At 39.9% G+C, this 144,179-nt stretch overlaps 3 protein-coding genes across 6 annotated transcripts; 1 reads left to right on the top strand and 2 right to left on the bottom strand.

The window, feature by feature from the left end:
- Positions 1–25,103: 25,103 nt before the first annotated feature.
- On the top strand, positions 25,104–28,509 carry Cxcr3 (C-X-C motif chemokine receptor 3). Of its 2 annotated transcripts, none has more exons than XM_013153669.2 (3): positions 25,104–25,222; positions 25,751–25,834; positions 26,973–28,509. In XM_013153669.2, the coding sequence occupies exons 2-3, from the start codon at positions 25,823–25,825 to the stop codon at positions 28,056–28,058; spliced, it is 1,098 nt and encodes a 365-aa protein (XP_013009123.1). In that variant the 5' UTR covers positions 25,104–25,222; positions 25,751–25,822; the 3' UTR covers positions 28,059–28,509. The 2 variants fall into 2 exon arrangements, with proteins under 2 accessions (XP_013009123.1, XP_013009122.1); XM_013153668.2 differs by lacking the exon at positions 25,104–25,222 and adding an exon at positions 25,536–25,643.
- Positions 28,510–31,833: 3,324 nt separating this feature from the next.
- On the bottom strand, positions 31,834–90,142 carry Gcna (germ cell nuclear acidic peptidase). Of its 2 annotated transcripts, XM_063246077.1 has the most exons (11): positions 89,667–90,142; positions 85,121–85,181; positions 76,357–76,403; positions 75,826–75,862; positions 48,543–48,625; positions 45,794–46,204; positions 39,444–39,519; positions 36,463–36,607; positions 34,287–34,425; positions 33,059–33,263; positions 31,834–32,574 (listed from the first exon to the last, which is right to left on the bottom strand). In XM_063246077.1, the coding sequence occupies exons 2-11, from the start codon at positions 85,177–85,179 to the stop codon at positions 32,325–32,327; spliced, it is 1,452 nt and encodes a 483-aa protein (XP_063102147.1). In that variant the 5' UTR covers positions 85,180–85,181; positions 89,667–90,142; the 3' UTR covers positions 31,834–32,324. The 2 variants fall into 2 exon arrangements, with proteins under 2 accessions (XP_063102147.1, XP_013009208.2); XM_013153754.3 differs by having other exon boundaries at positions 85,121–90,142.
- A 180-nt stretch (positions 90,143–90,322) lies between these two features.
- On the bottom strand, positions 90,323–140,053 carry Ogt (O-linked N-acetylglucosamine (GlcNAc) transferase). Of its 2 annotated transcripts, none has more exons than XM_003470996.5 (22): positions 139,795–140,053; positions 136,115–136,295; positions 134,720–134,963; positions 127,536–127,604; positions 124,240–124,356; positions 119,256–119,335; positions 118,288–118,483; positions 115,972–116,112; positions 115,133–115,233; positions 114,843–114,996; positions 114,652–114,753; positions 113,460–113,639; positions 112,673–112,831; positions 112,435–112,524; positions 104,580–104,705; positions 103,538–103,708; positions 103,313–103,429; positions 103,051–103,221; positions 100,078–100,230; positions 96,822–97,074; positions 96,451–96,574; positions 90,323–92,570 (listed from the first exon to the last, which is right to left on the bottom strand). In XM_003470996.5, exons 1-22 carry the CDS (start codon positions 139,829–139,831, stop codon positions 92,396–92,398), a joined length of 3,141 nt encoding a protein of 1,046 aa, XP_003471044.1. In that variant the 5' UTR covers positions 139,832–140,053; the 3' UTR covers positions 90,323–92,395. The 2 variants fall into 2 exon arrangements, with proteins under 2 accessions (XP_003471044.1, XP_003471043.1); XM_003470995.5 differs by having other exon boundaries at positions 136,115–136,265.
- Positions 140,054–144,179: the final 4,126 nt, after the last annotated feature.

Here is a 144,179-nt window from a genome sequence, read left to right as displayed (position 1 = left end):
AGAGGATATCAGAAAATGGAAAGGTATCTCCTGTTCTTGGATAAGTAGAACCAATATAGTGAAAATGGCCATACTTCCAAAACTCTTGTACAGATTTAATGCAATCTCTATCAAAATACTCATAGTATCCCTTGCAGTACTAGAGAAAAAAACCTAAGTCATGTGGAACTACAAGAGACCAGAAAAACAGAAGCAATTCTAGTCAACAAGGACAAGGCAGGGGACAAGGCATATATACAAATTTGAAGTTATACTGCAAAGATACAGTGATTTAAAAAAAAAAAAACAGCATGATACTGGCAAAAGCAAACAGACCTCATGATCAGTGGAACAGGAAAAAAGATGCAGAAACAACTTCAAGCACACTTAGCCACCTTATCTTTGACAAAGGTGTCAAACACCTTCACTAGAAAAAAAAGATATCTCTTTAGTAAATAGTACTGGAGAAACTGGTTTCCACATGCTGCAAATTAATCTTAGACTCATATCTCTCATCATGCATTAAACTAAAATTGAAATGGATCAAAATCTAAACATTATAACAGAAACACTTAATCTGCTAGAAGACAACAGAGGTAAAACTCTTGAAGACATAGGTGTACTGCACTGTTGGTGGGAGTGTAGACTGGTGCAACCATTGTGGAGGTCGGTTTGGAGATTTCTCAGAAAGCTAGGATTGGAGGTCCCATTTGTTACAGCCATTCTACTTCTAGGCATATTCCCAGAAGAACTGAAAGCATCATACCACAGTGGTATATGTGCACCCATGTTTATAGCAGCACAATTTGTAATAGCCAGTTCTTGGAAACAACCTAAGTGTCCAGAAACTGAGGAATGGATAAAAAAGTTGTGGTATTTTTATACAATGGATTACCACTCAACTATAAAGAATGATCACATTGAGATATTTATAAATAAATGGATGCAGCTTGAGACCATACTCATAAGCAAAATAAATGAAACTCACATGTATAAATACCGAATAGTTTCCCTAGTATAAGAAATGGTAAGAATACATAAAAGTATGTGGTAATCATGATTCCCCATTATATTGTTTTGAAGCCTTATAATGTTTTCATTCATTAATTGGAATGGTTTTATTCTGCGTTGTTTGATTTTATTGTATGTGATGGTATGAACAGCTATTTTGAAGAAAACAAGACATTATAATAACTAGTGATGATCTAATATCATCTTGTTTTGAAGTCCCACCAAGCTTTTGTTCTTCTGTCTCCATTGGTTTTATCATGTTGTATCTTATTGGATTTTATTATATGTGATAGTATAAACAAAATATTTTATAGACAAGGAAATAATATAGTAACCATTGTTCATTTTCTGATAGTTGATTCTGAATACCCTGTAATACTTTCATTCTCTTGAATGGTTTTACACTGTCTTGTTATGTTTGAAACTATAGTGTATGAAGGTATGCTCAACTATTTCAAGGAAAGAGACACTATGGTAACTACTGTTATGTCAGGTTGTCTTGTGGTGAAACACTATGTTGCTTAAATTGTTCTGTTTTGACCTGTGTTGTTATTTCCTCTTTTATCTTAATCTTTTTTTAAATAAAAAAAGATATAGGTGTATTCAAAGACTTTACAAAGAATTAACAACTGGGATCATATCAAATTAAAAAACTTTTGCAGAGCAAAAGCAACCAACAACAGAATGAAGAGACAGCCCACAGAATGGGAAAACATTTTTACCAGCTATTCCTCAAAGGACTCATATCTAAAATATATGAAGAACTCAAAATATAAGACCTAATCTAAAATTGATAACCTAAAGTGAATTTCCATTTCTCAGATGGAGACGTACAAACAGCAAATAAATATATGAAAAAATATTCAACATTATTGATCATTCAATGCAGCCAGGCATGGCGGTGCACACCCGGCACTCAGGAAGCTGAGGCAAGAAGATCACTGAGAGCAAGTTTGAGTGCAGCCTGGACTACATAAGTTGGTTCAAGGCCAGCCTGTATTATACAGTGAGGTCCTGCCTAAAAAGAAAGAAAAAGAGAAAGAGAAAGAGAGACAGACAGAGAAGAAGAAGAAGAAGAAGAAGAAGAAGAAGAAGAAGAAGAAGAAGAAGAAGAAGAAGAAAGAGAGAGAGAAAGAAAGAAAGAAAGACAAATTAAAAGAACACTGAGATTTCATCTAACTCCATAAAGAATGGCTATTATCAAGAAATAAACCAATAACAAATGCTGGAGGGGCTGGGGGGAAAAAGGAATCTTCCACTGTTGGTGAGAGTGTAGACTGGTAAAACTACTGTGGAAATCAATATGGTGATTTCTCAAAAAGCTAAAATTAGAAGTTCCATTTGATCTAGCTATTTCCTTTCTAAACATCTTCCCAATAAAGTTAAAAGCATCATACCACAATGATACAAAAATACCCATGTTTATAGCAGCACAATTTATAGTAGCTAAATGTTAGAAAGAGCCCATAAGTCCATCAATAAATGAATAAAGAAAAGGTGGTATTTACATATAATGGAGTATTACTCTGCATAAACAAGGATAAACTTGAGTCATCTGTAGGTAAATGGACACACCTGTAGACCATACTTTTAAGTGGAATAAATAAGACATACAATTTTAAATATTGCATTGTTTCCCTCTTGTGAAAATCCCTAAGGATCAATAAGGAACAAAATGGGGGATAGATATTGGCAAGTAGGAAGAACATGCTCAAATGGGAAGGGAAACAAGGGGGAAAGGAGAGGGAAGAAAGAGAAAAGGGATTTTAAAAGAGAATGGAAGGGAAAAATGGAAACAAAGCTTCTGTAAATGGGGAGGAGAAGAAGGGTTAAAGAGAAGGGAGACAAATGGCAAATAAAGAATAGAAGAATTAAGATATGTTATATACATGTACAAATTCTCTATGGTGAATGTAATCATTATGTATGGGAAATGTGTGCTAATTTTATAAAAAGGAGACTTCACAATTAGGAAAACACATAGGCTGAAAGTGAAAGGATGATATTATGGTTATGATCCAAATGTCTCCCCAAAGCCTCATGCACTCAAAGGTGGGGCTTTTCAGAGATGGCTGGATCTAGGGTGTGTGAAAATGGATTAAGGGCTTGTTAGTAGCTAAATTGGGTTAGCATAATTCTGAGTAGAGATAACAGAAACTCATCTGGGTGAGGGTGACATCAATCAGTGGATTTGTAACCTAGATGGAATAAAAAGGAGAAGAAAAAGGAAGGTTTGCTTGCTTCTGCTTCTTTAGAGGATCTCAGGTCTTCAGCTTGGACGTTACTTTCTGGCTTCCATCACAAACCCTTTAGCCTCCTGATGCAAACTTGCATGGGACACTACAGCAAGCTCCAGACCTTCGACCTTTAACAGCATGCAGACAGCACTTTTGCACTCTTCCACACCTGACTCTGCAGGCAGCCATTATAAGTTTACCTTGTAAATACTTATATATTTATATATATGCTATTAAATCTGTTTCTCTGATGAGCATTGACTGATACAGATGGAAAAAGATATTCCATGCAAATCGTTATCAGAAAAGATCAAGTATGGCCATATTAATATCAGACAAAACAGATTTTAAATAACAAGCTTTTAGACACAAAGCACAGAGCTGGAGATTTAGCTCAGTGGTGTAAGTGCCTGCCTGGCAGGCATGAGGTCATGAGTTCAATCCCTGGTACCAAAAAAAAAAAAAAAAAAGACACAAAGCACATTATATAATGAAAAAAGGGTCAATTTGCCAAGAAAACATAACAACTATAAATATGAACCAAATCTCAGAACTCCAAACTGAAGAATTTGAAGAGAGAAATAAGCTGCAACATAGTAATAACAGGAGACTTCAATACCCAATTTTCAATAATGAGGAGAACAGACAGAAGATTGGCAGGAAACTAGAAGACTTGAACAACACTATATAACAATTGGACCTAACAGACATACACAAAACACTCCATCCAACAGCAGCATACTACACATTCTTCTCAAATTTATGAGGAACAATCTTCAGGACAGACCTCATGTTAGGCCACAAAATAAGTTTTATCAGTTAAGTGTGGTGGTGCATATTTGTACTCCCAGCTCTTGGGAGGTTGAGTCAGGAGGATCATTGCAAATTCAAGGCCATCCTAAGCTATAGAGCGAGTTCAAGCCCAACCTAAACTATATAGCGAGATCCTGTCTCCAAAAAAAAGTCTTATCAAATTTGATAACACAAAATCACATTAATCGCACAGTGGCTTTTTCAATCACAGTGGAATGGAACTAGAAATCAATAGCACAGGGAAAACTGGAAAATCTAAAATTATGTGGAAACTGAGTGACATACTCTTAGACAACCAATGGGTCAAGGAATACAAAAGGGAAAGCAGAAAATATCTTGAGGAAAATGAAAATAAGAGCACAACATATCATAACTTATGGGATGCAGAGAAAGCAGTGCTAACAGGAAAATTTATAGCTATAAAGGCATGCATTTAAAAAGCAAGAACTCAAGTAATACAACTTAATGTTTCAAGAAACTAGAAAATAAAGCAATCTAAACCTAAAACTAGTAGAAGGACAGAAATAAAGATTAGAGAAGAAATAAATGAAATAGAAAGCCACAGAGGAAAAACTCAACAAAGGAAGAGTTTTTGTTTTGGAAAAAAATTAACAAAATTGACAAACACTTAACTAGATTAGGAAAAAAGAAGGAAGGCTCAGACTAAACTCAGAAATCAAAAAGAGAACATCACAACCTATACCACAGAAATACAAAGGGTCATAAGAGAATATGATGAACAGTTATATGACAACAAATTGAATAGCCAAGAAAAACTGAATAAATGCCTAAAAACAACCAAAACTTAATCATGAAGTAGAAAATCTGAGTGGACCAAGAATGAATAAGGTGGGCCAGGGATATGGCTCAATGGTATAGCACCTGACTGCCAAGTGCAAGATCCTGAGTTCTTTTCCTGGCAAGAAAAAAAAGAATGAATAAGAAGATTGAAGCAATAATCAAAACCCTCCTAGCAGAAAAATCCCAGAACTAGATGGCTTCCCTGGAGAATTATAATAAACATTTAAAAGAATTAACACCAACCACCCTTCCAAAACTTGAAGAGAATTTTAAAAAAGAAAAATCTAGCCAGGTGTGGTAGCACATGCCTGTAATCCCAGCACTTGGGAGGCTGATGCAGGAGGATTGTTGCAAGTTCAGGACCAGCCTGGGCTACAAAGTGAGCTCAAATCCAGCCTGAACTGCATGGCGAGTCCTTGTCTCAAAAAGACTGACTGTAGAATCTAGATTGGGTAGAAGAGTAGACTTGCCACGATCCATGTGGCCCTTGAGGTTCCTTGGGTGAAGAACTATGAGAGGATCAGAAAATAAAAAGAGACAAAAGCTGAGGTCAGATAGAGCCCCTACTCTCTGGAGGGGAGGGAAGGAATTGCCCCCACACTGTAGGAGCTTTTATTTATACATTTAGCAACATGGTGTCACATGTGATATCCCTTTGCCTAGCAATCCATTGCTTGACTTGCCTAGGGGCTTAGTGTTTTTCTAGGCTGAAGTAGCTTGTTCATGTGGCTTTCCCCAGGCACTCTTTGTTCTCCAACTTGCCCCTGCATGTGTGATCAATTTCCAGCTTCAGTGGCTCCCCACACAAACTGGAGACTAGGAAAACAGTGAGGGGTCTATGACAGTTATCCAAACAAGAGAAGCTGGGGGCTTGGACCATGACAGACTGTATGGAATGAAGAAAAGTTGAGCTCTTCAAAATGCGATTAAGAAGCAACACCACCAATGAATTAGAGAGGAAAAAAGAATTCAGAAGACACTCAGATTTTGAACTTTAGCAAGTGGGAGAATTATAAAACCATTAGCAAAAACAGGTAATTCAGGAATAGGAAGTGATTTGGGGAGGACTGTGTTTGTTTTAAGCACACTGAATCTGAGGTACACGCAGGATAACACATAAGAATGTCCAGTGGACATTTGGGAACACAGGTCAGAAACTCTGAGGACACATGGGTCCCAAAGGGACCAGCTGGTGAGTTTTCTGTTTATAGGTGGTTGAAACCAAGAATTGGCAAATGATAGCCCATAAGCCAAAGCAAACCCACCTCTTGTCTTCAGATGGCTTTCAAGCTGAAATGTTTTTTACATTTTAAATGTTTATCTAAGTACCTGCATAACTGCCTTAATTTTGTCTGTTGACCTACTAAGCCAAAAAGATATCTCTGTCATTTAAAAAAAAGTCTACCCACCTCTGACGGAAACTGTGAGTGTTGATGTGCTAAATGAGAGATGCTGAAGCAAAAGCATCATAGTTGAGAGAGAAAGACAGAGGCAAAACCACAGTGAAGCAATAAAGCAGCAGCAAAGATCAAGGAAGGGAAGCATTTCAGAAAAAGCAGACAGGCCAGAGTGCCAAAGACTAGGCAGAGAATGAGAATGCCATCTGCATTTGACACCTGGGTATATTTGGGTTGGTGGTCAAGTAGAATGTTTTGGCAATTGTCAAGCTGATGATCAAGTAGAGTGGTAGCAGCAGAAGTGAGAGTTTCAGGAACTAAGAAATGAGTAGGTAATAAGCTGGTCTGGGAGCCCATGGAGTCTATTTTTTGAAGAAGTTTAGTGGAGGCATGAGTCAGTATAGAGTGTTATCTGGAGTGAGGGGCTGAGAAGGTGGTTTCAGAATGGAGAAGATTTGAGTTTATTATACACTGAGAGGAAGGAGAAGAAGAAAGAACAACAGAGAAGGCAAACGATACAGAGGAACATTTTTGAAGCGAGGCCTGGAAGAGACACTATGGAGTAATAACCAGGGCACCCATTTCAGAGACTGTTGGCAAGAAAGGGATGATTCTTCTTTGGCTATGGGAGAAAGAACCCAGGGAGAAGCAGGCAGACTTTCTGGTAATGAGGATGTTCCCATAGCACAGGAGGAAAGGACAGTCTCTCCTGCAGATTTGGAAGGTAACATGGTAAGCAGAGTTTATCTGGGTCAAGAGGACATTAGGAGGAAGGAAATGTGGAAATGCCACACAGAAGGGAGAGTGCGATAAAATGACTAGCTGTGGAGTTGCAGTGTGGCAGAGAGGTGACAGACCCAACAGACAGATGACTTGAGACATAAAGATAGCTGAAGACAAAACGAGTTTGGCAGAAGGCAAAGAACTGAGAGAACAAAAGGTTACACTCAGAAAAGAGGATTTCCACGTTTAAAACCATGAAAATGAAACTGGCTGAATGAAAGCATCCTGGGTGTGATTAAATGTGTGAGAGGCTGGAAGAGTGTAGAGATGGAGATTATTAAAATTGAAAGGAACAGCTTTAGGCTTCACATAATCCTCCTCCCATACCTAGGAACTAGAAGACGAAGAAACAGAGGCATGGAAAGGTTGAGTAACCAATCCAAAGTCACACAGCAAGGATTAAGACTTGAACACCTGGACACTAATATACAGTTGATCGTATCACAGAAGGGCTGTGGTGCTTTTCTGTCACTGAGGATAACACTTGGGCATGAGTGAAAAAAACGACATGCAGAAAAGAGGACAGTATCCTGCAGTTGAAGACAGGTTGAAGCAGAGTTAAACATGAAGCATGAAGAGTTAAACACTGGGAGAGAAATAGGGAAGTTTTAATTTGTATAAACCAGGTTCCTAAATTTGAGGACTTAGTTTTTAAAAGTTAAATAAAATGTAGGTGTGCAGCATGTGACAGTTTTCAGAACACTTTTACTTCATCTCCTACTACCTTCCAGTGGTTTCTAAGCATTGCTATTATTATTTTCCATATTTTACCCAGAAACAGAGGCTCAGAAAGCAACTTGTCCATGCTTAGACCAAAAGTAGTGGATCAGGCACTCTTTCCACATAGCATGTGCTTTTGTTCCACCATTGAGTGAAGTAGAAGTGACTGTTCCCAACCTCTCCTCTAATGCTGAAGTTATAATATTCTCAAGCAGCAGGAGGGGAGCTAGATGGATGGGAAGTCCCTAGAGCCTGAAACCACACCCTCAGAGAGAATATTTTTTTGGTTCTAGGGCTGGAGCTAAGGGTCTCATGAATGCAAGGCAACTGTGCTACCACCCAGCACCTGGAGAGAACTATTGGCAATCTTACAAGATGGAAGGAAAATGGAGACACCAGACAAAACCCGCACCTTCAAGAAATTCATTAAGAAGAGGTGAAAGAATTTGTGCAAAAAGTCACAATAATGCTATACCAATTTCTGTTCTATCCTCACACATGCTGTGCCGGGAAGAAATGACTAAGATTGCGTTGTGTGGGAAGTTCAAGGGGAAAAGAAGGGGCTCCTAATAAAAAAATGAGGCAACTGAGTTAGGGCCAAGCAAATGGAAAGAGTATGGACAGAGGCACAGAGAGAAGTCCTTTGGCCCACTGGTGTGCAAACGTGCAGCACACTCAGAAACTGAGACCTTGTGGAGGAGCTAGACCAGGGGGCCATGTGCTCCACTCAGGGTGCCAGCCCACCTCCAGAAAGCAGTGGAGAGCGTGCAGAGCTCTGAGCAGGGAAGCAACACCATCAGATTTGGTGCTGTGAGCAACCTTTCCCAGCAACCCAAACGGGGCACAGAGACATTAGGAAGGAGAAATCAGCCCAGGGGGCCAGTGGAGAGATGCTAGCTTGTGCAGCAGAAGGAAAGCTGAAAGAAGGGAAACTGATTGAGGACATCCTTGTGGCCTATGCTGTATTTCTGAGCATTTGTTGAGATGTTTCCTAGATACTGTCTACCTGCTCTCCACAAAGGCTGCACCAGTTTATGCAGGAACCGTTCTTTAGAGCACCCCAGGTATTTGTCATCTTTCAGTCTTCCTCTTATGCTACTGTTTATGACTCTTTGTGGGGGACCATTTTCTCTGATGTGGATAAAGAAAATCAATGAAGCTGTGATTTTTCCATGTCTCACATGGTTATGGTCCACCTTCTACTTTGCCCAAGGTCCTCAGTACACTGAAAGATGTGCTCTATTCTCATAATTAGTTCCAGATTATAAATCTAAGTATGCCATAGACATAGTGTCTATTATTTTTCTAAAACAACCTAATTTCAGTTCTGCACCCCTCTGGGAAGAATGTGGGGAAATTCAACCTGAGTCATTCTCGCAGTTCTTGCCTCCCTGGTGTCAAAATAGCTCTTAGAACCTCCACAGTGCCAGTCATCTGGTGGGGAGAGGGATCTGGTCATTGCTTGTCATTGTTGTTTATGTTTCCACTGAGTCATTCATTGTACCCCTTTCATTGCTGCTTTTGTGGGAAACTGAGGAAACCTGCCAGGCACCTGGGAGAGCTGACCTATCTACCTACACAAACCACAGTCTGTTTCTCTTCAGGAAGTTAGCACCCCTCAGAGCACTATTAGGAAGGAGCACGCAGCATAGAGATGGCTTCATTTTGGTATATTTTTTCAGTTTTTAACTTTTATTAGTAAATGTCTGCATTACATAATGATTACATTCCTTGTGGGGAGTGGTACATGTATAATTTTTATTATCTCTCATCTTGCTTGCTTGCTATTGCAGTCTCACTTTCTTTTCTTTACTAAGGATCAACTTCCAGGACCTCACGCATGCTAAACTATTGCTGTACCATAGATCTCTACCCCCAACCTTGACATGGCCATTTTGATAAGATGTAGACAGAAAACACAAGCAGGATAAATACAGACCTCAGTCTGTGACACCTAAAGGCATGAACTGATTGGCTTCTGGGTGGAATAATTCAAATTAATGAAACATCAGAGTACAAGCGATGCGTGGTGGTGTACATCTGTAATCCCAGCACTCTGGAGGATAAGGCAGCAAGATCACCACGAGTTCAAGGCCAGCCTAGGTTACACAGTGATACTCTGTCTCAAAATATATATATATATTAAAGTATAGTAGTTTTAGAGTTTACACTTTTAAAATGCTTAATTTGAAAATACCAACATCCAGTCTAACTTTAAAACATTTAAATGGGACTATAGCTGCATATTATGTATTCACAAGGAGCCTCCATGATGACACTGCCACTTTTTCTCCTAGGATGGAGACTTTTCATCCTAATCTGTATAGTGGGTGGAATAATTCCCTTCATCACCAAAGACGTGCATGCTCTACCCCCAGAACCTCTGAATATATTACATGGCAAGGGGAATCAAGGTTGCTGTCAACTGACATTGAGATGGGACAGGTACCTGGTTTAGCCAGGTTGACCTGATGTGATCACAAGGGCCTAAGAAGTGTCAGAGGGCAACAGATCAAAAGAACTGAAGACTGCAGCATGAGGAGGCCTAGCCTGATGTCACCATATTTTAAAATGGAGGAAGAGGCCATGGGCCAAGGAATATTAAAGAGATCCACAATTTGGAAAAGGCAAAGAGACAGTCCTCCTGAGAACCTCCAAGAAGAACATAGTCCTGCTTACATCTTGATTTTAGTCCAGGGTGACTCTTCTCTGACATCTGACCTCTAGAAGTATAAGATAATAAATGTTTGTTATTTGAAGCCACCAAGTGCCTCATGATTTGTTGCAGCAAAAATAGGAAATGAATACAACCTACAAAGGAGACTACTTTTTAATGTTCCATCACTGTTTCCAGTGTAACTGTTACCACTCTGGGGCTTGGGTGGTGCTGTTGCACCCATGTCTTTGGGTAGCAGAGGATGGATTAAATCAAACACTCTGCTTCTGGCCCCAGCCACATGGGCTCTTAGAAATCCAAGTTTTGCACATTGTGCTCCAATCTATCTAAAAACGAAGTCCTGACTAGAGAGGAGCCATGACAGCTTCCAGCTCTGCGAGCAAGTTCTCCTCCCAGCCAAGCAGGGCTGTTCTTGCCGGTGCGGTTTGGAGTTGGTTGGGGACCTGTGGCTTGCCATGGCCAATAAAGCTTTAGGAAACAGCATCCAAAGCAGTTCTGGTTTTTCTCCCATGGTGCCATGAGCACTATATCATGTGCTGAGATGGGACCACCATCACCTGGGTCCCTATGTGACTGTTGTAAGCCAAGCCTTTGTTAACATATCTAATGTGAGAGATAAAGCTCTATTTGGTTAACACTATGGGATTTGAGGCCTTGTGGTGTGTGTGTGTGTGTGTGTGTGTGTGTGTGTGTGTGTGTGTATTGCTGGTGACTGAACCCCTCAAAGCTTCAAACATGTCACCACACTACATAGTTTAGCCCAGTTTGGGACTTTTTTGTTATTATCATGGCCTAACTTAGCCAAGCTGGGCTGATATCTGAGTCTTAAGGTCTCTCCATCCTGGTCAACCTCTTTACTCAATTGGCCAAAACAGATGCAGCCTGAGTCTTTGTACATTGTTATAATCATTCTATTTTGTTTTTGGTTTAGTTTGGATTTGTTTTAGAAAAGGGTCTCGTTATGTAGTTCTAACTGGAAATTCGTCGTGATCCTCTTTGCCTCAGCCTCCCAAGTGCTGGAATTGTATGTGCCACTGTAGCTCCTTTAAAAGACCTGTAATCCCAGTGCTCTGGAAGTCTGAGGAAGGAGAATGGAAAGTTGCTGCACAATTCAGCAATTTAGTGAGACACTGTCTCAAAACAAAAAATAAGAAGGACTGGAGATGTACCTCAGTGCCAAAGCCCTAGGTTCAATCTCCAGTACTGCAAGTAACAAACAAAAAAGTGTTTTAACTGGGTCAATGAATTTATGAGTCATTTATCATATGTACCCTTCATGCAAGGCCCTGAGGTGCAGTAATAGATATACAAACCTCCTCTGCCGTCTCCAGTTGGCAACTGAGGTGCTATAACATCTGGGCTCCAGTGATATCTTTTCTTTCATGCTTTTCACTGTACCTCATCCTGCTGAGCAACTTCTCCCTCCAGCAGCAGAGGCAGCAGCCAGAGTTCCTGGCTCCTACACATTCATTACTATCTCACCAAGAAGGCTAAGAGGGTTAATTATTGATGTCAACATTAGGAACCTTGTTACTGTTCCTAAAGATAATATGCATTAACAGCTGCTTTGAAATTCTCATCAACAGGGCTGGGGATTTAGCTCAGCGGCATAAGTACCTGTCTTGCAAGCAGGCAGTCGTAAGTTCGATCCCTGGTACCGATAAAAAATGAAAAAGACAAAAAAAAATGAAATTCTCATCACCTCAACACCACTGTCTAGTGGTTTTCCATTCTTGCTGTGCAGTACAATTACCTAGAGTGCTCTCAAGAACCACCTAAACGCCCTTCCAGGGGGAGAACCAGTAGTGTCTCCTGAGATCCGCACCATGTTGGAACTTAGGACTCTGGGAAGCCAAGCCAGCACCTCCCCTCCCTGGTAAGCGGAGGCAGGGTGGCAGACTGCAGCCCTTCCAGGGGGAGAACCAGCAGTGTCTCCTGAGATCCACGCCATGTTGGAACTGAGGACACTGTGAAAACAAATGACCATCCTGCCTCTCTGCTTAGCAATAGTGAACCTACTGCTACATAGCCTAGAGTCAAATATCCCACTTCCCCTATCCTCCTTCTCCTTCCCACCCCCTGCCCATTAGCAAATGGGAACCAGAAATCTGGGCATCTCCTGGGAGGTTGGCCATAGCCAATAAGGGAGACTTCCTTCTACCATCTCTTTGAAGGCAAATATTTTTATTACTGTTTTGCTCTTTTCTAATTAATGGTACTGCTCTATTCAATATTCTGTTTTGATAAGTTCTATAGTGTTCTATATTTCATCTCATTTTGATATACATGATTGAAAGAACAACTATTATAAAGATACCAAAATACACTGTGATACCTAGTACTGTTATCCCGGTAACCTGCTGTGAAGTTCTGTACCAATTTCACTGTACAATCTTAGTTGGCTTTATTCTGACTTGTTCTGCTGTATACTTTCAAAAAAAAAAAAAGAGAATAAAAAGAGACATGCAAATTCTCAAAAAAAAAAAAAAACACCTAAACACACACACCCTCCCAGCCTATTCTCAAGAGAAGCCCAGTACAGTCATTATTCTCTCCTTCTTTGTACAGTGTAGGTCTCAGTTCTTGACACACAAAAAAGAATGAGCAGGAGAGCTTTGTCCAATTGTAGGACTTTATTTTTCTGTATTGGGGGATGGAACCCCGGCCCTTGAACATGCTAGCCAAATGCTCTACTGCTAAGGTACATCCCTGGCACTTTTCATTTCATTTTGAGCCAGGGTCTTGCTGTGTCCAGGCTGGCCTTTGATTTGCAACTCCCCTGCTTCCACCTCTTCAGTCATTGGGATTACAAGCATGCACCACTGTGCCTGATTAGGATTCTCTTACATTTTCAAGGTTTTTTTCCATAATCTACTACCATACTCACCTCCATTCTTTCTACAAGTCTGTTTTCCTCAAGTCACGATTTTTCACAGTATCTTCTGTAGTGACAGTACAGAAGATGTGAAAAATAGAGGCGTTAGTGATTGTGGCTGGTTGACAATGTCCCCCAAATTTAAATTTAGCCCTAAATCTGGAACCTGTGAATGTTACTTTATTTGGGCAAAGGGTGTTTACAGAAGATTAAAGAGTATTAAAGATTTTAAAACGAAGAGACTTCCATGAATTATCTAGGGTGGCCCTTAAATGCCATGCCAAATGTCCTTGTAAGAGACAGACCAGACACACAGGGAAGGGAGAGGCCTTGCAAAGATGAAGGCAGAGATTAGAGTGAAACAGCCAAAAGCTGCAAGAGGCAAAGACCTCAGAGGGAATTAAATGTGGATAAGTTCAGATTTTAGGCCTCTAGAGATATGAGAGAAGAAATCTCTGTGGTTTGAAGCTGCCATATTTGTGGTTATTTGTTATGGCAACTCCTGAGCAGCTAGTAGAGTGAACAAAGGACTGTGGTAACTCTGTGTTTAAAGAAGAACCTCCTGGAACATTTCTTATACTATTGGCCATTGTCTCTCAAACTCAGACCCTGAACAAGTACTCCCAGAATACCCCATATACTAGGTCCCATGCTAGCCAGCAGCCATGAACCAAACTCCCAGCCCTCCAGGCTGTACGCACACAAGAGCTTTATGCATCAGAAAACTGCCTCCATAGCTGTATCTACATCATGTGTTTACCCTGTCAGGATCTACTATTCATACATTTTAATTCATTCAATAAATATTTAATGAATACTTAAATAAACAAATATTTATTCTTTAAATGAGCACCTACTAAAGCACTGAGAATATAGATTTAAACCCCCAATTCACGGTTCTAGAGATGTAGCTCAGTGGTAGAGCACTTGCCTAGCAAATTTGAGGTCCTGCGTTCCGTCTCTACCACCAAAAAACAAAGACAAAATCAAATCTCTTGTAAAAAGTACATTCTAATGGAGTAATCAGTCAATAAATAAATAAGTACATAGCTGCAGGGAAAAAGGGAAACTGCTCCACTGTTGGTGGGAGTGTAAACTGGTGCAACCATTCTGGAAACCAATATGGAGATTTCTCAGAAGACTAGGATTGGAAGTTCCATTCAATCTAGCTATTCTCCTCCTGGGTATTTTCCCAGAAAAAATGAAAAGGTCATATCACAGTGATATATGTGCAATCATGTTCATAGCAGCACAATTTGTAATAGCTAAATCTTGGAAACAACCAAAATGCCCATCAACTACAGAGTGGATGAAAAAGATGTGGTATTTTTATACAATGGAATAGTACTTAGCTATAAAAAAGGATGATCTTGAGGCCTTCATAGGCAATGGAGACAACTTGAGACTATCATCATTAGTGAAATAAATAAGAATCATATTTATAAATATCACATTGTATCTCTAGTGTAAAAAGCAATAAGAAATATAAGGAGTAACATAACCCTAAATGTGTAATTGCTATTGTAAAAAAGAGAGGAAAAGATAGTGTTTTAAAGGATATAACTGCATGTATGTTTAAGTGTGTAGGATTGATAACCATATTACTAAGTTTTTGTTGGATCGTTGAAAAGAACTGTTTGCAGTCTCACTGTTTGAATGTCCATTTTGTATGATTTACTTTTGTAACTTGAACAACTGTTTCTAAGAGGATAATATGGAATTTGTCAACTAGTGATTTCTTATTGTTATTTTTTAAATTATATATTATTTCTACCTTTTTTCTGTTTTGTTCTTTTTCTCTTTAAATAAAAAAAATAAGTACATAAATGGAATTTTATTAAGAATATAAAACAGGCTAAAAGGATAGAGAAGTATAAGCAGATAGAGGAATGTATATACTTCAGAGTGGATGATGGAGAGGCATTTTACTAGATGATTTATCTGAATTAATCTCAGGTAATGTCCTCTGCTGGGTTTGATGGTACATGGCTATAATTCCAGCACTATGGAGATGGAGGCTGAGGCAGGAGGATTTCAAGGTTGAGCCCAGACTAAGCAATTTAACAATGTAGCAATCCTGTCTCAAAGTTTTAAAAAGGGGCTGAGAATGTAGCTCAGTTCAAAGTTTGATTTCCAGTACCACAAATCATCACCATCATCATCTCATGTAATCCTCTCAAAAGCCATTTTTCCTTGTAATATACATAAAAGGTAGGGATTATCTCCACTTTGCAAATGAGGAAACTGATCACACAACCATTAATTGGCCAATAGAGTATTGAAATCCTGGCCTATCTGACACTGAACAAAGCTGACATTTTTGGCAAACATCACATGTTTTCTGGATCCAGTTTGACTCCTATTGAAACTCCCCAGAGCCTATCCTATCATTTCTATATTTGCTCACAGATTCCCAGTGAAATCAAGGATTCCAAGGGTGTAAAAGCTAGAGACCAGATGTCAAGCAGCAAATGACAGTTCTCCTCAAAAGACTTGACCTGCAGTATTGCTGCAATCTATTTTTATGTTTTGAAGGCAGGCGTGGGGTACTGAAACTTGCTGCTTCCTCCGCTGGGTCTCCTTACCTCTCCTTTCTGGCCTCCCCTATCACCTGGGGCCCTTGGGCAGAACCACAGAGTCCAGCCAAAGGGATTTTTTGTGCTTTTGTGCTCTGAGCCACATCTCCGAATAGTAGGTAGAACTCGGACAGAGATCAGTGAAGCAGCCATATCTTGGGCAAAAGCAAGTTTACAACAACATGTGGCCCCATTTCACTAGAAAATAGACTACACAAGATATAGTCGAGAATCAAGCTAGGCAGATCAGCTGGGCCAGATCATGGGAGGCCTTGGAGGCCAGGCCAGCAGAGAAGTTCCCCTGCTCTGGCTGGTGTTTGCCAGTGTGGGTCCTGGAGACAACTTGCATCTGGGAGTAATGATAGCAATAACCAGAACAGGCCTTTTGTGAGAAAATTAAGTTTCCTGGGCATATGAATTGGAGTACAATGAGGCTGGACAGATTTCTTTTATTAAAGCAAAACTCCCCAGATCTCACATGCCCAAGGGACAAGTCAATGGGTCACAGAGGAGTCACACTGTCTTGGCAAAAATGGAGACCACCATAGGCAGATCAGCCTGGGGAATGATCAGTCAGTCCCTGGATTCAGTTCTAAATCAACTTCTCTCTCTCCAACCTGCCACCTCTACCACCTTAGCCCCCCCACACACAACTGGTCTCCATGTGTCACAGTGTGCTACCATGGCAGTGTAGAGAATAAATGGCTACTTGGAGATGAGACTTAGTTCAGTCACCAAGAGGACCAGGTTACTCAACTGAGAGCACGCAGCATTAGGGAGACTTCAGGAACAGCACCGAAGCCAAGAACTTTCAGACTTTTGTTTAGAGTATCAGCATATGAGCAAGAAAAGCAGTTTGGGAAAGGATCTGTCTCAAGGTTAGGCAGTTTCCTTGAGGAAAGGGAAAGGACAAGGGGCAGACACACCATGCCTCACTAATCTGAAGTTCTTGCTGTGTAACCATTCACTTCTCACAGAGCCTGTGTTCTTTTGTTTCCCAATTTAACCATTCACTCCTCAGTCAAATCCCCCACATCCCTGCACCTCCCTGCCCCCAAATCATCTTTCTGCTTCTAGACTTTTTCTTTCCCTGTGCCTGACGCTGGCCATCCTTCTCTACCAACCTTGTGGCCTGCACCTCTCTCTATGCAAGCACATCTCTAGCTAGGTAATAAGCTCTAGCAATTGCTACTATGCAGAGTGAATATGCAAAAAAAAATGCTACCAGCCTACCTGACTTTCCATAGGGGGTTTAGTCTAGTTGTCCTCTCAAAAGTCATTTGCCACTTATTTATTTATTTATTTTAGCACCATACAGGCTTGGTTTTGAGCTTTACCACACTGGTGGTTTCCTTAGTAACTGTTAAATAATGGCAGAGTCGCATGAGGAAACACCTGGAGACCGAGATTGTGGGAAAGATTAGAATTTATACATCAGAGTGATAGCAGCTATCTGGAGAGGAAGCTAAATATATAGAGTTAGGGTTGGGGTCCCAGTTTCGAAGAAACCGTATGGAATGTTTGAAGTCAAAACAGCAAAGACAATCAGCACGGGTATATAGCTGGAGTTGGCATTAGGAAGACTTCAGATCCCATCCTAAATTTTTTTATGGCCCTCACTTCTTGTTTACAGAGGGCAGGTGGATGTTTTCTCTCAGGTCACTCTCAGGCCAGGCCTTACAGTGACTACCTCCAATTCCTGCCTTTAAGGGCACTCATCCTTCATCTTCTGTCTTGACACCCAACTGTGGAGCCCCTGAGGAGCAACCTCACTCTAGGAGGGGGCCTTGCCTGGACATTTGCTCCAGCTCCCTCTGAGCTCCCGACTGAGGATTCACATACTGTGCAGCACCCATGCCTAGGCCCCACCAGAGGTCACCTTCAAGAGTTCTCTGTTCCTTCTAAGTTCATTTTATAGCCTTTCAGATCCTGTTGGGAGCAGGTGAGGTGAAACAAGATCAAATGTGCTTCCAGGTCAGATAGAGTGGAGTGTGACTTTGAAGCCACAGGGTTTGGTTTGAAATCCAGACTCTGTCACCTATTCACTGTTTGACCTTGGGCAAGTTTTCTAAGCCTCTTTTTGAGTCTGTTCTTTCCTCCACTTTAAAATAAGAATAGAGTTTATGAAGACTTTTTATGAGGCTATGTATGTATAAAAATCCTTCAAATAGCACCTGGAACATGGTAAATACCACACAAGTGTCACTGGTTAATCCAATTGTTGTTGCCATGAATCTGCCCACTCCCCTCCAGACAGGTCAGCCAGTTCTAGGAGTGAGGAACTCCTGGGAGTTTAAACTGGTGCTCAGGCCCCACAGCCAAATGTCTCAGGGCTTCGACTGATTCAACAACTCACATAGACCCAAGGCACATGGACTCTCCAGTTTGGGGTGTGTGGCACCTCTGTGCGAACAAAGCTGTCCTAGCGGTGCATGTAATCCAGAGGGCAAACTGAGCAGCCACCATGCGGGAGCATAAATAACAAGTCCTATGTAGTGTTTGCCATGCAGGCACTGTTCAAAGTACCTTTACATATGTAGTTTATTTCCTGCCTCTTTTAATCCAGAGGAGAAACTAAAGCACAGAGGTGAAGAAGCCTCCCAAGGCCAAACAGTTAGTAAATGGCACAGTGGACTCCAGAGTCCATGTGCTTACTCACTTCCTTGCATGGGGCTAGCTTGGCTCTGACCACACCACCACTGACACACAAGCCTGCACAGGTGACCTGCTGCCTAGGCAGAGAAATACGGCTTAACTCATCTAATAGGACCTCACAAGGCATGTGGACAAGGCCCTCAAGTCTAACACTTTGGCCAGGGGTTTAGCTCAGTGGCTCAAGCGCTTGCTTGGTAAGCATAAGGTTGTAAGTTAGATTCCCAGTAAAAAAAAAAAAAAAAAAAAAAAAAAAAAAAAAAAACCACAGTGAAGTCTAACATTGTTGAGTTTGTCGGAAATGGGAGCCCAGGATCCGGCTTCCTGTGGGTCGAGTAAGTCCAGTGGAGGTGTGGAATTCTCTTCTTTGCCTGGGGGCCAGGCTCCGGCTTCTTGTTGGTTGAGTAAGTCCAGCGGAGGCAGGGAACCCCGCCCTAGCCTGGCGAACTGTTTTCTTCACCTGGGACCCAGGATCCAGCTTCCTGTTGAAATCAGTGAGTAAGGAAGGGGCAGGAAATTCTGTCCCGGCCTGGCTGACCTCTCTACCTCACTTGGAACAATACTTGAAGCTCAAAACTATAGGAAAATGACAAAACGAAAGACCAAAATGCAGTCTCAAACATCCAGCCCATCCCAAGAAAGCCTAGGAGCCATGTGCATAGAAGAAAATATATGCCACACACCTGAAATACCTGAAAAATAATAGTAACTGAATGAAATAAAGAAGCAACTCTGGGAAGCCTTAAAGGAAATCAAACTAGAAATAATCTCTCAGGTAAAAGAAGAAATGATAAAAGAAATGAAGGAGATGCTGAACATATCTAAAGAAGACATAGTTTAAAAATTTGAGGAGATAAAAAGATAGAATCCCTGGGTGAACAATATAAGAAACAAACAGAATATATAAGGCAGATGCAAAGAGATATACAGGAAATCAAAAACTCCATCAAAAGTTGTAAAAACTGCCTCAATGAATGTGAAGATAGCATTTCAGACCTTGAAGACAAGATTGCAGCCAGTGAACAGGAAAGGAAAGATCTTTTAAAAATAACAAGAAATCAGGAAATAACAATTCAACACCTGCAAGATGACGCAAAGAGGAACAACATAAGGTTAATAGGGATAAATGAAAAGGAAGGGAACAACATAAAGGATGTGAACAGGATATTTAGAGAAGTAATAGCTGAAAATTTCCCAAACATGAGACTGGAAATCAATATCAAGATCACTGAAGCATACAGAACTCCAAATAGCCATAACCAAAATAAAACTATACCCAGACACATAGTAATGGCCATCCCAGAAATCGAACAAAAGAATAGAATATTAAAAGCTGTAAGAGAGAAAAGACAGATCACCTATAAAGGAAAACCTATCAGAATCACAGCAGACTTCTCAGCACAAACAATAAAGTCAAGAAGAGCATGGAGCGAAGTATTTCAGATCCTAAAGGAAAATGATTTCCAACCTAGGCTGATGTATCCTGCAAAACTGTCCTTCAAAATGGATGGAGAAATAAGATACTTCCATGACAAACAACAGCTGAAAAACATGATCACCAAGCCAACCCTGCAGAGTTTGTCGGAAATTAGTTTTGGCTGGCTAAGGAATGTTTTAGAAGGCCAGAGCATCCAGGCCAGAGATAAACCCATCCTTCTAAGCAGGATCCTGAGAAGGCAACTTAAAACACTATTGGGTAGTGGCAAGGTAAGAACCAAGGAAGGGACACTACTCAGCAGCTGCTAGTCAATGGAGTATCTTTGGAGTGGGCACTATGGTTTGTTTTCCTCTTCTTTTCACCAGCCTGAACCCCAAAATTACAGAGAGCCTGTTGTTCTGTCAGTTATACTGCCTACTTGTGAAAGTTAAAGGCTGGATGCTGATAACCACATGCTGTCAGCTCGTTACTACCAAGTAATCATCTGTTATCTGTTCCCAACTGCTGGGGGAAGGGCTCCAGATGGGCTTGACCTGGTCCAGATGCCATATTGGTTCCCCAGACAACTGTGGGCTCATTATAATCTCACAAGAATGATAAGCATGCACATGCACATGCACACACGCACATGTGCACATACACACTGAAGCTGTGATAGTTCTGAGCATGCCCAAATTAGTGGGGGAAACAGGTGACACTTCTGGAACATCTCCCTACTCCATCAAAATCTCTGGTGACAACATTCATATCCTACCCCTCATAATAAAAATTCAGATCCAGACTTGCTTAGAGCCAAGGTGTCTTCAGAGCCTGAGCTGCACCTGTCCATTCACTGACCACCAAGTGAAATTTCTTGCCTTTTCTCAGATCTGTCTGGTTTTTGGTGAATGGTGTGGAGTAGGAAAAGAAAATGCAAGTTCAGTAACATTAGGGACTTGAGCAGCAGCCTGGTCCAGCCCAGACAGAGAGGGCAACCTCCCAGCAGGGGCCTCATCCAGCCCTCTGTTTGGGACACCCTCTGGAGGACACAGTCCTCATCCCTGCTATTTAGCCAGCCTGAGTCAAGGTTGGGGTCACCCTGGGAGCCCCAGAAACAGTCTGTCTTCTTTGAGAGTCCTCATGTGGACCATATAAGAGATCTTGGGCTGGCCATGCCTTCCAGTTGGATGTCAGGGTTACTTCCTTCCTGGGTTCAGATGGTTGCACAGGAAGCTGGGTTGAGGTTGGAGGGGACCAGACAGTAGAAAAAGGAAGAAACTCAGGAGTCTGGAAGCACAAATTGAGGTCACAGAGAGGAGAAGTGGGGAATGAATGAGATAGGGAGCTCTGCCAGAAGCCACAGTCAGGAATCAGGCAGCCCTGGCCTCATGATCTTTTCTCTAGGCTTCTAAGCTGTTCCTAGGAAATGCATCTGACCCCAACTCATCCTGCACAAGACAGATTCTTTTGGTAACTTTTATTTCTGGTAGAATTTCAAACTTACAGAAAGGTTGCAAAAATAGTTCAGAAAGCTCCCTTTGCTTTCTCCCCATGTCCTCTCTCACTTGGACTACTTGATTTCCATGTTTTAGTAAAGTAAGCAGTGGGCATGAGGGCTTTTTGCTCATGAACATCTCAATGGATATTTCCTACAAACATTCTCTGACATTAACAAAATTAGCAAAACAGCAGGAATATAACATTTTTGTCCACTCATGGGCCAGATTCAAATTTTACCATTTGTCTTACTCCTTGAGCTTATTTTTATACTCCTTTTTTCTTATTACCAGTACTGAGAATGCTACTCAGGGCCTAGCATATGTTAGGCAAGCACTCCACCACTAGGCTACATTGCCAGTTCTGTTTTATTTTTTTTAAGACAGGGTCTTGCTAAGTTTACCAGGCTGGCCTCATACTTGTGGTCCTCCTGTCTCAGTTCCCCTAGTAGCTAGATTGCAGGTGTGTGCCATCACACTCAGATTATCCTCCTTTTGATGACTATTTAGTCACATGGCTAATAGGTGAATGCAATTTCAATGTAAAACATTATAGATAAGCCCAAGGTAGTCCTGACTGAACATCACATTCAACTCCAGTCCCTCTAACCCGACAAGACATTCACAACAGGGAGGAACACAGCGCCTCTGCCACTTACCAGCCTTGTGACTTTGAGCAAGTTCCTTAAAATTCCTACTTCTGTCACCTGTATAACAGGAATGATAAGAACCACATAGTTACTGCATAGTTAGGGGTATTAAGTGAATTCATTACAATAGTATACTTAGAGAACAATGCCTGGCACATTGCTTAGTAACCAATAAATGTTAGCCGTTCTGATCACTCTGTTGGGCCTCATCTGGGAGACTCCAAGAGAATACAACACGCAAACGTTACCAATGCTCCTGCCACTGCACCAGCCCAGTGGGCCCAGTGACATTTCTGACCTCTGCTCTCTCCAGGCCCCATCTCATAACCCCAGCACTTAGAGAGGGCTTGAGTCCCCGGAGGATTCTGAGCTGTACAACAAGGGACAGTGGAAGGGACAGGGATGGTCCTTGGGTCTCCCTGTGACTTGAGCCAGCCCTAGCCTGGGCCACTGCCTGAGCCCCATGGGATGTCTGGCCTGGCTGAGCCTGCTCTTCTGACAGTCTGGTGGCCATCCAGGAGATTTTGGAGCAGGGTTCCTGGGGGACATTCTGAGGACTGGAGGGAGAGGAGGAAATGGTCCTTGTCCTTGGCAGACTGGCTCAGCAGACAGCTAGCTGTAGGGGCCCTCTTTCCTGTGAGGGTCTGGGGCCAGGGTTCATATCTCTGAGCCTCCCATCTCCCCAAACCACAGCCCAAAAGTGTGAAAGAATGAAAAATAACAAGGGGAGGGGTGGCAGAGGAGAGCCAGGTGCACATTTCACACCTTGACCACAGGTGGGGCCCGGAGCAGCTTCATTCTGACTAACTTCCTCTTCAGGTTCCCCTGCTGACTATTCTGGAGAGGAGAAGCAGGAGGGTGCAGCTAGAATTCACATTTAGGTCCTTGTTCTCTCCAAGGGCTGGGCCTTGTTCCGACCTGCTCTGGGGGCTGCTTGGGACTGGAAAGTACCAAATTAGAGGGCCAGACAAGGATTTAACGCCATGACACAGGAAATTTCCAAGGTATGTCAGCTGTAAAAGATGGCAGAAGGCCACCACAGTCCTGCTATTCTGAGGCTCAGGAGGGGTTAGTTTGGAAACTTACCAGAGAGAAAAGAGATGGCTGCACAATGGGCATCTCTCTGCATCACACGTGAAATGTCTGCCGTCCACAGAGTAACCCTATCAAATGCATACCATCCTTAGGCCCATTTTTCAGAAGAGAAAACTGAAGTGCAAAGATGAAATAATTTGTCTAGGAACACCTAGCTTGGCAGCCAGAGGATCTGGCTAGCATTGAGAATTCTCTCCCCCACTCAGTCAAAACCAAAGGCCTCTCGGTTTCCAGCCACTGCCGCGCCTGTACATCCCACAAGGCACCATCATCTATCAAGGCCTCCCCTGATATGAATGGTTCCTGGTGGCTCTAGGTCCATGGCTGCTGTCTCACTCATTCAGCATTTTCAGTTGCACTCATATGAAGCGCTTGGACTTGTGTTAGGAGCTTTCAACTTCGGTTATCTCAATTTGTCTCGTAACAACACTGCTGAGGAAACCAGCTCGAGATGGTTCTGTGATTTGGCCAAAGCCACACAGCTCGAAAGAGGTGGAACTGGGCCTAGAGTCTAGACAAGCTGAGCAGATCTCTGGGAGCAGCGAGAGCCCAGGCTGGTCTGTCAGGAGCTGGACTTGATGTTGGACACTGGAACTCAGCAAGGAAAATTCTCCACATCTTTCCAAAGCTCCTGCTCTGATCTTCTGTGTATCTTTCCTAAAAACCTGGGAAGTTGGGGCTCATCATCCCTGTGTGATACATGAGGCTAGAGCCCAGGAAGGAGACCAGGGACCCCCAGGCCTTAATATTTCACACAGACCAGTAATATTCTAACATCTAATTGGAGGACTCACATTAGATTGCCAACTTGTGCCAGCACAATAGATTTCTGAAACAACTGTTTTTTCTATCATTTCTTTCATAAAGCAAAGGCCTTTTTAACACCAAAAAGGGAATAAAGAACATAACTTAGATGTAGAACATACGTAGAACATAACGTAGACTAAGTCCTTTAAAACTAGCAAATACAGTTTTTATGATCATTTTTCTCAGTCCCAGAAACTCAGTAACCTCAAACCTCTTACAGGCCAGCATGGAGAACCCATGGTCTCGGTTCCTGTCCCTTTTTCACCTCCATAGTCAGCCCTTTCCACATCCTACACCCCCCCTTACTACACCACAACCTTCCCACATGGTACAGCCCTCAGTTTCCTCTAGCCTAGACTCTGCAGGTGATAAGCTGTTTCAGAGCAAAGCACGTCTATCTGTCCACAGAAGGAGGAATAGGGTCTTGCCGCTGGACAAGTCAAATCAATAACCAAATTCTAGACATAAGCCTGGAGCCTTTGGCAGAGCATCCAGCTGAAAACTGTGCCCCAAGGTCAGGGGCTGGCATTTGGGGGAGAGAAGAAATAAGGAAATTGCTTGTAGGAGGCAAGTTAGGGTTCGCCTTGCCCAGTCAGAAAGAAACAGGGTGATTGGGAGCAGAGATGAGGGGACAGAGGAACTGTGGGAAAGTGGAAGAGGAATTGTTCCACAGCTTTCAACCATGAGGTGACTGATCTGATGCACTAACACCACCCTACAGTTTTTCCTTAAAACACAGCACACCTCCCCAACCTCATTCTTTTTCTTCACACCCCAGAAGCAAATGCTGTTGTGAATTTGTGACCTGTAGTCTTTGTCTTAAACTTTGAGGACAAAGTTATACCCATATCCAAAACAATATATTGCTGTCTTATGTGGTGGTTTCTAGAATTTACATAAGGAGTGTCAAACTATACACAATATTTTATAACTTGCCTCATCCCTCTTGTGAGTAATGGCTTCTCTGTATGTATTCATGGTAAAAAATACGTAGTTTCACTTCACTTGATCTTTAGCTGGGTGAATTATCAGTTTATTCATTTAGAAGAAACAGAAGGCAGTGTGATGAGTCAGACAGCTGTGGGCTCAGTCCTCAGACTCACCCATACTTGCATGTCTGATGAAGGTCTTCCCCATTCTGAATCATCTTTGGGGACAGACCACCACCTCAAGAGGGACTTGTTCTTGCAATGAGACAGTGTCAGAGAAAGGAATTGAAGCAACATCTGGCATTTAGTGAGTTCATTATTAACACTTTCCTTTCTTTTCTCCTGTTGTTTATTGGGGAGGGGCAATGGCAAAGATCCAGACAGATTTCAGGTGAAAGATTTGTTCAAAATATTTTAATTTTTCAAGAAGTCTAACCTCCTTTATAGGCAATACAATTCATTATTCAGTCTATACAATCATGCAAAGAATAACTCTAGTCCAGGCCTGATGAACACACCAGCTAACTTATTAAGCATAGACTAGAAGGAGGAGCAATTCTTGCCCTTGGCAGCAGGGCTGCCCTCATCTCCCTGCTGTGTGGCTTCCTCTTAGTTTTCTCCCCGCCACACCCAACCACCCTATACCCTTCGCTAGAGCCCAGGCTTTCTGATCCTAGGCTCCCAGCAACTCCCCCAGAAAGGCTTTACCCAGTCACAGGATGGCTGAGGTAGGAACTCAATGTGCTGGGTCTAGATGGGTCTGTAGATCTTCCAACCTCTGGAAGAGGCTGTGGTGAGAACTGCATGAAACCCTCACTTCCTCTGTGCACTGCAGGTTCCCAACCACAAGCACCAAGGCAGAAGGGCAAGCAGCACGCAACACAGCAACCAGAGCACCAGTACAACCATGGTCCTTGAGGTAAGTGCCGCTGCCCAGCCCTACCAGAACACTATTCAGAGTGGCCATTTCAGGGCACTAGGGACAGTAGGGCTGGTCCAGAGCTCAGGGGGCACCAGAAGGTTGATCCAGGGAGCAGGTGAAATGCACTAGATAGGGAATTGGGAATTGACCAACTTGGCCATTGACCACAGGCAAGTTTCCTCCCTCACTCTGGCTTGGGTACCTCACTTCCAAAATGCAGGGGTATTGGGAAGAAGATCTTATTGAACTCTAAGTCTCCTTTCAGTTGTGATTTGGTGCTTTGGTCCTTGCATCTGGCACTAGGGAGACCTACATCTCGGGTGGTTCAGGACGAACGAAGGGAAAAGAAGATCCCTGCCAGCTGGGTGTGGCAGTGCAGCTGTAGTCCCACCTACTTGGGAGACTGACACAGAAGGAACTAGGAGTTTAAAATCTGCCTGGAAAGCAGATGGATACCCCATCTCAAGAAGAAGGAGGAAGACTGGACCACATAGTGAGATCCAGGCCAGTCTGAACTACACAGCAAGACCCTGTCTCAAAAAAACCAAGAGGGGCGGAGAAAGAAAAAGAAAAAGAAAGAAAAATGGAGGAGGAGAAAAAGAAGAAGCCTTCTAGAGCTCCCAGTGGGCAGCTAAGTGGGCCTGCAAGCCTCTGTGTAGGGGACAGGAAGCACAGGGCTGAAAGCATATATTTGGGGAAGGGGCACAGTGAGCTCTATGTGCCCTGAATAAGACCTGAGGAGGGAAGGAAGGAGCCAGTGATTAGGAGATGGCACCAGGGAGGGAACACTTGAGGAGGCAGGTGGTTGAACTAAAGTACGATCGGGATCCTGAGGTGGGCAACCCATGAAGGAAGTACAAAGAGACAGAAGCAGCCAGAAGGCTCTGGGCCCAGAGGTAATGAGGAGAAACAGACTTTGAAAAAGAAAATCTCCAGCCTAGAGCCCAGGCTGGGCAGATAGCACTCAGGAAGGGTGGCCCTGGAAGAGAGGTATTGAGTCGTGGAATGTGCTCTAGGCCTCTAGGGTCTGTCTTAAAGAGGAACTGCTCAAAGTCACAAGTCACAAAGGAGTGGAGGTGGTTGTGAGACCTTTACATAGTCCCATCCTGCCTTCCCTCTTCCCTCCCTCCTGCAGGTGAGTGAATGCCAAGTGCTAGATGTCTCAGACTTTGCCACCTTCCTGGAAAACTCTAGCTCTCCTTACGACTATGGAGGAAATGAGAGTGACTCCTGCTGTGCCTCCCCACCCTGCCCACAGGACTTCAGCCTAAACTTCGACCGGGCCTTCTCTCCAGTCCTCTATAGCCTCCTCTTTGTGCTGGGACTCCTCGGCAATGGTGTTGTGGCAGCCGTGCTCCTGAGCCAGCGGGCCACCCTGAGCAGCACTGACACCTTCCTGCTCCACTTAGCTGTGGCGGATGCACTACTGGTGCTGACGCTCCCTCTCTGGGCAGTGGATGCTGCTGTCCAGTGGGTCTTTGGCTCTGGTCTCTGCAAAGTGGCAGGTGCCCTCTTCAATATCAACTTCTATGCAGGGTCCCTCCTGCTGGCCTGCATCAGCTTTGATCGCTACCTGAGCATAGTGCACGCCACCCAACTCTACCGCCGGGGGCCCCCAACCCGTGTGGCCCTTACTTGTGTAGTCATCTGGGGGCTGTGCCTGCTCTTTGCCCTTCCAGACTTCATCTTCCTCTCAGCCCACCGTGACAACCGCCTCAATGCCACTGTTTGCCAACACAACTTCCCACAGTTTGGTCGCACAGCTCTGCGTGTACTGCAGCTGGTGGCTGGTTTTTTGCTGCCCTTGCTGGTCATGACCTACTGCTATGCCCGCATCCTGGCTGTGCTGCTGATCTCCAGAGGCAGGCGGCGCCTGCGAGCCATGCGGGTAGTGGTAGTGGTAGTAGTGGCCTTTGCCCTCTGCTGGACCCCCTATTACCTAGTGATTATGGTGGACATTCTCATGGACCTGGGGGCCTTGGCCCGCGACTGTGGCCGAGAAAGCCACATAGATGTGGCCAAGTCAGTCACCTCAGGCCTGGGTTATATGCACTGCTGCCTCAACCCACTGCTCTATGCCTTTGTGGGGATCAAATTCCGAGAGCGTCTGTGGACACTGCTTGCGCGTCTGGGCTGCCCTGCCCTCCAGCGGCAGCCACCATCTTCTCGCCGAGATTCTTCCTGGTCTGAGACCACAGAGGCCTCTTACTCAGGCTTGTGAGACTGATACTGCAGGGGAATGCCCTTTGGCCCATGCAGCCCTTCTCCACACTCCAGGCTCACTCTTTCCCTCACTACTAGGCTGGCTCTGGCTTAACCCTGTCCCTGGAGCTCCTTGGCAGCTCCCACACTGCCAGGTCTCCCAGGGAGCTGCTCTCGCAGCCTGGGTGGCTAAACCATTGCTGCTACTTAGCTGCCATGCCCCTCTTGCTACTTCAGAGGTGGCTGCCTGGAGGCCCACTGCCCTTCTAACTCAGAAACTAGAACTTGGCCTTTCCCACATGCAGGGAGTATGAGCTAAACAGCATAGTGTTGCCCCATGGGGCTGTGGTCCAGGCCACCAGCTCAGCAACAACTGTGGCTATGGTTCCCAAAACCTCTGTATTTTTCCACTTTTATTTTTTATGTCTAAAATCTTGCTTCACATTTTTCAATAAACAAGATAATCAGAACCAGGGTGGTTTAGTAGTCATTATGGTCAACCTTGACTAGACTTGGAAATGCACTTTCTGCTTCGCCCTGCCTGGACCTGGGATCCCTGGCCAGAGCTAGCAATGGAGGTAAGGTGGCCTTTGCCATCTTCTGGATTACCTATCACCTGGTAGCACCGGTAAGACACCTTCGTGGACTGGGGCAACAGCAGTGAACTGTCAGGCAGCTGGCTGTCTAGACACCATATGGGCATAATTTTAGGAAGGGGCCACTAGAGGAGAACAAGATGGTCCCTGAATCCCAGATCAGACCAGCAGAAATATGTGATAATGTCACCAGCTAATGTGGATTCTTAGCTGCATATAACAAAGAAAGCAGATCCGGGCTAGTTCTTGAGCCTGTCGACAACTGTCATTGTTGTCCACTTTCTTCAGGACCCTCTAAAGGCAATGGTCCCTGGTATGGTACCCACTTTCACAATGTTAATAACCAGCTGAGGGTTCTTGCCCAATCTGGGTAGAAATCATGAACTGGTAGGTGCAGCACCCTTGATGTTAGCAGCTGAAGGCTTTGAGTGCCAATGGCTCTTAGCTATTAGTGTTACAGCTGCAAGCTCTGAGTGCTCACACCTCTTAGCTCTAGTGTCCTAGTAGCTGGTAGCTCTAAACCACCCCACGCAGCATCCTGAGCCTGCACCTGCCTTGGCAGCTTCCTAGAACTCTTGCGGCAGCTTCTGGTACCTCTCTGGGGTTCTTCCACAGATCTCTGGAGATCTTAGCTCTTCACTGCTCCTGTTCCCTGCAACTCTTCAGCAACCCTCTGGCTGCTAAGTACACTCAGGGCTAAGAACCCTCAGTGTTGCTATTAGTGCAAACCACTCAATGCACTGACAAAAAAAATGACAAGTAGGCAGTTGGGATGACCTGAGTGAAGCTTTATTGGGGTCTGTTCTGCAGGACAGGGGAAAGTACATGGGAGAGAGCCTCCTGGATGGACCCATAGTAGGTGAGGTAACAATGATTCAGAGCAGCATTTGTGGTCTGAGTGCATGTCACTGATCTATTTGGGGAATTTTCAAGTAGTAGGAGGAGGCAAGGTCATATGGAGGTGGCAGGGCAGTCATCTGGGATAGGTCTGTGTCTGAAGCCTACAGCAGTCAAGGCAAGTATCTCCCAAAGTGACTTTTGGGTGTCTAGGACAGCCTTTGCTGTCATGGTGACAGCTTGGCGAACTGCAGCAGAAGCTGCTGCTTAATCAACAAGTCCTCGGAGTCATGACTGCAGCTGCTTTGAGTTTCTAGGAGTGGCAGCCGTGCCAAACGTAGCCTAACAGGATTTGGGGATGCTGGGAACAATGACAGTACCCAGTCCATCTGCAATTTTTGTCCTGTTACAAACAGTCCTCTAGCCACTCATGAGAGGCAGCAGCAGCACCCAAGCAAGCCCCAAGTAGGGAAGAGGCACTGTAGTTGTTGGACAAGCCTTGGGCTCCAAAGTAAGCTGAGGCCTAGAAGGTGGTTGAGGCAATCCCAAGATAGGAAGAGGATGCTGGAACTAGTTGTCCCTGGCCACCCTAGGGGAAGCTGCAGGGGAGAGGGGCTGACAGCTAGCAGTGAGATTGTGCTTCTTCCAGCCACCAAAGGAAAACAGTAGTGTTGCGTCTCATTTTCTACCTCAGTAAAAACTAGCAGTACCAAACAATCTACAACATGAGACAAAGGAAGGGAACACAGTAAATTGAGGCCTCAGAGCATGAAGGCCAGAGCCATTTGGGAAGGCTTTCTGGAAACAAAGCCCAAGTGGTATTTCTGAAGGTAAAGAAGGAAGAAAAAAAAGAGTATTTTGAGGCATTAGAGAGAGTAGTAGCAAAGATGGCAAGGCTAAAATCAACTGTATGTGTGTACTAGGGACTGAACTCAGTCTACACACTGGGCTACATCCCCAGCTCTTTTTCTGATTTCTGACAGGATCTTGCTAAGTCATCTAGGCTGAACTCAAACTTGTGATCCTCTTGTTTCAGCCTCCCAGAGCACTGGGATTACAGGCATGTGCTAACCATTTCTGGCTTCTTATGGGGGGGGGGATTATAAGTGGTTACGAGAGGCTAGAGTTAAATGTTCAGGTAAGGGCAGGGTTGAAAAATAAGACAAAGAGGTAGTTTGAAATCAGAGACCAGCCAGAAAGCTGTATGTTATTCAGGTAACACAAGCGCTGATGAAGTTTTTACTAGGGAAATGGCAGTGGGCTTGAAGAGAGCATTTTTAACAGCTATTACTGAGGTTGAAGTGAGTGGAGGAAATAACTAGAGCTTCCCAGAAGGACATGTTGATAGGGCCACCGAGTTAAGGCAGAGGGTAAAAGCACAGACCTACTGCACTGTCAGCACCCCATCATGAAGTCACATGACCCAGTCTGACAGGGTAACTGAGCCCTTGCTGAAACTGCAGGTATGGTTAGAGCCAGAGATGGGAGAGCGGGGGAGAAATCCAAGCAGTTAGTGCTTCCTAACTCTCTTTATATACATCTTCGATCATATTTAGCCTGAGAGACAGGGGTTTTTCTGAAAAATGAAAGAGAAGAAATGACTAGAATAACGCTCCTGCCTATAAAACATATCAATAATGTCAAACTAGTAAAGGTATTTGTGGCAGGCAAAAAAAATGGACCTCCCTGCTAGCCACACTCCAATACCCACAGCTTGTGAATAGGTTAACTTACATGGCAGAGGGGAACTGAGCTTCTAATTAGCTGACTTTAAGATTTTCTATTGAGCTAGGTAAAGTGGCACACACCTGTAATCTCAAGACTCAGGAGGCTGAAACAGGAGGATTGCCACAAGATTGAGGCCAGCCTCAGCTACACAGTGAGCTTAAGGCCAGCCTAGAATACATGTTGAGAGCTTGTCTCAAAAAAACAAAACAAACAAAAACACAACAGATTCTTCTGGAATATCTATGTGGATCTAATGTAATCATAAGGGTCTTTAAGGGTGAAAGAGGGAGGTAAACAAGGAAAGTAGAGAAAGAGATGTTGCCGCTGGCTTTGAAGATGAAAGAAGGGGCCATGAACCAAAGCCATGGGTGGCCTTTAGCAGCTGGGAAAGACAAAGAAACTAATTCCGCCCCCCTAGAGAATCCAGAAACTTGTTAACACCTTAACTGTAGTCCAAGGTGACTCCTCTCAGACTTCTAACCTCCAGAAATGTACTGTAATACATTTGTGTTGTTTTAAGCCACTAGGTTTATGGTACTTTGTTGTGGCAGCCAGAGGAAACTAATACAGTGCCGGTACCAGTCCACATCCTGGATATCACTGCTAAAGCCCTTATAGGAAGTCACAGAAAAAGAGAAAAACAATAAGTAGATTTTATTAATACATGAGACACAAAGACTCACATTTTATTTATTTGGTTTGCTGAACAAGTACATGGCTGTTTCACTCATTGTCATCAGTGACTAAATCTCTGAAATATGTGTGCTTTTATATGCAGGCAGGCAGAACACACAGCAATAGCCCTGGCTTTGAAGTGCTGACTTTAAAACTTACTCTTCTCAGCATTATTTTTATTCTCTCAACCTGCCATACATAAAATCATTTTTCTTCTGTTTTTCGTTCTATATGTTAAAACTACGCAGTAAAAGTAAGACCAAAGGTGAATTCAAGGCCTTTAGAATATTCTCAAAGGTACAATAAAACCTTTGGTTAAAAACAATCATCATTAATAAAATGAATCTAAAAATACATATTTAAACTCTAATAGTAATAATGTCACAGAAATGTTTCCAGAACTTCTTGTCAGAAAAGGGCTCAGTTAATAGACATACTCTAGGGCAACCTTAAGGATTTTTATTTTGTTTACTGGCAGCATAATTCTTGCTGAGCTTTTTCATCACATCTCCATGGCTGAGGCCTGCTGTCTCCTGTAACACCATTCTGTAATTCTCCTGAACATATTTGCCAAATGGTCTCACATAGGGCTTAATGGGGGTTCCATCTTTCCGAGTTAATGGCAGCAAGATCAGAGGCCCCTTACATACAAAACAGAAGAAGCGTTTGGTGTTCAGTGATCTGGTATAGCGGCCAACCCTAGTGAGGAAAAGGACACCATATAACAAAAGAATCAGTCACCACAGTATCAGTTTAGACATACTGGTCTTGGGCCTGAAGTGAGATTTTGTGAGTTCTCAGAGTGGGGCTCCAAACGATGACAGGGGTCAGGCTGGCTCAAATTCGTAAAGAGAACATGGAAAGTAATACAGAGGTCCCACTTATAATCCCTACAACCCCATTAGTTTGGGAGGCTGGGGCAAGAGGATCACACGTTTGAGCCCAGCTTGCAACTTAGCAACTCATCTCAAATTAAAAGGTACAAGGGAGCTGAGTATACACCTCCTTGTGAAGGCTCTAGTTTCAGTCTCCAGTATCTCCCACCCAAAAAAGACAGACAGATAGAGGTTCACTTCTCAAGTCAGACAGCCATGGATTCACTCCCACAATGACCGAAGACCCACTTGGGGACTGAAATGAAAAGGTAAGTGGAAAAAAAAAAGTCTGAAAAGGAAAGCCTTACCTGGTTTTGCACCAGTTACATTCATAATGAATCTTGTAGTTAATTGCATAGTTATGGCAACAGGTGACCAAGGGCAGCTCCGGGTGGACCCTGTTGGACTTTGTGGCATAATACTTCCATGTATCACCATGAGAATCTCTGATGCCATCGATCAGCCAGGAGGCAGCATGGCACATTTCATGGATCAGGGTGTCTCGGAGCCGGTCTCGGAAGAGAAATGAAAAGAAACTTAAGTACTAAAATCAATTCTCTCCTGATCTGCTACCCAACAATCCCTTGACTCTCACCCCCAGCAGGCACAGGCATCTTACAGAAGTGAATGCAGGCAGGTAGCCACGAGCATCACCTTACCAGGATTCTGAAAGTGAAACTTCTGCCCTCTTCAACCCTATTTTGTTCATGGCAGACAGCTTAGGTGAGCAGGTCTTTTTGGAGTATCTCTAACATGTTCCTCTCCTTGTGGGACATTGCTAGAAACCTACCTGGACAAGACTTGGTTTCTGCCCTCTAGGCATGGAAACAGACGGGCAGGAGGGCAATCACTAAGGCTGTAGGATGTGGTCAGAAGCACTGTGGTGAGATGAGGATATGAGCTGCGCCCATCACAACGGACTGAATTTGTAAAATTCATAAGGTCATTGTGGGGCAAGTGAAAAACAAGAGCCAAGATTGAGGCCAGGGAAGTGTGTGGTACACTGGGAAGGCCACTGTAAGAGGCCTAATTGGAGCATGAGTTAACAGGGAGACAAGAGCAGCCAAGTGGAGTGGGGCAGATAATGCCAGCCCAGAAAGCCAGGCTCCAGCCATTGAAAAACCTCAGCAAAGCATCATGGGGGTACACAGATGCCTCAGTGCAGCAGAGAGAAGTGAGGGGATAAGCGCCCATACTGGACAAAAGCAAAGATGGAGAAAGAATTGTGACAGAGAAGTCATTGTGAAGGGAGATTTGGTGACTGAATAGGCATACAGGACCTTAAACCTCAAGTAGTAAGAGAATGGGATGCTGCCTTTTGCAAGGGGAAACACAGACAGAAAGGTATGCCTGATAGTCAGATTCCCAGGAACAGTGAAACATCCCAAAATAATGTTCTCTAAGCAATACACACAAGCCTGTCTAGCTGGGAAGGCCAGTTCAGTGACACAGGCTTCCAGCTAAGAGTCACTACATAGATTCTAGTGTCAGAGGGAAAGAGTGCAGAGATAATAGCTGTCTTGCTACTGCCATCACCTGCAGAATCACAGACTTTCAGAGAAATCTCAATCTTGACATAGCGTTCTCTCTTTGGGTACTGTCTCTCACTAGTGGTACATGAGCCAGCAGTCCTCAGCATCTTTTTGTTCCAAGTGATGTCTATTTCTTCTGGCAGCTGAAAATGAAAAGCAAACAGAAGGAATCAGACAGCAGTTCCAAGCAGTCCAGAAAATATTAACTCAAAAGTTTTCCTCCCTGTAATTTAATAAAAACAGAAACTTCATTCCCCAGGTTCTTGCCTCATAGCAAGTTGGGAGGAAATCTACTCAAAGGGCACACAAATCTAAACACTCTGGGGAGGAAAAAAAACTAACTGGAAGTCTAGATAAAGACAGGGAGGCAATTAGGACACAAGGGAGATTGTTGAGACAAGGTGAATTAGGGCTTGTGCTCTCCTGCACAGAGACAAGGCAGATAAAGAAGAAAAGCCCTGCTTAGGTGGGTCAGCTGGAAACCCATATAGGGTGTGGTGGGCAAGAAGTGAAAAAATGTGACTCAGAACATTTCAGGTTCCATTCATTGGATTTAATACCACTATCCTCAGGAAGGACACCAAAGGTTGGGGAGCCTTTAGGACAAGAGATTATCCCTCTGGAAAACGTTGGTACCAGATGCAATAACATCTGAAAAACCCAATGCACTAGGGCTGAAGATGGTGCTCACAGACAGAGTACTTGCTTAGTGAGCCTTTGATTCCCAGCCCCACAAAAACAAAACAATGGAATGAGGAATGACCAACAGGTATCTGCCTCCAAATTTTCTCCAATTCACTCCATACCTCTAGGCTACTTTCGGATTTTTCTTCAGCAGACACACTAGGTCACATCACATCCCTGTGCAGTGGTGCTTACCAATTTAAATTTAACCTCCCACAACCTGATGCCCAGGTCATCTATGACCTGGTGCTACCCTGCCAAAAATGGTAAGAGCTATAATTGTGTAGGCTCAGTTCCAGGCACTTTCTGTATATTAACTCTTGTACTAATTTTTAGTAGTAAGTACACCTGGCCCTCTGTACCCATGAGTTCCACACATTCACAGCTTCAACCAACCACAAATCAACAATATCTTTTAAAAACTGCAATAGTGCTGAACATGTACTTTTCCCCCTTGAACATGAACATGAACATTTCCTTCTTGTCCTCATTCCCTAAACAATATAGTGTAACAACTCTTCACACAGTATGTATGTTATGCTAGGTATTATATAATACACAGATGATTTAACGTAAATAGGAGAGTTAAGCCGGGCGTGGTGGCTTATGCCTGTAATCCCAGCACTTGGGAGGCTGAGACAGGAGGATCATTGCAAGTTCGAGACCAGCCTGGGCTACAAAGTGAGCTCAAGGCTAGCCTGAACTGCATAGGGAGACCCTGTCTCAAAAAGACAAAAAAAAAAAAAAGTAAATAGGAGAGTTGGCAGTAATGAACACCTGTAATCCCAGCACACAGAAGGCTGAGCAGGAGTATCACTATGAATTCGAGGCCAGCTTGGACTATACAGTGAGTTCAAGGTCAGCCTGAACTACATTGTTAGATCCTGTCACACACACACACACACACACACACACACACACACACACACAGATGCACACGAATCAAAAAGAAAAAAAGAAAGGAATATAAAAATAAAAAAGGGAAGATGTGACTAGATCATATGCAAATAATACACATGAATGAGTAGCAGCAGATCTAATGAGGTCTGGCACTCCATGGATACAGAGGGACAGCTGTGCTGTTACTGTACCTATTTTATAGCTATAGAAACAGGCATATTGAAGTTAAATAACTTCCCCAAACTCACACTGTTCTTTTTACTCCAAGTAGTAGAGCCCTAACACACTGCCCTATCCCTTGTCACTGCTGTCCCTGTGACTTACCAAAAGGAGTTTCACTTCCTCCAAGCAATCCTACTTCCTCACCATTCAGTCTCTCAGTTGTTTGTCCCTCTGCTGATCTCCTATGGTAATAACCATCTGTTCCATATATTATAACCCATAAACATTAGTTCCTTTACATATGCACATCTTACCTCTGCACCTAAACTAACGTTTCTCAAAGTCAGGAAGTATACACAGTTGGCACACCACCTGCCCTGTAAGAGTGCCATCATACAGAAGATGCTCAATAAATCTTAATGCATCGATTCTACCTTTTGATCAAAGATGGTGTTGTTAAGCAGTGTGTAGATTCTTTGAACCAGTTCATCCTTATTTTTCTTGAAATTCTTTCCAGAATATTGTTTTAACTTTTCAATGTCAAGTAAGAAGCATCCGGGTATTTGGCACACAGCTCTCCTGCAAAGAAGATAAATTCAACTGAGTTCCAAACAACTGAAGAAACAGATAGAAGAAATACATGCATTAAAGATCAGGCCAATTCCTTCCTTGCTTCCTTCCTTCCTTCTTTCCTTTCTTAGATGAGGGCATTTCCCAAGCTTCTGCTCATAGCCTTTTCTTGTCACTCTCAGCATATTCTCGGTCGCGTGAGGGCTGGTTCCCACCCCAAAGGAGCTGATTCCCACATCTAGCTGCAGTCTCTAGCTCTGTCCTGACATCTAGTTCTGAACTTACAATTGCCCAATGCAAATTTCCAACTAACAAGAGTACAACATATGCAACTGTCAAACTTCTACTGTAACTGGCTGAAATCCTCAGAGGCATTTTTAACTCATTTTCCCCTTCATTTCCTGTAGAACTAGGGATACAGCTCTTCATCCCAATGCTTATTTCACTCAGCACTCCTTCCCAATCCCAGTCACCTCTTCTAATCCAAATATACACACTCTTCCAGGTTTATTTTCCTACACTAGTGGTGGCAAATGTATGGCACACATATCACAGCACACTGTTTGTCTCATCAACAACTTGAAAAGGTTCACCATCACTGTCCTATGCTATATTCTAATTAATATTCCCATCTGCTCTTCAAGGCCTAGGTCAGTGTGGTCCCAGCCTCTATTTCCAGTTATCATTTCTACTCTGGACTCAACAGGCAACTCAAACATTCCTTGGACATGAATTGTGATTTCCCATACTCATGCCTCAGCCTAACTTCTTCCAGATTTTGCCAGGATACTTATGCATGATTAAACTGCAAAATAAATCCTATGTGAGGAGGTTAGGGCGGGGAGGAAGAAAGTACCAGACAAGGCAAGGAAAGATAATGCAAGGGCCTTTCCCCTAAAACTGCACACGGATGACTTGAACATTTCTGACTCTAATTACCTAGATTTGAGAACAAATTTGCATCAGAAAAGGTGGCAGAGGGTCAGGGGAGGGGAAGGGGAAGGGGAAGCAGAAGGGGAAGGAAAGGAAAAGAAAGGAAAGGAAAGGAAAAGGAAAAGGAAAGGAAAGGACAGGTGGCAGATGAATATTTGAGCCATCTGTAGGCTTCAGCAGCGAACAAGACTCCTGTGTACTGAGAGAAAGCTGGCCTTGTTGCTTAGCAAATTTCACCTCAAGCCCTGCAGGCTGAGCACGCCCCACATCAGAGGAACCAACAAGACCCCAAATGGGGTACATCACACACCATAACCAAGAAGCAACCTGCACAGGAACAATGCTGAACACAACAGGAAGCCTCCAGACTGAGACAGGAAGTACCAAAGCAACAGTTAAAAGTCCAAACAGCCTGGACACCTTTGAATAAGGCTGACAAGCACGCCAAGCAGCAGCTTCACCCTTCTTTTGTCAAGTCTCCAGCAAAGCAACCTGGGAACTACTCAAGTGACCTGTCCCTATAAGTAAATCAGCTTAAATATAATCTAGAAATCTAAAGAAAGAAAAAAGAAAAAAAAATCTAAAAATGATTTCACTGAAGGGTCCAGCTGCTGTCAGCTGTCTTGATACAGAAAGCCTTTTCTCAGGTCTAAGTTTCTCTGCTGCTCTAATCCCTGGGATGTCATGGTTTCCTCCTGTAAGATACACTTTTTTCTCTCCAATAAAAGCTGAAAAATTACAGACTGGGGTAAAGCTCAGTGGTAAAGTATTTGGTTACCCTGTGTAAGGCCATAGGTTCCATCTCCAACATGGGGCCAGTGGTTTGCAAAAAATAACATAGTTCTTCACTTGTATGATAATTCAGATATAAGTACGCATTACTCCTGAATACAAGTAAAAATAAAGAAAATTAGAGCCAGGGATTTAGCTCAGTGGCACAAGCGCCTGCTGGGCAAGGGCAAGGTCGTGAGTTCAAGCCCTGGTACCAAAAAATAAAGAAAATTATGCCTACCATATCTTTGGGGGGGGTGTTGAGACAAGGTCTTGCTGTGCAGTTCAGGCTTGCCTGAACTCACTATGTAGCTTAGGCTGGCCTTGAACTTGTAGTGATCCTCCTGCCTCAGCCTCCCAAGTGCTGGGATTACAGGCATATGACACCACACCTGGCCACCATATCATATTTCTAAGGGAAAATATAGTAAATTTCTATAATTTAAATGAGAATATTGTTGCTCTTTAAGTATTAACATGCCTTTAATGATCAGTTATTATTTTCATTATCAACTATATACAGCATAATAAAAACAAGAGAACTACAAGCAATCTATTTCATCTTAACGTTTAACCACTGAAAATTCTTAAGAGGACTGAAGATATAGCTCAGGAATAGAGTACAGAGAAGACCTGAGTTTAATCCCTGGAACTACAAAAACAAAAAACTTGCAACAATACATATATAAGTAGTAAGAATATAACTGTGTGATTCCAAAGCACTAGAAAAGCATTCTCTACTATCCTTGCTCCAATTCCAACAAATCAGAACAATACATTGGTTCTGCCTTCTCACCATCTCCACTGTGTTTACCTGGCTTAGAGTAACCTCATGCTACAAGGCTATATCCAGCCTGAAAGACAAGTGTCTTATTTGGCTACACATCATTATTTAACCTGAGTTTGAGGCAAAGGAAACCTCAGAGGCCAGAGTTGCTATGGGTGCAGAAGGGCCCCCTCTGCACATGAAACTGTGGGGGCCTAGGCAGGGCACTCAGGCCCAGCCACAGGGGCAAGGGGACTGGCCAATGGCTTCCTTGGCCCACTCTCCACTGAGACAGAAACCTTGGCCCACCACCCCCAGACTCCTTTATCCTTTATCCCTTTGGCCTTTATCCCTTTGGCCGTGAGCAGTACATACCCAGTCTTGCACTTGTCAGCTTTTGCTGCACTGGCTTTCTTCTCTGAAGATGCTTGGTTTTTTCGTCCACTATCAGCTGAAAAGATAATTGTACCTTGAAAATTGATACCATCACCCAATTGACAGAAAGATAAACTTGGAGGAGTCCCCACAGACAAGCACAGAGCAGCATCTACCAATAAAATCGCAAAGACTAGGCTGGAGACTTAGCTCAGCAGTCTAAGCACCTGCGTGGTAAGCACAAGGTTGTGAGTTCCATCCCTGGTACCAAAAAATAAAACAAAAGGGGGCAGGGAAAAAAACTGCAAAGACTGCATACTACTGCTTTCTGAGTGCCTTTATCTATGGGTATCTTTGACAAAGGGGACAAACACATTCACTGGAAGAAAGACAACCTCTTTAATAAATGGTGCTGGAGACCACTGCAGACTGTGGGACCCTGGTGTAACCCTGTTTCTCTTCCTGGCCATGAGGTTTAGCAATGTGTGCAAAGGCATATCCCTTTCCCACTAGATATCTTGGTGATTATGAGTGCTTGTCCCATGCCAAGTATATGAGTAATGCTTTCTTCGTCAGTCAGCATCTTCATCTGTGAGCTACCATTAACACTCACTAGCCACCATAAGAAGGCAACATCTGGGAGAACATGGTGGATAGATAACAGCAGCTACAGTGGCTCTCTGAGATAGCCAGCTTATATTCCAAGAATGGTGTGGTGTGGGCAGTCCTAAGCAGGAGAGATATACTGTGCCAACCCAGGAACGAACTAAGCTGAAAGAAACCAATTGGAAATGCAATCCCGGTGCTACGATTGGAACAACTAAAGTCTCAGTGTTCCTGCTGGAACCTGTGCCTCTGGAAACCTTGGCTTGAATTCCCTGCTGCTGCCATGTCTGAATCGACACAGCAGGGATAGAGACGTGAAAGCTCTGAGAGCAGGAATCGGCAAACCGAATTGAGAGCAGAGATGGCAGGGAGCCCTGCATCGACCTGCAGTGAGTGAGAGGACCCTTCCATAGACAAAGAGGATCCAACAGAGGACATTCTGGGACCGAGCAGACTAGCCAGAACAGGGCGCTGGAGTGACTTCATCTCATATTGCCCTCTCAAGCAGGATTGGTAGGGAGCACTTGACCTGGATGATGCCGTGAACTAAGACCCAGTAGGCTAGCCCAAACTAGGTCCCTGCACTTGGCAGTGCACCCTAATGCAGTGAAGCCTTCAGCAGGTTGACTGACCTGGAGGGGCGGGCCCAGCATAGGCTGCCCCGGTCTGTATCTCCCTAGTACAATGCAGTGGGCAGGAACACCTAGCTGGTGAGATTCAAATAAACTGTAACCAACAAAGAAGGAAACTGGGCCTCCTATATACACCTGTATGGAAGGAACAAAAAATATGAGAAGAGGAGGCAACAAGAAAGGAATCTTGGTCCCCAATCCTGAGAACACTGATCCAGGAAAGGTAAATGCAAAGGAGAATAAAGACAGAAAACATGCAATATGAGTCATGGCATCAATAGACATAAAGCGATATCTCCAGGACCTCATAGACGAGTTCAAAAGTAAAGTATTTAACCAAGTAAAGCAAGATATAAGTAGAATAGTTAAATAAATGCTAAGCACCTCCCAAGAAAAAACATATAGTGGAATAGAACAGAAAAAAAAGGGGAGAATTGTTTGATGGAGAAAATAAAGAAAACATAGAATACATGAAGCAGGTTCAAAGAGATTACCAGGAAACTAAAAACTATTGAGAACTGGCATAACAGCTTGAAAGAAACTAAGGATAGATTATCTGAACTGGAGGACAGATTTATAATGTGGAAGCATGAAAGGAAAAACTTCTTAAAAATAACAAGGAAACAAGCAGTAACAATACAAAGGCTAGAAGATGATAAGAGGATCTATAACTTAAGAATTAAGAATGTAAAGGAAGAAACAGGGATAGAAACAAATGAACTGCAAATGCTATTCACAGAAATAATCAAGGAGAACTTCCCAAATATAGGAAAAGGTAAAGATGCTCAGATGTATGAGGCATACAGGTCCCCAGCCACCTACAAGCCAAACAGAGACACATCCAGGCATATAATAATCAAAATTACAGAAATCCAATATAAAAACAGAATATTAAAAGCTGTCAGAGACAAGAAACAGATCACTTACAAGGGAACACACATCAGAATTACAGCAGACTTCTCTGCACAAACCATCAAATCACGAAGAGCGTGGGGGGAAATAATTCAAGCTTTGAAAGATAATAACCTCCAGCTAAGATTGATATATCCTGCACAACTGTCCTAGAAATTGATGGAAAAACAAGGTGCTTCCAGGATAAAGAGGAACTAGGGGAATTTGCAACCACCAATTCAACTCTACAGAGAATACTGAGGACATTCTAAAAGAGAAAAGTACCAAGATTCCAGAAACAGTGGCAGAGAGGCCACAATGAATGGAGCAGAAAGCAAAATGAAGAAGACACACTGACAACTAATGACAGAAAAAAAGCTCAACAGAAATGAGGCAGAGAAGGTTGGATATAATTTCTAATATAGATGGCCTAGATATACTAAATTAAAGGAAAAAAGAGAGAATTGCAGGCAGAGTGGATCAAAAGACAGGGTCCACTGAGAGGCTCTTTTATAGGAAATATAATTAGCCTGAAGAAGGTTATATGGACCAAAATCAAACATGAGAAAACGGAGCTAGATGTGATAGGGAACCAGAGAGTAATAGGGGTAACTAGACCAGTATTTATGGATAGGTTGAACAGACAGGCTTTAATAAATGAAGAAATATAACTAGAAATCCAGCCCAGGAGTGAGAAAATTCAGAAACACCTAGGTAAATAGCAGGTTGCCCCCTCAATACAAAACCGTGAGTGTTGGATAGACCCAAAAATTCACAGTTCATTCTGGGGGAGTAAAGGTGAGGAATTGTCCTCAAAAAAAGAAAACAGCAGAAGATAAAGCTAATATAGTGTATTAGGAATGAAAACTCCTATTACTCACACCACTCTGCATGGTTGGAACTTGTTCCATCCTAGTTTGTATACAAGCACTGGATCTGAGGGCACAGACAGCTGTACTGAAGATATCAGGACATAGCACAGTGGTCATCTTTGATTTCCTATTAACTTAATCAGGATCCCTGTAGGACTTATACTGTTGTATCACGACTGATTTTAGTTAAACCTGACTTGTTTGATTGCTGCTTATTACTGACAGATTTTATTCAAAACTGTTAGGTTGCTGGTATCAAGTTGAGGAGTATAGACAACTATACTGAAAATGACAATGATTCACTATGATATCCATTCTGATTTGGTTACTACCTGTTTTTGTAGCTCTACACTATCTACAAAGTTGTATTTCTGTTAATCCTCTTATATACTGATATGCTCAATTATACTTTATCTGATGATATAGCCAATTATGTTGATGATAACAAGAAACAGCACAGTGACATGGTAGAACTCCTTATACAAGTTTTATATGTCTTTTTAGTTTTATGTCTACAGGAAAAAGTTTAGTTCTGTCCTGTTTTGTTCTGTTTCTCACTCTAATATAGAAAGGATAGAAATACATGTTAAGACTCAAGCTTTCGTAAAACCTATAAACAGTTTATGAGCACTGATCTGATGATACATGATGAAATGAACACAAACTTTGAAAGAAAGGGGCACTACAGTACCCAGTGCTGATTCCAGAGTGCTATGATGTGAAATCCAGCAATATTATTAATCTTTGTTCAGAATGACTTTAATCTGCTAGGTTTTGTTTGGTCTCAACATAAATGAAAATATGGATAAATGCGTACATGTCTAAGTGTATACGATTGATAGCCGTAATACTTAGTTTTTGTTCAATAGTTGAACAGAACTGTTTGCAGTCTCCCTGGTTAGAATCCCATTTATATGTTCCATTTGTGTACCTTGAACAACTATTTTGGGGGGACAGTATGTATACATCAGCTAGTGATTTATTACTATTTCTTTTCTTTGAAAGTATGTACTATTTCTGCCCATTTTCTATTTTGTTTTGTCTTTCTTTTTAAATAAATAAATGGTGCTAGAGAAGCTAGCTCTCCACACGCCAGAAATTAAAATTGAACCCATATCTTTCACCAATCACTAAACTAAATTCAGAATGAATCAAAGATATAAATATTCAAACACAAACATTAAATCTGCTAACTCTTGAAGACACTGGTGTAGCAAAGACTTTTTAAATAAAACCCCAATCACAAAGGAACTATCACAAAGAATCCAACAACTGGGACCTCATCTTTTAAAAAGCTTTTGCTCAGCAAGAGAAACGACCAACAGAGTGAAGAGCCAACCTACAATGTGAGAAAATATTTTCCAGCTGTTCCTCAGACAAAGGATTACTATTGAGAACATATAAAGAACTCAAAAAAATCATATTTCTCAAACTTAAAGACCCAGTACAAAACTGGGCATGTGATGTGAACACACACTTCTCAGATGAAGAAATAGAGACAGCAAATAAATATATAAAAAACGTTCAACATCACTGATCATTTGAGAGATACAAATTAAAGTAACACTGAGATTCCATCTCATTCTAGAAAAAAAGGCTATCATCAAGAAATCTGCCAACAATAAATACCAGAGGAGCTGTGGGAAGAAGGAACCCTTTTCCACTGTTGGTGGAAATGTACACTGGTGCAACCACTGTGGAAATCAGTGTGGAGATTCCTCAGAAAACTAGGATTGGAAGTCCCATTTGTCTTAGCTATTCCCCTTTTGGGTATGTTTCCAGAATAAAAACATCATACCACACTGGTATATGTGCACTCATGTTTATAGCAGCACAATTTGTAATAGCTAAATCTTGGCAACAACCCAAATGCCCATCAACCAAGGAATGGATTAAAGGATGTGGTCTTTTTATACAATGGAGTACTACTCAGCCATAAAGAAGGAAAACCTGGAGACTTATAGGTAAATGGATGCAACTTGAGACCATGCTCATAAGTGAAATAAATCACTCACATGTGTAAACATCATATTGTCTCCCCACTATGAGAAACTGAAAGAATAAATAAGATTCAAAATGTACAACAGATATTGTAAAATGGGAAGATGCTTCAAAAGGAAAGAGAAAGTAGGATGGGGATGTACAAAAGAAGGAAAAACAAAAAATACATAAATATATATAAATAAATATGTACATACATATAAAAGATATTTAAGATAAGTAACTTTCTCTTAGCGCGTGGAAAAGAAAGATTTGTACTAATATTGTTTGGACAATTAAATACCAATGTCTTGTACTGTCAATAATTAAGATAGCAAGACACAATATATTAACCATTGTTACCCTCTTACTATCTTCTTTTGAAATTTTGTTTTATTCTTCAAAATAAAATTAAAAAATAAAAAAAATTAGAGCTGGGATGTAGCTCTGTGGTACAACACCAACCTAGCAAGGATTAGACTCTAGGTCTCATTCCCAGTACCAAAAAAAAAAAAAAGGACCAAAAATTTCTTAAACATTTGTTACATGCCAATCACAAGGCTAGACATTGAAAGACCTAAATGATTAAAAGCTCTCCCATTGGGCCGGGGATTTAACTCAGTGGCGTAAGAACTTGTCTGGCAAATGTGAGGTCATGAATTGGATCCCCGGTACCAAAAAGAAAAAAAAGCTCCCCCATGAAAAAGCTACTAGTTGAGGACAGATTCAGGAACATGCTACAACACCACATGATTAGTGCTTCAGACTAGGCTTTAAACTTTAGAACTTTGGGATTCCAGCAAGGGGGAGTCACTCTAATAATTCGTTATTTCATAGAGGACCTAACAATTGGACTAGGTTTTAAGAAAAACAGGATACAATAGTACCTCAATTCATGAACTTAATTCTATCCATGATGCTAGTTGCAAACCAAATTGGACAAGAACTGAATCAAATTTTCCTATAAGGTCAACATTGTACGTAATTATTGAATTTGATTTGGTTTTTGTCCAATTCAGTTTGTGACCAGAATCATGGAAAGAATTAAGTTCATGAACCAAAGTGTTAGTGTATCCTCTGGAAAAAAGATGCAGGGAGAAAGTGGGGCAAGGGGACACACAGAAAAGTAAATACTAAGATATAGGGACACAAGAAAGTCAAATGTGAGTGTTTCCATTTCCAGAAAAATCATTTTAATTGGGATGGCTGTTTCCCTTTGCAACTAGGAAGTTGCTATAATAGCTGAGGACTGGCAAACAGGATGGGCAGGCCTTAAGACCCCAGCATAGTGAGCAAAAAAGGTGTGGTAGGCATACTTGTAGGCTGGGTACATTTGGCAGGACAGGCATACTTGCTATGACTGGCTTACCAGGTGCCACACATGTTTTACTGGTTTTCCTTTTCCTCGGTTGTTCCGTCACAGATATGAGCTTGTCAGTAGTTGGCAACTCTTGATCTATAATTTCTAGGTTAGCCTCAGGATCATTACCCAGTGGAACATTATCAGGTGAATTTTGTTGGGAGGCAACAGACTCATGCACTTCCCTTTTATATGAATAAATTTGGCTGTAATTATGGGAATCCCCTTCTTTTAGCTCAGGAATTTCCCACTTCTTATTGTTGCCATCATCATCATCATCATCATCATCAATAACAATTACTACTGGAGACTTCTGGGTGTTGGTGGTAGGCTCTTCCATTTCTACCTCCTCCACTTCCAACTCTTCCTCCTCCTCTTTGTCTTCCTCCTCAGTATCAGAAATTACTGCCAAAACCTCATCTGAAATTCAGGGAACATGACACATAAATATACTCCTTACACACTAAATACCAGCAGATTATTAAGTTAACCAAGCCCCCAGAAACTATGAATATAAGTTACAGTTAAGAATCATAGTTATTTTACATTGTTTTTACTGTTTCTTTTTTATTTTACTAAGAATAAATGACAGATAAAACAGCAACCAGGCCAGGTTTACTGGCATATGCCTATAGTTACAGCACTTAGGAGGTTGAGGTAAAAGGATTGCTGTGAGTTTGAGGCCAACCGGGGCTACAGAGAACTACACAGTGAGACCCTGTCTCAAGAACAACAATTAACAACAACACCAAAAAACCACCAGCAATCATACTCATGTTTATAGCAGCACAATTCACAATAACTAAATCTTGGAAGTAGTCTGTGTATCCACCAGTGGAAGAATAAAGAAAGTGCTATTTATACATGATGGAGTACTACCCTGTCGTGAATAAGGATAAATGAGTTATTTGTAGGAAAATGGGATGCTTGAAACCATAATGTTAAGAGAAATAATTCACACACAAGCTTAAATATCTCATGGTCTCTCTTATGTGAGATATACAAAATATAAACAAAGAGCAAAATAAAAGGTAGGTAATAAGAAACAAGGAAATAAATCTTTGCCAAAGGCAAAGGGACCATTGGGCATAATGATATATGCCTCTAATTCTAACACTCAGGAGACTGAGGCAGAAGGATTGCCATCAGTTTGAGGCCAGCCTGGGCTTCATAAGCAAGTTTAAGGGCAGTCTGAACTACATAGTGAGACCTTGTGTCAAAAAAAAAGGGTGTGGGGGAGGAACCAAGAGATAGAAGGGAGTAGGGAGGATGGAAGGGGAAAGAAATTTAAAAATTAACATGTTATGTACATACACTAACTCCCCCACAAGGAATGTAATCATGTATAGCAAACATGTACTAAAAAAAAACAAAAATTGAAGAAAGACAGATAAAACAGCAATCAAATCATATTCTCTAAGTAGCATGATAATTCCCAAACTCAGGTCTAAAAATTCATATCCACAGCAAAACTAAGAGAAACTAAAATAAAAATGTGATATTTCCTTCAAGTTAAGTTAAATTTCCATAATTCAAAGACTGCCCTTTAGTTTGTTGTTGCAGACCACTAGGAAGTGGCTCTGAGCAGGATTTAAAATCAACTAATTGGTTATGTTTCTGTGAGTCTGCTCTAGGCCTCGGCCCCTTGCCTGGTGACAGGAGCTAATTCATAGTAAGTGACCCTCTCTGAATCACTGGTCTTTGCTGAGGCCTGTAGTGGCCTGTGAGGCCAGAGATACCTCAAAGGGCAAGATAAGGCCACAGCTGCGGACACTTGGCTCAAACATCAATTAAGTAGATAGAGACTGCAGCTGCAGGAATTACTCTTACAGTCTCATTCCTACCATGTCATCATGAAGATAAGAAGGTTTTCCTAAATTGACATGATTTATTACTTGGAGACAGACATTCTTGAAGTGACTCCCAAGGTCCTGCTCATTGCCTGTGCTTTCCTCAGTTTCCCTGCTCTTCATTTTGGACCTAATAAAAATGGGTGGTCCAGAGAAGTCTTTGTCTTAGCCCTCAGAGTCTCGAACTCAACTAAGGGTTTTGACCCTCCTTGTCTCTTTTTATTTAAGCCTTCACCATACACTCCCTCGGGAGACTGGGGATCTAGGTCAGGACCCGAGTGCTTGTTATTACATCCTGGCTAAACTTTTGATTTGTTTTATGTAAGTATGCAGAAAGGAGATGGTAGCTAGCATGTATGTATGTATGTATGTATTGATTGGTTGTATTTTTGTTTTTTGAGGCAAAGTCTCAGTATGTAGCCTTGCTGCAATCCTCCTGCTTTAGCCTCCCAAGTGCTAGGATTATAGGCATGCACCATCATGCCCAGTTGGCTAGCATGTTTTAAACAATCATCTCTCAAATCTCCATCAATCTAAAAAGAATGCAGAGCCCACACTTCTTGCCCCTTTCCTCATTATTCCCATGCATAGACAGAGAGAAAGAGAGGAAGAGGGAGCAGCAGAGGCCACTTCTGAAACATACTTCTGTGTCTCAGCTCTCAGTTTTCTCCCTTCTCATGCTTTAGTGCAGTTCTAGACAGGTAAGAGCTCTACCAAGAGGGACTCCTGCGATCCACAGCAGCAGAAAACTAACCCAGCCACGTCCATGGTCAGCACGTGTGAGGAACAAAATGGTGGCCCTTGCTTTTGAGTGATTCTAAATGCAGAGTGTGAGGACTCTGACCCTGAAAGTACTAATGCATGAGTCTTCAGAGCTTAGCTACTTCTCTAGAGAGCAGTATACTTACCTTGACTATTTATTTCATAAATCTTTATTTTCTTTTCTTCATGAGCATACTCATCATCAGACTCAGAGTCAATCACTACAGGGCTGAGTGATGAAACAGGAAAAAAGTGATAAATATGAATGCAACATTCTCTTCATAGCATTTTCTGCCTTTTTTATAATGAACATGATCATTTGTTAACTTATTGGCTCGTTTCCTACAGTAACTCTGTTCCCTTAATCGAACTACCCAATCTTTCCATTACTCCTGCTTTTCTATCTGGTTTTGCTTTTTATTAGTACATATTTGCAGCTCATGCCAGTTATAGTCATCTTGGGGAGTGCATACATGCACATACTACAGTTTGCTTTTTTAGTTCCCTTCCTCTTCCCTCCTGCTCCCTCCTTTAATTCCCCTATCCCTATTTTCCTTATTCTTGTTGATATTAATCTGAGTTGCTATTAATCCTATTTATGGCCTAAAATGTTTACATTCCTTGAGGTTACTACATCCCTGTACATGGCAATTCTTTATTCTACTTATTTCCCCTTCCCCTTCTCCTCACTCATTCCCTTGGTTCACTTCCCTATCTCAAGAGATCCATTCCCTTGTCCCCTTCTATACATTCTTTATCATTCTCTTTGGCTGTACTTTGCCTCACTCAAATGAGAGATTCCATATGGTATTTAAGCTTGTGTGACTGGTTTATTTCACTCAACATAAACACATTTTCTAGGTGCATTCATTTTCTTACAAATATCTTACAAAGATTTCTCCTTCTTTATAGCCAAATAATATTCCACTGTGCCCAGTTACCACATTTTCTTTATCCAGTCATCTGGTGATAGGTAAATAGGCTGCTTCTAGGATTTGGCTATTATGAACTGTGCAGCTATAAACATCAGTATGTGTGTGCTGCTGATGCATGATGTATTATGCTTCTTGGGGGAGACATCTAGCATGGGGTCACTGGGTCTTGTGGAATTTTTAATTTCAGTTCTTTGAAGAATGTCCACACTGATTGCAGTAATGGTTGTAGTAGTTTACATTCCCACTAACAATGCAGGAAGGTTCCTTTTTCACCACAGCTTCATGCTTGGTTGGGGAGCACATATACTTTTTCACCACAGCCTCACAAGCACTTGTTATTATTTGATTTCTTGATGACAACCATTCTTTCCTGAGTCAGATGGAATCTTTGTACTGTTTTCTCCCTTCTGTCTCCCACACTCTCAAAAGCAGATAGATATCTGAGAGTAACTGTCCCACATTGTCAGACCCTATGTATTCAAACAGTTTTGGTACAGGAGAAAAACTGATCAGGAAAATGTCTAGTGAATTTGTTGTGGAATGGGGAACTGAATCCAAAGGCTTTGCACTGAGCTCTATCCCAACTTTTTTTTTTTTTGACACATGGTCTAAGTTGCTAAGTTGCCCAAACTGGGCTCAAACTTGCAAATCCTACAGCCTCAGCATCCAGAATGCCAGAATCACAGGTGTGCAATACTCTGCCCACCCTGTCATTCTTTATTTGAGAAGGGTAGAAGAGGCAGAGAAAGACAGAAGCAGCCTTGGAGCAGGAAGGCTTTTCCTCAGTGATACTCCATAGCCAGAAGCCAGCACCTGCTGCTTTTGTGAACAGACTGTGGCAGGAGTCGTGCATAGCAGTGGCCCTGGGTCTCCCAAGGTTCAGGTGGTAAGCACCTCCATGAGTCCTTAGCTGACTCTGGCATTTAGGTTAGAGTTTCCAGCAGGTTGAAATTTGCTACCCTCCTATATTTTCTAAACAGTTTATGGTAGTGTGATATACTTTCATGACAAGAGAGAAAAATACTTAAAATGCCTGTATAGGATTTGTTTATATCTATTACAGAAAGGAATGCTAATCGATGTCCATCATGTTTACTACTTTTAAACTGCCAAGCTGACAGGTCTTTATTATCCTGTTAACTACTCCAGCCTTAAACTTTACTCGTCTCTTGATTTTCCTGATATACGGACATTTTTTTGTTTTCATCTCATTTTTCCATCTATTCTTATCTACTCATTTCTCTTCCTTGACTCAATCCCTGACTCAAGGATTTACTCACAGCCCTCTCATGTCAATTCAGTTAATACCTAAGGATTAGGTTGCTAACACTATTATATATGTGCCAGCCCAATCTATTATACCCAGCCCAACTTCTCTTCTGCTTCTACTTGCTCCAACTTTCTACCTGGAGATCCTATGGGTTGAGGTGATACTCAGTATGCACAGGTTTGATGACATTAGTTCTGGTTTGTCAATTATCCATCCTCAATAACCCTTCCCTGTGCTCTACTGTTAGATGTCTTGAATATCAGGCCTGCTGTCTTAGTTACTTTTCTCATTGCTGAGACAAAATATCCAACACCCACCCAAGTTAAGGAAGAAAACATTTATTTAGCTTACAGGGTTTTTTTTTCTTTCTTGTACTGGGGATCAAACTCACAACCTCACATTTGCCAGGCAGGTGTTTATGCCACTGGGCTAAATCCCTAGCCAGCCCTAGCTCACAGTTTGTAGACATTTTTAGTCAATAAATGACTGGCTCCAAGGCCAAGTGGCATGGCTGAGGAGCAACATTTCATGGCAGACAGAAGGTAAAAAAGCAAGCAAGTGAAGGACAAGACAAACATTTCTGTCCCTTAAATTGTATCCAGGTACCAGGATTATAGCAGTGCCAAACCAATCAGTGGACTGATTCAGTACTTACCCTCCCTTAATCCTAGCACTCTTAATCCTAGCATGTGTACCATGAGTCAATCACACATCCTAGATTCAGCCACCTCTGAAAAAGCCCACCTATCACCATATGAGGCCTTGGGGGGGCATCTAAACACATAAGCCATAACACTTATCTACACTGAATTCCAACATGTTCAAAAATGAACTCAGCATTTTCCTTCCCAAATCTATCCTTCCTATAGTCTCCTATATATAGAAGGCAGCTGGGTCTGCACCAAGAACCTCAGGCACTCCTGGATAGCCCTACAATATGGATTTTCTTTAAATGTTTGATCAGTGTCTACCTAGCAGCAGCTGCAATAAAATTTGCTTTTCTATTTAAAAATCAGGTACATTGCCAGGGGTGGTGGTGCACTCCTGTAATCTCAGCACTGGACAGATGGAAGCAGGAACATCGTTGCAAGTTTGAGACCAGCCTGGGTTACAAAGTAAGCTCAAGGCCAGCCTGAACTGCATAATGAGACCCTGTCTCAAAAGGACAAAAAAAATCAGGTACATTTTTATTAACAAAGAAAGGTTTTAATATGAACAAAACTATAAACCACAATATTTCTTAAGAACATGATAGACCATTTAAAATGCAAATAAAAGTAATGGAGATTTTTTTCATTAATGGTTTTATACATTGCCTTCTTCAACTGCTGGCTTTAAATGAGCTTTCACATACAAGTGTCACGTGTGACAGTAGTTGCTTACATGTTGCAAAAACGGGTTATGTGTTTCGGCAACATGTATACTAAAGAAATAGGGATTATGAGTGCAGATTAGTGGTAGAGCAAGTACTTAATATGAAAGAGGCCCTGGATATGATCCCTAGCACCATATATGCACAAAAAAATGAATTCAGACTCTAACTTGGGCTGGGAGTGAGGCCACAGCTTCAACCCTCAGCACCAAAAACAAACAAAGCATAACAAAAACTTTCAATGTAGATAATCAGACATAGCCAAAAAACCCATTTTGACAGCACTATTTGGGGAAGGGGACAAAATTTTCAGTTCACATTTCCTCACTAATTTAAGGAGTTAATGTAGAAACCATAGTAAAGTGACACATACTTTGGATTTATTCCAGTAATTTTTTTTCAGCACTCCCTATCATTGATACCTAGACAATGACCCTTCATCTCACTGGCCAGAGCAGAGGGCTGGAAGATAGTTTAGGACAAAGCACAAACAACCACTAATATTGAGCAGCTTGATTTTTATATGATGAGCTATTCGAATTACATATCAAAGCAACGCCTCAGGAGATTCTTATGGAAATGGTGTATAAAGTGGATCAAAAGAAAGAAATCAGGGTGAGGGGTCCATTTTTTTTGACTAGTGGAGACTGGAAACTTTGTGTGTGGGGGCGTACTGGGAATTTAACTCAGGGTCTCACACATGCTAGGCAAACACTACCACTGAGCTACATCCCCAGCCCTTGACTATAACTATATTTTTTGTTTTTGTTTTGCTTTTTCGTTTTTTGAGGACTCAAACTTAGGATATTGTGCTTGCCAGGCAGGTGCTTGTACCACTGAGTTATATCCTCAGCCCACAGAAACTGACCAAAGAGGTAATGGACCAGGATTAAGAAATCTAATATTTTGGGTCAGAGGTTAGTTCAGTGGTATACGTGCCTGCCTGACAAGCACAAGGTCATGAGTTTGATCACTGGTACAAAAAAAGGGGAATTTAATATTTTGAACCTGGTTGTAAAGTCAACCATTATGATGCTAGTAAGTACTACAGAGAAAATGTGACATTTACTTTTAAATCTTCTTAGCCAGAATATCAAAGTTTTCTCCTTCAAAAAAAGGTCAAGTGGGGTAAGGAAGTGTGACAGCAAGTAAGTTTCTCTAGGACAGTGCCTAGAGTCTGGAAAATCGTAGCATTGGGAGTAATCAAAGTAAAAAGTTACCTAGGAGCCAGGAGAGAACTGATGAAAGAAAAAAAAGGATTAAAAGATACAGAAGAAACAGACCACATTGCAGAGAAGAGCCTCTGCAAACTGTGGCTGAGAGCCAGCCACCATCTGGGAAACAGAATGAAGCTAAAAACTTTTCCTTCATGGAGGACCACACTGGGACTGAAACAATCAGTGACAGTTGAAATCTCCAAGGAAAACACAGCACTCTGCTTCCAGAGAAGCCTTCCATAGGCAACGGTTGGTGAGTGACCTCAGGCCAGCATTTGTTGCTATAAATGTGGAATGAGAGTTGGCAGGGACACCGTCCTAGGGAAGGGCTCAGCATTCAAACCTGGCCATGCTTCACCCTGTCAAGCCCCAGAGTGGACAAGGGAAGGACAGCCATAGAAGACAGCTGGCAGTTGGAGAGCAGGCCAGAGAGAGTCCAGCTGAGGGGCTGGGGCTGATCAACATGGACCTAGATCCTGTGGTTGGAGGCCAGGTTCAGCCTAAGTTACAGGGTCAACATTGGGCCCTGTTCCAACCATTCGCAGATGTCTGCAACCAGCACCATTCTGGGGACAGACTGCCACCTTAGACTTCCAGCATAAAGAGAGATGCGGCTTGAACTCTACTCCTTAATCCTAGAGGCTGTGGAAAAGACCCACATATCCAAAACGGTAGAAAATATTTTTTTTTCTTCTATTTTCCTCCTGGTCATTCCCCTCCCCTTTTCATTCCATTATTTTTTTTCCATTTTTCTTTTATGAAAGCGAGCATGTATGTGTGCTTCTCTTCTTCTTGCCTTCTTCTGTTTAGTGTGTAGAGGGTTTAAGATTTCTCCTTTTTTGTTTTGTTTTGTTTTTCTTTTTTGAGACAAGGTTTCACTATTTAGTTCAGGCTGGCCTTGAACTCACTCTGCAGCCCACACTGGCCTCGAACTCACAATGATCCTCCTGCCTCAGCCTCCCAAGTGCTAGGATTATAGGTGTACACCACCATATAGCTCCTCTGTCCCTTTTTATTTCTCTACTTTTTTCCGTATCTTTTCTCCTGAACTTTTTCCTGTTTCTTATCCTTTATTTTCTTTCAATTGGTCTTTTAACTTTTTCTCTAATATTTGTATTAGTCATATACTCTCTTGTCATCCCGCTTTCTCACCACAGATTTTATGCCCAGTGTTCCCTATTTATCTCCACCTAAATATACAACATACTTGTACCACCATGATGATCCTTTGCCCTTTTCTATTGGGGTTGTTGATACCTCCTTCCCATACCATATAGCTTGGAAAACTTACCATATAGCTACCAAAACTTGGAAAAACCTCTTTTTCTTCCTCTCCTTCTGGCATTACTCAGTCTCCAACCCTCTGGGGCTTTAGGTAATTGATTTTATAAAATTACTATTGAATGCTTGTTTTTTACCATTAGAGGAGACAAAGCTATCACAGCACATAATAGCTGTGGGCCAATATGTGCACTATTACAATACTTACAATGCAACTGTGGACTTCTCTAGGCTAAAGGGAGATCCAAAATTGGGTTTCCTGGTATGTTCTTAACTTGCCCATACAGATACCAGTATAACTGAACCAGTATAACTGATTAGCTTGTTATTGTTGTAGCTGATCTGATTGCATAGACATACTCCTGTTTGGGTGGACAATTTTGGGCCAGTGAATCATCTGCCAACTCCACCATCATGCCCAGGGAGAGGGACAGCAAAAGTTCCTAACCCGAGAACTCACACTGGATCTGACTCTGCAAGAATCCGTGCAACCTGGCTGAAAGAAGTGCTGAATGTGAGTTAGCTTCAGTATTGCAGTGGAAGATTTGGAGGAGTTATAAGGTGTAAGCACTCAGATTCTCTGGCAAAGAAGCCACATGTGAATCACATTCACTGTGTTACTGGAATATTTAATCTGTGTTCCCACTGGATATCTTGTAACTTTGAGTTTTTCTTTCCTGATATACTTAGTAATGTGGGATTATGATGTTTTATGGTCTTATCTGTTTATTAAGTTTTTGTTTTGTGTATTTTTTCTTCCATTGGCTCTAGGTTCTCTTCCTTTTCTCAGCTCCCTATCTAGCTTCTTGACCTCAATCTCTCGCAGTAATTCTATTATCATATTTCTTTATTTTTCCCAAATATATAAACTCCTCCTCCCAAGTCTTTAATTTTCCATACTTAACTCTCACAGTTACTCCTTTCTTCTCTCATATTAATCCTTGATCTCCCCTATTTTCACCCTTTGGTTCTTTCATATCTTCCCTAGCCTACTGTCCTCTCTATCAGTAAGTTCTGACCACCACACAGCTTCCCTGAATCACAAGTGAACCTCCTGCCTACTGTATCTCATTTCTACCCCACAGATAGCCTCTTAAAACCCTCAGCACTAACCCTTCAACTCAACTGAAAGTACTCCAATAGAATCAGACCCCACATCAACCTTTTATTCTTATCTATCACTATGCCCCACTTCAAATCTCTCTCTTAGTAATGTTGTAGGTTGGCATAACTGACACCACCTTGAGCCCTGCATATAGCTAGTGCCCTGTATTTGACCCAGGAAAATGGAAAATCACTCAGGGTATAAATCCCATGAGAAAAGCACAATGAGCTGTACCCACAGGAGAAAAATTAATCTGCTCAACAGAAGAAGGAGGATACAGGTGTCAACCAAAAAATTTAAGATTCTAGCTAAATTGTTTCCTACAAGATATCTTTTATGATTCTTTTAAAAACCCTATAACTTTCCAGTTCAAGGCCACTTGTTTATAGACTCTAAAATGGGGGTGGGGGATGTCTGTTATAAGTAGTCCTGAGCTCAGTTAATTAAATTTCAAATTTATCAATTTGGCTGCTTAGATTCCTATATGGAACCCACTTCATTTGGGAGCTCACCCTGGATTATAGGATCCAAGCCTTTCTTTGAGGTGATTGTTCCTCAGGGGGACTGCCAAGAGACATTCCTTGCCCCTGAGGAATCTGTTTCAAAGAGAAACCAAAACCCCTGGATGCTAATTTGGAGCCAGCAGGCCAGATCCTTACTGGTAAGAATGTTTTAGTTTTTGTTGGGTGATCCTTGGGAGTCTTTGGAGATGTTGGATACAACATTAAAATCTCCGGGACTTGTTCTCAGACCAAGATGTTGGCTGAGAGGTCAAACTAGTTCTTAGGGTCAGTCTATTAAGTCTCTGTCTTTGTTTTGTTAATCTTGTTTGTCAGAGATTTAATGTTTGTTATTCCTGTGACTGGGTCACTCTGCTTCTGCTTTTCTGTTGTCCCTGCAATGTGCTCTTAACCATTTTCAGGAATTTTGTCGGAGAGCCTCTTCCTATGGTGAACCTGTTTACCCTGGGAAGTTCCAACCTTTTTTGTGAATTTAAATGGCCCGCTTTCTGGAAGGGACTTTTAACCTCTCTTTATGTTAGCAGGTCTACCTCAAATCTCTGAAAAACAAGAGCGCTGCTGCTGCAGCTATCACTGCTGAGGCTGCTGTGGTTACCCCCACCCAGCAGTTCCTCCAGTGAGAGGGGTACTCACCCGGACTGCCCCGCACCCTGAAATCTGAGGCCTGGAAGTCTCTGGAGCCCCTTTCTCCTCCCAGCTCTCTGAGTAATCAGCCCAAGCATGACACCTTAACTGTTTCCTGCCCAGCGACTCCTGTGGGCTTCTGCCTCAGGCCCCTCACTTACCCTATCCAAGATAAGGAGGCTCTCCTATGGTTTCACCAGACTCATTTGGGTGCTTTTAAAGCACCTATTTAGAAGCCAACTAATGTGTCTAAACAGAGGTAAGTAGGGACCTGATAAGGCTCCATCTGTGTTCTTGGAGCGCCTCCTATACACCTATTGATCTGGAGGCACCTAAAAATAGATGGGCCCTAAATAACACGTTTGTCTCCCAGTTGGCCCCAGATATTAAAAAAAAAAAAAAAGCTTCAAAGGCTAGAAGGATTCAAAGGTAAGGCACTCTCAGAGTTAGTGGAGAGAGCCCAAAAGGTCTTCAACAACCGAGAAGATTCATGGGATTTAAAACCTGAACTGAGAGGAATAAACTTTCAATGATTTAGAACAGGCTCTTGTGAATGCTCCAGCCCTCGATGTCCCTCACTTAGCCAAACCTTTTCAATTGCATGTGGCTGAGAGTCATGAGATCACCTAGGACCCTGAAAGAGGCTGTCACCTATCTTTCTCAGCCATTAGACCCCATGGCTGCAGGGTGACCAAACTGCCTACAGACAACTGTAGTCACTGCAACCAAGGAAGCCTCTAACTTGACTTTTGGCCAGAGACTGCAGATAGTGGTCACACATGCTGCGGAGACACTATTGCAGTCACCTCCCAATAGATGGCTTTCCAACCCTTGCATTGTTCAATACCAAGCCCTTCTACAGGATCCTGACTGCATCAAGTTCCTGTCCACCTCTGCCCTCAATCCAGTGACTCTCCTGCCAGCTGATGTTCCCTCAGTGCTGATACATAATAGTATGGACATTATTGACTCGGTCTCAAGCCTGCAAACTGACCTGACTGATGTTCTACTTGCCCAGCCTAAAGCCATCCTTTTCACAGACGACAGCAGTCACCTCCTCCACGGTACTCGAGTGTCAGGAGCTACAATGACTACCAAAATTGAAGTCATATGGGCCCAAGCTTTAGGATCAGGAACTTAATCTCAGCGGGCAAAACTGAGAGCCCTTAGTCAAGCCCTAAGATGGGGAAAAATAATTGCTACTGTCCATGTGCTTGGGGCCATTTATCAGGAAAGAGGACTATTAACTTCAGCAGGAACAGAGATCAAGAATGCTCCCAAGATCTTAAGACTTTCTGGCTGCCATTTGGCTGCTCCCAAAAGGTTGCCATTATATACTGTTTGGGGAACCAGTGAGAAGACATCCCAATAGCTCATAAAAATGCCCTCCTTGAGGTAGCACTAAAATCAGTGGGGCCTATAGCACTCCTCCCACTTCTGCCACCATCTATGCTACTCAAGGCATCCTATTCAGATTCAGACTTGAGACCAGCCAAGAGCCTAGAAGCCCAACTTTCTCCAGAAGGCTGGCAGATAACTGGGCCCCCAGTCCATCCAGGAGACACATTGGGCCACTCACTTGGGGGAACCAAATTGTCCAAGTTATCTTGCCTGACTAAAAAGACCAGCCAAAAATGTCCACAATGTCTTCAAGTGAACCGTAAGCTGGCCACCACTGATGTTTGAAAGAGACAATGAGAACTTAGCTCTGGAGACCACTAGGAGATAGACTTTACTGAAATGGGCCCAGGAAGAGGGAGACATAAATATTTGTTAGTTCTCGCAGACACATTCACCTGGTGAACTGAAAAATTTGCCACTTGGACTGAATCAACTCTCATCATAGCTAAGAAACTCTATGAGATAGTGCCTTGATTTGGTTTGCCTACCTCCCTCGGGTCTGACAATAGCCCAGCTTTCATAGCTCAGATCACTCAAAATTTAGCTGCAGCTTTAGAAATCAATTGGAAATTATATTATGCCTATGGGCCTTAAAGTTCAGGCCAAGTAGAGAGGAAACTATTTCAAAACTGGCTCTTGAGACTGGCGAAAACTGGGTTAGTCTCCTTCCTTTTGTCCTTCTGCATGCGCGATGTATTCCCTACCTCCAGGACATTAGTCCTTTTGAGGCCATGGATGGCCAACTACCCTCTTTGATGCCCCATGTCTAAGATGATAAATTGGCTGCTGTCACTAATGGGGAACTTGTTAAGTCCTTACTGGCTCTCCAGCCCTTCCTGCACTAGACCCACCGCTTATTGCGGGGCCACCAGACCATTCCTGAAAGACCTGATGACCCCCTGGCAGCTCAACCTGGTAATCAAATTTACATCAGAAGGAGACAGCCCACAGCCCTAGGCTGGGAAGGACCCTATACAGTTACCTTGAGTACTCCTATGACCCTCACGGTTGCTAGAAAGAGCCATTAGTTTCATCACTCCCACTTCAAGCCTGTAGGATGAGACTCTAGCTAAGCTGACTATCAAAAAGTCTTCTGACCCTTTAAAGGTTAAGCTCCAAAGATGTGGACCTTTAAGTTTGTTTATGTGTATAATCTTCCTTATTCCACCCATTCCCATGAAAAACCATCGCCCTGTAGCTTATATGTGGATTATGACTAGAACTTCAGATGCAGTAACCCTAGCTTCTTCTAGAAGCCTTGGGAATCCCTTCCTTAACGTCACTCTCTGTTTGATCATGGGGAGGGCTGACACAAAAAAACCTTAAATGCACTGGCCTTGCCTCAGCTGCCTGGATTCCAGCTGAGTTTTTCTCATCAGACCCAAATATTTATTCCCTTCTATTTGTGTCCAGCAATCTCTAAAGTGGACAGATGTTCCACTAGTTTTGAGTTGGAACTATGCCATTATTATAATTGTCACCAAACTGCATGGGGTAAAACTGTATTCCCCTGGTCAGATAATGGCCCTTATCTGTCTACTAGGTAGGACTCCCATAAAGGGCTACATTTTATTTTGGCCTAAGCAATTGGAAGATTCTTCTTGCAATGGAGGAAAAACTTAGGACATTCGCCTCTGTGTCACTGGGTGCAATCCTGTTTTGCTCTTTATCATCCAGAGAAAACCAGGAAGTACTCCAATTCTTTCAAAACCTATAAGCCCCCTTGGTGGGCTTGCCCTGCCAAAGAGGTTTCCCACTCAAGGCACTTACCTCTGCCATGAGTTCCTCTCTCTCTCCATCTGTCCCCAAATGACCTCTTCATACCCCAGCACAATTACAACCTGAGAGCCCTGTCTTCAGTCTCTGGAACTGATGTTTAAATTACTTAATAGTTCATCCCCCAACATTACTAGATACTGTTGGTTATGCTTAAATTCTGAGCCTCCCTACTATATGGCACTTGCTGCAAATGCAACTGTTGGGACCAACAACTGAACCCATATTGTAAACATCTCAAACCTTGATTCTGGTTCTTCATGCTGGTGAGGGCAGGGATCTAAGTCTCTCACTCTGGGAAACATTCAGGGCTCTTAACTTTGTATTCAATTTGTAAATTTCCCCTTGAAATGGTGCTACCCATTTTAAATTAATTGTAATTCAACTGTGTATGTACAAAATGTTTCTTACCCCCTCAACCAACATTTAGTCTCCCTGCTGGCAACTTGGTTTGCCTGTACAAATGGCCTCACTCCTTGTAGTCGTCTGACTGTATTTACTGGACCTAACCCTCAACTCTATATCTTAACTCACGCTCTTTCCCAAGTGTATTGGTATTCTGGAGAATGAGGAAAAAAACATATGGGGTTACCCAACCTCACAAAAAAAAAAGAGGGCCCCAGTCTTAGTTCCCGTCTTTTTGGGGTTAGAAGTAGCTAGTTTCACACCACTAGGAACCACAGCCCACATAATGGGAGGCCAAAATTACCAGATATTAAGCAAAAAATAGATTGTGATCTAGCACACTTGAACAAAATGTTCATCACGGGGAGGAGTCTCTAAACTCCCTGGCTGAGATGGTCCTTGAGAACCAGTGAGGTCTAGATGTCTTATTCTTAAAACAGGGGGGGGTCAATGCCTAGCCCTTGGTAAATCTTGTTGTTTTTTTAAGAACTGTCTTAATCAGCTCAGAAAGAGCCTAGCTGATAAAAAAAAACCCAGATATTATCAACAGAGTTGATATAAAAATTTGTTCACCACCATCCCATGGCTGACCACCCTACTCTCAGCTCTGGTAGGACTGAAAGAGTTTTACCCTAGAATAAATTACAGGACATTATGGCAGTGGATGGCCAAATTGGGGATGTTTACCCTGATGTCACTTACTCCTTCCCCTATTACAACTTTTTCCTTTTTCCCAGTACACCAAGAAAATTCCAATCAGCTCCTCGCACATCATCAATGTTTGCCCTAAGCACCATCCCCGGTCAAAGGTTTCATAAGTCCCATACCCCATATTCTAGTCGAAGGAGACTGCCCAACAGCCATGGGTTGTGTGCTCTTTCTCACATCCTCAACTCAATAAACCTTTCAATTTTGTACTATTGTATACTCTATCAAGGACCTCTGGCCATTACTATTGGCCCCTGCATGATAAACTGTTTAATGTATTATATCCAAAGCCGAGTCCAATCTATTAAATTAATGGTTATATGTTCCCAATGTGAGGATCTGTAAAATTATAGATAAAAAAGATAACTTTTTAAAAAATGACCAGGAATCAAGGATTTGATTTATGTACTAAAACCAATGGGGAATGTTGTAGCTTGGCATAACTGACACCATTTTGAGCCCTGCATTTAGCTAGTGCCCTGTATTTGACCCAGGAAAATGGAAAATCACTCAGGGTATAAGTCCCATGAGAAAAGCAGAATGAGCTGTACCCACAGGAGAAAAATTAACCTGCTCAACAAAAGAAGCAGGATACAGGTATCAACCAAAAATTAATGTAAGATTCTAGTAAACTGTTTCCTATAGGATGTGTTTTGTGATTCTCTCTTTTAAAATCTCTGTAACTTTTCAGTTCAAGGCCACTTGTTTATAGACTCTAAAATGGGGGGGGGTAATGAGTGGTCCTGAGCTCAGTTAATTAAATTTCAAATTTATCAATTTGCCTGCTTGGATTCTTATATTGTTGTTCACAAACCCACCTCAGTAACACTCCTCGTCCAGCCACCCCTATTAATTCCACCCACCTCACCTACCTCATTGCAGAACAACTACAAATAATAAACTATCCTAGTGTGCACAAAGAACACATAAGGGTGGGGGGAGTTTAACTGCAAGGACTATCATATAGAAGTGTTGTGAAATTGAACCTGTTCATGCTGTTATAATCAGAAGTGATTCTTTTGGCAAAACACAGGGACAGAGTCCAAGTCACTTAAAGTAAACAACAGGAGTAAATACCAGCATTGGATGTACAAAGCTAAAAGTTATTCGTGAGGAGGCAACATGTTACTAACAGTCTCCACACAAACCACAAACTCTCCTCACTCTTTTAGACTTCAACCTGCAACCTGCATTGCTCCTAAAAAGGGGAGGAAAAGGGAAAGTAATAATAAATAGTAAACATACATAACAAAACAGATATACAAACCTGGGCATGATGGCACACACCTAATAATCTCAGTACTTGGGAAACTGAGGCAGGAGGACTGTTGAGAGTTCAAGACCAACCTGCAATACAGAGTCAGCTCAAGGCCAGCCTAAACTGCATAGCAAGAGTCTTTCTCAAAAAGACAAAAAAAATCAACAACAAAAAAACCCAGATATGCATACACATAGGACTGCAGGAAAACATGACAACAGGAAAACCTTTGAGTTTTCCTCTTCTAATGCTACTAAGGCACAGCAAGGGATCACAAATAGAGAGGAAAGCAAATAGCAGGTAGCAGAACTCATAAAGTTTATAGAAGGAAAGAAGAAACTAGATGCATTCAAAGAGGAGATGAACCAAAAGTTCACAGCAATATCACTCAATATGCCCATAGTTACTTCAGGCATGTAAGTAAGAAATTGAACAAGTTAACTAACCTGGTTCAAAGTTTGAATGACAGATTCAACAAAGAAACAGAATCCTTGAAAAGACATTAGACAGAAATACCTGAAATAAAAAACTGTATAGAGTTAATAAATGCAGAAGTGACCAATGTGAAGATAAGAGTATCTGAAACTGAGGACAAAATAGTAAATTATGACAATATACTCAAAAGATACCACAAAAAATAATAACAACAAAAAGCAAGGCATGGTAACACATGCCTATAATCCCAGCACCACATAGGAGGATTGTTGGGGACCACAAATTCACAGTGACTGGTTTTGCATATTTCCTTGTGGGATGAAAGGAAGACTTGGGATTGTTGATACCACCCATCTGGGATTTCCCATTGACTCTTCCAAGCATAAGATCATCTATGCCTTCTTAAATAATCTCAGAATTATAATCAAGGACAAGATACTTCTAAGCATAAGATCATCTACATCTTCTTAAGTCATCTCAGGATTATACTCAAGGACAAGATACTTCATCTGTGCCTGTGCCACAGGATTATACTTGGGTCAAGATACTTCAAACATAATATGCCCTCTGGAGTCAAGAGTCGTTGGATGAGTTGTAATCCTTTGCTAGTCCCACCTATCACTGTATAAACCAAATAAACAGTGGCTGTTTTGGGAGTGGACAAGTTTGGATGCAGAGACATTGACTTCCCAGCCACAGCCATTGTTGGAATATAATACTTATCTGTTTTTTTATTTTTTTTTCTTGAAGCATACTTCAGACTGATAATAGGGACTTTTAGCAGGGTTTTCAATATTGACAATTGGGACTCTTGGCTGGGTTCTCAATAGAGGATTAGGCAGAGAATCACTATCAAGGAGGGTGAGGCAGGAGGACTGCTGTTGATTTGAGCCCAGCATGGCTACATAGTGAGTTCAAGGCTGGCCTGAACTCTATAATGAGAAAAGAAGAAAAGACCATTTAACAGCTAGTAGATGGCAACCTAAGGCTAACTGGAGTTAGAAAAAAGCTAGAAAATAACACAGATGAATTTACTAACATGTTTACAGAAATCATGAAAGAAAATTTCCAATTATAAGAAGAGTTTAAAATACAAGTAAGTGATGCAGGGGCTGGGGATTTAGCTTATCGGCATAATCACCTGCCTGGCAAACATGAGGTCATTGAGTTCAATCCCCGGTACCAAAAAAGAAAAAAAAAAGTATAGAAACAAGTAAATTATGCTTATAGAACACCAAACAGCATGATTAGAAAAAAGCTCACCAAGGCATATCCTTATTAAACTGTCAGATATACAGGGGGAAAAAAACAGAACAAAAACAAAAGATCACATATAAAGGTAAACCTTAAAGGCCAAAAGAGCTGGGAACAAATTATTCCCAACCCAAATTAATTTATCCAACAAAGCTATCCTTCAAAATAGAGAAATAAGGTTTTTCCATGAAAAAGACCAGCTCAAAAGATATATGACTGCTAAACCAGCACTCCAAAAAATACTCAAGAATATCTTGAAGAGAAACACTTGACACAGCTCAAAACTCATATGAAATGAAAACCCCAACTAAGGTCAATGAGGTTATTTTATTATTACAATAACAAAAAAAAAAAAAAAAAAAAAGAATCACCAACGGGGAAAGAAGGCAAATGACAGTAAATAATCAACATATCTCAATAATATCTCTCAATGCTAACAGCCTCAATTGTCCTATTAAAAACCAAAGATTGGCAGACTGAATCAAAAATCAAAACCCAACTTTTTGTTGCATCCAAGAAATTCAGCTAATCTATAATTGCATGTATATTTACGTATATAAGATAGACAATGCTATTACTGAGTTTTGTTGGATCATTGAACAGAACTGTTTGCAATCTCACTGTTTGAATATCCACTTTATATGCTTTAATTTTGTAACTTGAACAAATATTTTTAAGATGACAATATGCAATCCATTAACTAGTGATTTCCTACTGTTTATTTTTTTTCTGAAATTCTGTATAACCTGTACCCTTTTTCTGCTTTTTTCCTCCTTAAATAAAATTATTAAAAATTTTTTTAAAAAAAAGAAATTCATCTAATCCAAAAAGATATTCATAGACTTAAAATTAAATGATGGAAAAAATAATTCAGATACCAAGATCCCAAAAACAAGGAGCAGAAATTTTAATCTCAGACATGGTAAACTTTAAGCTAAAACTGATTAAAAGAGACCAAAAGAAAGTTATTACATACTAGTTAAGTGAAGAGCCCAACTAGAAAAGATAAGATTAATAAATATTTATGTATCAAATAGCAGAGCACCTATGTTCATAAAACAAATACTGATGAGCTTAAAAGATCAAACAAACACTAACTCAATCATAGTAGAGGATCTTATTACTCCATTTTGGCAAAGAGATGGATCAACTAAACAAAAGATCAGTAAGGAAATATCGCAGCTTGACTACATCTTTAAACATATGGGCTTAATATTTACAGAGTATTCCATTCCTCTATAACAGAATATACATTTTTTTCTGCAGCACATGGTGCTTTTTCCAAAATAGATTACATACTATTACACAAAGTATGCTTAAGTAAAAATAAAAGAATTAAAATTACCTCACGTATACTTTCAGACCACTAGAATCACAGACAGAAAAAAAAAGCACAAAAAAGGTGGAAGCTCCTGGAAAATTAACAACACATTGCTAAACAACCAATGGGTCACAGAAGAAATCTTAGAAGAAATATAAAAATTTCTGGAATTTAAAGATAATGACTTTACAACTCATCAAAACTTCTGGGACAATACAAAGACAGTTCTAAGAGGAAAATTCATTACAATCAATGCTTGCATTAGGAAAACAAAATAAACTCAAATAAATAACCTTATGAAGAATCAAACCTCAGTGCCTCTTGTTGGGTGACAGATACCAATACTATACTTTTCTAATGAAAATATTTACTTTAGCATAATGGTAGCCGGCTGTGTGTCTCAGTAGCTGTACTGGGGGAATACAGGAAACCATCTTTGTGTTCGACCACTTGGTATGATGCATGATGTTCGACCACTTGGTATGATACAAGGTGTATGCATGTGTTTCAAAGTATCAACAAGTGAGTTTTACTCATCTTATGTTCTGTTACACTTTTGTGTACTTATAATTTATTTTATTAATTATTTTCTTTTTATTTTTCTTATAGAATTAGTCCAATATAGTACAATGTCACATAAAAATCCGCTTTTACAACTTTGAGAGGAGGTTGAAAGTGAGTCATCCGGTAACTTGCCTACCAATGATGACTTGGTAGATGTGAAGACATTTTATACCTTGAATTTAGAAATTTATCCTAGAACTCAGCCACCAGGTATTTATCTGTGCAGTAACAAACTGTATAAATTTGTGAATAGATTTGTGACACCTATTTCAAAAAATGACCAAAATTTCACATTCTACAACTGGTTCACTAGTTACCCATTAATATTATATTTGTTTAAAAAAACCTGATGACCAACACAGGAACTATTTGCAACAAAGCACAGGTTCACAAAAAATGTTGCAAGTTCACAATTCACAATAGAGAAAGGTATAGTATGATGTTTGGATTTCAGAAAGGCATAATATTGGCCTCATATTTGGCAAAGAAAAAAAAAGTAATATTCAGACTGTCAATGTTACACCATGACAATAAGATTGATACTGACACTAAGCATGGTAGTGAAGGCCTGTAATCCCAGCACTTAGGCAAATCCTGTGAGTTCAAGGTCAGCGTGTGCTACACAGTGAATTCAAGGCCAGCCTGGACAAAAAAAGATGCACAGTGAATCCTCAACACAAATGAAGTCAGAAAGAGTCACATTTTACACCAAAATGAAAGGTAGAATAGATGCGTTACACAACTACGATGTCGTGTTGACCAATGGTTATGTTTTACTTGATCTTAAACACAGTGAGGCAGAAATACTTTCATAGTTTACAAAGAAAATAACAGGTGAAAAATATCACAGAGAATTTTTCTTAAGAGGTTTGAGACCAAAATTGAGAAATGACCAATTACAACAGAGGAAGAACAATATGTATCTGCTCAAAAAACTCCACAAAAGAATTCTGGAACAGACTGGTGAACAGACAGGTAAAACCTCACAAGAACCTCCTAAGCAAACAGGAAGACCAGCAAGATGTCAACTATGTCCTACCAAAAAAGACAGGAAAACAAAACACATGTGCTGTTAATGTAAACAATACCTATGTATGGAACATGCTGTTCTCATGTGTGAAAACTGCCTTAGGTGTGACAATTGAAGTAAAGATTATTTTGAGGTAGGATTTTATTTGTATTTTCATCACTGTTCATGTGAGAATTTGTTATTTTTTTAGATTTAGTAAGCAAACAACCAGTTGATGTTGATAATGTTGACTCATTCTAAACACTAAATACATAATAAAAATTTAATAGTTTGCTGGGCATGGTGGTGCATGCCTGTCATTCCAACACTTGCAATGCTGAGGCAGAAGGATTGTTGCAAGTTCAAGACTGGGCTACAAAGTGAGTTCAAGGCCAGCCTGAACTGCATAGCAAGATCCTGTCTCAAAAAGAAAAAAATAATAGTATTTGATTTTACTGATGGGCTGGGGGTTTAGCTCAGCGGCATAAGTGCCTGCCTTGAAAGCAGGCAGTCATGAGTTCGATCCCCGGTACCGATAAAAAGGAAAAAGACAAAAAAAAAAAAAAAAAAAAAAAAAAAAAGCACTGATTTTACTGATGTGATATTCCTGTTAAGTATACATTGTTTAATATAATAAAACCCATAAAATTCAAATAATTCATTAATAGAAATACTCCTAAAAAATAAATGTGAATGTTATATACCTACTTAATGTTCCCTCTTGGGAAATATAACCAGATATACCAGTTAAGATACCTGAGAAACAAAAATAACCCAGGCCAACACCAAAATTAAGGAGGAAAATCAGAAAAATGAGACTGAAGGGGGAAACCAAAAGATGGCGGATAGATAACAGCAGGCTACAGAGGCTCCCTGAGATAGTCAACTTAGAATTCAACATAATACAATGTGGGGAGTACTGAACAGAGACATGAATTCTCTCATCCCAAGAAGAAACTAAGGTGAGAAGAACCAATCAAACATATAGTCCTGGTGCTACTACTGGAACAGCTCCTGCTGCAGTGCCTGAATCTGAGTGGCGGTGACTTGCGGAGCCTCCAAAATCCCGCCACTTTGACCCACTGGAAACACACTTGCACTGAGGAGAGGAGTCAGCGAGCCGAACAGAGAGCTGAGCTAGCAGGGAACCTGCATCGACCTATGGTGAGTGACGGGAATAAAATCTTTCCACAGAGAAGGGGGCTCCAACAGATGACATTCTGGGACCAGGCAGGAACAAGGAGCAGCAGTGACTTCAGTTATTTCCTTCCCGAACGGGATTGGTGGAGTGAGCTAAGCCTGGGTCACGTGACCTGGCTGAGACCCAATAGATTATCCAAAATCAATTCCCTATGGGGGCAGTGCACACTAACACAGTGAAGTCCTCAGCAGCTTGACTGACCAGGAGGGGAGGGGCCAGCATACACTGCCCCTGTTTGCAACTCACTAGCACACTGGAGTGGAACGGTCACCTAGCCAACGTGCTTCAGAAAAATTGTAACCAACAAAGAAAGAAACTGGGGCCTCCTAGAAGAAACAAAAAAGATGGGAAGAGTAAGCAACAAGAATAAGTCCCCGGTCCCAACCCTGAGAACACTGACCCAGGACAGGTAAATACAAAGGAGAATAAGGACAGCAAACATGCAATATCAGACATGGCACCAGTAGACATAAAGAGATATCTTCAGGACTTCATAGACAAGTTCAAAAGGGAAATATTTAGCCAAGTAAAGCAAGATATAAGATTAATAAAAGAGATACTAAGCACCCCTCAAGAAGACACAGATGGAAGAATGGTGGAACTCAAAAAAAGGAGAGAACCATATGATGAAGAATATAAAGAAAACATAGCATATATGAAGCAGATTCAAAGAGATTACCAGGAAAGTAAAAACTCGACTGAAAGCTGGCAAAACTGCTTGAAAGAAAATAAGAATAGATTATCCAACTGGAGGACAATTTCGCAAAGTGGAATTATGAAAGGAAAAACTTTTTAAAAATAACAAGGAAACAAGCAGTAACAATACACAGGCTAGAAGATGACAAGAGGATCTATAACTTGAGGATAAAGAATGTAAATGAAGAAGAAGGGGTACAAACAAAGGAACTACAAAGGCTATTCACAGAACTAATTAAGGAAAACTTCCCAAACATAGGAAAAGGAAATGATATGCAGATGTATGATGCATACAGAACTCCAGCCACCTACAACCAAAACAGAGCTACACCCAGGCATATAATAATCAAGATCCCAGAAATCCAATATAAGAACAGAATATTAAAAGCTATTAGAGACAAGAAACAGATCAGAATCATGGCAGACTTCTCGACACAAACCATTAAGTCAAGAAGAGCCTGGAGCAAAATATTCCAAGCCCTAAAAGAAACCTCCAGCCCAGATTGATATGCCCTGAAAATCTGTCTCTAGAAATTAATGGAGAAACAAGATGCTTCCAAGACTAAGAAGAACTTGGGAAATTCACTACCACCAATCCAACTCTACAGAGAATACTGCAGGGCATTCTAGAGAGAGAAAAGTACTAGAATTCCATTAACAGTGGCAGAGAAGCCTCAATGAATGGAGCAGAAAACAATAAAGAAGACAAGCAGACAACTCATTGCAAAAAAAAGCATAACAGAAATGAGGCAGAGAAGGTTGATTATAATCTCTAATATAGGTGGCCTTGATACACTAAATTAAAAAAAAAAGAACCACACATAGAGTAGATCAAGAAGTAGCATCCACCAAGATGCTATTTATACGAAATATAGTTAACACGAAAAAGAGTACATGGACTGAAAATCAAATATGAGAAAACAATGCTCTATGGGACAGAGAACCAGAGAGTAATAGGGGCAACTAGACCAGTATTTGTGGATAGGGTGGAAAGACAGGTTTTAATAGGTAAAGGAACACAATTAGAGATCAAGTCCAGGAGAGACTAGGTTCGGAATCCTTAGGTAAATAGCAGGTTGGCCCCCACCAATTTAAAACCAAGGGTCTTGGTCAAACCCAAAAATGCACAGTGTACCCTGGGGAAGTGAAAGGGGAGGGAGAGTTTTAAAAAAGATGGCAGAAGATATTGTTAATAGTGTATCAGGATTTAAAACCCACATTACTTGTACTACTCTGCTTAGATAGATTTTATTCTTTGATAGATTTCATTCTGTCCCAGTTGTCTACTTGCATTAGATTTGAGGGCACAGACAAGTTATCCCCAAAAACATCAGGATATAGCACAGAAATAATCTTTAATTTCCTACTAACTTAAACTGGAGCCCTGTATGACATACTGTTTTACCATGACTGATCTTAGTTAAACCTGGTTTGATTGCTGTTTGGTATTGACAGATTTTATTCAAAACATATGATTGATAGTATTAAGTCTGAGAGTATAGGCAACTACACTGAAGATGACAAGACTCACTACAATACACATTCTGGTTTGATTACTGCCTGTTTTTGAAGATTTATACTACATACAAAGTTGTGTTTTTATTAATACTGTTATGTACTGATATATTCAATTATACTATGTCTGATGATATTGCCAATTCTATTGAAGATAACAAGAGACAACACAGGATCTATGGTAGAACTCCTTGTACATCGGTCTTACATGTCTTTTTTGTTTCATGTGTTTATAGGAATATGTTTTGTTTTGTCTTGCTTTGTTTTGTTTCTCCCTCTAATATAGAAAGTATAGAAATACATGGTAAGACTCATGCATGTATAGAACCTATAAACAGTTTATGAGAACTGATCTTATGATATGTGATGAAATGAACAAATACTTTGAAGAAAAAGAGACACTAAAGTACCCATTGCTGACCCTGGAGTGTCATAATGTGACACCCAACAATAGTATTATTCTTTGTTCAGAGTGATATTAGCCTGCTTGGGTTTGTTCAATCTCAACATAGTTGAAGATATGGATAACTTCATGTATGTTTAAGTGTATAGGATTGATAACCATATTTCTAAGTTTTTGTTGGATAGTTGAACAGAACTGGCTGCAGTCCTACTGTTTGAATCCCCACTTTATATGCTCTACTTTAGTATCTTGAATAACTATTTGTAAGAGGACAATCTGTAATCATCAACTACTGATTTCTTACTGTTTACTTTTTTCTTTGAAAGTATGTATTGTTTCTACCCATTTTCTGTTTTGTTTAGTCTTTCTTTAAATAAAATTTAAAAAAAGAAAAAAATGAGACTGAAAATCAAAGAAATTGAGACTAAAAAAATTTTTGTTTTAAAAAAATCAATGAAGGGGCTGGGGATTTAGCTCAGCGGCATTAGCGCCTGCCTTGCAAGCAGGCAGTCGTGAGTTCGATCCCTGGTACCGATAAAAATGAAAAAAGACAAAAAAAAAAAAAAAAAGAACTAAAAAAAATCAATGAATCAGGAGCCAGGGATCTAGCTCATCAGCAATAAGTGACTGCCTGGCAGGTGTGAGCCTCAGTACCACCCCCCCCCCAAAAAAAAAATCAATGAATCAAAGGGCTGGTTCTTTGAATAAATAAATAAAATAGATAAGCCCTTAGCCAGACTCATCAAGAGAAAGAGAGAAAAGAATTCACATTGATGCAATTAGAAATGAAAAAGGTAAAATCATGCCAAACACTGTTAAAATCTAGAAGATAGTAACTGCTTAAATTATATTCCAACAAATCAGCAAATTTTAAAGAAATAGATTCCTAGAGTTATATAAATTACCAAATCTAACCCAAGAAGACACAAATATGCTTAACACCCCAATAACAAGCAATGAAATTGACACAGTAATAAGCTATCAATTAAAACACCCAGGACCTGAAGGATTCACTGCTGAATTCTACAAAATTTTTAAGGATGTTATATCACCAATACTCCTCAAGGTCTTCAAAGAAATTGAAAGGAATGGAGTGCTCACAAATTCCTTTATAGAAGCCAGTGCTTCCCTGATCCCAAAACCAAAAACCCACCTAAAGACAAATCTCCTTAATGAACACATATGCAAAAATCCTCAACAAGGTATTGTGGCTTGTGTTTAAATGTCCTCCCAAAACCCCATGCAGTCATGGAGGTGGTTGAGTCTAGCATTTATGACTGGTTCATTGTCTAGCACTGGGATTGGCAGTGTGAGTAGCCAGCATACAGTATAAGGAAAGGAAGGAGGCATGCCTTCCCCTTTTTACCCTGTTCATTCTTGTCCCTTGCGGCAGCTGTGAATGGTTGCCTCTTAGCCATGGCACCCAGCCTTGAAGCCAGCTAAGTATGGACTGAAACCTCCCAAAACTGTAAGCTAACCAAACCTTTCCTTCCCTAATTTTGGGTGTCAGGTATTTTGTCTTATCAATGAGAGAAAAGTAATCAAGACCCAAGGTATTAGCCAATGCAGTGCAGTGCATCATCAAAAAGATCATACAAGGTGATCAAATAGGTTTCATACCAGAGATGCAAGGATGATTCAACATACCTAGTCAACAAATGTAATATATCACATAAACATAAGCAAGGTCAAAACCCATGTGATCATATCAATAGAGGGAGAAAAAGCTTTTGATGAAACCCAACACCCCTTCTTGATTAGAAAAAAAACTCAAAACAAGTATAAAGGAACCATACCTGAATGTGATAAAAGCTGTTATGATAAGCCAACAGCCAGTATCACATTAAATAGGGAAAAACTAAAAGCATTCCCCCTAAAATCAGGAACAAGACAAGGATGTCCACTATCACCATTTCTATTCAAGGTAGTGCTTGAATCATTGGTCAGAACAATCAGGCAAGAGAAAGAAATAAAACAAATACATAAAGGAAAGAAAGAACTCAAATTGTCATTATGTACAGATGACATGATATTCTACATAAAAGACCCAAAGAACTCCACCAAAAGAATTCTTAGAATAAACAACTTCAGCAATGTAACAGTATACAAGGTCAACACACAAAAACCATTAGCATTTATTTACACCAATAATGAATTCAATGAGAAGGAAATTATGAAAACAATACCATTTATAGTAAAATGAAATATCTATGAAATAGCCTAACCAAGCGAAAAACCTCTAAAAAGAAAACTATAGTCCTCTAAAAAAGAGATTCAAGAGAACACCAGAAAATGTATCCTCATCCTGGATAGGCAGAACCAATATTGTCAAAACAACCACACTCCCAAAAACTGTTATACAGATTCAGTGTAGTCTCAATCAAAATACCAACAGCATACTTTACGAAACTAGGGAAAACAATCTTACAATTCATATGGAATCAGAAGAGACCCAGAATAGCAAAATCAATTTTGGCCAACAAGAGCAAAGTGGGAATTCTTACAAAAACAAGCTATACTATAAAGTAGTGGTGATAAAATTGTCATGGTACTGGAACAAAAACAGATACACAGATCAACGGAACAGAACAGAGGATACACATACATCTCCAGATGTTGGGAACCACAAATTCACAATGGCTAGTTTCACATACTTCTCTGAAGGACAAATGGAGGCTTGGGATTATTAGTATCACTCTTTTGAGATTTCCCATTATCTCATTAAGGATGGGCCATCCTCTCCCACCCATGAAGACCAAAACTACTAAGACTAAAAACAAACACTAAAGACAAAAATGCTCCAAAGCAAAATCCTTCTTGCATAAAACCAATGCCCTTTGAGTCATCCAATAATCTGCTACTCAATCAATAAACACCAAGGTTCTGGCTAACTCATGAGCTTTTGTTCTTTGTAAACAACTGGTCATCCCAGATCCTTGCCATATAACTATTTTGTCTCTTGTTCATTCGTTTGTTCTTTCTTTAATTTCTTTCCTTCCCTCCCTTCCTCCCTTCTTCCTTTCTCTCTCTCTGTCTCTGTCTCTCTCTCTATCTGTCTTTGTCTGTCTCTGTTTCTCTCCCTCTCTCTCTCACTGTGTGCCATGACACCTGGCAGAAGATTGGTGGCTCACTGCAAGGGTCCCCCAAATCCAGACACATTCAGTTAATCTTTAACAAAGGAGTCAAAAGCATATACTGGAGGAAAGATAGCCAATTCAACAAGTGGGGCCAGGAAACTGATTATCTGTTTGGAGAAGATTGAAACTGGACCCATCTCTCATCATGCACTAAATTAAAATCAAAATGGATCAAAGATCTAAACATTAAACATACTGGAAAATAAAATAGATAAAATATTTGAACACACAGATGTAGGAAAGGATTTTCTAAACAGATCCTCTCAATTGCACAAGAAATAACAGTAAGAATTAACAGAATTAAAAGAATTATTTTATTATAAAATAAAAAAAAAACAAATGGGATTATATCAGACTAAAAAAAAACTTCTGTAGAGTGAAGAGACAACCTACAGAATGAAAAAAATTTTTGTCAGCTTTTCTTCAGATAGAGGACTCTAGAATATATAAAGAACTCAAGAGCCAGTGTGGCAGTACACACTGGAAGATTGCCATGAGTTCAGGTCCAGCCAAAACTACATAGTGAGATTCTGTCTCAAAAATAAAAACCTCAAAAAATTCAACAACCCGGGGGCTGAGGACTTAGCTCAGCCGCATAAGCGCCTGCCTTGCAAGCAGGCAGTCACGAGTTCGATCCCCGGTACCGATAAAAAAGAAAAAGACAAAAAAAAATTTTTAAAAATTCAACAACCCAAAGTTAAAGACCCAGTCCAAGAAATGAGCAACAGAAATGAACAGACACTTCACAGAGGAAGAAATACAAATGGTCAGTATACAAAAAAATGTCCAACATCTCAGCCATTAAAGAAATGCAAATTAAAACAATGCTAAGATTCCATCTTACTCCATAAAGAGTGGCTGTCATTAAGAAATCAAACAATAACAGGCCAGGCATAGTGGTGCACATCTACAATCTCAGTACTCAGGAGGCTGAGGCAGGAGGATCGCTATAAGTTTAATGTTAGCCTGGGCTACATATTGAGTTCAAGACCAACCTGAAATACACAGTCAAGACCCTGTCTCCAAAAAAAAAAAAAAAGAAGAAGAATGAAGGGGAATATGGGGAGGAAGAGAAGGAAGAGAAAGAGAAGAAGAGCAGTAGGAGGAGGAGAATGAAGAAGACAAGATCAAACAACAAATACTGGTATGGCTATGGTGAAAAAGGAACCCTCCTTTATTGTTAGTGATAACAGAAACTAGTACGACCATTGTGGAAATCAGTATGGAGTTTCTCAAAGAATGAAATTAGAAATTCCACATGACTCAGCTATCCCACTATTAGGTATCTTCCCTGAATAGCTTAAGATAAATACTACAGTGACATATGCATACACAGCAGCACAATTCGTAATAGCTAAATTCTAGAAGCAGCCTGTATACCCATCAACAGATGACTGGATAAAGAAAACATGGCAGTTATACATAATGGAATATTAACTTGGCTCTAAAGGACTAACTTGAGACATTTGCAGGAAAATGGACATATCTAGAAAATATATTGAGTGAAACAAATCAGACATAAAAACTTAAATGTTGCATGGTGTCTTTCAAAGTAAAAAGAGAATAAAGGATGGATAGAAAGAGATAAGGGGATGGATCTCTTACAATAGGGAACAAGGGTTAGGAGGAGGGGAAAGGAGAAATAAGTAGAATAAAGATATGCCATGTACAGGAACCTAATAATATCAATCAATGTAAACATTATATGCCATAACATGAACTAAGATCAGTAATATCAACGAGAATGAAAATCAGGATAGGGGAATTAGAGAGAAGAAAGAGGAGGGAAGAGGATTAAAATAAAGTATTCACTCCCTGGGATGACTGTAAACTGTACGCACTGCAAACATGTACTAATAAAAATTTTAAAAAGAGGGGCTGGGGATTTAGCTCAGCGGCATAAGCGCCTGCCTTGCAAGCAGGCAGTCGTGAGTTTGATCCCCGGTACCGATAAAAAGGAAAAAGACAAAAAAAAATTTTTTTTAAAGAAAAAGAAATCAAGTTTCAGTAGTTCTACTTACCTGACCTGTCTCTTCTGTACTGCCTTTCTGACCACAGCTAAATCGGAGAAAGGGAGAAGGGCATTAGGAAGCATCTAAAACACGAGAAAATCTAACTGCCCATGTCTTGAACTCCCTGAAGCCAAAGCCCATGAATCACAGCTGGTAACATTTACATCTACCTAGGGCTGGGGGTGGCCCACTGGCAGAGCTCGTGTCTACATACATAAACCCTTGGATTCCGTCCCTAGCACATACACACCAAAAACAAACAAACAAACAAAAAACCCTACAAACAAAAGACACCTCCCATGCAAAACAGGAAACAAGGGGAAGGAGACCCAAGAGCCAAATAAAGGTAAAAGAAGCAAGTTGGAAAAGAAGCAAAGAGAACTTCCTCTGCTCCAGACTGTGGGAAAATAAACTTCATCTGACCAACTTGGAGCCTTTAAGGAGACAATCCCAAGACCAGCTTATGCCAAACATCCCACATGTTTCCGTCATCTGGACAAAGATGCTTCAACATGTACCTTACTGTTTGACTCTACTTACTAGATTCAGAGTTTTCATTGTTGCTTGAACTCACATTGACAATGTAACTGCAAAAATAACACAGACGCTTTTTAATATCATAAAACTAAACATCAAAAATTTCAAATAAATGAACAGAATAAATAATCAGAGTTTCTGAAACATACAAGGTTTGAAGGATTTTAAGTCATTATGAAATTAAGATCACAACAGAGGACATAAAAAAAATTACAAGCAACAAGCTACTCTTGTCTTTACTGCTAAATGAAAAAGCTAAAAGAAGAACATCAGCTGAGCATCGACTACCAAAGAAAAGGTTGCTTTCTGCAAAGGATTTATTTCTACTTAGAGTTTTTTAAAAAAAAAAAAAACTGAATCCTGAGAAAGTGGCCACAGTGCGCTAGGATGAGGCTCGGTGACAGAGCTTGCCAAGGATGTGTTAGGTTCTGGGTTCCCACCCTTGTGAGGGAGGGGAACAGGGAAGGACTTGAGAATTAAGAGACTAGTTAAACTAAAAAGGGAAAAAAGGCTCAGAGGTCCTCAAGGGCATACCTATTGGGTTTGTCAGCTAGGCAAATGAACAGGTACTCAAATCTGTTTCATGAGGAACCCATAAAAGTCAGATATGTTCATTCGTTTGAATCTTTCTACAAACAATCATAATATCACATTAGATACATAAGTCTACATATTACTATCAATTAAAAAATAAATAAATACTAAAGAGTGGTTTCAGGGCTGGAGTTGTAGCTCAGTAGTAGAGCATTTGCCTAGCATGTATGAGACCCTAGGTTACATTCCCAGCAGTGCACAAAATGAAATAAAAATAAAGAATGGAGCTAAGGCTGCTCCCTACAATGAACCACAATGCTGGTGTCTTTTGCTTGTCTACATCACAAATTCCCAGCAGCCTTGGCACTTATTTTCCACTGCCCTTCGGCAGGCCACTTTGTTGCTACAGTTTGCCACATAACTATGCAGTACTACCTGAGGTGAAGTCAAAGCAAATTCTTGCTTGGGCCTGTTCAACTCACCACACAGCAGCTTACAAAATACACCATTATTTGACCCTTATTTCACACATCCAAAACTCAGCCCAGAGGAATCATGCTGCAATAACAGCTTTATTGCTGCAGGCTGGCTACAGCATAGGTGATCTTATCAATAGTTATTACAGAGGAGATGAAAATGCTAGAGGAAGTAGACCTAATAGCTACAAGGAAGTTCAGATTTTATATATAAATTGATGCAAGCAGTTGAGGATGTTTAGTTTGCCCTAGAGAGCAATACTGGACTAACTATATACTTCAGTCTTTCAAGATAGAAGCTGGTGCATGCCTGTAATCCCAGTACTTGGGAGGCTGAGGGAGGAGGATTACTGTAGGTTCAAGGCCAGCCTAGGTCACATAGTAAGTTCTAGGCCAGCCTGAAATACCTGACAAGATCCTGTCTCAAAAACAAGAAAACACAAGCTGGCTCATCTCCTTGACTAAACTTCCTATTTATTAATCACAGGATACTTTTTATTAGTCATGTTGTTTTAATCAGGAATGCAAATTCTCACTGATTTTGCAACTCTGGGTCAGTATGACCGTGGTTATCAGAATGTAGCACTACATACAAACTATAAAGTGATTCTTGCCTCATCTATCTTCTTACACATATACACATTTTTTGAGAGCTTAGGCAGAAGAAACAAGGAATTAGAAATACAACCAAAACAAGTTACATGATAGAGAGCCTCACTCTAATCTCTAAAGGCAAAATATCAAATTCTGGGCTGGATAATAATGAATAAGAGTGGTCCAAAGAAAGCACTATGGAAAAAAAAAACATGTGGTCAAATGAAGAGGTACTCCTTGGCACATTTCCCATGTAATAGTGTTCCATGAAGTCAAGCCCCATGTAAGCCTGCTTTAAGGCTCACGTTACTGTTACTAGGAAATATTTCCACTACAGGAAAAAATCAGCTGGATTAACCAGAACTCTACTATGAAAGGACTAAGAGAGGCTTTGAAGGCACATAAAAAAAGCCAGGTGTTGAGATGCACAACTATAATTCAACACTCTGGGAGGCTGAGACAAGAAGATAGCCTGGGCAACTTAGCAATTTAGAAAGACCCTGGAGGCTTGAAATATAGCTCAGCATAAGGCCTTGGGTTCAATATCCAATACCTTAAAAAAAAGAAGATACATGAAAAAAATCCTCAAAAATCTTTTTTGTTTCTCATTTTTTCTTTGAGACAGTCTCACTATGTAGTTCAGCCTGGCACTGAACTCACTGTGTAGCCTAGGCTGGACTCGAACTTGTAACAATCCTCCTACCTTAATTTCCCAAATGGTGAGATTAAAGCACGTACCACCATGCCTTACTCAAAAATCTTATAAAGAATCTAAAAAAGATCTTATCTTTAAAAATGGGGCAACAGAGCTAGGCCTGGTGGTGCACACATGAAATGCCACCACCCAGGAGGCTGAAGCAGAAGGATCACTGCAAGTTAAAGGCAACAGGAAGTGGGGCAATAGCCAGGCATGGTAGCACACACTTATAATCCCCATCAGGAGGCTGAAGCAGAAAGATCACCAGTTTTAGGCCAGACTGGACCCTGCCTAAACTACACAAGACCCTGTCTTAAAAGAGAAAAGGGGCTAGTGAATTATACGTACTGCATGTTTTTACATTACAGAAAAAGATCTAGAAGATACAGTACAAAATTATTATCTCTGAAGAATGGGAAGGTATGTGTATCTGTGAGTGTAGTTTTGTGTTTTACTTGATATACTTCTGCATTATTTTTACCACAGGCTCCTATTCTCTTGGTAATTTCTACAACTCAATAAATGTTACAATTAAATACTATAAGAGGGCTATAGCTGTAGCTTATAGCATTTGCCTAGCATGTGCAAGGAATGGGTTCAAGCCTAATACATACTTGTAAATTACATATAATCAAAGGACCACATTGAGGCTTTTGTAGGTAAATGGATGCAACTTGAGATCATACATCTAAGTGAAATAAATCGTGTGTACATACCTTACTGCCTACATAGTATACCAAAATTTCTGAGAGTAAATAAGATACAAAATCTAAAATAAATATGATTAAAGGGCAAGAAACTGCACAAAGAGGAAAAAAAATACCTGATAGGGAAAAGGAAAAAAGAAGCAAGAGAAAAAAGATATAAATTTGTATATATACACTTAATGATTACTAATATGAGTGTACTACTATTTCTATTAGTTTTTGGAACAAAACAGTTAACATTCATATGATTAGATCAAATTTGCATGTCTGTATCTGGTAATTTGAGAAAGACTTTTGAAGATAACTATGCAAAACAACAAAATTTGTCATGTTCCTGCCACCTTGTTTTGAAAGCCTACACTGTTATTGTTTTGGGCTTTTTGTTATTATTATTTATTTGTCTCTTTTGTTTCTTGTTTTTTCTTATATTTCTTTTGTTTTGTTTTCCCTTTAATACAGAAAGGATAGATGTATATGTATAGGCTTATATATGCCGAGAACTTCTAAAGTGTTCACAAGAGTTGATTTTATTATGTGTGATAGCACGAACAATTACACTGAAGAAAACAAGACATCATGATAGCCATTACTGATTTCTTATCATCTTGTTTTGAAAATGGCATACAATAATGCTTTTATTCTTCATTTTGATTGGTTTTAGTCTGTTTTCTATTATTTGATTTTAGTACATGTGAAAGTATGTGTGAAGAGAACAAGAGACATTATGGTAGGCATTATTGATTTCATAGAGTCTGGTTTTGAAGGCCCATAAGGCTCACATTCTTTGGTTTTGATTGGTTTTATATTATTTTGTTTTGTTTGAATTTATTGTGTGTGAAGGTATGGACAAGTATTTTGTAGAAAACAAGAGACACTACAGTAACCACTGTTGATTTCCTGTTGTCTTGTTTTGAAATCGTGTGTTACTTACTTTTGTTTTGTTCTGATCTGCTTGGTTCTGTTTCATTTTATTCTCTTTAATAAATTATATATAATCTGTGGGTTATTCATCTATTCATTCAATTTACTAGGCAGCTACTATATGCTTGGTACAGTGGCTACAAGAGGAATAAGACTTCCTAGGCATGGTGGAAAATACTTGTAATCCTAGAGAGGCTGAGGCAGAAGGATTATCATGATTTCAAGGCGGCCTGAAATACACAGCAAGACCTTGGTCTCAAAAAAAGACTTCCAAGGATCCATAGTCCAGCATCAAAGACAAGAAAAACAAAAAGTAAATAGGCAGTTTTCATAATCTTCACTCTAAAACAACTAGAATTAGAAGATGCAGTTTTGGGGGCTGGGGATTTAGCTCAGTGGCATAAGTGCCTGCCTTGCAAGCAAGCAGTCATGAGTTCGATCCCTAGTACCAATTTAAAAAAAAATTAAATTAAATAAAAAAAGAAGATGCAGTTTTAATTAACACCACCAGTCAATTCTGATGGAAGAAGCTAGACCACACTTTAACTGGTTTAATATTATAGCTGAGTGAAATGGCATGCAACTAGAGTCCTAATTACTTGAGAGGCTGAGGCGGAAGAGTCCTTTGAGCCCAGGAGTTCACGGCCAGCAATAGCTACATACTAAGATCTTATCTTATTTTTAAAAAGTAGAAAAAGAAAACAACAGGATGCTAATTAAGTAAATTTAGCACTGTCAAGATATTTAAAACAATAGCCAACCCACTTAGGTGATCCATTTGCTTTTCTAATACTGTTATTCTAAAGTATTTATGACAGGGTAATTTTTAAGATACAGTATTTCTACCAGGCATGGTGGTGTACACCTGTAATCCCAACACTCAGAAGGCTGATGCAGGAGGACAGCAGCAAGTATCAGGCCAGCATGGGCTACAAAGTGAATTTAAGACTGGCCTGCATTGCATAGTGAAATCCTGTCTCAAAAAATAACCCCAGCATTTCCACATATCATCAAAGCTATCTTTCTGCTTGCCTCTTTTTTTTGAGATGGGGTCTCACTTTTTGCTTAGGCTGGTCTCAAGCTTGTTGGCTAAGCAATCCTCTGGTCTCTGCCTCCTAGGTAACTGGGATTATCCACTGCACTGGTATCCTCAAGGTTATATTGTTACACTATTTAAAAAAAAATTCTTGGGCTAAAAAAGCCTTGTGGAGATGGGTGAGGTGGCTCATGCCTGTAATCCCAGCACTCAGGAGGTTGAGGCAGGAAAATCATTGTGAATTCGAGACCAGTCTAGGCTATAAAGTGAGCTCCAAGCCAGCCTGAACTGCATATAGAGACCCTGTCTCAAAAAGACAAAAAAAGAGCCTAGTGGTCATTAAAGAATACTCATTAGGCTCTGACTGGTCTTCCATCTCCTGCATTATAGCTTCAGCAGGACTTCTGCCTTCAGAATGTCCCATCCCCCTTTCCCTTCTCCCTGCTTACAGGATACTGGGAGAAGAGAGACACAAACTCTATCAACCTATCTGCAACTACTGAGCTCTGCATTCTCTGTTGTTAACATGGAACAAACATAGTGTCCCTGCAACTGTCTAAGGCCAGTATACTATTTTTCTTTGTACTCTGCGTCTCATCCCCTTATAGCAGGTGGTGGTTTTAGTTTTGTTTTGCTTTTTGAGACAGGGTCTCACTAGGTAGCCCAGGCTGGCCTTGAACTCACAGCAATCCTCCTGCCTCAGCCTCCTGAGTGCTGGAACTATTGGCATGCACCATGACACCTGGTTTAGAGGCTGTTATTGCTGTACTTCCAGCACTCTGTGCTGAGTTATTGCTTTCCTCTTTCCTGGACGTTCATTCTATCTCAAAACCCTATGTCCCCGAATTTTATATTAACAGCCATGAGTTCTCCACTGAACTCCAGCAGTCTTGACATCTTGAGTTTTTATTTATGAAGTATTTAAAATATAACGTGGCCAACATAGAATTCTAGATTTCTTCCCTCAATCATTTGTCTATTCCAGATTTACCCATCTCAGTCAATGGCACCATCATTCATTCATGTAGTTAAAAGTAGGCCAAAAACTTAGGAGCTATCATTTATCTCTTTTCTTCACTTCCCACATACCATCTATCAGCAAGATTTGTTGGCTCGGGGCTGGGGATTTAGCTCAGCGGCATAAGCGCCTGTCTTGCAAGCATGTGGTCCTGAGTTCAATCCCTGGTACCGATAAAAATGCGGAAAAAAAAAAAAAAAAGATTTGTTGGCTCCATCCCTATATTTCACCTAAAATATATTTACCTCTTAGAAGACAAAAACACTACCAAACTAAGAGATGCCATCAAATTATATTGCATGTCAATTTCAGCCAAGATGTTTCAGAAATGATGTACGACTGAGGTGGGGATGTAACTCAGTGATAGAGCACTTGCTAGTGTGTCTGAGGCTCTGGATTAGGTTCCCAGCACTGCAAAAATAATAAACGCTGGGCATGGTGGTGCACACCTACAATTCTAGCACTCTGGGAGGCTGAGATGGGAGGATCTCAAGTTTTAGTCCAGCCTGGGCAATTTAGTGACTTAAAAAGACCCTATCACCAAAAAAAAAAAAAAGGCAGGAAGATGTAGCCCAGTATAAATACTCTGGGTTCATTTAATTTTAGATTATTTTACTTAAATAAATACAAAAGAATAATCAATAAACTAAAACATATTGTATACTCATTTAAGTCTCCCCACTGTTAACAACCCATCACAGTCTATTATTATTTCTCACCTAGACTTCTACAGTATCAAGTTCGATAATATCTGCTCTCCTCTGTGTATTGATGCTGTCCATCGCAGCATCTATTATATATATATCTCTGTAAGTGCTAGCCTAAGTTTTCTCCCACTCCTGGTTAGGTAAACTGTGTAAGGACTTAAAATTATTATTTGTTTCACAACATTCAATAAGGAGTCAGGATTTAAGTCCACACATGGTAGTGCAAGCCTGTAGTCCTAGCATTTGGGAGGCTGAGGCAGAAAGATCACCACAAGTACAAGGCCAGCCTGGACTACACACTGACTTCAAAGCCAACCTGAACTACACAGTGAGACCCTGGATCAAAAAAAAAAGGGCAGGGTCAGGGATATAACTCAGTGGCTCAAGGGCTTGCTTGGTAAGTGTGAAGTCAAGAGTTAGATCCCTGATACCAAAAAAAAAAAAAAAGGCTAGGATTCAATAAATCAGAAACAGAAGTTTAAATATTACATTGTTTCTCTTATATGAGAAACCCTAAGGGTAAACAAGAAGCAAAACAGGATATTGCTAAGTAGGAAAAACTTGTTCAGTGAGGAGGGGAACAAGGCAGGGATGTGCAAGGGAAAGGGATTAAAAAAATAGAAGGGAAAAAATGGAACCAAAACTTCTGTAAATGGGGAAAGGAAGGATTAGAAGGAGGGGAGGGGAATGAGAAAAAAAGAATTAATATATATCATGTACAAGTACAAATTCCCTATGATGAATGTAAGCACTATGTATGGCAAATATGTACTAATAAAAAATTTTAAACAAAAATAGATTAAAACATTTATTTGTAAAGTTCTTTAAGTAAAATACCCTTTATCATACATAAAGCAAATATTTTTCCAGTTTTTTTGTTTGCCACCTTTATGTCTTTTGTTTGACATTAAACTCAGAAAACTTTCCCATTCCATAATTATTGGAAACAAAATTCATGATTTTTATAGCATTTTTAGTAGCTTCATTTTCTTATTTTTAAAATAGTTGCTCACGTGCAAGTTATTTTGGTATACGTTACACTAAGAAGCCAGCTCATTTTTTCCAAGTGGTTGGCCAATTATCCTCAAATTTTCTATTGATTAATCCATCTTTTCCCCACTGATCTGAAATCATTTTTATCATAAACTACATTTTCATACGTATTAGGTTCTATTTGCAGACTTCTCTGTTCTATGGTCTGTACTTGCTTCCATATTATCCACTTCTATGTCTGTCTGTTCAAAAGGAAAACAGCAGTGAGACAATACAGAAGACATAGAAAGCTATTTTCAAATAACTCCTGTGCAAGGCCTCAGTGGTATATACCTGTAATCCCAGCTACCCAGGAGGCTGATGCAGGAAGATCAAAAGTACAGGTCAGGCGATTTATTGAGTTGCTGTCCTCACAATAAAAAGTAAAAAAGGGCTAGATAACTGGGTATGGTGGCACACACCTGTTATCTCAGCACGGGGGAGGTTGAGGCAGGAAAAATGTGGGAGTGTTCTAGGGGGATAACTCAGTGGTAGAGCATCCCTGGATTTAATCCCTAGTACCTAAAGGAAAAGACAAAACAAAAAACTTACTGCAATCTCAGGGGGAAAAATATTACACCTAGGTCTCTCAAGAGCACAGCACTATCAACAATATAAGTTAGATAAGAGCAGGTCTGAATTTCATTGCAACAAATACATTCTAGAAATTATACATTCAATAATGCATTGCAATGTTTCATAGAGTTGTGACTGGCCAGGCCACTAACAGAAATACATAGAGAACTTGTGCATTGTAGAGGAAGCTGGAATCTAGCTTCTCAGATCCTTCTCTATAATTCTCATTTTAAGATTTAGCCAATTTATATACTGTGGATTTTAAATGAAATAAATGTATTTTTTTTTTTTTAGGTACCAGGGATTGAACTCACAACCTCACACTTGCCAGGAAGGTGCTTATGCTGCTGAGCTAAATTCCAGCCCCAACATACCTTTTTTGAGAAAGTTGTTTCATCAAAAGAGTAAAACTCACCTAAGAGAAAATTTAAAAATAAACTAAGAGAAAATAGAACTTTTCATTTCTCACCAGTCATCCTGAGAGAGTGACCGATCAAATTGGCCAGGCTTTTCTTCAGACTTGTCCATTTCTGTAGTCAAGACAAAGATATACTTAAGAAAACCAGAACTCAGAACCAATGAAACATTTCTTTGTTTTGGTTGGTTGTTTGGGTTTTTTTTTGTTTTTGTTTTTTGTTTTTTTTTTTTTTTTTTTTGTAACACAGATCGAATTCACAACCTCACACTTACAAGGCAGGCGCTTATACCACTAAGCTAAATCCCTGGCCCCAATGAAACATTTCTACATCCTTTATTTGTCTTTGTGAAGTCTCTTCACCCTAATCTTTTTGAGACAGGGCTTCACACTATGCAGTTCAGGCCAGCCTTGAATTCACTTTACAGCCCAGGCTGGCCTCAAACACTCAGTGATCCTCCTGCCTCAGCCTCCCCAGTGCTGAGATCATAGGTGTGTGCCACCATGCCCAGTTACCTAGCCCTTTTTTACTTTTTATTGTGAGGACAGCAACCCAATAAATTGCCCAACCTGTACTTTTGATCTTCCTGCATCAGCCTCCTGGGTTGCTGGGATTACAGGTATATACCACTGAGCCCTGGTATAGGAGTTATTTGAAAATAGCTTTCTGTGTCTTCTGTGTTGTCTCACTGCTGTTTCCCTTTTGAACAGACATAGAAGTGGATAATATGGAAGCAAGTACAGACCATAGAACAGAGAAGTATGCCAATAGAACCTAATATATGCGAAAATTACAGATATATAACCACCATGCCCAGCTCTTCACCCTAAGTTAAAGCTGAAGCTTTACTCTGAAATGAGAGGCTTTTATTTTCTTTGGCCTGTCCACCAGAACTAGCAATTGAACCAGCATATTCACACTGAACTGCATCCCCAGCCTCATTTGTTTCTTAATTTAGAGACTGAGTCTTGTTAAATCGCTAAATTGCCCAGGATGGACACGAATTTGAAATCTTCCTGCCTCAGCCTCCTCAGCTTACCTGTGTACTGGGATTATTGGAAAGCACCACCATTAGTGGCAGGAGAGGCATTTCAAATTTGTTTTATTGCAGGCTTTCCATGGATGAAAAAACTAGAGAATCCCTGGCGATGGCACTTGCCTATAGCCCCAATCTCAGGAGGCTGAGGCAAGAGAATTCCTTAAGCCCAGACGTTTTTTTGTTTTTTTTTTTTTTTTTACTTAAGAGTTCACACAGACATTCTCAACACACACTCCCAAAAAGACACCCCTAGAGAAACACAGCCTATAACTGCCCCCAACCTGTCCCACCAGGGTTCTTCACAGATCAGAAAAGTTCAGGGGCCGAAGATTTAGCTCAGTGGTGTGCTTACTGTCTGGTAAGCTCAAGGTTGTGAGTTTAATCCCCAGTACCAAAAAAAGAAAAAGAAAAAAAGAAACGTTCAAAGCAAACAGTGGTCCTAAAGTCAGGTCAGTTCAAATGTCACCTCTTACATTTTCCTCCAGGTAAGGCCTCAGCATTTCCTTACCTCTACTCAGTCCCTTCACTCCCAAAGGGATTCCAATCCCCACACCCCCAACCAACCGTGCCCAAAGAAATTTTCCACCTAGTATCAGGAATCAATTCCTCCAACCCCTCCCAATACGCCTTATTTAGTACTATAATCCAGTCTTAACAGAGCAGACCATCACTGTACTCCCAGTACCCCTTCAATCCAACAACCACCTACTTCCACCCTTCCTTCCACCAGTGTTTACTTCCGCTGCACTCTTGTGGCTACGGGGTCAAACAAAAACTGCACAAAATATGAGCTCATAAGCTCTTCCACAATGAGGTCTAGCCTCCTCCCACACCATTCCCGCCTTAACTGGATTTCCACCAATCAGGCCTCGAATCCGCAGCCCTTCCCCCACTACTCCTATCTCACTCAGGCTTCTACCAATGAGGCCTCGAACCCTCTACCCTTCCTCCACCACTCCCACCCACAGCTCACCTCATGAACATAAGCTCCCGCTCCCCAATTGAGTCTCACCAAAAGCTGCAAACCTTCTCCGTGCCCCAACTTATGAGAGGGTCAAACTCCTTCCCGTCTCCACTTTGAACTCTATCAAGTCCACCTCAACCAGCAGATTTTTTTCCTCTAAGTCTTCACACCAACACCCACCCAAATTCCCATGCCCTATCCCGGCCTTAAGGTGCTGATGAACTGCCCCTCCAATCGTCCCCTGGATGCTCCACTTGCAGCCTTACCAGAATCTGTACCCCGACCATTCCTCAGGTACGCCATAGCATCGCTTTTTTAAAATCCCAGACCAGCCGGGCATAGTAGCACATGCCTGTAATCCTCACACACGTAAGTGATTTCAAAGCCAGCCTACACTACACAGAGAGACTCTGTCTCCAAATAAACCCTAAATAACCAAAAACATCCCAATACTATAGATCTATATTCGAAGGGGAAAGGGAGAACAGGTTATCTGTCCCATGGTTGACGAGGCAGTAACAGTCCGAGGTTTTATGTGGTCCACATTTTACTTAAACCTGATGAACTAATGTCCACCTAAGCCTACCCAGTCACTTACCCGCTGTTATGGCTCCTATGTGTAGACTGCAGCTCAGGTGCCACTGTGGTTGGAGGTATGGGCGATCCTGAGCAACCACGAGGACTCCAGGCTGTGAACCTTTTATAGAACCCATATTCCAGCGGGCAGGGCTACCAATTTGCATGGTCCCGCCCTCCCTCTGTACCCACCTATCCATACTGAGGTCACATATGAATTTGAATTTTACCCTATGAACATGTACGAACTAGAATTTCCACACCCAGTTGGTTGCACTGCTTCCGGTGTAAGGGCGATCACTTCCGCGCAGGAAGTCTTCACTCAGCGCCATTTCCAGAGCTCAGGGACCCAAGCCGAATTCTGGGGCTAACTGTCTCGCTAAGTTGCCTTTTTTTTGAGTGACAAGAAAAATCAGGCCGGATCTTTCCTTAATTTTCACGCGTGTGAGAACTTGGATAAAAATAAGGCTTGCTCCCTGTGGGAGGTGCTCAAACTACTTATCACATGCCCACCCTAGAAACTCCTTTGAGCTCGTGGGGAAGGGGCACCCTTGCCCCTAGATAAGAGCAAAGTAGCAAGCCAATATGGCCCAGCAGCACTGTGTTAGGAAATTTAATTCCAAAACCATCAGATCCCTAGAGATAAAAAGGTAATCAACTTTTAAGTATTTTGACACTCATTCCAAACACACCAAGAAAAACCAATGGAAGAAGTAAATACTTTTTTACATCAGGTACACATACTTTTCTTAATTTTAAGCATTCGGCCAACACAAATAAATCATCCTTGCACTTGATAGTTGATGGTTTTTTGTGCTATGTTGTGTTTTATGCATTTATTCATCTTGTTGCCAGGGATTTACCTCAGTGGCATAAGTGCCTGCCTGGCAAGTACGAGGTCATGAGTTCGATTCCTGGTTCCAAAAGTTTTTAGAGTCATTCATCTTTACAGTAACACTTTTAAAATGTAGGCAATAAGTGGAGTATGATGGTCCCCGCTGTGCCAGCCACTCTGGAAGTTAAGGCCTGGGCAACATAGCAACTCCTGTCCCCAAATTAGAAAGGAGAGGGCTAGCTTAGTGCTCTCATTTTAAGAGATCATATGACTAGAGTGTCAGACCTGAGATTCAAACTCCAACAGGGGTAATCCCCAAACCCCTAACACACCAAATTGTTCGTATGTATAAAAGTACTTTGAATTGATAGGATACTGTATAAAAGGAGCTGTTCATTACTAATAATTAACTTGCAAATGAAGCCTACTCCTGTATAAGCCTCCTTCACAAAACTGCCTTGGAAGTTTGAGCAAGGAACCTAAATGTTACCTATTAAGACACATTTGCTTCAAACAAGAGTGGGTTAGGATTAGAATAAAATCTTACAGCACTTTATGCCTCGTGTGGTGGTGCATGCCTGCAATCCCAGGACTCTGGGAGGAAAAGACAAGTGAATCCCAAGTTTGAGGCTACCCTGGGCAACTAAATGACTCAGCAAGATCCTGTCTCAAAAATAAATAAATAAATGGATGAATGAATGAATGAAGGACCAGGGATGTAGCTCAATACAAAGGCCCAGGGTTCAACTCCCGATACCCTCAAAAAATAAAAAAAATAAAATAAAAGGCAATTCAGAGGTTATACAGTGTAAGTTTATTCAAGGCAATCAAACCAGTCCTTTACACTAAAGGAAGGAGAAGCTAAATAGATAAAAAACAAGGCAGAAGGAGCCAAGTGAGCTGGCACACACCTATGATCCCAGCACTACAGAGACTGAGGCAGAAGGATCAACACGAGCTCAAGGCCAGCCTGGGCTACCTAGTAAGACTCTGCCTCAAAAAATTAATTAAGAAGGCAGGACAAGGGGCCTGGTGGCACACGTCTGTAATCCCAGTAGTCAGGAGGCTGAGGCAGAAAGATTACCAAGAGTTGTAGGCCAGTCTGTGCTACATAGAAAGACTGGCCACCAAAAAACAAAAACTAAAAAAAACAAGTGAAAACTTAGGATGTGCTATATTACACACCTTTCTCCCCATGGTCTTCCAGGAAAACAACACCAATCCACTTTAGGGCTCTGAGAGTATAATGAAGACAAGCTGGAAAGTAAATCACCCAAAATTTTATTGAAAAGAAATATTTCCCTCTCCTTATCTCTGAAAAAAACTGGCAGGCAAATAGCCTGTTCAGGACTCCTACTGCATTGAAATCTTCCTTATGGCTGAATCTAACCACTTTACAAGTCAGCAAGGAAAATAACGTGTGCTGCAAAATGTCAAAAACAATAGTCCACAAAAAGAATGAGGCCTCAAGAGTAAATAAAGCCACAGTAGTTGTAAGCAAAAGAGGAACAAAGATGAATTTTTTAAGGAAGCAAATGTTTTGTTTTGTTTTTGAGATGGGGTCTCATTATGCAGTTTATGCTGGTCTTGAATTCACTATGTAGCCCAGGCTGGCTTCAACTCATAGGGCTCCTCCTGCACCACCACACCCAGCTTTACCTTCTTAAGGGATCATGTACCAAACCCACTCCTCCACTGAATAAACAAAAAAATTCTTCTATTACAAGTAGGAAAATCTGTACCATTTGTTTGAAGCTGTTCAAATGTAAGTTTCACCATGGGTTGACCCCATTACTCTGTCTAGCATTCACAATAACAAGATATAAAATACATCAGCCATGTTAAGGAGAAATCATTCATTTATTATTTAAAGATTGCAAGACAACATCTGAATTCCTGTAGCACAACTTAAATGTATTACTTTTTTGATAAAGCAGAGTATAATAGAAAAAAGATTAGTTTCCAGTAATGTCTATATTTCTATTCAGAATTAAGTCTTCCACAGACATTATTACCTGGGAATAAAAGCCTATTACAATAAGCGAAGCTTCAACCAGAGCGGCTACTGTTCGTGCCAGGAAGTTCATCCCTATAGGAGGAATGATGTGCTATGTCAAACAGTTGTAAGGCTACAGCCTTGAGGGCATTGGAAGTATAGTATCCTATTTCACAATGAGCAGCTCAGTGAACTTCAATCAGTTTATTGGCAACCATGCTAGTAACCTTAACTGATAGCTCAATTAGATGAAAATAAACTGAGAAATCCCTTAACTGATGTCTCTTGATTTACATTGTTGAAAGGTACACACAGTTTATTAACATGTAATTCTGAAACAGAATTACATTTAAGACTCCTTACTCAGATTTTGGTTAGCAGTAAGAATCTTTCAGAAATTTAAGTTCTTCATATTATTCAGTAATTTGTCAGCCAGGATACATTCAGGCAACAGCTTAGAATAGGTTCACTGCCTCAGAGCTTTGGAAAGACAATATTATCTAGAACACTACTAGCAGACAAAAAATTATCTGTGACATTATACCATAAGTGCAACACAGTAAGACAAACATATTTTCATATGTTGGCTTAAGCCTCAAGCCCCTGACCCCCTGTGAAATGTGATTAATTTTATTCCTATGGTTTTTGATACCAACAACTCAAGCTTCAGGAGGACTCTAAAGCTTAATTTGTACTCCATGCCAAGTAACAGTGCAATTTGCTATAAATGAGGCTGAATCAATACAGACTTCAAAACCAAGCCCAGAAGAGTTATAATATCCTAACAAAGTCTGAAAAATAATTAATTTTATACATAGATGGTCCTTCAATGAGTTTTACCTATAACACATTTTTCAATGAATATTAATGTAGTGAAGATAATTGCAACTTACTGATCAAATATTTGAATACTTATACTTACCTGGGATTTCATTTCTGCTGAAAGAAATAGGAAGAACAGGACTCACTTTAAAAAAAAAAAACAACTTTAGAAAGGAAGGTAAAAATCTTATCACACTATCATTTGTGGAAGCAGCATAAAAGAGGCAGTCAAGGGTAAAACACTGGTGGAATAGGTCAAAATTAGGCAAAAAAGTATCAATCAATAACAGTACCACAACTGTGCCCTTCATAATTAGTAAATCACTCCTAAGAATTTTCATTTGGCACCAGATGATGTGTTTAAGAGAAACACTCTGGGATGTTCTGAATCAGACATGATTTTGTTAGCTTAGCTGCAAGAGAGTTTTTAAGGGAGGTGAAGTGAAGGAAAGAAAGAAAAGGAAATAGACAAGAAAAATCTTGAGTATCATCTGAACCAAAAAAGTACAGATAGCTTTAAACATCAGGTCAAACACTAAAATGACTGATATAGGCTCAAGTGGTTTATAAAACCTATAAAAGACTACACCAGCAAAGTCCTCCTTAATCTGTCAGAGTTTAGAAACTAAAACAGGGAGCAACATTTTAGCTTAAAACCTTATCTCAAGAGAATCAAAAACACTTCACATGATAAAAAATACCTGAAACCAAATATTTTTAAAAGCTCCAAAACCCAAAATATAAAGAGAGGAAAACTAATTCAGAAGACTCAATCAATCCATAGATTCATAAGGGCTGGACAGTCTGTATCTCCCCTCCACCCTAACCATCCCATGGAAGACCAAGGGAGATCAGACCTTCCAGACCTGGTAGATGCAAAACTCTGGAGATTCCTTGTGGAACAGCATTTTTCCATCTCTTGTGTTTCTCCCTACTGTGTAGGAAGCAAGTCTGGCTGTGCTATTCTATTACCATTATATATCACCCATCTGCAACATGATACTGTACAGATAAGTAAAAAATATGTTATCTAGTTCCCTTTCCCCAGAAGGTTGAGGCTCAGGTATTGGGGTAATTCTCCTGTACACAGTCTTTATTATGCTGACTCAGTGACTTCAACAGGTTTAATCATGTGGTCAGGCTTGTTGCCAGCTGCATAATGCTCCCACATCTGCAGGTAGAGCCGCTCTAGTTCCATTGTATATTGTTTGGTGTTGAACAGAGGGCTAGATATTCTCTGCTTCCAGACTTTGCCACGTATTTTCTTGAGGCTGTGCATTAAAAAAAGAGAGAGAGAACTAAATTTACAAATCAGAGCAAAAACTCAAAACTAGATTCTATCATACCCAGTCACCTTTGTTTTTAACTACATAACCAAAGTTCACAATATTTTCTTTTCTGATTAGCCCGTTACTTCATGTTGAAAAAGGAAAGGGTCATAGCTAACATAATGCTAATACTATTAAGTATTTTAAATTTAGATCCTCTGAAAAACTTTAGTTCTTTCCTAAACAAGTAATCTAAAGGTTTACCTTTCCATTTCATCTCATTTCTATCCATTTCATCCTATTTCTACCATTAAACTAAAATCGAGAATTGGCAATGACTATTCAAACTATGTACTTATCTGTTAGAATGTAAACTACTTGCCTTTTTGTAAGCAATTTAACTATGTGTTTATTAACCTTACATGTTTATAATTCTCCAACCTACCAATTACACTTTTCAATCTGTTCAAAAGAAATTATTAGATGCAGATATACACAATCAACAAACATGTGAAGATGTTCCCTGAAGCATCATTTATAACAGTTCAGAAATAAGAAGTATTCAGTTTATGAAGTTACTTTTACTTTGCTTTTTGAGACAAAGTCTTGTCTCAAAATCTGTCTTGCTAAGTAATACAGGCTAGTCTGCAATTCATAATCCTCTTGCCTCAACCTCTCAAATGCTGGGATAGCACCACCAAACACAGACACGCACCACCAAACATAACATTAAAGATTTTAATGAAACATAAAATATTTAAGGGGAAAAGAAATGTAGTATGTATAGTGCTGTAATTTCCTACTAGTACTAAACTGAGTCCTTTAGATATATAATAAAAGTATTCTTAGTTAACACCAGGACTATGGTTCTGTTTAGAAGTAGAGGGGAAAAGAAAGTTTCCTTTTTTCTTCGACCTCTGAATATATTTAATAATTATTACTTCAGAATCAGAAGATGGAACACTCCTGTTCATTTCTGAAAGCAATAATTAAAATTTGTTTTAATGTTGACTATGACAGAACTAGTAAAATGGCTGTGTATCTCTTTGGCCTCAATCATGTTCATAGTAATACTGCTTTCCAAAGAAGACCCTCCATGCTATATTTTTCTTTTTAAAACTTCTATGTTGACAGAAGTAATAAAATTATGATATACCCAAACAATGAAATACTATTCAGCAATCAAAAGGAATTTGTCAAATGAAAAGTCTATTTTAGTACATACTATATGGTTCCACATGTATAAACTTCTAAAAAAATTTTTTTCTGTCTTTTTCGTTTTTATCGGTACCAGGGTCGAACTCACGACTGCCTGCTTGCAAGGCAGACGCTTATGCCGCTGAGCTAAATCCCCAGCCCCCAAACTTCTAAAAATTTTAAGCAAAACTAATTCATAAATTTCTTTAAAATCCATGATATTAGCCATTTTTTCTGGGGTGAGATGAAATCTCAGTGCTGTTTCAATTTTCATTTCTCAGATGATTGATAATGTTGAACATTTTTTCATGTATGTATATTTGCCTTTTGTATTTCTTCATCTGAGAAGTGTGTGTTCATCTCTGACATAATTATACAACTAATTTCTTTTAGATCACTGAAAGGATTAGTTGGTGCTTATATTGACTAATTTTGCAGGCCTCTATCTTATAATGTGAGCAACTATTCTGAAGACAACATGCAATATATTAGCCATTGTTAATTTATTATCCTGTTTTGAAACTGTATTATTTTTATTTTTGTTTACTTTTCTATCTTTAAAATAATTTTAAATCTAGTAACAGTAGTTGTCTCTGGGAATTCACAAAGGGGACAAATGCAGAAGCAACATGAAAGTACTTGCTGGAGTAAGGGTAATACTCTATAGCTTGAGAGGAGTTTGGATTACAAAGATTACATCTCAAAGCTCACTGAATGATTAAGAACTTTGTGTTTCACTGTATAATAAATTCTGTCTCAAAAGAAAAAAGCATTGAATTCTAATCAATTAATACCCACTATTAAGTATTTAGGGAAAAGTACAATGATGTCTAACATTTACTTTAAAATTTGTCAAATAATGCCAGGTATGGTGGCACACACCTATATCCCAGCACTCAAGAAGCAGAGGCAGAAGATCCTTATGAGGTCAGCCTAGGCTAAAGAGTGAGTTCAAGTCCAGTCTAAATTACATAGCAAGAACCTCTCAAACAAATGGTATAAAATTTATCAAGATGGACTGCTTTCTGGAAAGAGGAATAAAGACAGACAGACATGTAATTCAGCAAGTATAGCAAAATGTTAATATAATCTATTAGTAACATAATTACAGTCTTAGTAATTATAGTCTTAGTAATAGTAACTGAACCTAAGCAATAGGTATGGAAGTAGTATAAAATTGAAATTCTGTAAAATAAAATGTTAAGTATTATATGAATTAAACTAAGTTCCAAACATCTAGTAAAAATGTAAAATAGTCTACATTGCTTACTATTTTTATTCCCGAGCTGACAGACATGATCATTAACTTTTTTATTTTTCTATGTCCAACAGAGAACATTCTGAAAATACTAAGTAGCTAACAGCTGCTGAATGCTATGTATGATGTACCAAGCACTGTTCTAAGTTCTTCACATGGAGTATCTTTTCTAAACCTCCTATCTCTGCAACATAGGTACTGCCATTAAGCTCCATTCTACAGGTAGAAGAAAAAAGTACATAGATGTAATCTTACCCTAAAGCACAAAGCTTATAAATGGTAAAGAGCCTGGATTCAGTGTGCTTCTCTAGCTTCTATATGCTACTTCTTAAAAAAAAGAAAAAAAATCACCAAATACGCAAAGAAAAACCTCATTTGAAAAATAAACACTAAGCCAGGTGAGGTGGCACACACCTGTAATCCTAGCACTTGGGAAGTTGAGGCAAAGAGTGTCACTGTGAGTTCAAGACCAGCTTAGGCTACAAAGTGAGTTCAAGGTCCTGAATTACATAGCAAGACCCTGTCTCAAAAAGACAGAAAAAAAATTGCCCAGAGATGGTGGAACATGATTATAATTTCAGCACTCTTGGAGGATGAAACAGGAGGATCTCAGGGTTAACCCCAGGCTGGGCAATTTAACAAGACCTTTTCTCAAAATAAAACTTTTAGGGTTTCAGATTAGCTCAGTATTAAGGTCCTGGGTTTAGTCCCAGTGGATGAACCTTCATTTACCTCAACGTTACCCCTCTAATTCCAGCACATCTTGAGGCAGTTATGTGTGTCTGTTTTTATGCTCTAATGAAGAAGTAGCAGTATAAGGGCATAGGTCTGGCATTAAGATTTTGAAATCTTTGAGGAAAGGTTGTATCAAGTTATTCATCAATGTATGTATGTATGAACGGACCAGTGCCTCAATGTTCCCTCATTAATACATTAAAAATCTTTATTTTATAGGCAAATGTTATTTTAATTGGCATTTCTACTAGAGAAGCCGAAAGTTTTTCTTGTTAATCACTTATACTTCCATTCATTGAACTACCTTGTTTACTTTCCTATGAGGTGATTTAAAATTTAAATGCTCTTCAAGCCATTAATACTTTTTTTTTTTTTTTTGGTAGTGGGGATCAAACTCATGACCTCGTGCTTACCAGGCAGGCACTTATGCCAATGAGCTAAATCGCTGGCCCTAAGCCATTAACACTCTGACATATGAAACAAAGATTCTTTCCCTGTTGTTTGCCTTATAATTTTATTGAATTTATTCAGCTTTTTATTCTTTACATAGTAAAATCTAGGGGTTACTTCACTAAGAATCATTTCTTTTCCCATTTATAGATCATACAGCTATTTTATATTACTCTTAATTTATGGTTTTATTTTAGAGCAGCTATATTCGAACATAATTTTGTTCATGAAGAGTTTACTTACTATTCTAAATCAGTTCCCAGTTTCACAGCTATGTCTTCATATTCTTGTCTATTTTTTGCAATAAGCTCAAGACAGCCTAAGCAAGTGAGCTGAGAAGCTGCAACTCGAGAAGCAAGGGTCTCTCCTGTAACATAAAACAACTATACATTTAAGAATGTAAGTAACACATGATTTTCAACATTATTTATGTTAAGCATCCATACAACACAGATGAGAATAAATTCTGATCTCAGATTTGATTAAGTCTCATTTTCTATTACCTCAAGGGTTACTTCCAGTAGTTTTAATTTCAGCTGAATACCACCCCCCCAAAATGATACTTTTGTTTTTTAAAGAACAAGAAAGATACCAATGATTTACCATCAATTTACCTGGCATAGTCACCATTGGTGTTCCTGCCCAGAGGACATCCATGCCTGTAGTGTGCCCATTACATAGTGGAGTGTCCAGACAGACATCAGCCAGCTGGCCTCTCCTAACATGCTCCTCTTTAGGAGCAACAGGTGAAAAAATGATCCGGTTCTGGGGCAGGCCCATGTTTTGTGCGTACTGTTGAATATTGGGCTCTCCTACTGCTGGGAAACGCAACAGCCAGAGCACACTATTGGGAACACGTTTCAGAATCTAAAGAATAGAAAGAATAATTATTAGCAGCACAACTCCCCTTCTCAACAAAGGTTCCTACAGGTCTCTAACAATTCTATTGTACTCTATTCTTTTTACCAGAAAGAAACCTACTATGAAATCCTACTATGAATCTTCACACAGATGGATTATCAACTAAATTATTCCTTTTCTGCTTAGCTGTCCCCAGGGAATATCAGGAAAGAGAAAATGTTACTGAAAGACTCAAGAGAACCTATCAACTGGCAAAATGTGAGGCAAGTATATCCTATGGGAATTGATACAGTCCATGTACATTGGTAAAGAGACAAAAATTTTCTACTTCAATTTTATAAGTTTACTGTGTGTGTGTGTGTGTGTGTGTGTGTGTGTGTGTGTGTCTGTATGGTACCAGGGATTGAACTCACAACCTCGTGCTTGCCTGGCAGGCACCTAGGCCACTGAACTAAATCCCTGGATGTAGGTTTACTTTTTGAGACAGAGTTTCAGTATGTTGCCCAGGCTGGCTCTGAACATCAAGGCTCTAGTGAGCCTCCTGTCTCAACCTCCGAAGTAGTTGGAACTACTCTGACAGTTTGAGACAGGTAGCACCTGCCACCACACATAGTATTTCAATCTTTGGGGAGTGGGGGGTATTTCAAACTTTCAATATCATGTCACAACAAAGAAATTCGTAATTGCCTTATTTGTCTAACCTAGATCATAAGTAAGCAAACTTCTGTAAGGGTTGGACAACAAGTATTTTTGGTTTGATGGCCAAAGGACTGTGTCAAAACTGCTCAATTCTTTTGTAGCTTAAAGGAAGCCAGTAGAAATATGTAAACAAGGAAGCATGGCTATGTCTCAATAAAATTTTATTTATAAAAACAAGCAGTGGGCTAAGTTTGGCCCACAAGCCAGTCTGCCAACTCCTAAACCAGATCTACATCTGTTCAATGTACCACAAAAATTCAAAAATCCCATCTTTAAAAGCCATGAGAATACACATGAATTTCCAAATTTACAATATTTCTAAATATTCTGAATCAGACTTTTTAAAAAGTAGTACATGGGGGATTTAGCTCAGCAGAATAAGTGCCTGCCTGACAAGCACAAGGTCATGAGTTCAATCTCCAGTACCCAAAAATAAATAAATAAATAAATAAATAAAATAAAATAAAATAAAAAATAGTACAATGCACATATATTATTAACACACTTGGCAAGAACTCTTTAAACAAACATTAGTATCCTTGCATCAAGATGCAAAAATATCCACAATAAATGAAATACAAATAGCCTAAAGGCAGTTCGGGTAGTTTTGCTAACTAAATTTGCCACAAATTTAGGGAAAAGATTTTAGTTGTCAGCTTTTTTGATTTTGTTATGCTGCCTGAGATGGTCTCAAACTCCCAGACTTACAATACTGCCTCAGCTTCCCAAGTAGCTAGAACTACTTGTGTGCACCACCATGGCTTGGCGAGGAATGAGGGAGGGAGGAGAGGGGAGAGGAAGGGCAAGGGGAAGTAAAAAGAATTAAAATGTTTTATGTACATGTCATCTATGGACTCCCCTTGATGAATGTAATCAGCATGTACTGCATTCATACTAACAAAAAATTTTAAGTTAAAAAGAATTTTAAACACTGGGAACTTAAGGATATTAATGGAGATCTCCTCTCACTTGCTTCCTCTTCTCTAAAAGAAACAAAACAAGTATCAGGCAAGGCGGTACACAACTATAATCCTAGCACTCAGGAGGCTGAGGCAGGAGGATCACCCTAAGGCCAGCAGCTTGGACTACATAAAGTAAGCTCAAGGCCGACCCAAACTACATAGCAGGGCTATCTCCAAAACAGGTATGGTGGAAGAGAGGGGAAGCCAATCAAGGAATTATCTCCCTATTACCTAAAGGTAAAAAGACGCCACTTTAGTTCTATGGCCTAAGATTTAGTTATGGATATCCAACATCCTGCTTATGCAAACTGGTCTCATAAATGACTGAGAAGTAATAGTATAAACTGCTTCCTTCTTGGTTTTAACTTTCCAATATTGAGAGAATATTAAACAACAGAGGATTTACAGAACAGCTTTTACTATGAATTTATACCAGGGGACATAAAGTTACAACCTAAGACAAATCTCTCACGGTGCCAGTTACTGTAAACAAAATGATACTGGAACAGAGCCACACTCATTTATTTACAAAATGTATAGGGTCACATTGCTAAGAGTCAATGGCTGAGTTGAGTAAATGTGAAAAAGAATATGGTCCATAAAACTCTAAGTATCTACCATCTGACCCATTAAGAACAAGTTTGTAGGGAGTCAGGGATATAGCTCAGTGGCACAAGAGCCTGCCTGGTAAATGCGAGGCTGTGAGTTCAATTACCAGTGCCAAAAACAAAACAAAACAAAAGAACAAGTTTGCTGCCTGGCTGGCCTAGAAGTGCATGCCTATAATCCCAGCATTTGGGAGGCTGAGGCAGGAGGATGCCACAGGTTTAAGGCCAGCCTTCACCACAAAGCAAGATCCTGTCTTTAAAAAAAAAATCCATCCATCCATCCATCCAATCAAAGAACAAGTTTGCTGACCTCAGAGTGAGAAAGAATACATTCAAACAATGTTTCATGATGTGAAATTTAGACACCAGAAGAAGACACCTAGAGGCATAGCTCAATGACAGCACTTGCCTAGCATGAGGAAAGCTCTGAATTCAATCCCCAGCACCAAAAAGGAAAAAAGATGACATTGGAAGAAAAAAAATCAAAAATGAGGGCTGGAGGTTTGTTTAGCTCAGTGGTGTAAGTGCCTGCCTGACAAGCACAAGATCATGAGTTCAATCCCCAGTACCAAAAAAAAAAATCATAAATGACCCCAAACAATCTATAATCCTTTTATAGATTAAGATGAACCAAAAAAGTATGCCCCCAAGGATTATAAAGGGACAGTTCCACCAAAACAGCCTACACACAAAAGCTTTACTAGTGTCTAGATGTTAACAATGAATTAACATATACTCACATTTGCCCACATCTGCAATGTAGATGGGTCAATTTTATATAACTGATTGAAATTACAATACACAATGGCATCTTCTGGTAAACCATACTGAGAACGGGTGGTTACAATAATGGTACGAGGAACCTCCTCTCCAGTGGCAGCCTTGTTGTTGATCTAGAACAAGGACAAGAATATGACTGTTATTTAAAGTTAAGATTATCCAGTATTTCTTTTCTTGAAATGGTTGGGTTCAAAACAAGGGCCTCATGCATAATAGGCATGCACTCTACCATTGAATTACATCCTCAGCCCAATCCAATACTTTTTGATCATTCTAGAATCCGTAAGAGGTAAAATAGTATAATCATTGAAAGTTATGTCCCTAGCCAGGCGTGGTGGTGCATGCCTGTAAACCTAGCACTCCAGAGTCTGAGGCAAGAGGATCATTCCAAGTTTAAGACCAGCCTAGGCTACAAAGTGAGTTCAAGACAGCCTGAGCTGCACAGTGCGACCCTTTCACAAAAAGACAAACAAACAAAAAAAAAAAAGTCATGTCCCAAAAGTATGGCAAAATATTTATGATATCATTGTGTTTTTTAAGAAAGGAAAATAGTTCTAGCTTTTTGGGGGCAGTACTAGGGATTAAACCCAGTACCTCCACACTAAACCACATCCCAAGCCCTTTTAAAAATATTTTTCATTTTCAGACAGGGTCCTGCTAGATCGCTCAATTGCCCATGTTGGGCTTTTAAGTTGTATATCTTCTGCCTCAGCCTCCCAGACTACTGGCTGAGGTGTGTGCCACCACTCCCAGCTATAGCCAATTCCTGTATACACGTTTTATGGGGGAGGGTTGCTTTGTTTTTTGGTTTTGGGTTTTTTTTTTTTTTTTTTTTTTTTTTTTGGTTTTTTGAGGCAGGACATCACCACGTAGTCCAGGTTGCCACTGAACTCAAGGTGATCCTCCTGCCTCAACATTCTATGTGCTAGGATTACAGGTGTGCACCACCATACTCAGTTCCCTGTGTATTAATTTGCAAAGCACCACACATGAGGCTTATTGCTGTAGTCAAAAAGTTCTGAAAACCCTATTACCAATCCAACACCAAGTTTTTACTATTTTCTTCATGAATGAAATGCTCTTCTCTAAATCATGCCTATCCTTCAAGGCTAAACTGCAATTATTCTTCCAAATTGTCTCTTCTCCAAAACCTCTCTTCACAATGAGCATCACCATTTCTGAGTTTCTACACACATATTTAGTTTTATCTTGCAAATTCCACCTATACAAGTACTGCCTTACATTGTCAGATGAGTATAGACTTTTCAAACGAAAGTATTAACTCCTATGAGGAGTGGGATCCTTGCCTTACACTCTCTTGACACAGCTCCAGTTACTTATTCAAGTATCTGATATATACAGAGTACATACTACATTACTATGGTTAAGACATATGCCATAAAGAATTCCATTCACTCCTATGAGTCAGTGCCATTCACAGACTGCAGGAGAACAAGAAATCAACAAGCTAAGATCACCTGTGGGTCACTACCATACATGGGCTGACAGTGGGAGAGCCAGACACAAGTCCCTTCTGGTACACAGAAGAGAGACAAGAAGAGCCAATGTTGTTGTGCCCACTCCCAACCTCCATAAACGACCAGCTGATCTGAAGAAACATAGGCTTTAATGATAGTTAATGAGGTAAAATACAACTTAAGGCTTATAGTGTTTATAGTGTTTCACTGACTTTGCAGGCCTAAAGCCAACAGCCTAATCATCTATTAAGAGGATAGCAATATGCAGTGTAGCATATATGGGAGGGATCTCCTTCTGAAGGTGGTAACCATTGTTAATTCTCTATTATCTTATTTCAAAATCCTATATTATTCTCATTGTTTTGTTTGGATGGGTTTTATTCTGTTTCACCTTGTTTGATTTTATTAGATCTGATGGCAAGGACAGCTATTTCAAAGATAACAAGATATATTATGGTAGCCATTTTGGATTTACTATTACCTAGTTTTGAAGTCCTGTATTGTATTCATTGTTTTGCTTTTATTGGTTCTATTCTGTTCTGTTCTGATTTTACTATGTCTGAAGGTATGGGCAGCTATTTTGAAGACAAAAGGCATTATGATAGCCTCTGCTGATTTTCTATTGTTTTGAAATCCTGTGTCGCTTACACTGTCTTGTTTTGATTGGCTTTAATTTGTTTTTTCTTGGTTTTATTTTCTTTAAAATAAAATTCAATATGGTAGCCATTGTTGATTTCCTATTATCTTGTTTTGAAGTCTTATATCACATTTGCTATTTCATTTTGACTGACTGTATTCTATTTCATTTAGTTTTATTCTCTTTAAAATAAAAAAATACTTCTACCTTAAAAAATAAATTAAATTGAATTTTTAAAAATTCCATTTACTGACAGATATAAACACAGGGAGTTATATCGGACTATGCTAAATATAATGATATACCCAAATACTCCAGAAGCATAGAGGACAGGTATTGATGGAGTAGGGATGGAGAAGCTAGACATAAGTACAGGAATGGATTCATACAGAATTGTCTAAACTAAAAGTCTTAAGCAGGATTTAGCAGGCAAGTATGAGTTTACAGAAACAACAAACTGTATGGTGCCTATAGACAGCCCACCATATGGTAACAGTAAAGCCACAGAGAAAATCAAGACAGTAACACAGTAAACTCTCTGTAACTTGCTGGGATGAACTCAGGAAACTTCTATAATCAGACAAAAATGTTTCCATTGAACTCATTACCTCATCTATAAAACAAGGACAATGAGGCCCAGGGTTTAGCTTAGCAGCACAAGGGCCTACTTGGTAAGTGTGAGGTACTATGTTCAATCCCTGGCACCAAAAATAAATAAATAAATAAATACAATGATGTTTATGAGCATTATCATGAGGATTAAATAAAATAAATGCATGATTTGTATTACATATTATGGTCTACTATCCACCTCTTACCTGTGTAGTGGCCAGTCCATTGCTAATACTGAATCCATTAATTGTTATCTGAATCTGTCCTCTGTTAATCATTTCAATAACTGCTTCTGCAATAGTATTCATGGGAATGACAGGCATGTTAAGAGCTGTGTTACTGCTATCTGCATTGTCTCCACCATCAGGACATTTCATCTGGAAAAAAAGATGTAAAATGCGTTATTAGGAAAAAGACAGTAAATGCAATCAACTTTACTTTAATGACAAATACTGGCTAGATACTAACCTTTACAATTTTCACATCTGGCAGACTATCAAGAAATGCTTTGAGATCGATGCCATTCAGAACTATTCGATTGTCATAAATGTGTCCATTGGACTTAAAATCAATGACTGCTTTTTTCTAATAGAAAAACAGTTTCAGACATATCTTTTAAGATGCACATGGACAAAAAGAAGTAAACAATGACTACTTCTCTAAAATACTTCCAAAGCATGATCTTCTACCTACCTTTAGGTGAGGGAACATATTAGCATGATCACCAATAAAAAAAGTGTGGGGCATATAAGCCAGTTTCTCAGAATACTGCTCAGCAACTTCAGCTGGTGAAGTTTCCTGATCAGTGATGATATAATCCATAAAAAGCGCACCACTAGTCCCAGGGTATCCCAGCCACATTGCCTTAAAAAAATAAAACCTTATTAAGAACCTTCATCAGTATACTTATCTCTAAGTTCACCAAATTGTATGCAATAAACACGTATAGCTTTTTGAACATCTATCATCACCTCAATAAAATGCCTTTAAGGTTTCAAAATTAAGAATATAAACAAGTAAGGTTAACTAATCTCTTTTTTTGAGGCATGATCTCACTAAATTGCCCAAGCTGGCCTCAAATTCACTGTTCTGCCTCAGCTTCCCAAGTAGCTACCAAAAGATTACAAGTGTGTTAACACCACACCCAGCTGGAAAGTTAACTTCTTTAGTAAAGAGCCACCAAGGAATATTTTATTTTTTGGTTTAATTTGCTTTACTGGATGGCTTTGAACTGTGTAGCCTAGGATGGCCTCGAACTTGTGGCAATCCTCCTGCCTCAGTCTCCCAAGTGCAAGATTACAGATGTGTACACTACACGCAGCCCTCAAGAAGTATTCTAAGTGCTACAGCTTTTTTCAAATTTGTAAGGCACAGCAATTGTTTATGCCCAACCATAAAATGCATGTCTCTATATAAGTAATACCTGTAGGAAATGTATTCTATACTCAAAATTCTTCATCCCTGAGCATTTCAAAAACTGTACCTTTTTTTTAAAGACAGATCTTACTATAGCTCAGACTGTCCCTGATCTCACTATGTAGTCCAGACCGACACAAACTTGTAGTGATCCTCTAGTCAGCCTCCAAATTGCTGGAGATAACAGACATGGGCCACTACGACCAACAAGAACTACACTTTTTAATGTTTCGAGTATCAATTGGCCAGAGCAAAGAGGGGAACACACATTCTTTTTATTCAAATATACATTGTCAACAATTGTTATTTATTCTTTTACCTGAATAGGAGCTGGTCTGAGAGCAAAGAGCTCATTTCGAGCACCCTTTGTATAACCATTCATATTCACAAGGATGTGAATTCCATCCTGATGGATGCGGTCAGCTGCTTTTCCGTTGCATGGAATCTATGAAAGAGAAAATAAGAACTTGCCATTACATCTCAGCTAATTCAATTCATAAATAGAATTCAGATGGCTAGGTGCCAAAGTGAAAAGAACACCAAAAAAAAAACCCACAAAATACAGTAATACAGGACAAAAATATGATTAAGTGCCATTAAAATGGGATCGAGGCATAACAGAACACAGAGGAAGTATTTCCTTCCAGATTGACTATATGAGTAACAGGCTCATAAAGGAGTTGATATTTGAAATGAATTGTCAAAGATGAACAGGAGTGTGACAGAATACAATCTTGGTGGAGAATAATAAAGAATCAGAATAAACTACAAGCCAAGGCAATTTTTAAAAACAGTAGCATGTGTGGCATATGGTATACATGCACCTGAATGGTGACTGCAAATATTGGCCAAGTTGTGACAAACTGAGAGGCTATGTCAAAGAGTTTAGACTTTAGCAGTGAGTCAGTCCCAGAAGGATCTGGAGAGAGTGGTGTGCTTCTTGGTCTCAGAGTCCAAAAATGGGCATCCTCCCCCAATTCTTGGAGTGCTTGGCATTGAACCCAGGGCCTTCACACTGAGCTGTTTTATAATCCTTTTTTTTTTTATTTTGAGACAGAGTTTCACTGAGCTGCCCTCCTGCCTTAGCCTCCCAGAATACTGAAATCATGGTCAGGAGACACTGTGTCCAGCCCAGATACTTTTGAAGCAACAACATACTGCAAAAGATGTTAATACATACTATTTAGACTAGTCTTAAAATACTTCTACTAGGATTTCAGTGATTCATATGTATATGTATACACACACATACATGTATGCATGTATGTACATATATGATACATGTATATATATGCATTACATATATATTACATATTACCTCCCCTTTGTAGATTATATTGGCCACTAATAAAGATAATATGCAGCCTTTTTTTTAAGGATGGAGGGGGTAGAGTCTGAAAGTGCTAACATAAATCCAGAGCACTCCTTGGCCCTTTCTCACTGTTAACTTTCAGCATATCTGCCAACACAATCAGTGATATGTGTAGGTTCAGATGGTTGTCAAATCCTAAAGTGTAAGGAGAGGGGCCTCTGGAACAAGGGAATGCCTCGCAAGTTCACAGGTACATAAAGCTAGTCAGACACAGTAGTAACTTGGGGCACCCAGAAAGGCACAAAAATATTCAGAGCCACTGAAATGAATACAGCCCTAAAGCAAATGCTACGCCACTGACTGATAAGGTCCAAGAAAAAACGTGGGGTAGGACTCAGTATTCACACAACAAAAATTGGATGTAGAAACAAAATAGGTCTCATAAGTCAACCATATCTGGTATACTCCAATACCACAGATCCTAGAAGAAAACTACTCATTCAAACACACATCTTTTTTGATTCATTTCTTTTTCTTTTTTGCTATTGTTTTCTATCTTTTGTTCTTCATTTTGTTTTTCTGTTATTTTGCCTAACCCTACTAATTCTCTTTCATTGTTTTTTCTTTAAGATAGTCTCACTATGTCGTTCAGACTAGCATTGAACTCACTAAGTATCCCAAAATCTATGGCAATCTTCCTGCCTTGGCTTCCCAAGTGCTTTTATTCTATAATTGAATTTTATCTCACTTTTCTCTCATTTTCCTTTTCTTTCTTTTCCAAATTTATTTTTGCCTTCTCCTACTCCTCCATTATTACTACTATTAAGCTTTATTAATTTTTAGCTACTTAGTTTGCTCTATGTTATTACTGAATTCTTTTGTTAATATTAGTACACCTGTTGCTTTTAATAGGTATTTACTGTAGGTCAGTATTTGCTTTGTCTTTGTGTCTACAGTATCATTATAGGTATCTTTTCTAGTGTTAAAAATGGTATAGCTGGTGGGCATGGTGGCACACACCTGTAATCATAGCACTCAGGAAGCTTAAGCAAGATCGTCTCCAGTTTGATGCCAGCCTGGACTACATAATGGGACCCTATCTTAAAGCAAAACAACAAACAAGCAAAACAAAACAAGATATATTTGATGCTATTGGTTCTCATGGTATGTCATAATCAGCTTGTCTCTGACTCTATTATTGCTGATTTCTATTGTTAAATGGTGGGTATAGCAATTGCTTTTAACTGTCTATCTGTTTTGCTCTTTTGTCTTTTTGAGACAGGGTCTCACTATGTAGTTCAGGCTGGCCTTGAACTCACTGTCTAGGTTGGCCTCAAACCTCCTGCCTCAGCCTCCCCAAGTGCTGGGATTACAGACATGCACCACCACATCCAGATTTTTTAATTGGCTTTTACTGTATACAAACATGTGGTTTGTTTTGTGTCATCAATTACATACTGCAATTTGTTTTTCCTTAGTGGTGCTGGGGATAAAGCCCCCAGAAGAAGGTGGAGCATTAAAAGACCTCTGAACGGGGGCTGGGGATTTAGCTCAGCAGCATATGTGCCTGCCTTGCAAGTAGGCAGTCATGGGTTCGATCCCTGGTACCGATAAAAAGGAAAAAGACAAAAAAAAAAGACCTCTGAACATTACACTGCATAGGACAAGAAGGGTATGAACACCAAAAGACAACCAAACCCATGGACACATCATAAGGAGCCAGACTCTTAACTAAAAAGATCTCCAAAGGAATGCCAGTTTCTCTCCCCAGACCTTCACCCCACAGTTCAAAAACAATAGAAACATGAGAAAGCAAGGCAACAAAATGCCTCCCAATCCTTTAATTCCTCAAAAGCCAAACTCAGATACTGAAGTTAGCATAAGCTATTGGCAAAATATTTAAACACCAAATGGTTAGCCCAGGGCTATAGCTCAATGATACAGTACCAGCAAGTACAAGGTGGTGAGTTTGATTCCCAGTACCAAAAATATCTGAAGAGATAAAAGAAACATGGATGAAATGAACAGATACTTTGAAGAAAAAGAGACACTAAAGTACCCAGTGCTGATCCTGGAGTGTCATAATGTGAAACCCATCAATGGTACTATTCTTTGTTCAGAGTGATATTAGACTGCTTGGGTTTGTTCAATCTCAACATAATTGAAGATATGGATAACTGCATGTATGTTTAAGTGTATAGGATTGATAACCGTATTTCTAAGTTTTTGTTGGATAGTTGAACAGAACTGGTTGCAGTCTCACTGTTTGAATCTCCACTTTATATGCTCCACTTTAGTATCTTGAATAACTATTTGTAAGAGGACAACCTGTAATCATCAACTAGTGATTTCATACTGTTTTTTTCCTTGAAAGTATGTATTATTTCTACCCGTTTTCTGTTTTGTTTAGTCTTTCTTTAAATAAAATTTTTTTTAAAATATGACAGTAAGAGGTTTAGTAAGTTCAAAGAGAACTTAAACAGATAAAAATTTCTATCAATAAAATATTCAACAAGCTCAAAGAAGAATCAACTGAGTTAACCAAGATTATATACAAGACATAAATGCAGGCAAGGGATGTGGCTCAGCGGCACAGCACCCTGGCAAGCACGAGATCAAGTTCAATTCCTGATTCCAAAAAAAAGAAAGAAAGAAATGAATACTTCAGAAAAGATCTAGAAAGCATGGGGATAGGGGGAAGCAGAAATACATGATATGAAAAACTCAAGGAAAACATGAGTAGCAGACTTGAATGCAGTAATGACAGTGTCAGAAATAAGAAGCCAAAAGCTTTGCATGGTGGCACATCCCTATAATCCCAGAACTCAGCAGGAGGATCACCATAAATTAAAGGCCAGCCTGCACTACACAGTGAGATCCTGTCTCAACAAACAATCAAAGGAATATAAGTCAGGGTAGATATATACTCCCTGACATATTCAAGCAGATCATAAACTCACTGGTACCCTAGAAACAAGAACTGTGCAATCTGAATTGAACAGCTGCTACACAACTCAAAACCAATCTAAGAATTATAAAAAGGAACAATGAGAAGGCAATCAAAAGGCATAAAAATTTATTCACTGAAATCATAGCAGAACGGGAGGCAAAGGTCGAAAGACTGCCACAAGTCAAAAGTTAGCCTGAGCTACTTAAGTGAATTCAAACCTGAACTTCACATGGTAAAACTCTATCTCAAAGAAAACAAAACAAACACAAGGCATTGTGGCACTGCCTGTAAACCCAGCACTTGAGAGGCTGAGGCAGGAGGAGCACTGTAAAGGCCAGTCTGGTTTACATAGTGACTTCAAGGCCAGCCTCAACTGCATACTGAAATCCTGTCTCAAAAAATAAAACAAACAAAAAAACCCAAAAACAAACAAAAAAGAAATCATAGCAGAACATTTTCCAAATCTAGGCAGAGAATTCAGTATTCAAATACAGCCAAGTATAATGACCCACGCTTTACATCTTGGCACTCAGAAGGCTGAGGCAGGAGGATCACTACAAGTTTGAGGCCAGCCTGGGCTACACAGTGAGACTGTTGCAAAAAAAACAAAAATTTTTAAAAAAATGAAGTATAACAGGTATATGGAATCCCAAATAGCCAGCACAAATCATACTCAAAATTCCAACACAAGGAGAGAATATCAAAAGTTGTTAGAAAAAAATAGGAAGTAAACTATAAAGGTAAATCTATCAAAATAACTGCAGATTTCTAAGTGTAAACCTTAAAGGCCAGGAGAACCTGGAGTGAAGTTTTGCAAACCTCAAAAGAGAACAACTGTCAAGCCAGACTTTTTTTTTTTTTTTTTTGGTACCAGGGATTGAACACACGACCTCAAGTTTGCCAAGCAGGCACTTAGACTGCTGAACTAAACCCCTGGCTGAGCTAGAGTCTTATATCCTATAAAATTATCCTTTAAAACTAAAGAAGTAGACTTTCCATGACAAAGAGATGCTAAAGAAACACATGCCCACTAAACCAGAATTGCAGAAAATACTTTGGAGAATCTTAGAGACAGAAGGAGGACACCAGCACCAACGAGCCCAAGGGAAAGTATACATACATACATACATACATATATATATATATATATATATATATATATATATATATATATATAATTGAGAGAGCAGTTAAACAAAGGAAAAAAGGAATAAGCACTGGAAAAATAATGCAATGATGGAATTCAATAAACACCTTACAGCAGTGGTGGTGAACCTACAGCCTGTATGCCACAGTAGGCTGTTTGTATCACTGAACTCACTGGTCTCAACTCCTTAATCAAGATACAAAGACTAGCTGGGGATTTAGCTCAGCGCATAAGCGCCTGCCTTGTAAGCAGGCAGTCGTGAGTTTGATCCCCAGTACCGATAAAAAGGAAAAACACACACACACACAAAAAAAAAAAATACAAAGATTAGCAGATTACATACAAAAACAAAATGGAACCATGTATCGCTTATAGGAGACAAAATTCATCCAAAAAGAAGTAGGAACTAAAAGTGAAAGAATGGAGGAAAAAAATACACCAATCAGAGCCCCAAAACAACCAGGAGTAGCAACTTTATTTTCAGACACACCAGCTTCAAGTCAAAACTAATCAGAAGAAACAAAGATAGCCACTCCACACTAGTAAAGGGAATAGTTCAATAGGAAGAGAGAACAATACTAACCACACATCAAATGCCGTACATTCAATCTCATAAAATAAAAATTACTGAACTTAAAAGGGACAGACAAGCTGATGTCGTGGTGCATGCCTGTAATACCAGCACACGACAGGCTGAGGTAGGAGGATCACTCCAAGTTCGAGACCAGCCTGGGCTACAAAGTGAGTGCAAGGCCAATCTGTACTGCACAGAGAGATCCTGTCTTAAAAAAAAAAAAAAAAAAAAAAAAAAAAAAAAAAAAAAAAAAAAAAAAAAAGGACAGACAAACAACAATACAATCAGAAAGTTGGACTTTGATACTTCTACTCTCACAATTAGGTCAATCAGATAAAAACAACAAAGCAACATCTGGTAAAGTACACCATTGAACAAAATGCACTTAGCAGGTATCTATAATATTTCAACCAACAAGAAAAGAACAGTTTTCTGAAAAGCAGTCTATTTTTCCAAAATAGATTTAGACCAAAAAAGCACACTTAAGTAAATAGAAAAGAATTGCAACATTACCTTCACTATATCAAATCATAGTGGTATGAGGGTAGAAATCATCAGCAAAGAAGCCACAGAAATTATGCAAACACATAAAGATTAATATATGACTGAAAATCAGTGGATTACAGAAGAAATCAGGGAAGTAAAAAAGTTCCTAGGACCAAATGATAGTGGAAGCACAACATACCAAAACCAATAGTACATAATAAAAGCAATTCTAACCTAATGATGCATCTTGAGGTCCTTGAAAAACAAAATTTTAAACTAATGAAAGCTAAGAAATTATAAAAATACTAGGCATGGTGGTACACATCTGTAATCCCTGGACTTGGGAGGCTGAGGCAGAAGGATCTCTCCAAGTTTGAGGCCAGCCAGGCTACAAAGGGAGTTCAAGGCCAGCCTGAACTACATAGTGAGACCCTGTCTCAAAAAGACCAACAATAACAAAAAAAATTATAAAAGATCAGAACAGCAATTAATGAAATTAAGACAAATAAAAACAATACAGAGGATCAATGAATTAAAGATCAGATCCTCTGGAAAGATGGGAAAAGAATCTGTGGATAAGAGGAGATGGATGTAATATGTATATGTGCCAAGTATCCCAATGATCAATTTATTTACTATGTATTGCAAACATATACGAATAAAAAAGAAAAAAAGTCTTGAACCAAAGCAGCTCAGTCAGGCTGTCCCTAAAATTTTGGCCCAGATGACTGAGATGTTTATGTTTAAAAAAAACAATTTTCAAAGAAAAACCCATATTCATAAAGAAAAAGAACAATACAGCAAGTACAGAAATAAACACAACCAGCCAAGGCGTGGAGGCAAACACCTATAATCTCCAGCAGTAGGGAGGCTAAGCAAGGAGGACTGCTTGTAAGTACAAGGCCAGCCTGAACTAAAAAGTGACTTTTAAGGCCAGCCTGAACTGAATAGCAAGACCTTGTCTCAAAAAAACTAGGAAAAGAGAAAGAAAGAGACCAAGACCTAAAAGCAAAAAACCATAGGTCACCTATTTTCTTTTAATGGCCTAATTATTGCTTTGTTTAATTTACTCAGTTAATATTTATTAAGTAACAATGTGTGTGTGTGTGTGTGCGCGCGCGCGTTCACGCACATTTTAATGTGAATTGAACCCAGGACGTTCACACTGAGTTACACACCTAGCGTTTTTTAATTATTTAATTTTGTGACAGGGCCTTCCTGCATTCATGCTGAGCATGAACTTGTGACCCTCCCGCCTCAGCCTCTCAGATTGCTGGAATTATAGGCATGTGCCACAACATGACAGGCTCAAATATATCACATTTCTGTTTCATTTACAACCTCAGTAAAAGACATGGCAATTACAAATGTAAATGACTAAAGAAAGACAATGAAAGCAACTGCCCAAATGTTTAACAGCTATGATAAAAAATATAAACTACAACCAGCTGTGCTGGTGCACACCTGTAATCCCAGCACTTGGGAGGCTAAGCCAGAAGGATCACTGCCAGGTATGAGGCCAGCCTAGACCACAGAGTGAGACCCTGTCTCAAAAACAAAACAAAACCCACCGAATACATTAAATACATGGAAAAACAATATGTGAGGGTCATGGATTCAATCCCCAGAACAAAAAGAAAAACTAAATGCCAATGGTTTTACTCAAATTTACTTAAAAAGTTGGAAGCATGAGAGTTGCACCTACCTGAGAAAGATCAATGAAATGATTGGCTTCTGCCATCACCTTCACTCGGAAATTTGTACCATCATCTGGACTCAGGGCATAACAGAATACCTGTAAGGCAGCATAGAGCACATTTAATAAACTTGGTTCCAATCTCTTCCAAAAGACATTGGGTTTAACATTTAAAATGACAGGAAACCACCACTGGAGGTATTTTCTTTAAACATAATGATTCTCTCTGGAGGAACACTAGTCTTACCTCAAATTTATCAGGATTGTGCATGCCTGGAATAGACTGCATAAGGTGAGAAGTAGGATGATTCCCAAAGTCAGAACTCACATATCCTACACGTAGTCGACCATCACTGAGCTTCAAATCTTTTGGATGTTCATATGGTGGTTTATGAAGGACATTAATCTACCAACAGAATCCAACAATCATTATTAAAGTTTAGTCAATATGTAAATTTTCATCCAAGGAAACTAAAAACAAGCCTACATACATACTTGAAAGTTTTGCTTAGAACACTTCACTTAATTCACACAGCCAGTCTGACATATTTTCAGCAGTTCATGTAATATGCTTTATATTTGACCTGTTTCTAAATTTGATGAAATAGTATGAGCAAACCCAAAATTTGTAGAAATGTGGATAGAACCCTTACAGTATTTTAGAAAAGTCAGTAGGGGAAGAACTTTTTTAAAAACCAAAATTATGCCTAGCACTTGAATCTACTCTCAGAAGAAATTTCAACCTTTGAGGAAGGAGTGGTCTAATTCTCAAAGATGATAAAAAAAAAATACCACACAGTTGGTTAAATATTAGTTTTCAACTTAAAGGGAAATGCCATCGCTTATCTGTTAGTGTTTAAGAGTTATACCTCAAGACAGGATACAATGCAAGGAACTTCTGAGGGGGCTGACAAAATTTCATTGCTCAACTTGGGTGATGAACACTTTACTATAATTCATTAAGCCATGTACTTGCTTTCCACAGTATTCTACATCTGTGACTCAGTTTACAACAAAAGGACTAAAAATCACACCTTATCCAAACAAAGGTTCCCGTGCCTCTCAGCAATAGCCTTCCTGAAGCCATGAGAAAGAGGATATAGCATACTGTGATGAGGATGCACAGAAGGTAATCTATTCTTCTCTAACTGATCAGCCACAATACTGACCAGCTTCTTCATTCGCTCATCATAGTCTGTCCAATCACAGACAATCTAGAAGAAAACAAAGTTATTATCTAGAAAATGACATCCCAGCATTTAATATTTTATATATATTTAATTTAAAATGTCAGATAACCCATTAAAAACACTGAATCAGGCTGGGGATTTAGCTCAGTAGCATAATTGCTTGCCTGGCAAACACGAGGTCATGAGTTCAGTCCCCAGTACCAAAAAATAAAAATAAAAACACTGTCTCAGCCTGGCATGGTAGCACACACCTATAATCCCAGCACTCGGGAAGCTGAGACAGGAGAATCGTGGAAAGTTCAAGGCCAGCCTGAGCTACACCATGGTATACATCTTATAATGCCAGTACTCAGGGGCTGAGGCAGAATGACTACCATGTTCAAATGCAGGGAAATTTTTAGTAAGACTCTCTCTCAAAATAAACAAAGCAAGTGTTTGCTAAAATTAGAATGGTATCAAGACCATTAGCATCACCCCGGCCTCAGCATGACATGCAAATTGTATTGTATGAGAAAGTTAAAAGTTCAACTAAAAAGTAAAATAAAAGGTGATAGGAAATAGGGAGTTCCCTTCCCTTTTTCAAAAGGGAAGGGAACCAAGAGACAGAGGGAGATGAAGGGAAGGGGAATAAAAATGAATTGAGAAATACTACGTATTGCTGACATATACCATAAAAACAAATAATTAAAGCTGAGCACGGTGATGCATGCCTATAACCCCAGCACTCAAGAGGTTGAAGCAGGAAGATCACAGCAATTCAAAGGCTAGGCTGGACTATATAATAAGTTTGAGGTCAGTCTGAACTACATAGCTAGACTCAGTCTCAAAAACACAAAATAAATAAAAATCTACAAAAATTAAAAAAGACTGAGTTGCAGCTCAGGGTAAAAGTCAATTCAATCCCTAGTTACAAATTCAAACCAAACTGAACCAAACCAAAAACATTTTCTCTATTTAGGCATGGATTATTACGGCACATAATAGTTAAAAAGTGATTACAACACTGAAAGCCAGTTCCTGGCCTGTTGTTCTTTACCTGCAGGCAATGAGCCAAATTACAATAAGCATCAGGAAAATCAGGCTTAAGTTTCAGAGCCGTGCGGTAAGAAGCTATTGCTTCTGGAATATTCCCTGAATCCTGGAAATAAACACAATGGGGTGGTAAGAAGTTCTCTAAAATTAAATATCCCATCCCAAGATGACACACACCATAGTACACAGCAGTACCTTGTGAATGGAGGCCAGATTGCTGTGGGCATCTGCAAATGCTGGGTTAATCTGGATGGCACGAGTATAACACTGCAAGGCTCCCTGAACATCCTGCATCTCCTTCAGAGTGTTTCCCATGTTAGAATAGGCGTCGGCAAAGGTAGGACTGATTCTAAAGGAGAGGACACAAGTTTTATTTATCCAGCACAAAATTCTTTAACTTTCCATTTGTTCTGTTCTTATTAAAAGCCATTTTGCCTTAAAATTAAAGACAATTAAAAAGAAAAATAAGGCTGTGAATTTCTTACCGAATAGCTTCCTTATAATGCATTAAAGCTTCCTGCAGTTTACCCTGCTGTTGCAATACACTTGCTAAATTAGAATGTGCAGCAGCAAACTCTGGGAAGACCTATAAAGAATCAAGACCATAACTGAAGTTAAAAAACACCTGCCAAAACAATAGCACTAACTTCCTATAACTGTTAGGATCTTTCCTCTCAAATATCCCTAAATGCCTATCTTTTCCAAGTCTACTTATTCAAGACCTAATAGCTCAAATTCTATATCTTTTATCTGATTTATAGCTTTGTTTCAAACATGAGGCAAATTTTTTTCTTAGTTCATGCTGACAACCCCAGCACCACTGAAATCTCTTTCTTCTTCTAAATTCCTACACGTACTAACCATCAGACAGTCATGAGACATTAAAATTACTGTATATACTCCCTGGTAAATTTACTTCAACTTCTCTTCAAAAACACTGTCTCTATTTAAGCTTGGATTATTATGGAATATAACAGTTAAAAACTGATTACAACACTGAAAGCCAATTACTGGCCTATTATTCTTCATCTGCAGGCAATGAGCCAAGTTACAATAAGCACAAATAAGCAACAGTAGCTTACTAGTTGGTTTTTCTGAACAGATCTTATCAATAAAATAATGAACTCTAAATTTATGGATTTTCATCAGGTATACAGGACCTCACATGCGTTTCAGGTGCTCAATTATGGGCTCACTAAACAATCTTCTTTTAAATGATTCAACTACTATCTTTTATAAAAGACGTAGATGGCACGGCAAACTTGACTGCTTTCTCTGTATTGTCGCATAGGCTAAATACCCAGCCAAACTACCCTCAACATACTTCTAATGCTTTACGATACAAACGAACTGCCTCTTCAATATTTCCCTGTTCTCGTTTGATATTGGCTAGATTATTGAGAGAGTCAGCATGGGTGGGACACAAACGGAGAGCTGTATTGTAACAATCTTCTGCTTCAGCAACCTAGAAAACAAAACAAACTCTTCAAAATCTATACAAATGAAACACAGGGCTATTACTGACACTGTTCTCCCAATTTTCATAAGTGTTTACATAGGCTTAATGACTCGTAGTACTTCATAAAGTGGATACAGTGGACCCTCAAGTTACAATCTGCCTCACATACAAACAACTGGAGTTACAACCAGAATCTTACAAATCCTGAGTTAGAACACGAATGCAACCTACGTGTGCGGTTGTAAACAAAGACTCATGATGCCAGAAAAGCACACGTAAGGATCAGTCTGAGCCCAGATATGTGTGTCTGTGGATGTGATTTCGGCCAGTGCTTTATCTAATCATTATGATTACTGCTATCAAAATGGCCCCCAAAAAGCTAGGAAAAAAAAAAACTAAAGAAGGAAGGTAGGTAAAGAAAGCAATCACAATTGAAAAAAAGAAGGAATTGTAGAGAAAGGTGAGAATGGCATTTGTGTGACCAATCTCACTAACATGTACAGCACGTCAAAATCCCCTATCCAACAGTTATCAAGAAAAGATTTGTACAAGGAAGCTAGTGTTGCTGAAGGTGTTACCCAAATTACTAAGTCACAATCAACAGTGTTAGAAGAGGTAGAAAGGCTATTATCAGTGTGGGTAAACAAAAAGGTAGGTGGCAAGTTATAGCCTGAGTCTGTAATTTGTGAAAAAGCTAAGGCAATAAATGCAGATTTTGTAAAGGATAATCCATCAACGAGTGACAATGGTGAAACGTTTTGTGCCAATAAGGGTGGTTTTACGATTTTAAATCAAGAACTGGGATCCATGGCCTAACTAGGCATTGTGAAGGAGCCAGTGCTGATAAAAGGACTGTGAAAATTACATACACAGCTTCCAGTGACACAAAGAAATGGCTTTTGCTGTCATCAAGTTTTCAACTGTGATGAAACTGGACTTTTCTGGAAGAAAATGCCCAAGAGAACATACATTACACAGGAAAGGAACAAAATGCCAGGCCACAAGCCTACAAAGGACAGGCTACACTTACTGCCATGTGCCAATGCAAATCGTGACTTCAACATAAAGCCTCTCATGGTTTATCATTCTGAGACCCTAGAGCACTCAGAAAAAGTCATGAAGAACAGGCTAGGGGTCATGTGGAGATCAATACCTCTTTAAAGACACTGAGACCTGCCTAGAAGAAAGTATGGCCTAAAATTATACAGGACAGGAGACTGTGTAGAGGACTCTGAGCCTTCAATTGACCCTGTGGTTGATGACACTGTCACTACAGCCAAGTCCATAGGCTTCCATGTAGACAGTGGTGATGTGGAGGAACACTCAGAATTAACTCTCTACACAGGAACTTCAGCAACATCCAGCTGAGCAACAGAGAATGGCAGCTGAAGAGCTTCCTGGGTGACAGTATCAACAATCAGAGCAGTAAAATTCTTATGAAATGAAGGGAATCCTGAAAAATAGACAGAGCTGCAAACATTTGTAGAGAAGACCCATCCAGGTAGAGAAAAAGCCAATCATTGCATTCACTTGCTTCATGATAATGTCATGTCACACATAAGAGTGTTAAAGAAAAGACACATACAACCTTGGATCAGTTTTTAGTTCTGAAAAGGTTGAGACCTAGTGAGCCAGAAGCAAGTCCTAGTGGGCTGCAGACTGTCCCAAGGAAAGAAAGGACATTAGAGAGCCAGATACCTGATGTTCTCATAGAAGAGGATTCTCCTTCCAAACAATAACCATTTTCCATTTCAGCCTCCCTTCTTGCAAGCCAAAGATGTGAACTTGATTGGTGAGTACAGTATGAAATTGTTCTTTCTGATAAACTGGGCATATTTTGTAACTTTTTGGTGAATATACTATGAAAATCTTTGATGTTTGTGGTCAATTATGCATATTATACAACCTTTTTATTATGAAAAGGTCGGTTAAAGGGTGCTTTGGGAGGTTTGGAACTCATATATGGATTTCTTATGAAAAAAACAGTCTTGACTTACAACCAGCCTTCACAAACAAATTGAGTTCATAAGTTAAGGGTCCACTTATTTTGCAGTATTCCTCCCATTAACCTAAACTCCAAAACAAACCCAATATAACCATCTCAATACTTAATAACAATATGTATGAAAAAAACTTCCTTCATTCTACCAGAAAAAAACAAGACTGATTAAAAATTCTTACACTGCCTTTCTCTTTGAGTGCATTGGCTAGGTTGCAATAAGCATCAGGGAAATGAGGTTGCAGTTCAATAGCTCGCCTGTAGGTGTCTATTGCCAGATCTATCAGGCCTTGCTCATAGTACACACAAGCCAGGTTGCCATGCACCACTGCATGATTTGGACTCAAGCTTAGGGCACGAAGGTAAGCCGCCACAGCTCTGTAAATAAAAAACACACACACAAAAATGCAACTAATTTTGACTGGATGCTTTGCTATAATTAATTCATGCTATGCTATACAAAAATGCAGTAACCGATTGTAACTACAATTAATTCATGCTATAATATACTTAAAAACTGCATCTTTATAAAATGTATTTGAACCCTGAGAAACTAGGTTTTCCTTTGACAAGTTGGAAAATCCAAATTTAACAGCTTTAAGAATAAGATCAAAAGAATAATTTAGTCTAAGAAAAACATTTCAAGTTTTTTAAATTTTTTTAAAGAGATTAAGACAAAAGAGGACATAACAAAGCAGATCAGAACAAAACAATTTAAGCAACGCAGTATATCACAAGACAACCCGATATAACAGTAGCTACCATAATGTCTCCTTTGAAATAGTTGAGCATACCTTCATATGCAATAGTATCAAACATAACAAATTTCTTTGAAATAGTTGAGCATACCTTCATATACTAGTATCAAACATAACAAAACAGTATAAAACCATTCAAGAGAATGAAAGTATTACAGGGCGTTCAGAACATTCAACTAAATTCCCAGTGAAGAGAATAAAGGGTTTCAGGAGAGGCAATGAGGAAAAGTCAAGTAACAGTATCTATAAATTAAAGTAGTAAACATCAGGAGCAGGGAAAAACAACATACTAGAAAATGAAAATGTGTTTCAATGAGCTACTATCATTACCTCTGAGGCCAAGTGCTCAATATAATAAAGACCCAAGAAAATTTACTAGAACATTCTCTCACCTGTCAAATATGCGTGCCTCTTTCAAGACATTTCCTAAATTGATATATGCATCTAGAAAATTTGGGTCAAGGGTGACAGCCTAAAAATTAAAAGAGAGTTACTTAAAACAAGTAAGGCTTTTGTCAAAGTAACTTCCCATTTACAATTTTTAATTCTTTTTAATTTCACTTTGTCTTTTGTACTTGACAATTTCACCTGAGAGCTCTATTTTTTCTAGGAGAATTAAAACCTTGTTTTATTTTACAAACCTTATTATTTATTTTAAAAACCTGATTAAAATCTTATTTTATTTTAAAAACCTAAAATCCTGTATTTACAAATATCAATGTTATCAAAATAACTTCTCAGGCTGAAAGTATAGCTCAGTAGGGTACTTGCCTAGCATGCACAATGACCCAAGTTCCATTCCTGATACCACAAAAAGAAAAAAAGATTTTCTCACATCACATGTTCTGTTGTGAGCAAAATGGGTCCTGAAGAGAAAAATAATTAAAATCTGGATCTCCCAATTTTACTGAGCTGAACACTTTCTATGAATGGCCCTGTTACTTGCAACTCTTGTAAAAAAAAGTTGCAGGTGGGGAATGATGGCACACATCTGCAATCCTAGTACTCAGGAGACTGAGGCAAGGAGGATTACCATGAATTCACAGCCAGTATGGGCAACACAAGTTTGAATTCAAGGACACCCTGGACTACATAGCAAGACCCTTTTAATACACACAAATATACCTACTGTAGAAACAAGCATCAAACTCTTAATGAAACTGAAATACATACAACTAGATACCCATTAAAACCTTAGTAAGATATATATATAATTAGAGGTACATATTCAGATTGCATAAAAAAATACTAAATGATGCCTCCAAATAATTCTGAAATTGTCCCAAAATACAGCCGAGTATACCCAGAACAGTGATTCTCAGGCTGGCACTATTTTTTTTTTTTTTGTCTTTTTTATCGGTACCAGGGATCGAACTCACGATTGCCTGCTTGCAAGGCAGGTGCTTATGCCGCTGAGCTAAATCCCCAGCCCCAAGCTGGCACTATATTAAGAATCTGTCTCCTAAAAAGACTCCTGGGCACTATCACAGGCTAGTTAAATCAGACACTGAAAATAAGGTCAGGCTGGGCATTGCAGCACACACCTGTAATTTCAGCACTCAGGAGGCTGAGACAGAAGGATCACTTGGGAGTTTGAGGCCAGCCTGGACTACAAAGTGAGTACAAGGCCAGCCAGAACTACCTAGCAAAATCCTATCTCAAAAAGACAAAAAAACAGTTTATGAAAATAGATTAAAACATCACTATCTAGTACAAGTTCCTCATGCACAAAGAAAGTAGAGAGCCACTGATCAAGAAAGGTGTTCCAGGGACTAAAGTATAGCTCAGTGATAAGAGTGCTCACTCGCCTAGTATGCATGAGGCCCTGGGTTCCATCCCCAGCACCAAGAAAGAAAGAGATCTTTAAAATATAGTAAATGCAAACTTTACCAAAACACTGAAAGGATAAAGGTAATGAATAATTGTAAATATATTACAGATTCCTAAAGAATACTTCCTCTTCACTTAAATAGCAACTCTAAAAAGCATAATACACTCAATTTTAATTGTCCACAGTGATAGATAACTACTGTAAAAATCTTTTAACTTTTTGGGGCTGGGGATTTAGCTCAGTGGCATAAGCACCTGCCCTGCAAGCAGGCGGTCGTGAGTTCGATCCCCGGTACCAGAAAAAAAAAATCTTTTAACTTTTTATTATGGAAACTTTCAAACATAACACAAAAGCAAAGGAATACAACAAAACCTCAACAACTGATAAACCACATTTAATTTTATTTAATCTCTATTCTAATCTACTCCTTCACTTTCCAGATTATTTAGAAGCAAAACCTTGACATCTCACTCCATTTGAAAATATTTCAGTATATACCTCAGGAATGAGACAAGAATGCTTTTTCTCCCTAAAATAACCACAATACCATTACTATGCCCTTAAAAAATGACAGCAATTTCTGAACATCAAATATTCCTTCACTGGTATTTCTGAGCAACTGAGTCAGGTTCCAAAGAACAACCATAAAATCTGTGAATGTGTTCTTCTGAGTTTCTTTCAAATCTTTTTGTTTCTTTCAAATCTTGAGAATTACTTTCCTTCCAAATGCATTTTATTCAAGGATTAAAAAGAAAGAAAAAGAAAACAAAAACTACAACTTAGGCTGGGAGTTTAGCTCAGCAGCACAAATGCCTGCCTGGTAAGTACAAGGTTGTAAGTTCAATCCCCAGTACCAAAAAAAAAAAAAAAAAAAATTTCAACACATCAAAGAGGGCAACAATGGTACATACAATGCACACTGTTATCCCTAAATCATTCACCTAGAGCACAAGGCATCTGCATTCAGTTGTCTGAACAATACTATTACAAATCTTTCTCTTCAGCTAACTCAAGAGAAATCAGTTGTGTAACTATCTTATATGTATATATATATATATATATGTATATATTTTTATATACACATACATACACACATATGTAGCAAACCTTGAAAATTAAGCCTCCATTTGTATTCCTACAATTTGTTCAAGAAACCAGAACATTGTCCTATATAGTTTATACGGTAATTTGGACTTTGCTGATTATATTCCTATGGTCTGTCTTTTCCCTGCCCCGTGTATTTCCTATAAACTAGAAACTTAAGTCAGATTTGGGCTCTTATTTTTTGCAGTGCTAGAGATGGAACCCAGGGCCTAAGCTAGTCCAGCACTCTACTGAGCTATACTCCCAGGACTTCCTATCACAAAATACATAATGTCTGACCTGCATCTCTTTTTTGCCCATGCTACATGCCTCAATCTATTAATAGTGACATTCTATCATTCCTTTATTTATTGGCTAGATTTTTAAATATACGCTTTTTAAATAGTGTCTTGCTAGGTAGCTCAGACTAGCCTTGAACTCACTATGTAGCCCAGCCTGGCCTTGAACTTGTGTCAATCCTCCTGCCTCTGACTAGAGTGCTGGGAATACAGGCATGAGCCACTACACTCAACAAAGAAAAGAAACTCCCATCAACTATTAGGTGGCCCTGAGGTCTAGTTTATACAGGAGAGAGAGGACAAGTGCTTATCCTTTTAAAACTGTTTTAAATCTTTAATTGATAAATAGTTAAGACAATGGATAATTGTAAATATACTCATTTTTTCTTTGAGAAAGGAACTCACTTTGCATGCCAGGTTGGTCTTGCAGGTGAAGCTGGCTCTGAATTTACCAATCTTCCTGCCTCAGCGGCCTGAGCACTGGGATTATAGGCAGGCATCATGATACCTGGCTACTCACTTTTATGGTCATATTTATGGGGTACAATTATATTCTGATCTACATATACACTGCAGGAAGACTCAACCATGCTGATTTATATATTCATCAACTAACCACCTCATTTTTTTAACCACTTCATTTTAAAAGAATACTTAAAAATTTACTTTAGGTTTTTTTTTCTGTTTTGAAACAGGCTCTTACAAAGTTGACCAGACTGGCCTCAAACAAATGTCTCAGCCTCCTGAGTACTGGGACTACAGGTATATGTTACTGCCAGTTTCTTTTAGCAATTTTTTAAAATATTTATTTATGCATTACATATTTATTTATTTACACTGCTTTGCCACTGGTTTTTTTGAGATGGGGGTCTCATTAGGTAGTCTAGGCTGGCCTTGAACTCACTACGTAGCCCAGACTGGCCTCAAACTCTCAAGTGATCCTCCTGCCTCGGCTTCCAGAATGTTGGGATTATAGGTGTGTGCCACCATCTGCAGCCCCAGGACTTTTCTTTTTATCTTTTTGAGATAAGAGTTTGAGATCCTCCTGTCACAGGTTCCCAAGCAGCTGGAATTAAAGGCAAGTTCTGTAAGGAAGCTATAAGCAACCTTGAAATATACATATTATTAACTGTGGTTATCATGCAGTACAATAGATCAGTACAATTTATTCCATTAGCTTAAATGAAACTTTGAAACATCTGATGAACATTTTTCTTTCCTCATACTCCTCTACCAGTCTGTTTCTACCTTTGTTTCTGTTATATGAACCTTTTTAGATTCCAAATGTTAAGTATGATCATACAGTATTCTGTGCTTGTCTTGTTCCATATAGCATAATGCACAAGCAACAAAAAAACAAAAATAAACCAGGTGTGGTGGCGCATGTTTGTAATTCCAGTACTCTAGGAGGCTGAGGCAGGGGGATCACTGAGTTCAAATCCAACCTCGCAATGCAGCAAGACTCTGCCACTAATAAAAAATGTAAAATGGACTGGAAACATAGTTCAGTATAAAGGCCTTGGGTTCAATCTCCAGTATCATTTAAAAAAAAAAAACTAGTCATGAAAAGTTAAAACATCTCTAATAATCAAGGAAATTCAAACTATAATGACATATCAACTCAATTATCAAAATGATGAATAATAAAAAATTATACACTCTGTGGGACCATACATTAGTAAAGCCTTTTTAAGACAGTAGTATGAAGGTTCACCCTAAAATATATCTTCCCTTTTTATTTAGCTAGTTTTCAAAATGAGTTGCTCCCAGGCTAGGGATACAGATCAGTGGAGAACACTTGCCTAGGACGTAAAAAGGCCACAGGTTCAATCCCCAGCGCCACCAAAAAATAAGTAGATTAATCTCTTTTAAACACTGAAGTACATTCTCAATGCCAAAATGGAAATGGCCACATCATATACCACCCAGCAAATACTGCAATACTATCAGAAAGACAAAGATAGTATGTGGCTAATTAAGTGTATGTCTACTATTTAGTCGTAGTAAGAACATTCTGCATGGGCAGGGATTTAGCTCCACAGCATAAGCGCCTGCCTGGCAAGAGCAAGGCTGACAGTTCCATCTCTAGTACCCCCCCCCAAAAAAGAACATTCTGCACACATAAGCACCTCATAAACACCAATTATTAATTTAGTGACTAACCTTTTCAAAGTGGTGAATTGCAAGCCAAATCTCCCCTTGTGCATTGAAAACACAGCCGAGATTACTCCAAGCTACAGCAAAGTTTGGTTGCGTCTCAATTGCTTTCAAATAACATGCCTTAGGAGGGGTTAATGACAGAAGATGGGAGGGGAAGGAGATAAAGGGAAGGGGGAAATTTTGTAAAGGGGGAAAAAAAGATTGGGGGGGGAAGAAGGTGATATCATTATTCCTTCTCTGACCAGTCAAAAGTGACCCTGCAGCATAGGCTCGCTTGCGCCAAAACTAATGCGCTGCCACAGCTGGCTGATCCTGCGCCTGCGCCACCAGAACCCAAGTGCAAACCACCATGTTCAGTTCTGCCAATCAACAACCAATTCTTATAATGGGACTTATCCAGGAGGCCAGTTACCGTAAGACTCTAATGCTAGACTTTTCTCACCCACATAGCTAAGCTCCAATAATGTGTTCAAGTGGTATCTAGAGGGTGCCCCTTAAGGCCAAGTATTCCAAAGGATCCTACTGTTTCCCAAAGTGTGTTCTACAATGTGTTAAGAGCCATCACTAGGAAAAAAAAAAGGATTTCATGATCAAATAAACTAGGAAAACAGGGATTCCCTAAGCCTTCAGTAGTATTGAAAGGCTCCCTGAACTTAACTGACCATGGAACTCTCCTCTCATTGAGCATTTTATTAGAATTCTATAAAACACATTTTGGGAAATGCTACCCTAGACAATAATGTTTTCCATTAACACTGAGTCAGAAAAAAAATGTTGTGTCAATCAGATGTCATGAAGCCATACTTTAAGTTACAAACCCACACTGTTCCTATCTTCTAAGGACTAAAGCTAAAACCTCACATGAAAGGACTGCACCTAGGTTGAGGTCCCTGTAATGCGAGCGCAAACGTCGCACGCGCCACCTAACAGCATAGCACTGCGCAATCGCTGCGAACTGCTGCGCTACAACACCCCTAGACGCAGCAAACGGCCGACCAGATCCATTAATCTACTAGACAGGCCCATAGAGAATATTTGTTTAATGAGATTAGTTGAACTCATGGTACATTAAAACCCAATTTTATCCAAAAAGGTTACACAATAGGACTGAGGGAGCCAGTCAATCAGATTACTCATCTAGTCAACCGTTCACAGGGGCTCATTCGCACGCAATGCGCATTAACGCTGCGCAGCCTTTGCGCTACTGCAGGGTCACAGCGCATCATCAGAAGAGCAGAATGCTGCAATCCAAACAAAGAAGAAAAAAGGAAAAAATGAACAACAAGAAGAGTTAGAAGCTTTTACTAGTAAATTATCTCTAATAATTTTAATAATTAACTTTTACTTATTTTTGACAGAATTGTGGCTATAGTATAAAACATTCTCTTACATAACTTGCTTGTAAATAAAATTATTTTAAGCTGTTTCTGAAGCCACAAGACAGAAGATTCAGGCATGGAGGCAAATTGTTTTGCTGTGGCAGTTACAAACCCGTTACCATATTTCTCATCATGTGACTTTTCGATGCGTTCCTTGCTGGAAGAGGAGGAGGAGGTTGTGTGTCTGCCCTAGATCCAGGCCTCGAGCTCCCTTCAGCGAGGCACCTTACGCATGGAATAGGAGGTTTCACCCACCTGAAACCTTCTAAATACAATATCAATGGTGAAAAACCAAAAACAAGAGAGAAATAAAAAGATCATTAGTAAAAGTTCAACAAAGCAATTGAAATTCTTTGGATGTCTATTACATATGGGAATGAGGATAGTCTCAAGTCTGTAACATGGGAAACATGCACAAGGGAGAGGGTTAATCAGGGCTATTGCATACAGCGGGGATTTTTGCTGGAAGAAAGGCTCTTCAATTTCTATAAAGACAACTTAATTTTGCTTCCATCTACTAAGAATATGCTGGCTTGAATTTTCAAATGCACTGATGACAAAAGAAATACATTGCATTTCACTTAAGAATAGTTTCTTGTTTACTAAATTCTCACAAAAACCAGAGTAACATTTTTCAAACTAGGTGTCTCCAGAGCTCTGAAATAAAGAAGTCAGCAACCTAAGGCAGGCGCAATGTCTCAGCCTAAACCGATCTCTAAAGCTGCGGTGAAGTGCAATTCATGTTAGCTGTCCGCTTGGTTGGGTGACAATCAATAGTTATTTGTTCTATACATTGCCAATTAGATTTATCAGCTAAGATTTAAATCAATTAGTTGGAAACCTATATAAGGTTAATCCAAAGTATAAGCACAATTTATGAGCAATGCACTTAAAACTAATGCCTTTTAACATTAGATGGTGAAGTCTTCTCTCTCGCTGAATGAAGCAAACAGACAGCTACGCTGCGCGTACACTCCACGCAATAGCATGCGCGTGGGGCTCAGAGCAACAGGTGGGAGTTTCAGAAGCATTCTGGTTTCTCCCCACTCCTCACCCCTGCAGCGCGGTTGCGTAAGGTGGCTTGTAACAAGACAATTGCATTTATAAATTTATTTGTAAATGATACCAAAAGCTTTAATTAACCCAACCTGGTGTTCAAATTATTTATTTAGAAACACAGAATGCTAAAAGCCACCTTTCCACTTCGGCAAGTTTTCTTTCGATCAGTCCATTTCCCAAACAAACCAGCTTTGTCCTTTTGACTTTTTTTTAAGGAAGTGGGTGGGGAGGAATAAAAGAAGGAACTGAGGAAGAAAAGAAGGTACACAACTAAGATTGAAAAAGAGGAAAAGGAACATGGGGAGGGAGTAAGGACAAAGGGCAGGATGTTCCAATTACTAATTTTCAATCATTTCAATAGCCTTTCTTCCACTGTAAAAGGGTGAGGAAGATGAAGGGAGGAAGGTTAAATAAGACTTTTAAATGCCAGTATTACAGGGTAACATTTGGATGAAATTCTTCTCCACTTACAAACCACAAAGGACTTAGAAGAGCAGCATTTTCAATGGCACCTGCATCTTGAGCCAAAACAGAGATGCTCTGCTTGTCACCAGCAGGCAAGACTCAGATTTGAAGGAATGTTATTTATTCCACATAAGATCATGATGGAGCCCACTGTTATAAAGATGATCTAGCTCAGCAGAAAGGCTCCACAACGTTCAGGATCTTGCTTTTACCCCCAGATTTAGAACATATATCCCAAAGCCTGGCCCTGCTCTAGTCCGAGACAAGTTAAGTCAAAACTTTCCTTAGTTTCATAGGACTGTTTTGTGAAGATACCTCAATGAAGAGTTGAAGACTTGGCAAAAAGTACAAATTTTCATAATACTGATGTTTAAATGTGTTCTATCAAACACCTACCTTGGCTTCTTCCAAGCGACCCAGGGCTTTGAGCAGGTTCCCCAGGTCACTGCGAACACAGTACAAATCCTAGAAAATCAGAAATATTATCATTATACTCTTCTTTGTTGATCAAAAGTATCTTGAAATCACTTCTGTGCATCTAGCTCCTATCATTTTATTGCCAACCAAAGATTCTGCTTGACAAACTTAAGTACATGACCACTCCCCTCATCTTCAATTCCAAATCCCAAAAGGTCTAAACTCTCACTTGGTTAAATCTGACCTGAACTGATGGGACACCATCTATAAAATTCATTTCTCTTGCTTAGAAATAACACTCATTTCTTTTGCTGAAGAAACATAAATGTGTTTTTACTCTAACATGCTGCTCCAGACCCAGCTATGTCTAATAATACACAGTATTATTTCCTACAACCCTGAAAATTCTGAATTTTGAAATGCATTTGGCCCCATCACCTTCAGAGAAATGACTGTGGGACCTTACAAGAGCCTCTCTCCTCTCCTAATGTCAGTTGTTTAAAAAAAATGATTTAATATTTATTCAGCTGTTTTATTCAAGGTTATGATGAATCACTCCTGCATCAAGGACCCACAATTTTCCATAGCGGGCAAAACAATACTGTACTTAGCAAGCTATTACCTATCAACAAACCTAACCTTTGGCTCGTAAGCATTTAGAAACCTTGACTTCATTTCACTCTTAGGCAGAAAGATTACCATCCAACCACAGTCTCAATCCTGACACCTGCCACTAGATTACTCATTAGTATTAAGTGCCATCAGAGTCCAGTGGGTGAATAATGAAAAGGAGTTGACTCTGCTTTTTATTAGCAGCTTAATTGTACTGCTAGTCATCTGACTCACCAGTCCGTTCATCAGTATGAGACACTTTCACAACCGTGAGTTTGAATTTTTATTTGCCTTAGCTTGCTTTTGTCAGTAGAATCTATCAGTCAACAGAGATAATCACAATATAAAGCATGCCTACGATTCCAAACATAAAGAGCCTTAAATTAAGTCCTACGAAGTACAATTCTGTCAACTGTGCCAAAGAATCATCATATATATTATTCTCTCTACAACAGTGTTATGATCTCTAGAATCAGTTGATTAATATTACTGATAAACAGCTTTTGTAATTGTGAATTTATTATGCAATAAAGTACAGGAAGCCACAAAGCACTGGTCTCTGAGTGTGGTGGCGCAGCACTCTAATGCCAGAGCTCTGACAGGCTTCAGGAGGATTACAAATTCAAGCCAGCCTGGGCAATTTAGCAAGACCCTGCTGAGATGTAGCTCAGTGCAAAGGCCCCAGTGAAATCCCCAGTAAAGACAGAAAGATCACTCATGCACTCACGCATGGTTGGCTACAGTGAATTAACTCCACAACTTTTCCAACTTAGTACTATATTCAAGCAAATGATTTGATTGCCATGACCTGAGGCATAGGCCATAGGTATAATTAATCCTATTACAGATTTAGCAAGCCTCTAATCAGTCTAATGCACTTTTGAACCTTATATATACTCTTACTATCTACTTTAAATTCTCTAGCTTGCTATCTATATTGTATAGTTTTACACCCCTTCCCAAATTTTAAGGGTAAATTACCCTTCTGTATTGGTATATTTTGACTAATCCAATCTGTTCGTGTAAGCTCCTTCTACTTGTTAATTGTGGTTATACATCCTTGGATTTAACTTTTGGACTTTTAGGGGCCACAATAATCAGAAGTCTAGCAGTAAAAGTAATTACAATAGCTATACATTTTAGCCAACTGTTGTATAATTTTATCCTCTAATTTCTATAAACTTTTGGATGGATATCTTCCAAGTCCTGACAACATATCTATATTTAGCTGTATCATCTTGATCCATTACAGCATGCTAAATCAAGTTAACACAATGTCCATAAAAAACAACAGTATCCTTGCTAGGTGTAGTATAACACCTATAATCCCAGCAGTCTGATATCTGAGGCAAGACTGGAAGTTCAAGGTATCTCAGCAATTTGACCTAATCTCAAAATCAAAATTTAAAATAATTATAAAGGGCTGGGGGCGTAACTCAGCATAAAGACCAGGGCTCAATTCCCAATACTGTCCAGAAAAAAAAGAGGAAAAAGCAGATTCAAGATTACCATAAGAAAATCAAGAAGGCAGTATTAGGAAAAGGTAAAACATGTCATTAAATAGTGGAATACAATTTTCTCACCTAGAAATTGAGACACACACATACGCATCCATGCACCCCTAATTTCTAAAAACTCCAGATACTACCATTCTCTCCAAAAGTTCAAAACCTAAGCTCTACAATTCTGCTTCATTTGTCAAATCAAACACAATCACATTTCTAAAACTTGGCCTATTTTATCTACCTCAGGTTTTATGCAAACCTTTATTCAATTCAATAAGCTTAAAACTCTAGGGCAAAGAAATTAAGTGAATTCTTATCAAGGCGCATGCAATCTAATCAGAAAGACAAGGCACACACAAACTATTCATATAGTTGTAAAGAATTCTGAGAGAGGGCAACCCACTCAGGACCCATTTTGTTTCTCTCAGACAGAGCTTTCTTTCTCTTAATAAATATATTATGAACTCCTACCAGACATGTAGTAGGTTGGGAGTTTCCTTCCACTGTATTATGAGGAGTGGGGAGATACAAAAAGGACAGCTGACACTGAGCTTTTTACCACTGTGTTCTCTTTTGCACAGTGACCCATACCTACCTTAGAGTGTCCTTGTTTTCCTACTTTTACTTGGCCTAAACTTCCTCTGTAGCACCTATTTCTTTTACTGCCTTTAATAAATGTATAACTGTGCTATTTATAAAAAGAGTTCTCAGAGAAATAAATGAGCTCAAAGGATAAACATAAGCAGGGACACAAGGATGAGTTGGTGTTTAACAAAGAGAAAGACATCGTAAATGAGAGAAAACAGTATGACTATAGATAAGAAATAAGAAGTAAGATTTTCCTGCGTAAACCTCTGAACATAGCAATTGCTTCCCGACTTTCTTCCTAGAGGCCCAATCCTTGCCCTCTCTAATGTCTCTATACATACATACACATGAAGTAAAATCAGATCAATAAAAACCTACGGTAGTTCTCAATTGCCTTTCAAATTAAATTAAAACTCCTCAGCCTCTCTATTCTTTTGAAATCTTTCAATTGACTCTGCTCTACTACATTCACTTCTTGTTATTACTTGACTCACCACGTTAGCCAAGGAAGTCTATTTGCTATTTACCTTCCTACAGAATGCTTAGGTTATAAGCACCCACTTGAGGACATCTTCTGATTAATACTCTCCAACAATAATCATCCAAAGAGCTTACATCTTCTTTTCCTTTTATGGGTCAGGACCATCTCAGGACTGCAACTTTTTCCCCCAATAATAAATCTCCCCAATTTCTAGCCAAGCATTTGTACACAATAAGCACTCAAATACTAAATGGCAAGGCAACCTTAACAAAAAGCAGAACTGAGAGGGGTTTCTATGATTCAGCTGTATAAGTGAGGCTCACAACAACATGACAGTAACAACACATAGTGGATGCCAGTAACTCTCAGGAATGTGCACTACCATCAAACAGAAGCAATGCTCCAACAACTCATAGGTTGTTGGGCATGATCCTGCATGCCTATAATTCCAGCACTCAGGAGGCTGAGGCAGGATTGCTATGGCTTCAACACCAGCCTGGGCTACACAGTGCATTCAAAGCCAGCCTGAATTCATAGTGAGATCGTTTCAAAAAACAAACAAAAAAAGCAAAACAAAGAAGCAAAAACCATGGGTTCAGAAACTGATGTTATTACAGCAACTCAGGGTTATACCCAATATACAAAAGACAATCTTAATCCATAAAAAGGATTGCCACATATGGGCAACTCTAGTGAGCTATAATGTGGAAAAACACCAAATGCAATACCACCTTTTTAAGTAGGAGTTAAAATTTTACCGAAACTATTAAACCATCCAACATTACAAAAAACCATTGAGAATATAAAAATATGAAACTTCTACATTTTAAAGGCCATTAAACTTAATCAAGTGACATAACAACATCCAAGGGGACCAGGAATATAGCTCAGCGGCACAGTCCCTTGCTTTCCTGGTAAGCACGAGGTCCAGAGTTCAAATCCTGGTACCAAAATAAAACAAACATTGTAATGCCCAAATGGACACATCCATTAACTTAACTGTTAAACTGCTAAAATTAGGTAAAATATATTAATATTTTAATTTTTCACTGCCACAAAGCCAAAATAACCTGAGCTTAACACTTTGTTTTTGGTTTGTTTTTTTTTTTTTTTTTTTTTTTTGAGACAGGGTCTCACTAACCCAGACTGGCCATGAACTCACAAGGATTCTCCTACCTCCACCTCCAGAATGCTGGGATTACAGGCGTGTACCACTATGCCTGGCTTTTAACTATTTTTCATAGAATGCCAAATGAATCCTTTTATTTTGGGGGTGGGGGTATCAGGGATTGAACTTATGTCCTAGTGCTTGCCAGCCAGGTGCTTACACCACTGAGCTAAATCCCTGGCCCCTCAAATGAATTCTTCATTCAAGTCCTCAATGTACTAATGAAGCACTTGAGCACAGGTTTAAGGTTCTTAGGTTTAAGAACAAAATGCAAAGGCCAGGTTTCAGAAACTCTGTAATCTAAACACTTGAGAGGCTGAGGCAGGAGGCTCACTGTGAGTTCAAAGTTAGCCTGGGCTACATAAAGCAAATTCAAAGCCATCCTGAACAACATAGTGAGACCCAGAATTTTTTTAAAAAACCCACAATGTAACAATGGGCATCAAACAGTTAAATGTAAACCTAGTTAAAACTAGATATCCTGATATAAACTGGAACATGATCATCACGATACATTTAGGTGACCATCAAAAGCATTTGCACAATCTTGTTTTCATTCACACTGGTAAGAACAGAGAACTAAAGTAGCACCTTCTACTAGAAATAGACCCATATAGGAACACACAGTTGCTCAATGCCATCAATGGGTAGGGTAATCCCATGATTTTAGCACTACTTTGTTTCTTTGGTAGGGCATAAGCTTCCTGTAAATAGGTTAGATATTAAATAGCATATTTCTGTCTCCCACTTTAGTTTTCTCACCTCAAGATACTCCTATGAGGACTTGGGAGGCTGAGGCAGGATTGCTGTGAGTTCAAGGCCAGCCTGGGCTACAAAGTGAGTTCGAGACCAGTCTGAACTGCACAGTGAAACCTTGTCTCAAACAAAAAGATGCTCCTATAGTTCCATATACTGTCAGTAGCAATGACAACTCTACTGCACACATGAGCAACTAGCAACCTGAGCCAAGATGAAAAAGTTAAGATCACAGCTATGTAAGAGACTAAATGCACTTACACTCACTCAACTAAAATGAGGAACTAACCCTGGTTAATAAAGGTAAAGAAATTATTGTACTGTGACCACCCAGAACAGGTCAACAACAAGGCTTGGAAACAGTGAGTCCAAGCTCTAGCAGTAGCACACACAAGGCTGCTAACACTACCTGTTGTAACTAGTGTTACTTCAATAAAAACTACAAAGTTAAATTTACTTTACATACATTTATATATATATATATATATATATATATGTATATATATACATATATATATACATTTATATATATAAATTTACATACTTTTTTATATATATATAAATATATATAGAGAGAGAGACAGAGACATAGAGACAGAGAGACTCTCTCAAAGAATATGTAAGAAATTACTTTCATTGGCTACCTCCAAGAAGGGTAACTAGGACTTTTCACTAGATCCATTCAAAAGACAATGGATTAAAAAAGGTATTATCCACTGGACATGGTAGCACACAGCTGTAATCCCAGCACCTGGAAGGCTGAGGCAGGAAGATCACTGCAAGTTTGAGATCAACCTGGACTACACAGTGAGTTCAAGGCCAACTTGAACTACATAGCAAAACACTAACTCAAAAAACAAAAAACTCGGAAAATTTTAGTGCAGAGTGGTGGTTTTACAGGTGGTGGCACCTCGTAGCAGGGTAAGGCATTAGGATAATAAATTCAAACCCAGCCTGGGCAGTTTAGGGAGACCCTGTTTCAAAAACTAAATTAAAGAAAAATACAAAAAAAAAAAAAAAAAAAAAAAAAAAAAAACAGCCTTAAGGGGCTGGGGATTTTAGCTCAGCGGCATAAGCGCCTGCCTTGCAAGCAGACAGTCGTGAGTTCGATCCCTGGTTCCGATAAAAAAGAAAAATACAAAAAAAAAAAAAAAAACTAAATTAAGGAGTGGGGATGCAGCTCAGTACAAAGGTCCTGGATTCAATACCCACTACTGCCAAAAAAAAAAAAAAAGAGAGAGAGAAAAAACAGGATATTAAGGAACAAGCTTTACAGTCTAGTTTTCACATCACTAATCCACATACTGGTATATCTTCTGTATCACACATATCTTTTATAACATCTCTTACATAATATCTCTTATATTACAGATTAAGATAATTATCTGCCATTTCTTGGAAAATCAATTAACTTTTATGAACACCTATCAGACAAGAACCCCAAGAAACAGTATCATATGTCTTGTACCTTACGGATATTAAAAAAAATTAACAGGGGGTTCCTATAAGAACAATTTTTGTGGGTTTTTTTTTTTGTCTTTTTGAGACAGGGTCTCACTGTGTAGTTCAGGCTGACCTTGTGCTCACTTTGTAGCCCAGGCTGGTCTCAAACTTGCAACAATTCGCCTACCTCAGCCTTCCAAGTGCTGGGATTACAAGCGAATTGTTGTGCTTTTTAACATTACTTTCTAGAGTTTGGTTTACTTAGACAGGGACTCACTATATAACCCAGACTGGCTTCAAACTCATGGGGATCCTCCCACCTCAGCCTCCCAAGTGCTGGGATAACAGGCATGTGACATTGCACCCAGTTTAAAGCGAATTTTTGAGCATAATGTAGGCCAGGTCAAATCAACATCACCATTTTAAGTACATAAACATTTCTGAACTCTTGACTATTCCATTCAAAAACCTATTTCAGTTAAGTACAAGCTTTGCAAAGTGGTGGTATCAGAGAGTGAGGTTTATCAAAGACAAGATAACTGTGATGTACCAAACTATGTCTCTTTAGAGATTTCTGTGAAGAGAACATAACCACTGAAATTTTACTCACAGGATTGTACTGAAGAGCAGAGACATAAGCTTGTACTGCTCCTTCCATGTCACCTGCTGCTACCAATGCGGCTGCCAGGTTAATATAACCATCGATGAAATCAGGTTTGAGGCGTAATGCATGTCGATAATGTTCAATTGCTTCCTGCAACTGCCCTCTTTCTTTGTATACATTCCCCAAATTCGAATAGGCTTCTGCCAGAAGGGGATTCTGTTTAATTGCCAGGGTACTAAAGTGAGCAGATCTGGAAAAGCAAAAGTGTTGATGCATGGGTATACATGTATGTTTCCAAAAAGTAGGCATGGCCTATATGCAACTGTAACAGTTTCTGAAGATCCTGTGCTATTAATAATCATATGATAACACATCTTTTAACTAGCACATAGCAAGTTTGTAAATCAAAGTTTTTCACAAGTATTCCACGGTATTTCACAGTATTCCAGGTTTCAAATTGGAAAGCTTTTTCTCACAAAAATAAAATTCTTACAAGACTTATTACCAAACTACCACATTGTAAATTATGATCATTAAGATCAAGAATAAAAAAGCTATGTGCATGAATCTCATTTTCCATTTGTTGATAAGACTAACTGATGCACCTCTTTAAATGTCTAAATATGCCAAAATGACAATTTACTAAAAGGACAAGAAGCCAGGTATGGTGGCATACACCTGCAACCCGTGCACTGAGAGACTGAGGCAGGAGGATCACAAATTTGAGCCCAACCTGGGCAATTTATCAATTTACTGAGATCCTGCTTGTCTCAAAATAACAACAACAAAAAAAAGGTGACAGGGATATGGAGCTCAGTGAAAAGCTCTAGGTTCACATCCCAATTAAAAAAAAAAAAAAAGATAGGGCCAAGGATGTAGCTCAGCAGTGCAGCGTCTGTCTACCAAGCATGAGGCCCTGAATTCAATTCCTGGTACCAAAAAATAAAAGATTAAAAGGCACAATTTCTTCTCTTTTAACTGATTAGCTAAAAGCAACACTTCGTTATAACTTACTTCAAAGGGCATTTCCAACTTGAACTACATATGCACCTCCTATCACAGCACACTCACTATCATTTCTGAGTATCTCAGTGCCTCAAGCTGACAGGTCTTATAAAGGAGAGACCAGATGCTCTGATATACACTAAGATTAATTTTATTATATGAATAGAGTTAATGCAACAGACCCAGGTGGGGAGAAAAATGTAGAAAAAGTCCTTAGTCACACTGATAATATAACCACTACCATGCAAAGGGAAAAAAACCAGCAGTTGGGCATGTCACAAGTAGGCAAAGAGCAGATGTACATTGGTAGCTCAGTTGAAATCCAGTACTGGAAAAATGTAAAATTCAAGTATTTCATTTTCAGCACCCAAAAGCGGACACCCCCACGTCTCCTACCTGTCCAGTCTTCGACACTGGAAGTGTATAGATGAAAGTAATAAAAGCACACCAGTATTGTCTGGCTCTTGTCTCCAGAGCTGCATACAGTGTCTCTCAGCTGCCTCAAAATCTCCTGCCTGATATTCTCGATGTGCCAACTCAGCTAACCCTTGGAAGGAAAGCATACGTTTCGTTGGTTCTGGAGAATCATCAAAACATTTGAGGGAAGGGGGGGAAAACAAAAAGTTAGAAATGCAAACAAAAAATGTAAAAATATGGTATATTAAACTTAAAGATGAAAATGCTTGAAACTATGTAAAGCACTAGAGTGTTCTGCTTGTTATTTATAGTCCCAAGTTAATGTCAGGTGCGGAACTGGCATTTTAGAATTCACCCATTAATACCTTCTTTTCCAAACCACACAAAGAACATTTACTTTCAAGTGAGATTACATTTTAAATATTTTATATCTTTAAATTATAATTCATGGAGAGCATCTAAAAATTCATAAAAACTTTGTTCCTTATACCTCAGCTATCAGACTGAAACAAAATGTTAAACATACCATCTGCAAAGGTCATGAAGAGTTAAAGTCCAAGGATCCTGAAGGACACGCCTACTGGGAAACTTACTACTATACTCTGTCCCCTATTGTAGATTGGTAGGGGTTAGGGTAATGGTAACAATCTCTCTTAACATGGATGGGGGCCCCAGATGTGCTTTAAACTCTTTATATATGTATTTGTATATTTCAATTTTTAAAAAAGAGGGCCACTACAGACATGCCTATGGAAAAAACCCTAAAAGTCAATGTTATTCTTAGAACAGCTGATAAACAAGATGACTTTAGCCGGGTGTGGTGGCTCATGCCTGTAATCCCAGCACTCCGCAGGCTGAGGCAGGAGGATCATTTTGAGTTCGAGACCAGCCTGGGCTACAAAGTGAGCTCAAGGCCAGCCTGAACTGCATAGCGAGAGCCCGTCTCAAAAAAGACAAAAAAAAAAAAAAAAAAAAAAAAGACGATTTCATTTGTCAAGAGCCAAAAGATTGAACAGGGTCATCAAATATTTTAAATAAGGACTCAAAGGCTGCGAGATTTAGCTCAGTGGCATAAGTGCCTGCCTGCCAAGCACTAGGTCATGAGTTCAACCCCCGGTACCAAAAAAAAAAAAAGGACTCAAGAGTATATTATTGTTCCTAGGCAGGAGTGGTGCACGTTTGTATAGTAGGGGAGGCTGAGACAGGAGGAGCATCATGAGTTTGAAGTCAGCCTGAGAAACACAGTGAGTTCAAGCCGAGCCTGAACTGCAACGCAAAAACCTGCCTCAAAAAAAAAGTATATTGCTTCTCTATCATCCCAACTCACAAGCAGAGCAGATTAGCTAAATACCACCCACTAGTTAACACTAATATTTTCCAGAGATCTGGCAATAACTAAAGGATTAAGACATGTCAAACAACTATAAAATAACCATGCAGTAACCTCACCTGCAGGGGTTTAAAAAATGGGAAAATGTCTACAATGTAAAACACTGCATAAAGTGCAAAAGAATGACCAAATAAAAACACTATTGTGTATAGTTCAATTCAGGTTAAGTAATGAGAAAGGGTATGGCTAAAGGATAGCAAGATGGGGGAGGAGGAACCTGCCTCAATAGTAAATACATAAATAGTGATATATTATTGGGAATTCAACCTCAATGTTTTCACTAGGTAGTTGGAATGGAAAACCAGACATATTACTTAATCTTACCAAGGTCACCGTGAAAAGCTCCAATATGAGCCTAGCTCCCCCATTAGAGCTAACAAGTGTTCTAGATACTGGGGAAAACATAAATGCCCTGACTAAAGGCACAGCAGACCACAAGGAAGAGCAGAGAGACTTTGGCCCAAGTGTGGGGAAGGCTATATCTGTAACAGAAAGTAGAAAATTACATTTTACATGTCTCTAGAACTTCCTAGCTCCTTAATTTAAGACACTGTCACTTTTTTTTGTCTTTTTTTTAAGACAGGGTCTCACTTTGCAGTTCAGGCTGGCCCTGAGCTCACTTCATAGCCTAGGCTAGTCTCACTTCATAGCCTAGGCTAGTCTCAAACTCGAAACTATCCTCCTGCCTCAGTCTCCATCCTCCTGCCTTAGCCTCCATCCTCCTGCCTCAGCCTCCGGAGTGCTGAGATTACAGGTGTGAGCCCACCACGTCCCGGCTTCCGACTGTCACTTTTCAAAGCCGCTTATCTTCTATTTTAACACTTGACCACTTCCTCAAAATAAATGTAGGCAGACAAGGTCAAGCTAGTTCAATCTAATACAGAATCTTCAATCTTTGAAAATCACGGTGGGGGAGTGGATGAGAGAACAGAATAATTATGAATCCCACTCCATAAAATTATCGGTATTCATTGAAGATTCACCTGTTACTGCGCAATATCAAAAAAAGTAACTAAAATTCTTGACACATCTCAACTGCGGAAGGCATACCTTGTCCACCCCACCAAAAAAATCACCCCGTGGGAAACCTTAGAACCGCCGCCCAATTCCCTAACTCTAACCTCTCCCGCTCCAAATAACCTCAACAAGGAAAGGCAGCCAAGGACACTTCTATAATTTGGTTTTCTTATTTTTGGTATCAAATGCTCAAGACTGAATAATCTAAAAGGACATTTGCCTTGCACTTGTGCAGCTACACTCCAGTTGCTTTACAAACTCTTCAAGCAAGAATGGAACACTTAAAAAGAAAAAAATAAAATAACACACCCTATGGATAAAGACACTGGGCTAAAGAATGGGGATGGAAGACCCAGAGGCGGCGGCGGCGGCGGCGGCGGCGGCGGCGGCGGTGGCGGTGACGGTGGCGGTGGCAGTGGCGGCGGCGGCGGCGGCGGCGGCGGCGGCGGCGGAGGAATACATGAGAAAGTAACACAAAGCAAGAATTGGGCGGGCAAGGTGGTCAACTGGCGAGCAACCGCAGCGGGGTGGTTCCCCCCGCCAAGGATAGGAAGTGGGCCGAAAGGCTTGGCAACCTTGCAAAGGAAAGGGTGTGGTTCCCCGCGGGCGGAGAGACCACGGGGTGGGAAACGCAGGCTGGGGGCAGCGGGTGGGAATTAGGCGACGGCAAGGGAACCCCTGGAAATTTCCGATCTAAACTAGGACCGCTCAACTGAAAGAATGCTGCCGAGCAAGGTGCTTTCGATGTCCCCTCTTTAAGATTACTTGTAGCAATCGACGAGCTTCTGCTAGTCTTTGCGTGATGTTAAATGAGAATGTGAATACATCGAAATGGCACCCCCACCCTAGACTGCAAGAAAAGGACCAAATGTGGCTAAAGGGAGAGGGCTTGAAAGCAAGTGGAGGGTGGAGAGACGAGCTGGAATTCGGGGAGGAAAAAGGTTGAGAAGACTGAAAAAGCAGGGATTCAAATTCCATTCCAAAACATTCTAAGCGCGCACGTGTGGCAGGAGCGTTCCAAAAAAGTAAAAGACTAAAATATTTATGGGGTTACAAAAAAAAAACTAAAGCAGCAACAAGCAAGCAAGAAATTGTAAATACTTGAAGAATAGACGACAGCGCAAAACTCGACCAGATGCCAGTAGACCACGATGTAACGGGGATGGTTAGAGAAGGGAAAGAGTGATGAGAGGTACAGGACGGCGCCAGACCCCTAAGGGGCGTCTGCTAAAGTAGAATCGGACACTGGTACCTGTGCTGTCGGCCACGTTGCCCACGGAAGACGCCATCTGGAGCTTCTTGAGCGAGAGCAAAAAGAGGGTAATTAACTCTTACTGCCGCCACTACTGGCAAGAATGTATCTGGAGGTAGTAGAAAAAGTGCAGCAGCCTTATCAGTATTTTGGAAGGCTTACGCAGCGGCAGCAGTTACAAGCTTCGAACCTTGAGAACTCTGGTTGGCCATCAACCTCTCACTCACAGTCTTGAAATGGCGGCTATGGTTCCGCGGCTGAAACAACACGCGCCGGAACTACTTTCTGTTACAATCAAGTACCCGCGCGGAGGCATCGCGGTTATCTCACTACAACAAATTGAGTATAATCAAAGTCTCTACTTCGTAGGTAACCTTCCGCGCAGGGCCCTTTGAGACAAACAAGATTGTGTGGAGGGCGCATGCGACAACCCTGTCAACCTGACTCCGTTTTAGAGCATTCGGTGGGGCAGGAGTGTTCAAGTTTTAAGAGTTAGACGGAAGAGTTAAAAAGAAAACACACACATTCATCGGATGCATTTTGCCACAGTGGTAAAGTGTAAATCTCTTTGTTGCCTAGTCAATAATGTCAGTGCTAACCAGACTACCAGAGGCGTTTAAAAAAGTTTAATAAACTTTATTCGTACAACAGTGGATACTTACAAGGCTCAATTCTGAACGAGTAAATTAAAATGATTGCATTTTAAAGGTGGAACTGTTCAAAACGAGGAAGGAGAGGGGGAAGGTTGCAATTTGAAGACGTCTTAATTCTGACTCCACCCATTTATTTAAGCACTTTATTGAAAAAGACTGATTCTTTCACAGGGCTAAATACAAACTCCTCCGATCTGTGCCGTATAGCCCAAGATTCCAAAATCCTTTTTCATATTTAAGAGAATTCTCTTCACAGTAATTAGAGTAACTCAGGGACATCCTGAGCGTTTGCCCTCCAAAGTCAACCATCAGTATGTTAAAAGACTATTCGTTTTCGTCAAAATCAGAGTGACTCTCCTCTAAGATATGACTTACTTCCCACCAAAATAGCTCTGCAAGTCCTCACAATCAGCAATTCCATTGAACTTAAGGCAGTGGAACAATGCTAAATGAATTCACTTACCATGTGCCTAAACCACACGTCTAGATTGTGCCCTGAATTACTTTCCTTTGACAAATCAGACCTTATGATTCTCCTGCAGTTTCAAATCCAGTGTTCAGACGTTTTGTCACATTCTTATTAATTTACATCTCCTTTCTTGTTCCATAATGGGTTTAAAGTAGCTTACCACATCAGCAAAAAATTACTACAACTAAAGGCTCCAGGGGCCAAGGATTTAGCTCAGCGACATAAGCGCCTGCCTGGCAAGGGCTAGGTCATGAGTTTGATCCCTGGTACAAAAAAAAAAAAACAAAACTAAAGGCTCCAAGTCAGATCTCTCAGACTTTATTTCAAAAGGTCCTTGATCTTAAAAAGGAAGTCAGCGAATTTCTTCAAAAAGTTTCTACCACCAAGCCTCCTGACATCACTTTTTAAAAAAACCTAAATTCTCAACTTCTGTTCAATTTCTTTGATACAGTCAACAAACTTAATTATGAATATGAGCACAGAGAAAATTCATAATGTTGCTAATTTCTTCCATCCCATAATCAAGAGTCACATCAGGCATTGAAGAAAACAAATGTCATTACACAAACTTTTTTGGAAATTGGGCACCCAACCTCTTTTTTTTTTTTTTTTTTTTTTTTTTTTTTCCGTACCAGGGATAGAACTCATGACCACCTGCTTGCAAGGCAGGTGCTTACACTGCTGAGCCAAATTCCCAGCTACTAACCTCTTCTGATTTAACACCCCCACACATACACACTCAACTGGCCCATAATGTGTGATAAACTCACCTTTTCAATTTTTGGAACAGACTTCCCTGATCCACTGGCAGATGGTCAGGCCTTACTGATTAGTGGGTGCTAATTAGGTAATTCTCTTCTTGTTAAACGCCAGATCATATTCCCAGTGGGGCAGTTTGGCTCACAGATATTTGTGGTCTAAGTTTCCTTTTCCTGAGAGAAGAGTCATAGGACATTATGATACAGTTTGTTGCTATGGGAGGCTGGATGGTGGGGCTCACCGTGACTCAATAAAGAAAAATCCTTAAAGAACCCATTGCAGGTACTTTCAGAATCAGCACTTGGAAGGTTTAGTTAGAAGGACTTTATTCATCAGACAAGTATACCTTCTTCAGCCAATCAAGTAACATTTACTAGAATTTCAATGTGCTAAGCACCCCTGGGAAAAGGGGACACATAAAGTGAACATGACAAAATCTTGCTCCTCAATGAACTTGAAGCCTAGTTAGGTAGACACATAAAGCCCCTGGAGAACAATACAGAAGAATATTATTTACGTAATACAACACATTAGTCTCTAAGTTTGGGGGCAAGAACCTGAGGCTGGAAGGGGTTGATGAAGAGGCTCAACATGGGCATTGAAGGAGGTGCTTTAGTTTTCTTTCTTTTCATGCTAATTTCTGATTTGGCTTCCTTTTACCTGCAACAACCCTAAATTTAGAATTATCTGTACATAAAGCAGCTACTTCTTCGCCTTTAATCCCAAACTTTGCCACTCTAATAACACCACTAATAGTGTATTACTTCTATGTTGCTGTGTAGCAAGTTACCACAATTTTATGGGCTTAAAACACATTTTACAACAAGAGCGCCGGCGCTGGGGGAGGGAGCGGGGAGATGCGCTGCTCCGCGGCTGCCCGGCTGAAAAATGGCTCCAAGGGTTAAGTGAAGCTGGAAGAACGCGCAGATGCAGCATCACAGGCTTTCCAGATGTTTGAAGATAATATTCCAGGGAGAACTTGATGTCCTGGATTGGGGAACCAGTCACAATGAAGAAAGTCAGTTTTATTTATTTATTGATTGATTTTTAGAAAGTGAGTTTTAAAACCTTCCAGGGTTGGGAGAAACGTCTAAAAATCTTTAAACCTGAATAAAAGAAAAAACTGATTTCATAATAGTAAAATCAACACTAGCCAGTGAATTTGGAAAAGATGGATCCTTATTTGGTAGCTGCTATGGCAAAAATATCGCCAGCTTTAATATCAATAGTGAAAATGAAAAAGGTTAAAGGAAAGAAATGGAGATCAAACAGCAAAAGCATAAGAGATACATTTAAAAGTTGACTTTCTGCAAAACAAAAAGCAGAAAGGCAACGGGGATCACACCCCCCTGAGCTCTGCCCAATGAGGGTATCTTTTCCTCTCCTCAGCACCAATAGTCTTTAAAGATGTGGGGAAAAGAAATAAAGATGTCCGAGCTCATAGACCAATAGGATTCATTTCCCCCTACAATCATCACTTGGCTTCTTGACCTGCAAACTGTAAGAGAAGCCTGTCAAAATGGAGGTAAGCTGGTTGTGCTGGCGCAAGCCTGCCATCTCAACTACTCTGAAAGCAGAGGAAGACTGGGCAACGCAGCAGATACTGCAACTTAGTGAAACCCTGTCTCAAAAAAAAAAAAAAAAAGACTAGGAATGTAGCTTCTTGCCTAGCTACTACCTGGGGTGGGGGTGTGTGGGGGGGTGTTAGAGACAGAAATGAGAGGCATACCCTTGGCTCATTCTTCCAATGCAAATCCATCATGGAATGACATTAAAAAAGATTTTGAACAGTCTTCAGCCTGAAACTGTACGCAAAGAGCAAAATAATTTACTAAAGAGTTCAATAATTTAAGCTGGGCGTGGTAGCTCAAGCCTGTAATCCCAGCACTCAAAAGGCTGAGGCAGGAGGATCATTGCAAGTTCAAGATCAGCCTGGGCTACAAAGTGAGCTCAAGGCCAGCCTGAACTGCATAGCAAGGCCCTGCATCAAAAAGACAAAAAAAAAAAAAAAAAAAAGAGTTCAATAATTTCAGACTGGAGACTTGCATCTTCTCTTTGGTGAACATTTATTTCTTGTGCCTTGTGCTAAGAGACTGTATCATTCACAAGGAGTTCATGGCTACTGGTTGGGCAGTTCTCTGCCCTTAGAAGTGGCTGCAGTTTCTTAGGAAGGAGAAGGAAACTCTTGACCTGAAGATGAGCAGCAGGTAAACCAGAGCCTGGTCATTGCCCTAGAGATCTTTGTGGATCCACTTGTGAATGGCTTGTTCATTGGTAATATAGGAGTCACACAGTAAAGACCAACAGTGAGTCATGATGATGTTTCTCTGTTCTCATCATTGCTACTTCCAGTGCAGAATAATGCAAAGGAATTTCAGATGTCTGTAACTGAAAGTACAGTATACATTGTAATTTGATTTTTCCCCCTATGGTACTAGGGATTGAACCCAGGGCCTTCACACTCAACTTCATCCTCATCTCTTTTTATTTTTATTTTTTTTTAT

The sequence above is a fragment of the Cavia porcellus genome, unplaced genomic scaffold, assembly GCF_034190915.1.
Source record: "Cavia porcellus strain 051 isolate PalLab524CR breed Dunkin Hartley unplaced genomic scaffold, mCavPor4.1 scaffold_3, whole genome shotgun sequence".
Classification (NCBI taxonomy): domain Eukaryota; kingdom Metazoa; phylum Chordata; class Mammalia; order Rodentia; family Caviidae; genus Cavia; species Cavia porcellus.
This window is presented reverse-complemented; position numbering and strand designations above follow the sequence as displayed.

Bases quoted from the DNA above. Each gene is read 5' to 3' on its own strand.
- Gcna (XM_013153754.3), bottom strand. From the start codon at position 85,179: ATGGACAAGTCTGAAGAAAAGCCTGGCCAATTTGATCGGTCACTCTCT. The intron at 76,404-85,120 runs GTGAGAAATGAA...TTATTTTTGCAG, and splicing joins TCACTCTCTCAGGATGACTG to TTACATTGTCAATGTGAGTT. The intron at 33,264-34,286 runs GTGATGGCAGTA...TTCTCTTCCGAG, and splicing joins GAAAGTCTGTGATTCTGCAG to ACCGGCTCCGAGACACCCTG.
- Cxcr3 (XM_013153668.2), top strand. The intron at 25,835-26,972 runs GTAAGTGCCGCT...TCCCTCCTGCAG, and splicing joins GTACAACCATGGTCCTTGAG to GTGAGTGAATGCCAAGTGCT.
- Ogt (XM_003470996.5), bottom strand. From the start codon at position 139,831: ATGGCGTCTTCCGTGGGCAACGTGGCCGACAGCACAG. The intron at 119,336-124,239 runs GTTAGTCACTAA...TTTAATTTTTAG, and splicing joins CAATTCACCACTTTGAAAAG to GCTGTCACCCTTGACCCAAA. The intron at 113,640-114,651 runs GTAAAGAACAAC...GTTTTCTTCTAG, and splicing joins ATTTGGCTCATTGCCTGCAG to ATTGTCTGTGATTGGACAGA.